The following is a 104,031-nucleotide window of genomic DNA, read 5'->3' as shown; positions in this document are numbered from 1 at the left end:
AAAAAAGCGTTCAAAAATGTGATGACGTCATTCATTAGCAGAATGCTAGCTTGTTCCGGCCAACAACGGCCCAACCTGTAAGAAATCGAAAGGACATAAGTACTGGTTCATTCAACTTTCGACCTATAACCTATGTTGAACTTGCAAAACCTACAATAAAATCTGAGATTTCTCAACGGCAATCGGGTGAAAGAGACACATTTAGCCGTCTAGCCCCATAGACTCCCATTCAATCTGCACTCGCCCGCGATCACCCCCAGTGGAATTCTAATGGTACTGCAACCAAAATCAATACAATGGGGCTAAATAGGGAGTGCCAAGGCTCTCCGTAGACGGGCTCTGCTATTATCAGGCGGCATGCGCTGCGTCATATCATTACGCCTGCTGCACCCATGGTACGGCAGCAAAGTTTCTTGATTATTACGCAGGAATGAGAGTATAGTTCCTAGCCATATCAGCCTAGAAAATCGCAACTTTTCATTTTCCGTTGGTCTTAGTACACGATGCAACTACAGAAGAGTCAAGTTTTAAATAGGAAAAATATCAAAACTCAATTTTTTTGAGAGAGATGCTAACGGTCTTGTCCGGTTCAATTCATTATGCTAAGCTATGCTAAAAGTGGTACCGCCAGACCCGGAGATCGGCTGAATGGATTCGAAAACGGTAAAACTCAACTGTTTAACTCTGGGGGAGTTGTAAAATGAGCCTATTTCCAAAAAAAAGTGGTGTATCCCTTTAATATCAAGATTGAAAGAGATTGCTGCATTTGAGAATTTCAAATAATGCTAAACAGATGCAAAGTATACTTTTTATTTAACATACCATGTATTAATATACACTCTGGAGGAAGGAGACTAAATCTCCACGGATCCCGCATCCTCAGAGAGAGAGAATATGCTGAATCTGTGTTTTCATCTTGCCAGGATGGAGTTCTGCCAGTGTAGGTTGTTTATTTGCTGCACCTGAATGGGAAACTGTGTTTGAGCCCATTGTTCTTCTGTAGTTTTCTTGCAAAAAGAAAAGTATTTTTTACACAATAGTATTGACCAGCATTCACTCTCTCTCACATACTGCAGCTGATATTTGTATTGTTTTACTCAAATACTGGCATGTTTGCTATTTGATTCTCCTTACCTTGAAATGTAATTAAAAAATTCAACCATATACTATGTGCTTGTCTACAGTTCACTCGGCCAAGTCAAACAAGAATAATCAATGTTTAATCAACCTCCAGGCCTATGCCTGTGAATGTAGTTATATAGTTTAACCAGCAGGGGGCAATAATGACCTACTGAATGCGGCTGAATTAACTACTCATTTAATTAATTAGCGTGTGCTTGGGAGCTAATGCAACTGCACCAATTTTAATTAGAGCCCATAAAGAACGAGCCTGCAGATAGAATGGTTGGAAAAGACACTGAAAGGCGAACTGTTTTATTTGTAATACGAGTTTTTTTTGTTTTTCCAAATAACCAACTACTAATAAAACTGATTTATTAAAATAGCATGCTCTTTTATCATCTCGTCTAACCCGTAAAACATGCCCGCTGCCTATTTTTCTCCGTCTTCGAAAGTCAGAGGACAGGAGAAATAGGGGTCGCCATAAGTGGATCTTTTTCCAGATCTGGCTGTTTCCCAGACCCAGACTCTCCAGAGCCGGTTAATAGTGCTGAGATCGCAGCTGAAGACAGTTTGTTTAGTGGAAAACGCCTACGTGCTGTTCATAAACAATACGTACAACGCCACTGGATTTACCTCTTGACATTATTGTTGTATTATATTTGCATTATAATTAGGCTATTGCATGGCATTTTAAACTACACGCCCACAAAACGTCCAAGTTAATAAGACGTGCTTCTGAGGGAGTGAAACTCACATTATAGGAGTTTATATAGTATTTATAATATATATATCCTATATATATTATAGGCTATATGCCTATATTTGAAGGTTAACTGTCTAACAATAAACTCCCATGGTTGTCAGATAATTATAAGACATTTGCACATTCATTGAATAGCCTAAATTTCCATGTTTCCATTACTTTTAAGATTATATGAATTTCCAAGACTTATCAGAGCACAATTCTCATTGCCTTATGTTTACAGGTTTTCTATGTGCGTGGGAATTAACCCACATCACTTTTAGAACAACTGTACTGTTGCGCAATCCATATGCACAATCCAACAAAATGCGCAATCCAACACACAATCCATATGCGCGCTTCGACAGCTCAAAGTAAACAGTTTGTTCCGCGTTAAGGTTATATTATATCAGACTCAGGCCAAGACAGCTCGACTCGAGTCACGCGTAACCGCTCATGCCCAATCAGCGGTCCTCGCGCTCCGCTAACCGTATTTATATTTTATAGCCCCACCCCCGTCCCGCAGCGCTCATATTAGACCTTTTGCACATCTAAAATAATAATTCGCCTATCAATGTTCGCACGGGCCTTATCGACGACTATAGCGAACGACTGTGCATTAACCTTAGCCTACCTTACATTTCCTTGCATAAGCGACTCTCTCATCAGGGAAACAACACCGGAAACGGCGGTTAGAAGTGCGAGAGAGTAGTTGCTGGGAAGTCCGACTCATTTCCGCGAATCGATTCTTTCAAACAGTTCGTTTAAAAGAACATATTCAGAGCACAGTGATTCTTTACGTCGTGACGTAATTGCACAATCACGTTGCCCCTGATGCCCCAGCTTGGCATTTTACGTGCTAAAACGTTCATATTGTAAACATTAATTGAGTTTTATAAGGGGGTTCAATGAAATCGCATCTGTCCCAGTTCAGTTTGTTTGCAGGCTTAATTCAGCTCGCAAAACAAAATAATGTAGAAACTACATCATTTTCATTTACATAAAAGCATGCACATCTTTTGGCAAAAAAAAGTTTTGCACGTTTTAATAAAACTATATTTATTAAAATGTTTCGTATGTGGTGTTGATTAAAAATGTCATTCAAATCATAAACATATTTCTATTACTTTAAAATCTATTTACTTTTCGGTCCCAATGCTCTTGCTATGAGCTCACTCAATGTTGTTCATTTCGAATCGGAAATGGCCGAAAGAGACGGTTCTCAGTCCAGTGATTTGTTGACTCGAGAACCGCTCGGACCTTTTCAGTCCAACACATTAAAGAATCGTTTAGAGAGATTTTGTGAAACGGTTCAGCCGATTCATTGATGGGATTCGACTCAAACGAACGACTCGTTCACGATTCGGACATCGCCAAAGAGAGCGAGAGAGTGAGAGGAGGGGTAGAAGCACATGAAAAACTGTATAACCCACTGCTGGTTGAGATAGACGGGGCAGAAAGGTTGCCTTTCTGGGTCGTTGGCGCTAACTGGAGCTTTGCTGTACTTTTATGCGAAACGACAGCGGATTTAGAAGACCTGCCGAGGTACGTTTAATGCATCTGTGCGAATTCAGTGCGTCTTAAATGTTGTTTGTCGATGTCAAATGTTGTTGTTTTAACAGCATATTTGTTTATAAACAAATGTCCACGGTTGATCCTATTGAGGCTTCACTGTGCTGCACTTTTCACGCTGAATTAAAGCTGTTTACGTTGCTCTTGTTGATTCTGAAATATATGACATGTCTGATAGAATCTAATTTAAAAGGTTCCCGTTTAGTTCAGACAGTGAGCGTTTGACACCGGTGTTTCGCAAGCCCCTAGCTCTTGCACCCTTTTTTTTTTATCGGATCAACAGGCTGAGAGTCCAGCCCCCCTCAGCACGCCTGTCAAGTCTGGACAGTCCAGCTCACATTTCCAGCTCCATTCCAGAGTCCAGCGAATGCGGCTCCATAATTCAGCGCGTTCGACCAATTCGCATGTGAAGAGAATTCTGACATTTATTAAGCGCTCAGCGGAACGCAAGCGCACGCTCCGGGAGAAAGTTTTCATCAGGCTGTTGAATTTTCCGTTATGAAGGGAGAACTTGAGCGCTGGTCTGTTAGCAATAGTTCTTTTGGGCTCGTGGTTGAAGAGCCAATTGGGTTTCTGTGGGTGAAAGTTAATTACGTTACGAAGAGTTAATGATTAAAACGCTGAGACAGGTCTGTAGCCATGCATGATAGACTACATTGTGGTTGTGACTGGAGATTTCAATAAAGCAAGCAGGGTTGTGTTATTAAAGCCATACCTCTTGCCGAATTGTGAACTGTCCTTTCGTTTTGAGGTGTCACATTCATTTGGCAATGAGACAGGCAAGTCGATTACAAGAAAGTCGTGCGTATGTACTTGTAGTTTTGTAGTTTTAACCGTTATGTGAAGAGCATTGGGTGTTTTTTAATCATAGCACAGTTTGTTAACATGTAAATCTGAGTTTATTAGTTCCTGACACACGACAGTTACCCTTGTGAGAAAGTTGAAGCCATGCATGCTCTTTGTTTTCCCCTTTGATATGATCTTCCACAGTAGATTTTTTTGTTATCTCCCATCATGCAATTTGTTTAGTTTCCGTTCAGTAGTGAAAGTGTGTGCGTGCGTGCGCTTTTGTACATTCACGCCGGCTGTAGGCTATGTACCTTACACACATGTGCGTTGAATGTATTTTTGTTAATGTTTGTGAACACATTGCGTTTTAGTATGCTATTAAAATGTAGAGAACACCTTATTTTCGATAGTTATGCATCTGTCAATTAGCTTTATTATATAGCTACTAGAGCATTATAGAAACCCTGTAATAGAGAGTGGAAGTTATGATGATCATGAATATTCAAACTGTTCTCACTCTGAGGCATCAAATCCAGCCACAGATTCATAATGAATTTAAAATATTTGTAAATATTTGTATATCTCTAATGTTGCTTTGGCAAAGTATCTGTCAAATGAACTAAAATAGATGGTTTAGATGGGCCTAGAGAGATCTATAGAATATGTTTTAGTACACTTATGATTTTATATCAGAATATTTTTGCACATTTTAAAGTTAAATGCATCAATCTGGTGCACTTTGGCAGATCAAAATTTAGTGGACTCAAACCTATTTTTATTTGTAATGTAAGTAATAATAATGTTGTTGTTGTTATTATTATCCCTATAAGACAGTAATATATGGTAAAACAAATGCACTGTAAAATAAATGTAAATGAAAAATCTATATTTCACAATAATACCTATATTATTTTACTTTCACTGCAGCAAAGGAAAAATAATACTTTTGTCTTAATTTCTGCACTTGCTTTTTTTGGCGAAAAGCTGAAGTTTCTGTGAAAACAGGTTTACAAACGTGTCATCATTACAAATTTTGTTAAATGCTGTAATCTTCTGTCCACAAAAAAAATGTTGTTATAATGTCCACAAATGTGAAAATAAAGCATACCTGTGCCAGCTGTGTTCCCAAATCACGCTAATTTCACAGCACATGCAGAGATGGCGTTTACTGTGAACCGAGCCGCTCTGAAAACACTGGATCACAAGCTGATTGCGTGAGCAAAGTGTGTGCTTCTATCATTCAAAGGCCAATTCACACCGCACAGACAAACGCCAACTAACAAGTTGGCCGCTGGATTTAGAATTTAATGAAAAATAACTGTCATGTTCACACTGCCCCAACAGACACAGAGAAATGCTGATTTAACATGTTCAGTCGGGTGAAAACAAACCCCGACCAACGCCAACAGACGCCGACAGGGGTAACACACTGATCCGACAAAACCCAACAAACGTGATGTTTGTTGCCGTTTGTCTGTGCGGTGTGAATTGGCCTTAAAACAGGACTGGACAATAGTCCTATAAGAGGTCTGTGGGCATTCATTTAGGGCCCGTAGTAGCAGTCCCAGGATTGCCAGAGAGCCTCATAGTTCAAGAGCCTCGTTTTAAAAGGCTGTAGGACCTATATATATATATCACGTCTTGTTTTGGTTCATGTTTCATGTCAGTCATGTTTCATGTCTTGTCATGTGATTCCCTGTCTTAGTCATGTGATCCTGCCATGTGTTCCCCATGTGATTGTGTCATGTTGTCATTCAACTAATATTCAAGCATAATTAAACATTTGTTTTCATTGTTGATGGGTTTTCTGTACCAAATTAGATTGTGCTGCCTTAAAGCCCTGGGCCCCCCGGACTCCTGGTAACCAAGGGCCCATTGGCCAGGTCCGCAATTCATCCCTGCCCCTCCCAATGACATCTTGTAATGACATCTCTTCTCTTCTCTGATGTTGATGATCACTCACATGGTATCGCAGCAATAGCAGCGATAGATTTTGAACTTTTTCAGTTGAGAATGGACATTATGATCAAATTCAACTGTCCACATATGTGATTGAAAAGTGTTCTTTAATTGCTCTAATTGTGGCCTTTATTTAGTATCTTGCCAACAGGTTATTTATTGTGCATTCAGATTATTGGTAAGCTGTACCTAGTTTAGCAAATGATTGATGACGACTCATCAAATAGCCACAGTAACAAGTCAGTTTTATTTTTTTATTTTGTGCATTCCAGGAATCACTCGGACTTTCAAATCAATATTTTATTGCTAAACTGACAAACATACTTTAACATTGTCTTCTGTTGTCATGCAATGTGAACAATGAATATGTTTGTTGTTAAATGATTTAATGCAAGTATGATTAGTAATTACCAATGCCATTAACCAGATATAGGCTATCTTTTAGATATGAATCATTATATGAAGACCGGGAAGGACGAAAAGGGAAAATATTTGATGCATGATTTACCATTCCTGAGTGTATATTAATAAATGACAAGAAACAGTCTATCTGCTCAGTCACATTTTGTTGCAAAAAAGCACTCCCTTCTGGAAATGGATAATACATTACTGATCGTGTCACGTTTGGTAAAAATGTCACTAGTTTTACAGCAGAACAGACTGTGATTTCATAAATTGATTATATTAGATTTTTAGCCTAGTTTATTATTTCATAAATCTGAAGTGTGCCTTTGTTTTACATTGAGTCATGTTCTGTCTCAGCTCAACTGGAGGAGGATTATGAAGTTTGTGCATTTCAAGCTGGAGAAATATGGCTCTTGATGAGCACTTAAGAGCCGCTTAAGTTGAGTGTTTATGTACTTGACCAGTGCAGTCATTCATTGATCTTGCGTTGTACTAGCTGTACTTAAAGATGCGTTTTCAGTTGGCAGTAATTTAGCACTGGAGGTGATTACTTGAGACCACACAAGCTTTGAAACAGCTGTCATGACAACAAAGAGTAAACAAATAAAATTGTTGGATGTTTGCAACCAAAAAATCTGTATATGGTTAAGGCTGAACCATTTGGTTTCTTGTCAGTAAGGTACACAAAGGGTACAAATGAATTATTTAAAGGTTGAATGTATTATTTAAATGTATTGCCTTAATTGTTTCTACTTGCTAATTCTCACACTTACATTTACATATACAGAATTATCTCGATCATGCTAGGAAATTACCTTTGGCTGTTAGTGTTTGTTTTGCTTTTTGTCCACTTGTGGAAAAAAGTGGCAGATCTCTTTCTCTCTCTCTTAGCTAAGTTTGTTCAAGCTCTCTTCGTTTGCGTCTCTTCCCACCACTGGAAGTGAATGTGAAATGCATGTTTAGCGAAATTGTTTGGCCAACCTTGACTATGAGAAATCAGGAATGTAGAGGATCTGGTGTGGGATTAGAGGTGAAACTCTGGTGAACCCCAGGTCTGTTGAAAAATTTAACTTGAGGTGCATTTGGACATTTAACCTTGTTGACACACAGTGCGTTTGTTGACCACAACCTATATTGACCTGTGCTGCCAAAGTTTGTGCGGTTGATGCCCTCTTGTCTGAGTCGACACACAGCGTTTGAGAGAGTTGACTGGGATGTGATTGCTGTACAGGGAATAAGTTCAACATGTTGACCAGCACACTGTGTACTTAAAGAAAAGGAAAAGATAGAAAGGCAAAGGGAGGTGACAGAACGTCTGTAAACCGAAGTAGAGTTTTTATTTGGTTGCACATATATTTGTGCATTTTCTTGGAAATATCTTCTTTAACGAGCACCTGGAAATGTGAGAGCGAATCAAAGTTCTGTGCAGCAAGATCAGCACATTTGTCTTGTTTAATGGTTAGGATCTTTTTAACCAACATCAGTTGTCATGTACTTATGTTGTGATACATAAAGAAAGTTAAGCTTATTGTATTGATAATGAAATTCATAAAGCCAACCATATGCTTCATTACAGCTTTTCCAAAGAAATAAAAAATCACGTCCTGTCTGCTTTAAATAAACCTACAGGAGATATCACTGCCAAATGAGCGAAAGGACGCTACTCTAGATTTCCTTGATACAAGGCCAATTAGTCCTGGCCTGAGTCTAGAGTCTGTATTCCAGCTTTCGGGATGACAGTTGTTGCGAAGCCTGTGTGCCTATTGATTGTCTGTTGTGGGATTTACAATAACCAGAATCAAATGTTTGAAAGACTCTTATGAGCTGGCTCATTTTAGTGTAGTTAATGATTGTCTGTTTATTTGACTGTCTAGCTAAATATTATACATGTTTTGTCAGTAGTATTTTATGAGAATTAAAGTCCCCCTATTATGCTATTTTAAAGTTTCCTAATGTTGTTTTGGATTCTCCTACAACAGGTTTACATGCATCAAAGGTAAAAAAAAAACTGTTTAATTTCCTCATAATATACATTTGCACATCACCACATTTTCAATCATTCTCAAACGACTCGTCAGATGAATCAATCTCTCTAAATCCCTCCTTTCAGCGAGCTACTCTGCTCTGATTGGCCAGACAGCTCAGTCTGTTGTGATTGGTCTACCAGGTGCAGCGTGCACGTTGAAAACAAAACCGCTCATTGCCATAACAATTAACGTCAGCTCTGTGTGTCCTGGGGCTTCCTACACTGTAAACTAAACACAGTAACGAACAATGACGTTGATTTTACCATATCAATCTAAGTGCGAGTCCGATGATGAAACACTGGAAGAACTAGTTATTGAACCCAAACCTCCATCGCAAGGAGACTTGAGCAGGATGTTTCTCAGTGATACGCTACTCAGTTTGAGGCACATTATGAGATGTTGCAACTGTAATTCCTCACCATCAGCATTAACAAGTGCATGTCCATCAACAAACCGATTATTTTACTTGTAATAATTTATTTACCAAATATTTTTCTAATATATTGCGCTGAACACGTGGAAACTGTATCAATAACAGTGCATGTATGCAATATATTAGCCGAGCCCTAGCGTGAATGACTGATGTGAATGACTGGTGTAACATGAACGTTGGTAAAACAGATCTTGCTACATGCTTAATCTTTCCTCAAAGTAGTGAGAACGACAGACAATCTGCATTAATAGACAGTTTTAGGTAATAGTGGCCCACAAACTGATTTGCAGAAGAATTTCAGTAAGAGAACTACACAATATAAAACTCAAAACTAAGTATTTTTAACACCATCTTTCAAGAGCAAGCGGTTTGTGAATCTTGCATTGAACTCCGAGATTTGAGAAGCAGTCGTCAGTGAAATAAAGGGAACACAGCAAAAGTTTAGGATTATACTGCTATGATATCGTGGTAAAGATGAATTTTTACCACTGATTCTTCATATGCTCACCCTAGGGCACTGAAAAAAAAACTGGCTTTACCTTCACATTATAGAGCACAGCGCCGTCTTCTCGACATGATGCTATCCAGTATCCACAGGAATCAGCTGCAGTGTTTGAGGGCGTTCAAGTTTTCCCTGGTGTCTGCGCGCGCAATAAGTGGGCGGGCAATATGCTAATGTTTCGTCTTGACGTCACAACAAAACTGCTTATGACTTATGAAAAACAATTCATTTAATTGACTCCGAGTCGACTCTTACTTTTTAATAAGACAATAACTTTATATACGGTGCACTTTCAAATTTAAAACTTTGCAGGATGTTTTCATTCACTTTCATTCACAGATATTTTTTTTCCAGGATTATTTGATGAATAGAAAGTTCGAAATCATTAATTAGAAAAAAAAAACCTCTGTAGTGTTATAAATGTATTAACTGTCACTTTTGATCAATTTAATGTAGCCTTGCTGATTAAAAGTATTAATTTCTTTCCCAAAAAAAACAAACATTCTTACTGACCCCAAACTTTTGAATGATGGTATATGTTACCACATTTTTGCTTGTCTAGTATTGTTGTTTAGTAATTAGTTATGGCACAACTTTTTCACGAATTGCTTTAAATATATTTATTATTGAAATTATCTTGTCATGTGACAGTGCATTCTTGTCATGTGACAGTACATTATCTCCCTAAATATTTAAATGCTAAAAGAATTGTTAATGGAACCCGTTAAGGAATCGGAACCAGAATCATATGTCTGGTGTTTTATTTGATATTTAATTTAAAATAGTCCTTTTAAAGGGCTTCCACTTTTTTTGAGAAGACTTTCCACCAGATATCTTATAATTGCTGGGGGTATTTGCTCTCATTCAGACACGGCCATCAGAAAGGGCAAGGCACCAATGTTAGGCGATGAGATCTACATCAGGCTTAGTTCCAGTCCATCCCAAAGGTGTTTATTTGGGCGGTGTTATGGATGCCTGTCAAGTTCTTCTCATCAAACTCAGTAAATCATTTCTTTACTAACCTTGCTTTGTGCACTGTCGTGCGAACAGAAAAGGGCCGTCCACAAACGGTTGCCACAAATTTGGAGGCGAGTCATTGTATCCTGTAGCATTAAGATTCAGAGGGCCTGGCCAAACACATTATTTAGATGTTTGTGCCCACATCCTTTTGGCTATGTGGTGTGTATATGCATGTTCGCAGAGCAATTTTGTTCTTTTAAACACTACATGAATCAAGTCAGAGAGTTTGAGGAAACGAAAGTAAGGGAGATTTAGTGAGTGATGGAGCGGTTATCACAATCCTTGTCCATTTAGAAACTAGTGCTGGTTTTGTGCAGTTGCACTCAGCAGCTTTTCAAGAAACTTTGTGTTGTATATTAAACGAATTCAAAGTGCACCAACTAGACTGTAAGCTCTTGAAATCTCTGAGAACAGCTAAACAGAATATTTACCATTGAGCAACATCAGAACATTGCAAGACTGTGTTCTACTTTTTAGTTTCCTCTAAATCTATATTTAACTAGCTCTTTTATGCGCTTTCGCTTTCTGTTTACGCTCTCTCTGCGCTTCTTTGCTGGTGTCTTCCTCTACTTTCTTTACACATTATCTGTTTGTTTTGTGTTTTTCACGATCTGCTAACTGACCTTGACTGCCATCCACCCATCCAGCGCTCATCTCGCTCTGTGCCAGGCTTGGGTAGACAGAAAAATAACAGAGCGTCAGATGAGAAAGAGAGAGACTGCTGTGGTTAATGTACGCCTGTTAGCAGTCACTCCCAATGAACGGGTTCTTTCTGTAAAAGAGAAAAGTCTTTGATCTTTAGTTCTGATGCTCATGCCTCTTTAGTCATCCATATACCCACTGCATCTCTCATCAGTTCAGCGACCTATCAGAAGTAGCCACAGCGTATGGGAAGTAAATGTATAGTAAAAGTAGAAAAAGAAATTGAATATGTTCAGTGGTTTACACAGTGATGCCATATAAGAACCATTTTTGGTTCCCCAAAGAACCTGAACAGTTCTTAATATAACCTTTTTTTCTTAGTCAGAAGAACATTTAAAAAATCTAAGAACATTTTTCCACAATAAAGAACCTTTTGTGGAATGAAAATGTTCCATGGATCATGTTATAGGTTCTTCGTGGAACCATAGATGTCAATGAAGAACCTTTATTTTTAAGAGTGTACGTTGTTATTATGTCAACTATTTAAATGATTGAGTAGTCAGAGAGCAAGACAATCACCTATTAAATGTGTTTGAGGAAAAAAAAAATCGAGTTTCGATCTAATATCTAAGAGGACGAAAGCAACATATTTAGTCTGTAATGCTAAAAAGAAAAAGCTAAAGGAAAAGCTCATTTTTAAAGATGAAATGCATGTCTTGATATTTAGCCTACTATCATTATCAGTCACTATGGTTACAGGTGCTGCTCATTGGTGCTGTGAGTTTGAGAATGTGACTGACTTTAGTTACCTATAAAAGGTGTTCGAGCCATTCCTGTTGGATGAATTATTATTGACTGGTTCTGTCCACTCCATAAATGTCCTCCGATTCATTATTTATTTATTTTTTGCTCTTGCTGTTCCCAAACGCACACAGGCAATTCATAACTAAACATATACATAATTGAATTCTATAATTACCTGCCTTTTTTTCCAGTATATATGTGATTAATCTGAAAATCTGAAGGATTTGTTTTTGTTTTTTGCATTTATATTTGTCTAAAGGCAAAGTTTTAATTCATTTTAGACCACCAACATGTTCATGGAATATGTTTTATTTTCTCTTTTAATAAGAAACAGTAAATGAAAGTACTTTAGGAACAGAAAAAAATATAGACATGTGCTGAAATGCAGGATGTAGATACACTACCGTTCAAAAATATGGGGTTAGTAAGATTTTTTTTTTAAGAAGCCTTTTATGCTCACATTTATGTGATCAAAAATACAGCAAATCGGTAATATTGTGAAATATAATTATACTAAAATAAAATAAACTATTTTAATATATTTTCAAATGTATTCCTGTGATGAATTTTCAGCATCATTACTCCAGTCTTCAGTGTCACATGATCCTTCAATGATCATTCTAATATGCTGATTTGATGCGCCAGAAACATTTCTGATTATCGTCAGTGTTGAAAACAGTTGTGCTGCTTAATATTTTTGTGGAAACTGTGATATTTGTTCAGGAATTTTTTTTGATGAATAGAAAGTTCAAAATAACAGCATTTATTTGAAATAGAAATCTTTTGTAACATTATAAATGTCTTAACTGTCTCTTTTGATCTAATGCATCCTGAATAAAAGTACTGACCCCAAACTTTTGAACAGTAGTGTTTGTAAAATAATATATTTATAAATGCATTGATTTGTATGGACTAATTTTGCACAGTCGTTATTTGCACACTAAAATTCAATCTTTAATTCTCATTAAATCATTTTACTATGCTTGTTGCATATTCTTAAATCTTGAAAAGGCTTTTTTGACATTCGTTCACCCTCCAAGAGCAAGTGCAGAGGACGAGTGACATTACTAAGGCAGAATTGAAGTTCAGATGACTTAAAAGCAGGAGACCTCCTGGGAGCTTCCCACAGGAACAAACGGATCGACTGACTGAATGAAGACCAACCTGAATCAGTGAAGTGAAAGTTTTGACTGGCAAGACTGTAGGGATGTGGAGTGGACCGAGTGCATTTAGAGATCTAGGTGAATCAACTGGATTTAAATGTGGCCTGGGTATTTGTATGAATATGAACTCAGTACATGTAGAGATATACCTAGTAGATGTGTACTTTTATTGCTATCAGTATAGAACTTGTAGAATTATGATCGAATATTTCCTAGTAATGAATATTGTTTGTTCTGTGCCTATATTTTATGCCTCATTTCAATGTCATGGTTGTGAAACAAGCATTTTTAGGAACTGTTTGTGAGACGCTGGGGGAGAAGCCACTGATGTCTAAGTTCAGGGCAGAGTCCTAATTAGCTAATCTGATCAGGTTCATAGAGCGGTCAGTTTAACTTAACTGCAGATGACCTAATGCAGTTACTTCTAATTTAATATCTGTCTGTCCGTCAGCACACTTTTATTTGCTCTTGTTTCGTTTCCGCCGCTGTATGCATCAGTGTGCATGTGTCCAACATTTTAGATCTGTTCCAGTTGACTTGAATGAGTAAATCTCTACTGACTGCTCACTGTCCACCATGCTCTCTCTCTCTCTCTCTCTCTCTCTCTCTCTCTCTCTCTCTCTCTCTCTCTCTCTCTCTCTCTCTCTCTCTCTCTCTCTCTCTCTCTCTCTCTCTCTCTCTCTCTCTCTCTCTCTCTCTCTCTCTCTCTCTCTCTCTCTCTCTCTCAGAATAAATCACTGATAGAGAGGCTGGCCATAAAGCTATAGTATGAGAGCAGAGAGGACAGTGTTTCTGTCCTGCTTAAGCCTATTACAGGCTTACCAAGCCAAGCAGTGCCCCTTAAGCACATAGAACGAGAGAACGCAAGACAGCGAGAGACAGATGTTTAGTTATTCATCTGAGAGTATTAAAAAGGTAAAAACACTCCATTAAGCTGTCAGCTCAGAGCTTAGCATAATTATCATATATAAACAATAATATATAACAAGATATGTTTTAAAATGATATGTTTGTGTGATAGAGAGACCAAAAGTTGTTATTCACAATAATCTGGATTCGAAAATGTAAAATCATTCAGACATAAAAGAGTCATTTAGACAAACAGTTTATTCAGTGTTTTGTGAACTGGATCAAAGATTCATTGAAAAGATCCAACATAAAAGATTCGTTCATGAATCGGACACTTCTGCAGAGTGTGAATCTCAGTCGGTTCCTCACACAGCTATAATATGACTTCTATGACATTTGACATTGAATGGTGCTTTTTTTTATGCCATTTTGTAGCTTCGTAGCCCCAGTCCTCATTCATTATATTGAAAAAAAGTGGCTCAAGATACCGTATACTATAAGATCTCTTTTATATAAGCAACTTTTATGTTCCCCATTGAGATCTGACATTGATTTTAGGCATTTCAGTTAATGCTGAAGGTGTTGAATGGAGTAATTAGGGTTGCTGAAATAACCAACCAGTTCAATAGAAGGGGCTGAACTTTACTGTACGTTTACTGTATTCATGGACCATGGCATTGACAAGATTATCTTGGGTACCTCAAAGAAAGTCATGATAATACCATAGTACGTTTTTGTTTGAGAAATGCATATCATCGTTGAAGAATGAGGGCTAGCTAAGGATAGTGAGCTGATGTTCCATTTACTAACCTTGTAACCTTATTGTGAGCTTTTCACACATTTAACTTAATCTGCAATTAAATATATTCTAAATACAATTTAAATAAACAAATGTTTTTAAACAGTGTACATTTTTATAAAATGTAAAAAAAAATAAAAATAACGTAAACATTTGAACGTAACAACAATTTTCTGTGTGAACGAGCTGACGTTCTACATGCTATTATTAGTGAATGAGACTCAAATTCTGTTTTGTGTTTCTTGGAGTCACAAACATCTAATAAAGGTCATGGCATTTGCCGTTTGGACCAGGGGATTGTGGAAGGCCTTCAAGAGATGAACTTAACGCAAGACAATCTTACAACAGCGCTGAGGATAATAACGAAAGCGGTACATGATCCATAAGCTTTTGTGATTAGCACTAGCTACCCAGACGTGTTGCTGGTCTTCTAATCTACCGCCAGACATCAGCAGGCAGTTATGCAGATTGATTGTGTCAATCTTTTTTTAGGTCTTCTTTTCCCATTAGATGGAAGTTACAAAACTAAACAGTCTAGGCCTCAGTGGGTATTAAAGTTGAATGGTGAATATGATGCAGTTTAAAACATGTATGATATAACCAGCCACAGTCCTGACAGAATTACCTCATGGCTAATTTAATGCCCCACTTACAGAGATTATGAGAGCGTGTGCTGTGCTCAGGGACCGGGAAAAAGTTTCATTGAGGAGAGATACACTTTTTTGAACTGTTTTGAAGATGTTTTGAAATGCATTTAATATGCAGACAAAAAAATAATGACTTTTTAAAGCTTATATATACTTAATTTGTACTCACATTCCTAGCGTAGCTTGTTGTGCTAGGTGCTTGGCTTCGCTAATGCTAGTGGCCCTAGCTGGTGCATTCACTTCGAATCAAATAGGTCCATTATTTATCAAATGCACAATATGCCCCATAAATCAGTAACTGTGGGCCATGAAATGTTATATCTGCGAACTCCCCCCAAAAATAGAAATAGAAATCACAAAATTATGCTACGAAGTGAGCTACAATCGAATCAAGCTTTATTGTACAACTATAACACATGATGTTTTGAAATGCATCAACTTTCCTTTGATTATTATGTATGCACGTGGTCCGCTTAAGGGCTCTTTTAGTCCTCTTACCCCAAGCTCATAAAATGCAGTTTGTTTAATCCGCCTCTACATATTTTCCCCCTCCCTCTCCTTCTCTCTGTCTCTTTCGTTATCTCTCTCTTTTGGCTTGCTGTAAACAGGTCAACACTAGAGTTCTGTCCTGTGCGGCAGCAGCCAATCAATTCTTTGTTGGTACTGGTGGTGACTATGCAGCTCAGCCAATCACCTCTCTCACACTGACCTCGTCCTGCACAGATTGTGATTGGTTGGAAGACAGAACAAACTCTGGCTTGAGAAGTGGTCTCGGTGCTCTCTCTTATTTAGATTAAAAGTGTGAATTAAAAATTAATGTTAAGGCATGAGAAGGAGTAACGAGTGCTTGCAGCATCGAGTGCCTGCGTGTGTGTGTGTGTGTGTGTGTGTGTGTGTGTGTGTGTGTGTGTGTATAAGAGGGTGGGAGTTTGTATGTATGTATGAGTGCACCTGATTCTATAGATAAATCTTTCAAATGGGCTTAACCACTGTGTAACTTTGCATAATACATTGAGTATCACTGCACCAATTAAAAATGTAATGCTCTCTAAGTCTTGGCACAATCTGGGGAGAGTGGGGAACTGAGATGATCTAAATTTTCTTGCTTGTTGGTGTGTGTATACCATATAAGAAGTGGTATCCAAATGTTTAAGACCACTGGTGAAAATGTTATTCATAAAAATCCAAAATATGTTGCATTATAATTTTATCATAAGCATAGTAATTTAAAGGGAAAAGTTGAGTGTTTGTGTCTGAACAATGTGACAAACATTTTGCTTTAGGACAGAATCTTATATTTTTGAAAATATCTTTAAATCCCTTGCAAATATGTTTTTGTTGTTCCAACTCCAAGCATTAAACCTCATAAAAATTATAATTAATTTAAATGCATTTTGAAAATGCTTAAATTACAATACTAACTACCGTTCAAATGTTTGGAGTCTACAACAAAAAAAAAAAAAAAAATATTTGAAAGAAGACTCAACAAGTGCTCAACAAGGCTGCATTTGTTACATTTATTAAATACAGTAAAAACAGTACAGTAATATATATTGCCTTTACTTTATGTTTACTGGAAAACAAGACAAAAATATTGACTTAGAAAATGGTTAATTTGCAGTGCTGAATCTGACTAGACATCAGTGGTGTTATATAAGGACACTAGGACAGTTTGCGGTTTGTTTGCTCTAATAGTTTTCACTCTGTTGTCCCTGTCCTCAGTTCTGATTACAGCTCTTTACAGCTGACCTTGTGCTTTCAGAAGCGCTGTGGAGTGCATGGAGTCCATTTTCACTTGTTTTTTGTTTTTTTGATTACTTATATTATTTATTCCCTATAAAGGAGTGAAGGTGTTTATGTGACATTAGGGTGACAGTGAATAGGACATATATGTAAAAAATTCAATATACATTTCTCAGGTAATAGGGTAAATGATCTCCTAGTGTGTGGGGGTGCGGAGGTGGGTTGTGTGTATACTGTATATTGGTACTCGAAATTGTATGTTGTACACACAAATACACATAAAACAGAGGTCTGACTAGTTGTCGGTGGCCCTTATGTTTGTATGCTCCAGTGGACCAAACAGGTCATGCTACTCATTGATTACTTGGACGTCATAGCAACTAGTCTTGCTGTTTACACTATAACAGTGGAGAGCCGTTGAGAAAAGTGAAGATGTGCCACAGTATACACTTCTTTAACACTTTCTTTAACTGCAGCACACAAACACATAATGCTGAACAGACCGTTAATTCTGCTAATAGCCTTTCCTGAATATTGGGTGCATTAGCTGATATTACCTGGCTACACTTATTGTAGGCAAAGCTAATGCTTTAGAAGCTAATCCGTATTAGGGAAATCATGTGACTGATGTAAACGTTGATTCACCTGCCTTTGTTGTCACAATAGTCTCACTTCGTTTGCCCAGTCAAATTAACCTCTGCTCTCTGGCATCATAACAGTCAAATCAATGACCAGGTCATGTGCAGTACGTCACTAAGCACTCCAAGATTTTACAAATAATGTATCTAACAACATATATATATATATATATATTAATACAAATATTATTTCATAATTTATCACAGATGCATTGAGAAAACAAGTGAAACAAGTATATATATATAATACTTTTTGTATGTTTTTATATATGAAATATTTATCTATGCATATACTGTATATTAATATAAATATATTATATTTTTTATTTAAATATATATTATGTACAAAAATATGTGAGCAAGACCCTGTTAGTTTTGCCTTTTGTAGGTGACCATCAGACTGTATTTTAGAGCGCTGTTCCATTGATGGACACATTTCCGCAGGATTAGTCCTAATCTGCTCCGGGTGTGTTGACACGAATGTGGTTTGATCTAATGCTGTTGCCGTTTGTTATTTATTTGACATAGTGACTGGAATTACTAAAACGTTCAAAAAGGATAAGCAGACAACCTAGCTGTACTTAAAGTATGTCACAGTAAAACCTGTTGTTTTGGACCCAATAATCAGAAAAATGTGTGTGTGTGTGTGTGTGTGTGTGTGTGTGTGTGTGTGTACTTGTACAACTATCTTTGTGAGGACCAGTTTGAGTTTTAGACCATTGGAGTGAGGAGAAAGAGAGTAAAGTGAGGACATTTTGGCCGGTCCTCACTTTCTGAGACCCTTTTTAAGGCCTGTTTGAGGGTCAAGACTTGGTTTTAGGGATAAGGTTATAATTAGGGTAAGGGTTCGGGTTAGGCACTTAGTTGTGATGGGTAAGGTTAGGGTAAGTGGCTAGAGATTGCATTGTGTCGATGAATGTCCTCATAAAGATAGATGTACAAGTGTGTGTGTGTGTGTGTGTGTGTGTGTGTGTGTGTGTGTGTGTGTGTGTGTGTGTGTGTGTGTGTGTGTGTGTGTGTGTAAGAAGAAGATGTGATCCGGTTACCATGAGAGACAGTGTGGGTAACTGAAGATCACCAGCTATTTGACCCCTGGCACATCACAGACTGTTAAAGGTTAAAGTTCATTGTCAAAAATGCCTTTATGTTTATCTGAAGCGGTGAGAAGAGAATGAAGGAAAACGTAAAGAAAAAAACTGATCATGTATCGAAACCAAAAGAAGAACAGTCATATGTCCATAAAGTAGAAGATTCACTGTGGACTAGAGATTCACTTTCAGTTGTTTGACCTGCACAGACCTAGTGACACAGATCATTTAGATCATCTTTAGATTATTTTGTTGTGTATTTATTAGGGGTGTAACGATTCACTCGTTTTCTCAATGCATCAGTGATAAATTATGACATGCACAAATTAATGAAGACGCTTGGCGCTTTGTCCCTTTGTCCCTAGCATGATTTTCAGCAGCTCATGGCTGCATTCGAAAACTTAGGGAGCTGGCTTGTTGCCTCGCTGCCTTTACTTTGCAGGCAGCGTTTATGCATTAAGGTTCCTCATGAAACAGACTTCTTAGGCAGCGTAATGGTTTAATGATCTAAGCTGTCTAAAACTAAGTGAATATTTAATTACTACAATAGTAATTTCTTGCTAGAAATGACATCAGAAGTGGAAAACATTATTCAAAAACATATATTTGCACACAAACTGACCAGCAAAATCTTTATTTTTTAGCTCAAATGTCACAGAATGAAAAAATTAATGTGGGATATTTAAAGACAGTGAAGGAAACATTTATATGGCTTCAAAAATCCATCAGATGAAGGTATCTCAGGAGACAGGAACTGAAGCTGACGTTGGTTTCGGACGGGCCTTGATGCCTTCCTACGTTGGAATGCGTCCTCCGAAGGCAGCATTTATCAGTTTTCGGACGCAGCCCATGTTTGATCTCTCCTCAGGACGGCCACTGCTATCACATGAGAAGATGACAGCTCTCTCACAATAGCACTATATCTCAAGTCAAACCACTGATAAAGTCATGGAAATAGATAGAATCCCGTAAAATGAAGCTTTACTTGTAAGTATGAAGATACATTTCTATTAGGGCTGCACAATATATAGAAAAACTATCGTTATCGCGATAATAGTATATGTGATATCCGTATCACAGAGAGGTGCGATAAATTACATTTATTTTCATGTGCCAAGCATTTGTGTGTTGCATGCATAGGTTGTTTATCCAAATTTGACCAATCAGATGGGTCATCTTACTATCTTAATACCCGCCTCCCCAGTAGGTGCTATTATGCTATTGGCTAGACCGGGCCCAAATGAGAACCTAGTGGCTCAGAGCAGAGAGTGAAAAAAAAAAAACTAATGGCGGGAGTAGAGAAGCGAGGAAATGACAACAGCGAAGAACTTGTGCCTAAAAAGAACTGCACATCTGAAATATGGCAATATTTTGGCTTCAAGAGAGAAGACGTGTCACAAATGCAGGGACTGCGTAAGGGGTCATTCACATAAAACGCGTGGAAAGCGCGGCCGGTGTGGTGAAGTGTTGAGTCCCAGTGAAGTGATGAGTCAACACACACCTGTGGTGAAGTGATGAGTCAACACACACCTGTGGTGAAGTGATGAGTCAACACACACCTGTGGTGAAGTGTTAAGTCCCAGCGAAGTGATGAGTCCCAGCTTAGGACCCAAGCAATCCGATTGGTTCAAAGCTCGTTTTATGGGTAATCGCTTTAGTGCCTGGTTACAAATCAGATATCACTTTATTATAGAAGTCGTTTGAACTACATTATAATATAGCGTATTCGTTATTCCATTGAACTACGTTGTTCCATTGAGAACAAAGAGGGCTTTTTTTTACTATTCTGTGAAGAAAAGTTTAGGATTAGTTGGGAAAGTGCCAGATATAGGGTAGTCTATTTATTGGAAGCATCTGCATGCATGTTTTATGCATCTGGAAAACTGTAATAAGGTTGTCTAGCCTATACATTACCACTATCCCACACAATAGTAAACATGAACTAAACCCCTGACCCCATGAATGTCGCTGTGTGTTTCACACCCTGACTTAATCATTAATTGAATCTCATTGTGAATTGTCTCAAATCGAATCCTTCTGAATTTCCAAAAATCGTTCTTGAATCGAATGAAAAACCTACTAATCTTGAATCAAATCGATTTGCTCTCTACCCAAAGAATATAGCATTATTTATGCACTTTGTGTAAAAAAGTGGCATATTTCTCTATGAGATGATGCAGGTGTTTGAGTTTCTGTGGAGGAGGAATGCATCTGTCTGAAGAAAATGCACGCAACGGAAGGGTATAGCAACCTCTATAAGATGACTATTATGATTATAAATCAGTCTCAAGTGCTTCTGTTTGATTATAATCAGTTTTATCTCACTTCCTGACTTCATCAGTGTGGGTGCATAGAAGATACAGGGTGTGCTCCATTCAGATGTGATCATTCCTATACAGTGTTCTCTCTGAGGGCTTCATCCTCCACAGCGGGAGCTTCAGGGGGTTAAAAGATGCAGGGGTCAGAAATAACAGGCATTCAGAATGCAAAGTTAGGCTACATCAAGACAAAGGAGCCATTGTTATTGTCTCACAAAGGCAACATTACTTGAAGGCTACTTATCCTTAATTCTTATATGATCTGGACTCACTAATAACTTTTAAAATGTAAACCAAAAATAAATGCTTTAAAACATCCAAACTTCATATAGGTTTGGGGCGAAATGATGGAGAGTTAATGACAGAATTTTTTTAGCTATCCCTTTAAGTCTGAACCCTCACTGTGGATGATACTTTAATATTTTTCTTTCTTTTATTAGTTGTTTTGAAATAGCATTTTGAAGTAGTTATTTTCTGATTGGAATGACGCCAGTAAAAAGATGGAGATCAGCGTGCATCGTGCTTTTGTAATTACATGTGTGTGTGTTTTTAATGCCCACATGTTGTGTGTTGAAAACAGACAGTATTTAGATGGATTTTAAATGAACCGAGATTAAGCTGTCTGTGAAAGTGCTGTCTAGATTCACTTGTACTCAGTCAAACCTGAAGAACCAGTGCTTCATGTGTGTTGACTTAAAATAATACGGGTATGTTTGTGAATGTGTGCTTGATATTCCATATGATATATATTTTGACTGATTTCACACCAGATTAAATTCTGAATGGACACTCATGTTATGTTCTTGTGAAACTCGACTAGAGCTTTCAGATAAACCTGAATAACCAGTTGTGAGTGTTTTTGTATCGGTGCTTACAAGTTTGTGTGCCTGCTTGTGTTTGAAAACTGTTTTGTTGTAATTCTTTTTAGTTGGATTTTTTAAATAGTTGAGTTTTATTGATTTCACTCTGTTGAAAGAGCACAAATTATTCCTTGTCAGAATGTTGAGTTTTCACTCTTAAATATTGTAATCAGAATAACCTGTGCTATACTATATTGAACCCATGCAGTGACTGTTACATGGACATAATCAATTATAACTTGTGGCATGAGTTTGGGGTGGGACAATATGTTTGACAAAACAATGGCAGATGGGAGGACCTATGTTTGTTACCATTAGCTAAAGCAAAAATATTTTTTTATACACTAAAATAGGATTATAGTGTCAACCACCAGGGAAAGTTACAACAAGGCATTATCAACAGTACGACAGACAGAAACTATAAGAACTGAGTTCAGACACCCAAGGCCTGACAAATCACTTTCACTAGACATTTACTGTAAACACATCTGCATTTGAACTTTTTAGTAAAGTCATTAATACAAAGTAAGTTTTTTTTTCCATTTACCTTTTATTTTTTTATTAATTAATAAAACTCTCATTAATGAGATACCAAAACTAACATTTTGAAATCATGTTCACTATTTAACAAGAAACAACATACACTGAAACAACAACAAAAATTATTACTTTTTTTAAGTTATACAAGATTCAACTCGTTTTTTGAAGTCAGTTTAATGCAATTTAACAGTGTACTAATATATATATATATATATATATATATAGGAATTTAGTAGATAAATGTGTATTTAATGTGAGCTCTCTCCACTCTCTCAAGACAAATGAGTTGCAGAGAGCGTAAAATACAGTGCATTTATTGGCAATAGATTGAGAGTGTGTTTACCTCTGCATAGGATTATTCTCGAGTTGCCATGTGTTCAGGGCTCCCAGGCAAGAAACCAGACAGCATTGTTCATTAGTCTTAATTAGGTCTTTCTCTGTTAGCGCTGCTTCAACCTCACAGGTTCTTGTTACCACACTGTCACACACATGTGTGTGTGTGTGTGTGTGAGAGAGAGAGTAAAGACTTAAAGGATAATCTTGAAGGTCCTTGTTGGCCTATTTGTATAAGCAAGTAAAGTTCGACAGGATTTGTATCCTATGGGCCCTTGTTACTATCACGTCCTATGGGCCCTTTTTCAGTGCACCTGAAAGTCACCTAAAGGTCAGTGTAATCTCTTGTGTGTGTGTGTGTGTGTGTGTGTGTGTGTGTGTGTGTGTGTGTGTGTGTGTGTGTGTGTGTGTGTGTGTGTGTGTGTGTGTGTGTGTGTGTGTGTGTGTGTGTGTGTGTGTGTGTGTGTGTGTGTGTGTGTGTGTGTGTGTGTCTATGTGTGTGTGTTTCCAGGTAATGCCTCCAGTCCACTGTTGATACATAAACTGATCTACTGGTCACAATAGGACGAATATTTGCAAATAAATTCACGTTATTTTGGGCAGCTTTAGTGTTTAATCCTATTATGTTTTTTATGCAGACAGTAAAAGGTTGTTCATCAAAATCTGTCAGCTATCAAATGCCGGCATATTGAATCATTGCTGACTTGTGCAGTTTCATTATGTCTCAGAAGTTCAGCCAGTTTCTGTGAAACAGTGTCACATCTACTAGAGTTTGAGGCATCATTTGGAGAAACGCTCCACTCATGTACTTTGTCTTTCTATTTGTAATGGATTTCTTGAATAAATTCTCAATTACAGTAGGCCTATAGATAACAATTATGATATAAATAAATGTGACATGACTTTTTTGCAGATGTCGTGCAAACATATCCACATCACTATGATCAGATGGTTTCTTAACTGCTGTTTTCTCACTGCTGTTATTTTTGTTGTATGTTATTGAAAGGAAATCATACATATTCATCTAAACGGCACTCTCATCAGTGTGGACGTCAGGATGTTAGTTAACAGTATAGCCATGCAAAGGTATTTCAAACTTGTTTTTATCCATAAGCAAAAAACGAAAAAGAACTTTGCTGTTAGTACAGTATATCACATAATTAATCTTTCAAAAACTCCCTTTCAATTTCTGCTCATTCTTCGTTCTTAACTTTGATGTTTACTGTGCATTTAGGCTATGTAGTTCACAACGTCATTAAAGCAATATTTGAACTCCATAACCTTAGACCTATTGCTTATTTCACATATTCACCAATAATTTTCTGGATTGAGCGTGCGACGCCCTGAGCGGACTGAGCGAGCAGAGTGGAATCTCTCCGCTCCGGAGAAAATATTAAACTCCGCTTACATGCTTTGGTCCAGTTAAGACATTATGAACTGTTCACAATAAGGTCTATAATATTCATGTGGAAAATAGAAAGGGTGGATTTTAATGTCATACCGACTTTAAAATATATAATATATATTAAAATATTAAATATATAAAGGCTTGATTTTAGTGAACTTGAATGATTGAAAATGGGTAAGATCTCATGGAAAAAGTTTCCTTTTTGATAAACAAGGGATCTGAGTGTATTTCAGACTGTGGTTTGCTGTCCATGTAACCTCTTCACACTTAATAACCAAGGAGAGGAAAATTGAGATTATAGTTTTTTTTTTCTCTCTTTCATATCTTGCTTGTTTGCAGCATAATTGTGTGTTTTCAAGTTGTTTTGCAAACCAGGTCTACTAAAGAGCTTGATTGAAATTCAATAGGCTGTGAAAATGGCATCTATGAGGAGATGGGGCTCTTGTGAACCAGCCCTTTCCAAAGTGATTTTGTTCATGTGACTGCATTTGTGTGTGTGTGTGTAAGTATACGTCAGTGTGCACGAGCATACTCAAGCATTGAATGAATAAACCCTCTTTATATGTGCGATGGGTAAAAATGGAAAAAGAATAATAAATAGAGATTGATTCCTATTCACTTACATTCCTCTCATGAATCATAAAGATCTCTCTTGATTATGTTTCTTTGCGGGTAGCCTAAATGCTGTTGAAAAATATGTAAGATAAGCATGCAGTGGCTGATTGATTTAGAAATATGACGACGATCAAATGTTTCGTTCGTAATACTGTCAGCATATTAAAGTTTAACTTATACAATATCAAAACTTTTATAAAAAATGTATTGAAATTATAATTTTTTGGTTTGTTTGTGTGCATTTTGAGTAGGCAAACATGGGTTATAATAATCACCTAACTGACTAGTAAATTACTGGAGTTGACCATCATGACTCATTTCTACTCAAAACACACAAGTGCATCCACAAAAACTAAAATAAATGCAACCTGCTCCAAATGTGTTTTTTTTCAACATTCATGTAACAGCCTGAGGACAAAAAAAAAAAAAAAATGGTGTTCATTATATGCACATGTTAAAAGGGTTGGACAGTCTTTTAGCACCAGAACCTCAGCTGTCTCTCTCTGTGTTTCTAGAGGGTGTGTGTGTGTGTGTGCGTGTGTGTGTGTGTGTGTGTGTGTGTGTGCGTGTGTGTGTGTGTCGTTGGCCCCTCTGCTTTTTGGTTATATAAGAAGATTAACTCACTGCTCCCTCCCTCTCTTGCGGCACACACTCGCTTGTACACAAATCACTCATGTGCTTGTTGGTACTGTTCTCCTGCCTCTTCTAATGAACTTCATTTCAGGTGACAATGGGAAAACCAAAAGAATCCGGTTCCCCCTTCTCGTCAGGGATGTGCACCGTACAGAAGTGAATTTCTTTATTAAATTAATAATTTAATTTAATACTAATTTCTTTTAAATTCCTATTCAGTTCCTGAATTAAAATGGAATTTTAATTGATGCAGCTATCAGGATGCTGAATTTGATTTTGAAGCTAGAAGAATTAAAATGATCTGAAATTTTAAGAAATGATATATGATTGCCAGTCATTTTTCATCCAGTATGAATTGTTGATAATATCAACATGTATGAGGTATTTCCAGAATGAGAGAATATTAACCACCAACTTTTGAAATTTCATTATTATACATGAAATATTGAATACATTAATTTCCATTAAAAATACATTTGATGACAATATTGTACTATATTTCATTTTTATTAGAATTTGTAATCAATAGTGGACATTTTGTGGTACTGTATAGCAAAAATACTTGTTTTAGTCCCCCTGTAGTAAATAATTGTATCCCTTAAAACTCATCTTCGATCACCAAAATTACATATTTAAAGTTTTTCCCTGAGATAAAAAATCTTCATGCTAGATTGCTAAATGCATACCCGATTTTTCACATTAATAGAAAATATACTGGGATAACCTGGCTTCTCTTGAGACTCCCCTGCTTCAGAGCAGTTAATGATATGCTAAAGCCCGCTCCTCTCGTGAGTTGATTGGTTACAAGGTAGTTTGTGACGTCAGAAACACCAGTGATTTCAGACCGTGTTTTTGAGACTGCAGTTTTAAAGGGACATTGTGTAGGATTTTCTCCCATCTAGCGGTAAAATTGTATTTTGCATTCAAACAAATAGTGCTCTCCAGCGCCTCACTTTTTCAAACGCGTGTTGCATCTACGGTAGCCGTTATGTACCAAAAAGCTATGACAGGATGTCTTATAATAGCACTTCATCGAGTTTTCCTTCGGGTGAACTGGTTTGTTATTTCAAACAAACTGCAACTTGACACAACGAACAAACGAATGTTACAGTTTTGAACAAACAAAACTTACAACCTTGTTTTTAGGGCCTTCTCTACTTTACTCAATAGCTGCTATTCATCAAAGAGCCTGTTTAACTTTTAACTATAAATGTTCTACTGTCTATATAATAGGTACACAACCAAGCAATGAAAAAAAGCTTGTAATTAAGACTGTAACATAGACTTACCTGTCGAGAAGAAAGCAGGCAACTTCAGCGTCTCTTTTGAAAGCTTTCTCCTGCCGACATTAACCCTTGTTTTTTGTAATCTTCGGTCACGTTTCCTTTTACGGTTTATTTTGGACTTTTCGACGACGAGGACTCCTTATCCTGTGACTCAGCATATGTATGGTCCTCCATTATAAATAACCATACAGTGCAGCCTTTTAAACTTGCCGGGGCAGTGACAAGCGCCTCTCACTGCTCTGCACCTCCGCTTCTGCTGGTTTCAGTCACGTGACGCTGGCTCTGAACGAAAACGCGTTGTGGAAACGCGTTGGCCTAGTACTTTTTGTCCCTCTCTGCTATTATAGTTTTTCAAGATAGTGGAACTACATGGAAGCCTCCGTGGACCTACCTGTCCCATGTATATTAAAATTATAAATTCTTCGTTTACGAGGATATGTCAGATAATTAGCAGAGGTATTTGTACACCATTGAGGACATTTTTATGAATAAAAATATTGATTTTAGATAATAAAATACCTAAAAAACTACACATTGTCTAGCCTGGTTAAAACCAGACCATTCTCAGTAGTAACTGAGTTATTGTCTGGCAAAGCTTCATTAATAACTCATTTCCAAAGGGGCGTCACCAACGTACATCGCTCAAATGCCTCTAAAACCAATCAGAGCGATCGTCATCGTGTAAAGCCATAATTATGCTGCATCCCAATTCGCCTAAGTTACACTATGCCATAAAAGTATGTACTCTTTTTGTGAAGAAAAGGTATTTACTTTTGAATGTTCAGCAAAAAAGTAGGCAAGCTTTGGGACATACTACTTCGTCATCTTTATCGGACGGATCTGTCGCGTGCATCCTGTCAAGTAAACTGCCCTGTCAATCATCTTGTCACAGTTAAAATCCTCTATTAAATCTAATTTAAATTCCTACCGTTTCGGGGAGAGAAATGTAGTAGCACGTTCATCTGCCAGTGGATCTTTCATGGAGACTGTCCTCATGTGTTTGCAATTTGAATATAATGAATTTAAAAGTTGATGCGCTTCACCAACGGACGTCGCTCAAATGCCTCTGGGCGCAATTGGATAGACCTAAAACCAATCAGAGCGATCGTCATTGTGTAAAGCCCGCCTCAACATTTCTGATTGGTGCCGCGATTTCGACGGATTAGAAATGGGCTTGAATGAGCTCTTTGCCAGACTACTTGCAGAGCAAATCTAAATTTGCCGGAAGTTGTCTGGGTTTTCCCAGGCTACATTCATTTTGCATGACTGGATTCTGGGATTCCCTAATGGGATTCTGCATCTAAATATAAATGGGACATACCTTTATCCGCAACAGAGGGATGGTGTTCTATGTGTTTCCTCCTTTTTCAGCCACTTTGAATCCAAATGTTTTGCAAATTGTATATCTATCCTCGAGGACAACCACGCGTTTTTTCTACATCCAGATATTGCCCATACTGACAATGGTTCGCTTTTGACGGTGTTGCTTCACTTTTTTTCTTTTGCACATTTGTTCTCCCGCCCTTGCAGAAGGTTCCGGAGTGCGATTTTCTTCCTCACTTACATTATTTATTTTAGTTATTTTTTTACTCAGTAACGGATATGATTTAAAATGTAGCGAAGTACAATTACTTCAATCAAAACGTAAAAGTAAAATTACAGATTTTAAAAACTACTTAAAGTAGAAGTAGCTACACAAAAAAAAAACCTACTCAATTACGTAACGCGAGTAAATGTAATTCGTTACTTTCCACCTCTGGTTTCGGGACATCCGCTACATTCATGTATTTAAGCGATTATTATTGTCATGTTTGTGTGTGATTTTTTTTTTTTTTTTTTTTTTTTACTTCTCCTTTCCCACAAAAAAATTATTTGACCAGTCATCAATCTGAGAGGGATAGTGCCACCCTGGCCCTTATGTAGCCTCACCACTGGCTTATACACACATACACTAAACTATGTATTTTTAAAATCTAATCTACCATTGTACCGTTGTGGTAGTAGTGAAGGTGAAACACAGTCTTTACCAGGGGGCCAATGTTTCGTAAAAAATTGAAGCATCATCGAGAACCGACAAGGGACTGAACAGATCAGGGAGTATAAATACACAGGCTGAAATGAGGGAACTAACTAGGCACAGGTGGAGGAAGATGAAATATTGTGACAACCATAACTATTTATAATTATATGATAAGACATTATCATATTTCATGACAATCTTCCTTTTCGATACATTCTGAATATGGTAGATGTTGTTTGTTTCTGATACCCGGCATCTCAGTGTTGCTCTTTGGGTATTCGCTTAAATAGGCATTTACTAGTGTAATAATCTGTTTTGTGAGGGAGTGTTTGTTTTCTAACTGTTCTGTCAATGTTCCAGGACATGGTGAGTTGTTTTCCAGTATAAATTCCTGGGAACAGTAGCCTGACCAGATGGTCTTTGAAGTCAGTATCCTGACATAAACTCAGGAACCTTAACAAGGTGTGCGCGTGCGAGTGTGTGTGAGGGGAGATTTAAATGGCAATTGGGTCAAATCACAGAAAAGGGTTAAATCCAGTTTACCCATGCAGATCGACCCAGTTTCCTGTCACACTGTGAACCTGCTTTATGTATCAAATTCATTTGTTTAAGTCAGTGTTCTAATTAGGGCCTCTTTTTATAGGCTATTTTATTGACAAAGTTGTTGTTATGCAGTGAATGATTAGGTTACTAACTGAAAGTTACTAACTGAGTTACTAACTGAAAAGGAACCAGGTGAGACCAACTCCTACAAGGATAGAATTTCAGTTTTACTTGATTATAAAAGAGCAAGTTAAATGTGCACTATAGGGTGGGAGTTGAACTTAGAACTATTTGTATCAAGTATAAAGGCAATACATTTAATTTGCTTGCCCTTTTATTAATATTTTGGCATTTGAAGGTTTAAACAAAAATAATTTAATTTAGAAAAAGATATTAAAATAGTAAAATAATTTAGCTGCATTGTTTACAATATTTGTTTACCATACATTTAATAGTGCCTTCTTATTGGCTAAATAATTGAATAACTTATCTCATCGTCAGATTTTAGTCGCTCACACCATCTCATACTTTGAAAAGTTTGAAGTTTCTCTCATTCTTCTCACTTAAGAGAAAAAAGAAGACTGAAACACAACCTTATGTTCCTGTTGTGTGACCTCTGTGTTGTTTTACTGTAAATCATTCAGTGTTCCATCACTATAAGAGTCTATTGCGGTGGACAAACTGCAGACAAACACATGCAAGCTCTATCAAATGGAGTGTAAACTTTGTTTGCTCATGCTCCTGTGTGTTTAGCACTTTTGCTTGTCTCTGTAGCCCATCTGTGCTTAACATTCATTCAGATCAGAGAGCAACACAACTCTGTTCCAACAAGAAATAGTCAGTGAGCAGTGTCATGTGAAAATAAGAATCGACTCTGTTGCGCAAGTAGTTTTGGGAATGCCTCATCTCTTTAACATGCTCTCTCTGGACAGATTTTTTTATGCCTGTTAGGAATTTTGGTAGGAAAACACTTCATGTGCGCTTCTCTTTTACAATAATCATAGTTTAAGGAATGCTTGTAGTCGCTAATTTTCTTGGAAAAAAAATGCATGTGGTCATCTCTTGCAACAGTGATTCCCTTATAAAAGGATAAATAAGGTATCATGACCTCCATGACAACTCGATTTTGACATTTTCTGATGAAAATATCATGGGAAACCAAAACCAAAGTCCCATGAAGGCAAGTCAGTTCAATTGGCGGCCATCTTAGTAACATCCCCAGGCCGGGCTGCTATTTGTATGTAATGTTTGCATAAAAGTACAGCTTTAATCTACTTGAATCAGTAAAGTTTGAAACTCTCTAAAAGAGTATCTATCTGTTAAGATTAAGTGTAAATAATATGGCAACAATAATATGCTGCTTTAGCTAAAATCATGTTAAAGAAACTGCTTTCAAATTGCTTATGAATTCATTTGATTTGCCAAAAAAAATTAAACAGGGCAGAGTGAGACTTTAGTGCTTTACAAGAAGATCAGAAGAACATCACCCCCAAGACCAAAAGTAATGTCCCTCAACAGAAGATAAACCAAAATCCAAGACCCTGGCCTAAAGTAACACTATATTCTGATCTTTGCACATGGAAAAGTTGGGAAATGCAGGATCATTTACATAATGACTATTGCCCAAAGGAAATTGGGCAACTGTTGTACTTGTTTGGCCAAGCTGCACTGTTACTCAGTCCCCCTCTGATACTGTTTTTACACAGCAACCAGATGTTATGAAAAATGTGTTTTCAGTTTTGGCTCACTCCTTATGGATGTGTATTTTTTACAACGTACACTTTAACTGAGCGAAATGGTGTTTGTTTGTTTGTTTGGTCTAAAAACTTTACTTTAACTATCTGGTGTAAGTTCTAGTGAAGACTCAAACTCCAGCATTAGAGCTTTTAAAGTTCATTTTCTGGGTTTCCGGTGATGGATTCTTGATGGTTGGGTCTGGTGACTGCATGACCATTTTGTCATAAATGTGGTCATGATTTCCCAAATTCTGGCTCCCTACTATCACACTAATGGATTCCTGAAACTTCAGCAATTAGTTTGTGGATTACCGAAATCATATCCCACAAACAGCAGAAGATGACTCCGTATTCCACTGAATGGTGATGTGCGGTTTTGAAGCGCTGACATTTCTGTGTCATAACAACTCATAGCCTGACCAGCTCAGTATCATTTGAGGAATTTACGGGAACATTCACAACCCGAAGGAGAAATTGGAAGGGGTTTTCGATGGAATTTTTGTGTTCGGTTTCAGCATTCAGTTAATATTTTAAGGGAACTGCTCTCATAAAAAAATTGTTGGTAAAAAAAATAAATAAATTGTCAGTCAAAATGGTCAGTTTAGATTAGATAATATAATGCCAAGATTAGCAACGGTATATGGTCAATTTCGTCACAGCTTCTGGCACAACTATAGCCTGTAAAAAAATGACTAGAACTAATATCACAGAATGACAACTGCATTGCCCAATAACTGGCCACAATCAAAGTTTTACACAACTTACCAAACATTGTAACACCACAGACAGGATTTATTGTATGAAACTAAGCCAGGTTCAATCTGAATGGGAAGTGAAATAATCTATATACGGTAAATTATCATGGAATATTTAGTCAATATTCAGTTGATACTTATACAAATATTGACAGTAGCAGAACATTTTCAACAAATCTGAGTAATGAAAGAGATGGATGGCCAATATTCCTGTAACTGCACCTTACTTTTCACTACTGGGTGAATACTATAGTGAGTGAAGTTTTTTTCTTTTCTTCAGTTTACATGTTTTTATCAGGCTAAGTGACGCATTCGGTTTGATTGCGCGAATATTTGAAGATAACTCTGTCACCCCCTTGAGCCCTGAGCTTTGTTACCGCCACAGTATCTCCAGAGCGCTCATAAAATATTAAATATGGGAACCACTCCGACGCAATGCATTGGCTAATGCTAACATTGGCTTTTTGTTTGATGTAATTCCAGAGCCACTAGCGGCACCAAACAGAACTGCAATCTGTTTGTTTGACTCAGCAACATGAGCTCAACCAACGCTGTTAGTTTGGTGAATGACTACTCGTTTGTCTGAACAGTGGCATGAACTTGTTTGAAAACAGACATTATTGCAGTTCTACTTGGTGTCAATAGCGTTGCTAGAAAAAAAGTGATGTGTAATCAGACTCACCCGTACATTTTATCATATTTATATTCATAAAAGATTCCTCAATTAAATAAGTTCAGTTTTTTATACTCTATGGTAAGGATGCACAGCTTGCAGTCTAAGTTATAGCCTGCTGTGCCTGTGGATTCTAGACTATCATCAGTCAGTGCTGTTGCATTCTAGGTGATTTACTGGGTGACAGACCTTCTAATGGATCATGGGTCTTGGTCTGGCTGGATTAAAGTGCGGCTGGAATTTGATGATTTAGCATATGGTGGCAGGCGCTCCCTGCTTCAAGGCAGTAGCTTGATACATGGCCTGATGTTAAACCGGTCAGGATTTTGCCTTGGGACTTTCTGTCAGTTAATTTTGCTGCAAGGTGTCTTTCTCTACTTAGGCCTCTTTAAAGACCGAGAAGGAAGGAGAGGGGATAACAACAACCTACAGAATGCTGGATTTTGACAATTGCTATAATTAAATGCTTTTATGTAATTTTACAGTTTCAACCAGTAAGGATTTAAAATGGAAGTGTATTTATCTGTGCCCAAAAATGAAATTGCAAAAATAATGACAGTTTTCAAACAGGTTTTTCGAACACTTCCCATCTGCCATTTGTTAAACAAACAGATAGTCCCGCCCCTCGATCTCACGCCATTGGTTGAGCAATGTTGCTGTGCTGGGCTGGTCAAACAACTGAGAAATGTTTTGCCATGTTAACAGCTGTTCTGGAAATCAGCCTACAAATGGCTTACTTATTGTCTCTGCATATTTAACTAGGATAGGAGCAAGTATTTTAAAATCTAAAAAGATTACACTTACACACAGCTTTGACTCGTTGTCATGTTTTTTTAAGATGTGTGAATAAACAAGGGTTTGCAAAAACATGTAGTGTATTAGATAATAATGTTCCTCTCTGACCAGGCCAGGACTCGTAGAATGACAGTGGAATGGTTAGAGATGCCTTACATCAGATTAATTTAGATATAGGTTCAGATTAACCCTCTTTTGGCATTAAAAAACTACTGTCAGGATTTACTAAAGACACAGTGAAAAATTTGCACTGAAAAGGCGTGGTTATTTTTGCGGCTGACCTTATTGCATATGCATTTGTAGGAGATTCTCTTTCAGATGCAAAATTTATGGGAGAAGAGTATTTAAATGAATCATGCAAGGTGATTTACTAAGGTTACCGCTAGTCAATTTACTGGTATTTGCACCATTATTTAACGCCCAAAAAAGCATGTCTTAAACCAGACACTAATTTGTGCTGCTCTTCATAGATTGCGTTGGTCGTTATGTAAGGGAGATCGGGGACAGTTGCAACAGGGGACAGTTGCAACAAGTCTTATTCATCCAATCAGAAACATGCTAGAGTGATGACACTCATACTGCACATGCACAGTTAGACCCTCCCCCCACCAAGAAGACAGTCGACATATTCAACATCTGCTTCTGCATTTATTGAACAAAACTTGTTTGGAGGTATGAAAGTAAATTTTTTCGTGAGATGTATTTTTGTCATACTGTCCTGACATTTTGTATGAATGAATCAAAACTTACTTAGTTTGAATTATTGTTTTGTTGACTTCTAAGTGACATGGTTAGCATGTGTCAAAGTCCTGTCTAGCTGGCATATGATGTTCTGTCATGGCTGATAGGGTTGGGGACGGTTGCAACAAGTTATAAATTGCATGTTTAATAAAAGTTTGTTGCATTGCAAATTGTTCAATTCTTCCTGTCTGACACTGAAATATGGAGAGATTGAATAGCATCTGTAACACCTGCACACTGAATCTATGTAGGCCTATGTTCTACACATAAACAAACAAAACTCAATAACTGTTATTTGATAAATATGACTAAATAAATAAATAAAAGGCTACAATAATATTATTGTATAAATAAATAATACTATAATATTATAGTAGGCCTAATACAGTTAATATTTTCAGAATTCTATGCTCATTGAGACAAAAAGCTAAAGTTAATTAGTGAAATTTAAGGTATTTCTAACATGTTGCAACCGTCCCCTGGGTTGGGGTCAGTTGCAACATCTGGCTTCTTCCATTCAAATAAATACTGTGAACGATATGTCATATATAATCATCTTTAAATGGAATGGGTAATTATTAGCAGACAGATGCAAGTTTAATACAAATTTGGTTGGTCTAGTCCAAATAGTCTCTGAGTAACTGAGAGAAATGCGAAAAGTGTTGCAACTGTCTAGCCTGACTACGTCAGACTTCGTACTTCCGCTCAATTTTATTTCGCTTCTGTACTCAGTCTGAGACAGCGTCATAGCTTTCCGTTTTCCTCCGGCCTGAAAACAGCCGGCCAATCAACGAACAGAGGGCGGGCTGAGAGCCGTGACGTAGACGCTGATTGTACCGTGGATGCGTAGATTTACTTCACATAATCTGCAAAAGTCGTTCACAGCCATGTTCACTCCGGTATTTTGCTTGATGGTTTTGTTTTCGCATCATACATGTGTTTACAGTGGAAGTTAGATGCGGCTGAGCATGCGCATAACACACGCCATAACCAAACGTTATGTGATTGGCTTACGGGTAACCAATGATTTTAAACTTCAGACAAGCGCAGTGAAAAAAGGCAGAAAATATAACCCGAAAATATGTCGCCCTGCCGCTCCGTGTTCGGCGATCAGGTTTCACACTCACGCAGCACATTTAGCAACTTCTCGAGCAGCTTCGCTTTTTCCGCTTCGTGTGTGCGCTGCGCTCTCCATTGTGTGTGTGCACGCGCTCTGTACTGATCACGCTCACTGGAAAAGCAAAGTCCGCTCAAATAACGCGCCGACATGAAATTTCTCTGTAGTAGACTTCTGTTTGCAATAGGCAATAGCCCTACTGTGCTGTAATATGGTATAGCCGTTCTGTGCAACACTGGTTAAATTACGCTACCCTCTTGTTCACTGATCTGCTCACATGCTCTGATAATAGCCTAATAGTTTTATTATTATATATAAGGAATATACTTCTGTATAAGGTAATTATGTATAAGGACTATACTTTATTTTGATAATCAGTCAAAAAAGAAATTGGTTAAATCTCTGAAGAATAATATATTGATTATATTTATATTTAATATTATTTTAATATAGGGCTATTTTCTGTCCAATTTTTGTGTGTTACTTTAAATAAAAGTGTGGTTATTTTATTGGCTTGTATTTTTTTTTTTTTTTTTTTTTTTTTATTCAGTAAAATTATTGCATTTAATTTAAAAGTCTAATAATAAATCAGTAATAAATAAAAAAATTATTAATTTGGCTTTAATAAATTAAAGCCAAATTATTGGCTTTAAAAAAAGCCATTTTCAGTTTCAGTTTTCGGCCCAGAATTTTCAGTTCGTTGCATCCCTAACCCACAGAACTTTCCACTCCCATCTGCTTCCTTCTGCTTTCCACTCCCATCTTATATTTAGATTGAAACTAGGTTGAGATACACCAGAATCACATAATTAATTTCATAGCTGGTTCATAGTGACCAAAGACATTTACATACTAATGTGTACTGCCAAAACCCTTACTAAGAATACACTGTTGAGAATGTGTCTGATCAAAATATGCCCTTTTTGTAATGGAATTTTTCAATTACATTTATTATATTGGGCTGATGCCATCAAAAGCAACCAATAAATGAGGAAAAGTATGATTGTAATTGCCGCTTTACAAAATTTCAAATGTTGACCTGAAAGTTCACTTACTGTGCAGCTCAATTAACTTTCTAACAACTAACTTAATTATCTTTTTAGTCAGACTTTATATAATTGTATTAGTCTATCAGCAACCGCTGTACAATTTGAGTAGTGCACTTTTTATGGCAGAGCACTTGTAGTAGTACAGACTGTACTATAAAAAGTACACTATAAAAAGCGGTCCTGATTTTCCATGTTTGCCAAAAATTATATAAATATATTTCAATAAGTATTTATTACTTGTATGGCCCTTTTTTTACAGTATATATGATGTATATATGATTTCATTCTATATTCCAAACCCAAATTGTACTTTAAGAATGGAAATGCATTTTCTTGCCCTATAAGGTATAGTGTATTTGGCCATTTGAAGGTATAAACAAAATGATACTTTTAATAAAAAAAAAAATCCTCAAGCCATGCTGTTTATAATATATTAACTATAATTTTGAAATATATTTTGGCCAGAATTTTATATGTTTTCCAGTTTCCTTCTACTTTTTTAGCTTTTTTCTTGGTTCAAAATTGTGTCACTATGCAAGCGTGCTGATGGCTATATCATTATTTAAATGTATAATAACCTCAAAACAAGTTACCAATAGAAAAGTATCAGTTGTACTGTAGCTTACTACTGAATGATCCTTTAGCTTATAATCAGTTCAAGTAATTGCCAGAGCATGCTGTATTGATCCTTTTACAGCATTAGCTGGTGTACGTAGGACTTGCTTCTCTCTTTTAGATTGACCTCTTTTTGACTACTCTTCTTACAGCGGCAATGGTCACAGGTGTTAGCAGTCATCAGCAGATGACATGTGGTTCACAGCACTAGCACTGACCTGCTCTGAGCCTTGAACCTGCGATTTGTTAGCATGCCAGCCACACTTACACCTTTGCTTTACAAGCAATGTACCTCCCTCTGCAAGCATCAAGTTACAAGCTGTTAGTCTTTTATTGGAAATTTAGGTGCACTGATGAGTTGCCTGATCCTGCGCCCTCCCTCATTATGCTGGAACTTATCAAACTCAAACGTTTTGTACCCATGTTTGAGTGAATGAAACGTATTACTAATGTTTTACAAGCACCTTCCAAGCATTTCCTACTGATGTAATAGTGTTATGCCTGGTAACTTCTGGGTTACTAGGTTAAAATAGGATTGTGGTCTGCAAAAAGAAACTGTCTGTCTAATTTGTGTGCGTGCGTGCGTGCGTGCGTGCGTGCGTGCGTGCGTGCGTGCGTGCGTGCGTGCGTGTGTGTGTGACAGTCCTGAAATGAAATGTAAGCGTCACTATTATTATTTAGCATAGGCTAATTAGAAACAAACAAACAATCCATAACTATTAAACTTAAATTACAGTTCAAAGGTTTGTTGTTGGTAAGATTTTTTAATGTTTTTACAAGAAGTCTTTAATGCTCACCAATACTGTATTTATCCTAATATGCTGATTTGATGCTCAGGAAACTTTTCTTAATATGTTGAAAACAGTAGTGCTGCTTAATGTTTTTATGAAAACTGATATACATCTTTTCAGGATTCAAAAGAACAGCATTTATTTGAAATAGATCTTTTGTAGCAATGTTAAAATATTTACAATTTTTTTTTATCAGTTTAATACAGCTTTTCTGAATAAATGAAAGTATACATTTCTTTAAAAACAGGTGTGTGCTCTTTTGACTTGAGCCAGCAAGCAAACACTAGTAACCACCCTGAACACAATAGCAACTGATCAGCAACATGTTAACAAACCCCAGAAGTCCCTTTAAGAAGCTTCTGAGAAGCTCAGTGAAAGTGAGCTTTACATACTCAAACACCACTCACCACTTGTTTTTTTTTCTCTCTCAAAAATGTAAATCTAATTTCTTGGTTTAGTATCTTTTCAACATGTTTGTGTATACAATTGTAATGTCACCTAAACAGGTCAGTGTCTCTAAAACAATTGCCTTGTGGTCTGGGAGCCTCAGATCTCGATTTTCTTTGTTCCTCCTTTACATAACAACAATTCATGAAACTGTAAGAAAACATACAATGTCAACAGTAATACTGAAAAAGACATAACATTTCGTGATCAGTTATGCAAATCAGTTGTTTATGTGGAGTTCCTGTTGACTATGTGTGTTGTATAATAACACAAATGGGGTTGCAATGGGGTCAAAAATGTTTTGTTTTTTTCATTTGTCTAATTTACTATTTTCCCCCATTACTAGTTATATAGTAAAAAAAAAAAAAAATAGTGAAAAGTTTAAATCCAAAAAATATTTTCAATTTGTCTTAGTATTTAGTTTGTCTTCTTTTGCAGCACTTGAGCTGCATGAACTCCTCATGTTTAAGTCAAATTCAATTGAATTCATGTTTAAGTCAAACCTGATGATCATGTTCTCTAACCTGCAAACCTGTTCTGATGATGCAAAAAACATCTTGAGCTTCAATGGAAGCAAGAACGTCTAAAAACCTGTACAAAAAAGAGTTCATGGAATCAAGGACTTACTCTTTAAATTCTGTTTTTCATTTCAGTTTTTCATTGTGGTTCATTGTGGTCCCATGTGTCTTTTTTAGTCGTAACTGAACGTCTGTTTTTAGTCTTACGAAATGTTTAGTACTGCAAGTGTTCTCCTCCTTTTAAAACACTCTGAAAACCTTTTTTTTTTGGAATATTCTCACACCCCAAAGTTGAAGGAGGATGTGAAAGATACCTAGACAGCTAAAATGATGCTTCTTTTAGTCAATCTGGAGAGATTCGATTGGATGTGATGGATGGGTTTTGCCACTGCAGTTGGAAATATATTGTCGTGTATGTGCGTTTCTTATTTAAACATTTTTCCATAAATTTCGGATACATTTGTTTTGCCTATAGGCTAATTAACAGCTAGCATTTTATGTAGGCTATGGTAAATACAATTATATAATATTTGCACACTTTTTGCATAATTTGACAAAATTTCAGACATGCTCTTCACTAACACAGATGTCTGTTAAATAAACAAGTCCTCAAAAGAATAAACAATTACAATAACGTCTTGGTTACTGATGTCTCCATTCTCTCCATCGGGAAAGTAGATGCAGTGAGTGTGGTGTGACACATAACTGGCTCCAAGGATCCCGCAAAGGGATGGCCAGAGATGGGTGATGATGAGGCAACACGTCCTCGAAACGTGACTTCTTGGCTCGTGGCGAATGTGGAAGGAGAGGCTGGGAATGAGGAAGCATAGTATCACTCACTGCCTGACCACGCCCTGAATGGCCCAGAGATTGAGGAAACTGCTCTTTTATTGAAAATGTGGGTAATATGGGAACAGTTTAAAGAAAAAAAAAACAAAGATTCTACACCCAGCCCTCCTCCGGGTTTAGAGCAGCTTCGCACATCTCTGGGCTGCCTGTATCAGAGCCTCTTCGATGGACTTTGGAGGGTTTAGTGGCCTGAGGGACGGCAGCGGGCAGCAGAGGGGACTCCAGCCTTCACGAGGAGGGAGAGTTGGGACCGCAGTGCTGACATGGTCATGTTCTCGCAGTGCAGACTTATACCATCCACGAACGCCATCTCAGCCCAGGCATGTGTGACAGTGATAGTGGCCGTCAGATGAAGACTGGAAATGACCGCATCCAGAAACACACGAACGGAAAGGCATCTTTAAAAAGACGCTCGCCGACCATGCTTGCTCTTTTAGGGAAATCTGCTCTTTGCGCTGAAGCACCCAGGGAAATTTCACTGCACTTCTGAATGAGTGCAGATGCGTGCTGCCATCTTGTATACCCATATGTACGAGGGAATGGCTCGGTATGAAAAATTCCACTCACCAATTCCATTGGTCTTTTTTCTAAAACTCAGAGGTGATTGGGGCTGCCAAATGAGACACCATTAGTCAGTCGACATAACGTTGTAGTGACTGACAGATGCTGAACTTTTAAATTATTTAAATTGCTAATTTTGGTGGAAATAATGGGCCCTATCTTGCACCCAGCGCAAGTGACTTTGTACACCGACGCATGTATCATTCCTATTTTGCACCCGCGCAAAGCAGACTTTTCCCTCCACAGAAGCACGTCGGAAAGATAGGAAATACACTTGCGGGGGCGGGTTCAGCGCAAAGAGCGAAAATTAAAAAATTGTTTAAAGTCAGTGGCGCATTGCGCATGTTATTCATATGCTATTTTAAGGGCGCATGCTTGGCCATAATCAATGTAGCGTGTGCACAACGCGCATACACTTTGATTCTCTCATCTACACAGAAGCAGCAGTTTTCATTTTTGCAAATCATACATTATTACGATAGATAGATAGATAGATAGATAGATAGATAGATAGATAGATAGATAGATAGATAGATAGACAATTTATTATAAAAGCATACATCTAGCTTACACATTTACCCAAATTATCATACGCCTGTTTAACCGAAGTTAATTTGGGTGGGTTTCTCCATTTCAATGTAACTTCTCTCTTTTACGGCCGTGACGAGAGCGTTGCTCTCCTTGGCTGTGAACCGCTCCTGGCGTGCGCCTGGCAAATCCGCCGTTACAATAGCAATCCGCTATGGAAAAAGCGCCTCTGCTCTTAAAGGGAATGTGAGATGATGCTCTGATTGGTTTATTTCACGTTACGCCCAAACCACACCTATGAATAATGAAGCTACTTCAGACCAACCCATTTTAGATTTGCGCCTGGCGCAAGAGTAATTTATCCCGCCGGGAAAATAGCAACAGTGCCGAGACCCGCCCACAAAGTTACTTGCGCTTTGCGCTTGACACTTGCGTTTCAGATCGTTAAAATAGGGCCCAATGTGTGTGTGTGTGTGTGTACCAGGCAAACCCTACATTGTGAGGACCAAATGTAATATCAGTAAGTTTTGAAATGTTTTCCCCATGAGAAAAACGCCTTATAAATCAAACAAGCTTATAAATCATACAGAATGATTTTTTTTTTTCAAATGTAAAAATGCAGAAAGTTTCGTGTGATGGGTAGGTTTAGGGGTAGGGGTAGTGTAAGGGGAGAGAATATACAGTTTGTACAGTATAAAAACCATTACGTCTATGGAAAGTCCCCATAAAACATGAAAACACAGTGTGTGTGTGTGTGTGTGTGTGTGTGTGTGTGTGTGTGTGTGTGTGTGTGTGTCAGTCAGTATGCCAGTTTCTCTTTCTGACTGTGTCTCCGGCACGCTTTAAACGTAAGAGTTTTCTATGGCAACCAGTAGTTATGAAGTTACTTATTGATAATTTCATCTTAACAGCTCTCATTCCTCTCATTCCACCAGTGTTCAGTCTGTTTCTACACCTCGCATGTCCAAACAGCGCAATTTCCATTTCACTTCCTCCCTTCGTTCTTGAGCTCTCTTCTCTATTTTTAACATCCATTCACTACTACCTTTCCCAGTCTGTCTTTGTATGTTCTTTTTGAAAGTGCACTGAACTTTTATCATTCAGGTAAAATTGGGCTTTTAGATGGTTATGTGCACCTTTGTTAAAAGTGTGTGTGTGTAGAAATGTGTACAGGACAGCTGCTTTTTCCCTGGAACAGAACTGGACCATCTGTCCATAGTTCAATTCAGCTGCTCTGGAATAAAACTTATGAAATTCTCTGTTTGTCTTGCATGCATGTAAGATGCTTTACTATCTGGTTGCTACACCTACAGACCGATCTAGTTCAACGGAAGTTAAATGGAAATCCCATACTGTAACACACAAACATGCAGATAGAGACATTTACTGTACCATACACATATACTTTTCCCTTTCCCACACATATATACTAGACTCTAACAGAAACATGATCAGATGTTGTGCATTTAAAAAGTGTGTGAGGTTTAAAATAAGCTTCACAAAGGACCTGTTAATAGACAGACAGACACAAATGCACAGAGACACTCCACATACCAGTCTTGCTAAACATCTGTCGCCGTTCTCGCAGAACAATTTCAAAGTTTAAAGTGCCCCTATTATGCTATTTTAAAGGCTCCTAATTATGTTTTGGAGTTCTCCTACAATAGGTTTACATTACATTACAGGGTCGAAAAAAATTCTCATAATATACATTGCACATCACCACATTTTTTCAATGATTCATAAACGACTCATCCAATAATTCAGTCTCTCTAAATCCCTCCTTTCGAGAGACTACTCTGCTCTGATTGGTTAGCCGGCCCAGTCTGTTGTGATTGATCTACCTCTTACCACGTGTGTCGGAAACGAAACTCCCATTACCAAAAATAAACTTCTGCCCCGGAGGCTTCCTAAATCCTCAGTGATTGTACACACTGTAAAGACAGTAACAATGGAGTCGATTTCACCATATCAATCTGAGTGCGAGAACCAGTTATTCAACCCGAGCCTCCAACGCAAGGATTACTTGAGAAGGACGTTTCTCAGTGAGAGACACTACTCAATTTGAGGTACATTATGAGATGTTGCAACTGCATCAGCATCAGCATTAACAAGTGTACTGTATGTTCATCAACAAACCGATGTGTATATTTTTTATTTATTGCGGTGAACAGTCCGGAACTGCATTAACTGTATCAATAATGGCGCATACTTTAGCCGAGCAGCACTAACATGAATGACTGATGTAACATTAAAACAAATCTTGCTCCATCCTTTATCATTACTCAAAATAGTAAAAACAATTTCAGATAATAGTGAGCCCATAGCTGCTTAGCAGAACTATTTCAGTAGCCTAAGTTAGTAATAACGTGAGTTAGTCAGTTAGCCGGAGAACTAGCACAATATAAAACACAAAACGATGTATTTTGAATACCCGGTAGAAAATATATACATCAATAATTAATCATACTTACAGGTTGTGATTCTGAGGAGCAAGTTGGTCCTAATTAAGTGGGTACTGTCCCATCTTCAATGGATAAGCGTTTTATAAATCCCATTTAGACCTCACAGAGATTTGAGAAGCAATCGTCAAAAGGTTATCCTGCTGTTGTATCGCTGTGGTAATTTTAACCACTGATTCTTTACATCAAAAGCAGAATTTGCTTTTGCAGAGCAGAAACGGCGCCTTCTCGACATGTACAGCATTTGAGACACCAGCTACAGCATTTTAGGGTCAAAGTAAACGTTGTTCTCAGACAGCCAATGAAGACTATAGGTGGGCACTATGCAAATGTGTTACCCAGTGACGTGTAGCCCTCACGAAAGTGGGATTCGAATTCCTGATGACTCGTTTAGGCTGTTCAGAGTTGATTCTTTCTTTTGAGAGTCAATATATTTATTTATTGTGCACTTTCTGCATCACAACTTTGCAGACCGTTTACAGTCACAGACATTACACATTGCATGAAAGGTAATATTCGAAAAAACATTATTTGGGCACTTTAAATTTAGAGCAAATGAAGATAATTTGGCTATTAAGTACTGAAGTTGCAAAGCTTTTGGCACAGTCAGCCTCAGCATCCCAATAAACAGTATGATGGGTCTCATAAACGCCACTGGTATGCTGCTCATTTGGCCGAGGCCCTTCCTGTCAGACAGACAACAGCTTGCTTTCAAAGTCCAAGTTGCTCAGCCACATTCGTTGACATTTTCTGAATTTACATAATTAAATTACATTCTTGACCTGATGCCTAAAACATATCAGCAATTAAAAATCCAAATATGCTCCTGTTTGAAAAGATTCACAAATATTGAGTATATATATCATTCATTATTTTTAGTCAAAGTAGTAGTAAGTGTGTGAATTATTTAGTCTTTCACTAGCTAACTAACCTTCAGATTGCTTCAGGACATTCTAAACTAAGAACTAAATGTTTTTGATACATTTTTGGTATTTAAAATGGCAAAGCTTTAAATAATGACACTTAGGCTATGTTTTATTGAATTCATTTTATTGATCCTAACAGAAAGGGCTAGAGTTGCCTACGGTTTCTATGGTTACATCCTCAGGCGAATGCTTCTTCTCTTTGCTGTGTTTAGTACACTCTTAGTAGTTTCTGAAATTATACACACACATCACATATATGTCATATTTCAGCAGCTTTAATATTTTAATCTGTATTTAGTTTAGTAATGTGCAAAAAGTAGTTTGTTGTCGTTCATTTTGCCGTGGCTGGGATGAGTATACGAGGTCTGTCATGATGGTGGTTTGTGTTTATTAATGGTGATATAATTTGTAACCGGCAATGAGAGAATATATGACAGATATTTGTGTCCACCCAGTTTCAAGCGCTGCATGTGATGTTGCTGTCCACCTAGTCCCAAGAAAACAATCCATTCGCTTGACTAATTAAATGAATGAATGAACATCCCTATTAAAGTCACTTTGGCCTTGGTCTTAATAGGGCCCAAGAGAGCCGTGCACATTTTGTGTGGCGTTATTGTACACATGCTCTTTAAAGCGTTACAGATGAACTGGGAAACAGCGCAGTGGAATCAATAAGTCAACATATGATCTGAATAACATTGCTTAGCTATATAGTCATTACTCATTGATCATTTAGGAAAAAAATAGACTAATAATTTCCCCATTTTGGCCTTATTTTATGTGTTTCTGTGTTAATTTCAGGGAATGAATAACCGCGAGGCTTGTGGGATTCAGTAAAAGAGTGAATTAATCTGTTGGTTTGTGTTCCTCCTGTGCTTTAATGCTTTAATTAATGTATCCACTTCACAGAACACTTCAAACTATTCATACTGTGTACGATATTGTGTGTGTGTGTGTGTGTGTGTGTGTGTGTGTGTGTGTGTGTGTGTGTGTGTGTGTGTGTGTGTGTCTGTCTGTCTGTCTGTCTGTCTGTCTGTCTGTCTGTCTGTCTGTCTGTCTGTCTGTCTGTCTGTCTGTCTGTCTGTCTGTCTGTCTGTCTGTCTGTCTGTCTGTCTGTCTGTCTGTCTGTCTGTCTGTCTGTCTGTCTGTCTGGTCCAAGGATCATTGAGTTTAAACACTTCACCTTTGGACTTCCATGTTTCATGTACTCCCTCATTTTCCCTCCATCCGTCCATCCATCCGTCCGTCCATCCATCCATCCGTCCATCCCACTCATAGCGGCTCCAAGCATTTGCTTAAAAATGTGAAAAGCAGATTCCATACGTTGTGCTAATGGACATATGATGCAGGTAATCAGAGTGGATTCATTCAAACATGATATGTCTTTTTTTCATGCTCATCCTAAAAAAGAAACGAACTGCATGTAAGTGTTCATGTTTTCTTGTGTGTGTGTTGTTTTCTTGGTGAGTAAGTGCGACCGGCTGATAGCCTCTAGGCATAATGCACCTTTCACAAGCGCTTCATCGTCATGGCAACCGGAGGTTAGTGGTAGGCGTGGCGATTACAGCGATTGAGTCGGCTGCTATTGTTACCTGCACAGGAAGTTTGATGCTCACATTATCTTCTCACAGATTAATCTCCGCCAGATGCGTGACATATTAATTCATGTTTGCTGATTATGATTTTCTGACTTTTTCTTTTCAATCTTGGAAATAATCTTGGTTGTATATTGTTTTAGGGTATTTTAGAGACCAAGGTATTTATAGATGTCATGAGGGCCTCTCTGGAGGGTTTGTCTAACTTGATCAGATATGCAATGGCAGATGGTATGCAAACATGCGCACACACACACACACACACACACACACACACACTCACACACATTCATCAGCTCACACACAGGCATGAGTCACTGCCTGTGCTCGCTCAGATAGACTGACCTTTTAATCAGGATTTAGACTAATGATACCAAACACACACAAACAAGACACAGATTCTGTTCTGAAGAGTTTTCTAAATTGTAACCAGTAAATAAACTGTCTTCATGTCTTCTACAGGGACTCAATAAATTATTTCAGCTCAAAAGTTTGCCTGGTTGTGTCATGAAATTTACTTTCTAACGATTTCAACATAACAATCTGGTCTTACTGCTTTGTTCTCCAAGTGCTTGAGGACATTTATATATATTGTTTTGTTTCTATGGTCATCTTCCTTCCTGGCAACCTGACTTCTTGTAAAGGAGGGCGGCCTTCAGTTTGCTTATTCTCATAATGCTTCTCTCCCTCTAAATGAGGGACTCTAGATTCAGTAGTTCAAGTAGCCTACCACTTTTGATTGTTTGTTAGGATGAAGTCAAAAAACACACTGTGATTCATATTACATTTACACCACAAATATTGAGGCAAGATGGCGCCTGTGTTCGGACCAAATCTGTCGGAGCCGAGCGGTGCCTTCATCTGGTTCCAGTCAGTGACCGGACATGAGAGTCGCACCGTGCGCCACCGGACTTCGCTTCTCCATCTTTTTGGCACTCTGATCGGATCTTTTCAACCCGGCAAGCCTGGATCCTCGCTCCGTGTGAGCATGTCCTGCGAACCGTCACGGTGGATAGTGCCCTGGCTATGCCGAGGTGTCCCGCCGGTCTGCGCACACCTCCAGTCTATTGCACCCAGCAAACACGGTTTGCTTTACTGAATGCCCACTCCATTTCGAACAAGGCACTTTATCTGGGAGACTTGTTCACAAACGAAAATCTTGATTTAATGGCCCTCACTGAGACGTGGCAGCGGCTGACTTCTTTTATTGACTTCTTTATTGTATTTTAATTTACCGACCTCCTGGTCCTGCACGAGAGTTCTTTGACGAGTTTTCATAGTTTTTATCTACTATTATTAAATTAGACACAGGTTTAAATCTTGGTGATTTCAATTTCCACATTGACGACCCCTTTTGTAATGTAGCGTCTGAGTTTTTAACACTTACAGACTCTTTTAATTTAAAGCAACATGTTTCTTCAACATTGTAAAGCACAATGTGTCACACCATTTTTATGCTGATGACATACAGTTGTATTGCTCGGATTTATTGGGTTTAACGGATTTATTGGATTGTATTTCTTGTGTAAAATTGTGGCTTGCTAGTAACTGTCAACAATTAAAAAGACTGAAACCCTAATTGTTGCCCCTGACAACAAAATCCCATCCATCCTTCAACACCTTGGTTCTCTGAGCTCCTCTGTCCAGTCGAGTCTCAGAAATCTTAGCGTCTGGTTTGTCTTTGGACTGCCATTCTATACTTTTGGTCAGAAATAGTTTTTATCATCTAAGAAATATTGCAAAATTGAGGGCAATTTTATCAGACTGCATTATCTTGAGATGGTTATCCATGCTTTTATTTCTTCAAGTTTAGATTACTGTAACTCTCTTTTTACTTTTTTTTAACAAATCTGCTCTAAATCGTCTTCAAACGGTTCAAAATGCTGTGGTAAGGCTTTTAACAGGATCTGGCAGAAGGACACACATCACACCCATTTTGTCCTCTCTACACTGGCTACATCAAATTTCGTATTGATTTTAAAATATTAGTTTTAACTTTTAGAGCTTTAAATGGTCAGGCCCCACAATACATTGCTGATTTGTTATGCACATACTCCCCAGGCCGTGCCCTTGGATCCTCAGGCCAGAGTCTTTTAATGGTCCCAAAGACTCGTTATAAAACCCTGGGAGACCTGTCCTTTCAGGCTGTAGCCCCCAGACTGTGGACTCTCCCCCCAGACACTAGGCCTACTGTGTCATGTCCATATTTATTACAGTGCTCTGTTGTCCCGGATGGTTTGTTTTTAATATGTGGTAAGAAGATTTTTCTCCAAAAAAGTTGGTTCACCAAAAAACTAAATTCTTTCATCATTTACCCTCGTACCGTTCTAAACTTGTATGGCATTCTTTCTTCCATGCAACTGCTAAAGTTTGCAGAATTGTCACTCTGCTGTTTTTCATATAATAAAGTGAATGGTGACCAGGGCTGTCAAGCTCCATAAATGACAAAAAGCACCATAACATTTCCATAACCAGTAGGTCATTTGACTGCTATGCTGTATTCAATGTAGTCAAAAATGTAAGTACTTATTCACTTTTAATCATCTCCCATATTCATAATCGAACTGCACTATTGAAATTAAGCGAATATGCATGAATTTTCAGTATGTTATATTTAATTTGAGTATGTTCCCATCACAGACTGGTTATAGACTACACTACGACAAAGATGAAAGTCAAAAGTCTTTAATTAATAATCCTCAATGAGTAATATGAAGATAAAGACAGGCAAAATAACAAATAACCTCAAACACAGACAAGAGACATAGAACTGAACAAAATAGGGAGTACTTATACCAGAACTAAACAAGGGGACTAATGAGATAATTGATGGGCAACAGGTGAATACAATGAATGACTAAATCAAACACACAGGAAAACTGGGTCAAACTAGCAGACAATGAAGGCAGTGTCAAAACACAAAGAAACATGACCATAACAGAACATAACTGTGACTGTTCCTCACACATAGCTATAAAATTACTTCAGAAAATGGCACACAAGTTGAATAGACCACTTTTATGTTTTTTATTTATTTCGCTTTTTAGTCTTTTTGATGCCATAGCTGCTTGTCACTTTTCACTTTCATTGTATGGAAAATATCGTCTTTGTTGGTCCATGGAAGAAAGCACATCATACGGCTTCAGAAATGAGTACATAACAGCTGAATTATTTCTCTAAAGAGAAAAGTACTCTTTTATTGATTAACTCTTCTTTTATTCTTTGCACCAATTTCTGTCAAAAGATCGAGAGGGAAAATGGCTTGTTTATTCCCAGAAAGCAAGAACTACATCTGAAGAGAACTTGGAATGTGTGTGTGTGTGTGTGTGTCTATATATATATATATATATATATATATTATTATTATTATTATTATTATTATTATTATTATTATTATATTATATTATGTTGTTGCATAAGGTCAGCTGGCACCAGTCCCTCCCTGCTGTCGGGTCTGCTATATCCTCACCGGCCATAAATCGTCTCGGTTACTAAACGTAACCTTGGTTCCCTGAGAGAAGGAAACGAGTATTGCATAAGGCTAGCTTACGCTATGGGAAAACTCCTTTTCTCGAGAATACTGAAGCCAATATTATCCTTGTAATTTTAAAACGCAGTGCAGCTGCACAGCAGACCACAGCAGAGCATTCTAGCGCGCTGATTGGCTGTGCTGCGGCAACTGCACAAACCTATGGCGAGGTGGCTGAGCCACGTGAACCTATCAGGTCGCTTCGCGCCCTGTCACGTCAGAGCCCGCCAAGATGGGCGTGGCTTAAGTCTATAAGAAGCCCATTTTCGCCATAGGAATTTAGGTTAAATCGACTGAAGCAATCGACCCGGTCTAAGCAATACTTGTTCCCTTCTCTCAGGGAACCGAGGTTACGCTTAGTAACCGAGACGTTCCCTTTCGAGAGTACTCTCGTATTGCGTAAGGCTAGCTTACGCTATGGGAACCCCATTTAAAATGCCGTGAGTGCTTATAACCCACACATACTATGGCCCGGGAAGAAACCTGGGCCCACAGAAGAGTACGTTATGACCCCAGAAAGAGACCAGCATCAGTGGGCCTTATAAGGGGATATGTATAACTAGACCAGACAGCGTCGGGCCTTATAAGTGCTCTCTGTGACGCAGCAATAGAGAAGCTCCTCCTCTTCCGGTCCGTCGAAGGAAACAGGAACGGCTGCTTGCTGGGAGGGGCGCTGTTCATCCTGTGTGAACAAGACCGGTGAGGAAGGTTCAGACAGCGATGCACAGGGGGGAAATATCCGGCGTGGGCTGGCTCATGCGCTTTGGCATTCTCTGTCCGCCGCGCTTCTTCCTGCACGGCCCGAGCGAGAGATGAGGGAGAGTGGGGGGGGGACCGAGTCCTCGTTGAAAATGGCGAGTTGAGCCCGCAGGGTCGACAGCGTCATTTCGTCGCACTCTGGCCAGGCACATGATGTGCACGCCATTTTGAAACAACGCCTTGCTCTTTTTGTGAGTGTATGTGTTGCAACGCCGAACACACTTCTCAGTCCAGAGGTCTTCGGCTTCTCAGTCCAGAGGTCAGCGTCAGCGAAGATACGTGAGCTGAAGGAGATTCACCTAAATTCCTATGGCGGAAATGGGCTTCTTATAGACTTAAGCCACGCCCATCTTGGCGGGCTCTGACGTGACAGGGCGCGAAGCGACCTGATAGGTTCACGTGGCTCAGCCACCTCGCCATAGGTTTGTGCAGTTGCCGCAGCACAGCCAATCAGGGCGCTAGAATGCTCTGCTGTGGTCTGCTGTGCAGCTGCACTGCGTTTTACATACTGTATATACAATTATAAGGATAATTTTGGCTTCAGTATTCTCGAGAAAAGGAGTTTTCCCATAGCGTAAGCTGCTTTTATTCATCCTCCCAGTAGAGAAAGCGAGTGATAGTCAGTGTGGGAATGGTGGGGGATTCATTTGGTGCTGCTTCATCATATTAGCCTTTTTAGCTGGAGGGATGGAAAAGTGTGAGAGAGCGAGGAATGCTCTTTTGGATATCAGCTTGAAAGTATTTGCGCAGTGTGAGTGACGCGACAGCTTCAGGGTTGTCTTTGTGCAGCCATCAATAAATGCAATAAAAACACAGATGGTGTGTTTGTTTGTGGCCGTTTGAACATTGCCCCCTTAAGAAAGTTGCGCTCTGCCCTTCCAGCTGGCTGCAGAGTGTCGGATGAGTGTTTTTGTGTTGATATGTGTGACAGTTCACTCTGTATAAACTTTTCGCCACTCACCAAATGAAACTGCATATAAATGCCTCTTTGCCATCTAAAGCAGTGTTTGTATTCTCTTCCCTGCTTATCTGTTCCTCCTCACAAGCACTCACTCACAAATGTTTATGTTTGTCTTCCTCTCTCGGCGCTATCACATCAGATCACGCACAAATTTCCCCTCCTCGCCTCATTAACATCTGTCGCGCATGGTTTTCTACATGGATTCCCTCTTATCTTACCATGGCCTCTGTCAAGAGAGAGTTTCTATGTGAGATTACATAATCCTCCCCATGGGGTCTAATCCTGGCTGGCTTTCTAAAGTCAGTTGTGTTGAAAATCGGCAAGAATTTGTACCTTTGGGTTTCACGCTTGTGTCGAAAGGGATAATTGTCGACTGAGTTGTCGATAGCTGTTGATCTAAACATTATATTTTTTCTGGGGTAAAAGGAACAGATGGAGTTATATATAGATAGAGTGTTTTGGCTGATCTTTTCCATAGATTGAAAGTCAATTGTGACCAAATGCTGTAGATAAAACTGCATACAAATTTCATTGAGTGACGAACCGCGCAGGTCATTGTGTCACTTGCAGCATCGTAAACAAGCTGATGACAGCTCCATCTGTCAGTGAAATTGCACAAAAACATGAAGAAGACACATTGTGAATTTATTCCTTTTCATTTTGAAAGTTGAATGCAAGGAATATCCCATGTATTTTAGCCACATGGAAAAATTACTCAAGGCATCCTAGAGGAGGAAGTTGTCAGAAGGCAAGGCACATGTGTTTTCTTCAGACTGTTTCATTTGAATCAAGCTAGTCTCTTACATAAGAGAGGGTTGAATCTCATTCTTACAATGTGATTTAAATCATGCTGTTTCAAACAAAATGATCAGCCAATTGGCAAGAAACTTTATTTAATATTTGTGCTTGGCAAGTGTTAGTTTTGAACCCTGTTCTCATCCTGTGCAGTGCAGACAGAATGCACATCCAAAACTGACTGAACCTGGTCATATTTTTGATTTAGAAGAGATAAGTCATAGTCTTAGTTCATGGCAGACAATCAGGCGATTTTCAGGGATCAATCCAGAATGCACTAAATCCTACCCTGTTTTTTTTTGTTGTTTTTTTATTATTATTATTTTTTTTAGAAAAGTACCACATTTTGCATTCAATATGAGTGTTAATTTTGCATATGTTTAATTATCCAATCAGTTGATTATTCTCTGTCCAGAGAATGTGTTTTTTCCTTCAGTTTCCCCATTCAGTGTTTGTGAATGCACCCAGTAACCATAGATCAAGATTTAATGCTTCACATTTAATGTTTCAACTGTCAGTGGAGACAGATTCCTCTTTCTTTCTCTCTCTCTCTCTCTCTCTCTCTCTCTCTCTCTCTCTCTCTCTCTCTCTTAGATTTTCTTTCCCTCTTTGGAAAGAACAACAGACTGAGAGGAAGTAACAGTTTTGCAGACCTTAAAGGGATAGTTCACCCAAAAAATGTATGTCATCATTTACTCAAGTTGTTCCAAACCTGTATGAGTTTCTTTCTTCTGCTGAACACAAAAGAAGATATTTTGAAGAAGAATGTTAATAACCTGACAGTTGATGGGCACCATTGACTTTCATAGTAGGAAAAAAAAATACTATGGGGACCATCAACTGTTTGGTTACAAAAATTCTTCAAAATATCTTCCTTTGTGTTCATATAGGTTTGAAACAACTTGGTGACTGAATTTTCATTTTTGGGTGAACTATCCATTTCAACTCTTGTATTCTTACCTGGCGTGTTTAGTATCTCTGTTTAATTAAATAGGAGTGTTGCATTGTGTACTTCTTCATACAGAAATGTATACTTCTATTTCTCAATGTTTTTTTGTTTGTTTTTTTGCTTAAAATTGTACAAGCTAAGACAAAAATGCTTATACAGTTCTCTCCTTCTCTCTTTCTGTCTCTCTACCACACAGGTTTTCCAGGTTTCCTCTCCAAAAGTTCCTGTTCTTAGATGGTAACAGAGAGCTTGAGATAAGAGGTAAAATGAATGTCTGCATGTGTGTGTGTGTGAATGATTGTCTTTTTTATTCTGATGTGATTTTAATTGCAATGTGATTCCTATTGAGATGTAATTACTATTGTTTGTTGTTGCTGTTATAATGATGTAATGATGGAGATTGGTAGAAAACGTCTCTGGTTAATAAATGTAACCTCATTTCCCTGAGATGAGGGAATGAGACATTACATCAAAAGCTAAGGAGAAAGATGTTTCCCCATAATGTCAGCTTCTGACGTAATGTCGAAGTGACCGAAAACGAAAGGGAACAAAAATGATTACCTTGAGTTATCAAGGTTATCAAATGTCTGCTTTTGTTTTGGTCTGTGTGATCTCGCCCACTGCCAGTTTACTCAATAGTATTTCGACACCCCGGGTTGCCAGCTGGTGGAAAACACAGCGTATTGTAGCCACGGAAGTCAGCAAACAAACTAGGTCAGAGATCGCAGATTCTACCTAACCTATAAATCCATCTGAAAATCTTTATGTCTAGAGGCATATTAAAACGCGGATGAATCAACTTACAAGTGTAAGTGCTCATCGCCTTCCACTGTACATTGCGCAACTCGCGTGAAATTAGCAACCTGCGTGAGCGTCGAGTCTGTGGAGGAGGTAGCGGGGAAACAACCCTCTCCAATATTTTGAATTTGGACTGCAGTACCCATTTGAACCACTAGCTGTCAATATTACATACTGTACCTTTAACACATTCTGTTGACTGATTTACTTTGCACCTACTAACTTTCATTAGAGTTCAAAATAAAGTGTTACCAAAATTTCTATCAAATAAAAATTCCAGATATGTCTATAAAATGTTATGATAAAATACAATACCATTTATTGCACATTGGCTTTTGGCACATATTATAACCCATAAGAGAAATACTTGACAAATCGTAATTAAGTCATAGTAAAACAGGGACTGACATATGCACTCAGTCCCCTCCCCCATGGTGCACATCCCCTCACAGTCAGGCATTGTCCTTATTTAAAGGCTTACAGTTACGGGAATGAAAAAATGCCTTTGTAATTTGTTTTTACTGAGAGGAGGAATTATCTACCTCCTCCCTGAAGGTGGAGGTTCAAGGTATTTGAGAAGTGTACTGTTTGTGTATTTTTATTTTCTTAGCCTCCTCCACAACTAAGAGGTCATAAAGGTCCTGAGGCCAAGGAGGGCCACAGTGCTTCATACACAGCCTAACTTTTACTATTAATGATTTATTTAAATTTTTCACTCTGTTTGAGCAACAAAAATATGTTTTTTTTGTTGTTGTTGTTGTTGTTTTTCCTCATGTTTTTTGCTAGCTTACTTTTTGAACCTATGACCTGAAGTGTTTGGGAATTGTTGATACCTATATAGACCTAAATAATGCTGTAGACATTGTTGATATTATAGATTTACAGATATTGGAATTTACCTCTATGTTTACTAACACTGTTCCCTGACCAGAATTTACAGTTGCAAGCAATTTGTCTGTCCACGATGAACATGAAACCATGTGATGCAACATTGTTGCAGACAATCAGAATAGATTTGATGTTTAATATACAGCTATGTGTTGTGGGACTTTCAACCAATGAGATTTTACTGTAGGCAGAGCTACCAAGTATGATTCTGCAGAAATAGATACAGAGAGGTCAATAAAATGTCATTTTGGTTGTCACTGCTTATCCAGGACTCTGTACTGTACCTTACCACACTTTCTATCTGCACCCCCGCCTGTTGAATAAACTCTTAGTTTCAGAGTAGGTTTAAAGTTGATCAAACCATACAGATCCAACCTGGTTTAGATCAGGTTCAGTGGGCTCACAACGTTCGGTTTAATCGTTGCCTGTCATCTCAGTGTTTGACCCAGAGTTTGTGATTAACTCTAGAGAGTGTCATGTGCAGCAAACAGCCAATCACATGGAACATGGAGAGCGTCAGCAAAGCAACTTGAAGACAAGCCTGCAAGGTTAGCAAAACCTTTTATGGATGTCAATGGAGGAGAGACTTCACTACGCAGAATAAACCGCTTTTGTGAGGAAACAGCCTATAATTTAATGAATCGACAGCCCATTGGCTAGTCTTAAACATGTTTGCTCTTAAACCTTAGTTTTGGATTGATCTATTTTTAGAGTTTACATTACATAGAGTTTATGAAAGAAATGCTTTTTTATAAGAGAAGACACAGACAATTGCACGACAGGTAGGATTCAGTTTACGGCACTTCTCGTTCATTTCTATGGTGTCCACAAAGAGTGATTGACTGTCGCAAAACTATAAGACTATCTCTGACATCAGTTTGATTCACTTCTCGCGAGAGATATCAAGAATTTATAAATGTATATACAAGGCAGGAATAAATGCTGCTGCAGCGAGAGTTTGAGAAGGCAGCTGAATGAAAAAATAAATGCATTTATCAACTGAATTTAAATAATAATTTATACAGATTCACAAAGAGCTCAGAAGAATACACATAAACTTAATCAGATTAAAAACTTTATAAATTAAAGATTATATTATATATATTTATTTTAATTTAATTGACAATTAATATAATTATTATATAGATATATTATATGAATTATACATAATTATAATTCATATAATATAAATAAAATAAATAGCAGCAAAATATTTTCACTAAACTGCTTTAATATGGGGCAAGAGATATGAGGGGGGAGTGACTTTATTGCATCAGATACATGTCACTTTGCTCACAGCTGATTCGTTTTGGTTTGCGATCTCTAACCCAGAAATAAAACCTGCGAGAATTAGCCAGCTAAAAACAATTCACCTTCTTGGGCCCGAAAAAACAGAGTTTGCACAAACTTATCTCAAACTTACCTGGCCGTTTCCCAAAAGCATCGTTAGCCAAGTGTGTTTGCAATTCTGTTGAATTTTGTAGATATTGAAGAAACTTGCGACCATAGTTGGCTTCGCGAAATGCACACCTGGGTAGGAAATAAAACCGGTTTCATGCAACTGGCCTCAGATATTCAGGATAGGTCTACCAGAGCTGTATCATCTACAATTTAAAAGTTCTTATCTGAATCCCTCGTGTTATGTGTACTTATGGACAATAGCACTGGGAGGATCGCAGTTCCTTGAGGAGCCCCAGTAGAAACAAACAAGCTTGAGACGGTAGTTTCTGTTGTTTTAACATACTGCGCAGGAGAGAGCATACTCCATACTCAGCAGGAGAGAAAGTCCAGAATTCACAATATGATGGAATCACAGCTTGATCTGTGCTTTAGCCTCAAGGGAACTAGGTACTGTAGTTAAATGCAGATGAGAAGTCTAGAAGAAGAGCATCTTTGTGTAAAATGGCCTCTTCAGATGTTTTATGGATGATGTTCACAGCTGCACTGAAAACCTTGTTTGGCCCTTATAATCATAAAGCTCTAGACTTAGGACTACATGTGTGGTCACATTCTGTGTGCAAATGTGAGACGCTGCGTTATGTGACATGATGATCAAAGATGTGGGAATTGTAATTGAATTCATAATTCTGAAAACACAAACTTTTGAAAACGGGTTTCAAAGTGCAAGTTTTTTAAACCAATACTGTGATCGTCTGTGATTAATCTGTGAAAACAGTGACGTCATGCACACGTATTTTACGTGTTCAGCAATAAGCATGCCCGTTTGCCACAAGTGCTCTGTATAGGAATGCTTATGTACGCAGGCGCATAGTCTTTCTTTACAAGGTGACATCGCCAACTACTGACCTGGCATGCATAATACAACGTTTTTAGTAATTTTCTCAGATCCGTGTGAACGATGTAATTGTACAAAGAAAAAACATTTCTGTTTTTTTGTACATCGTTGTCATGCTATAAAGGTTTAAATCTTTGCCATAATCTATTGCTATCGCTTTAGGTTAGTGCGACAGGATTATGATCTAAATGCTAAAATATGTGTAAACAATTCCACATCCAATACACTCTTAAAAAAAGAGTCTTTATTGGCATCGATGGTTCCCTGAAGAACCTTTAAAGGAACACGCCGACTTTTTGGGACTTTAGCTTATTCACCGTATCCCCCAGAGTTAGATAAGTCCATACATACCCTTTTCATCTCCGTGCGTGCCGTAACTCTGTCTGACGCACTCACGGCTAGCTTAGCACAAAGACTGGAGGTAAACAGCTCCAGCTAGCATAATAGCAACATTTTCCTATTTATATGTTGAGAATATAGTTCCCAGTATGTATACGGTTAGAAGATGGCTGTGTCTCATGTGACCTTGTTATTTGTACACACTGTGACTATACAAATCACAACATATAAATAGGAAAATGTTGGCATTATTTTGTCACTTATTGGGAGCAGTATGCTAGCTGGAGCCGTTTACCTCCAGTCTTTGTGCTAAGCTAGGCTAGCGCTGGGTGCGTCAGACAGAGTTACGGCACACACGGAGATAAAAGGGGTATATATGGACTTATCTAACTCTGGGGGATACGGTGAATAAGCTAAAGTCCCCCCAAAAAAGGCGTGTTCCTTTAACATCCATGATGAAACCTTTAAATTGTGAAAAGGTTCTTCATAATGGAAAATGTTCTTTAGATCAGGGATGTCCAAACTCGTTCCTGGAGGGCCACTGTCCGGCAGAGTTTAGCTCCAACTAGCCTCAAAACACCTGTCTGGAAGATTCTAGTATGCCTTGATTATTGGTTCAGGGTGTGTTAATTTTGGCTGGAGCTAAACTCTGCAGGACAGTGGTGCTCCAGGAACAGGATTGGTCACCCCTGCTTAAGATTATTAAAATGTTCTTCACACAAAAAAAAGAAAGAAAAAAAAAAGAGGTTCTTTCAAGAACTTTTCATTGAAAGATTAGGGGAACCAAAAATGGTTATTCTATGGCATCGCTGTGAAAACCTCCTTTTGCAACTTTTATTTTTAAGAGTGTAGGCTTATCAGCAGCCAACAAATATCTAATAGGATTGAATGAGTGGTGAAGAGAGCAGGCCAAATGTGAGGTGTGAGAGGAAGTGTTAATGGGTACAGTGAGCTGTCAGGGTCAGGAATGCTTTGTAAGATCAGAGAGACATCTGACCTGATTTCAGTAGCAGCAACCATCCAAAATCACATTTAACATCAGTCTCCTTAATCCATCACATCAACCGGAATCAAGTGTTTGTCTTTGTGGTTAGTTGACTGGCAATGAGTGGCTTTTGTGTCTGCCTTCTTTATAAGTGTAGTGTTGGTGTGTGTGGCAAGCTGACTGGAAATCAATGGTTTTTGTGTCTGTGTAGGTGTGCAGCTTTCAATTCATGTACATGTCTGTGTGGTTGCACTGCTTGGAAACACACACATGTACACACGTATGCGAACACACATACAACAAGTTGGACAGGAAGAGGCGGGCTGTGAACTCTCTTCTCTTACAAGTTACTTCCGTTTTGATTTGAAGCTCACATGCTCATAGGTGACAGCTCAAAGTAAATCAAATGCAACGGTTTCTCACATGGCTCATTTTAATTGCTGCTTTGTCTTGCATGTTTATGTTCTTTGAAGACACTTTCTTACCACAGCAACTTCCGAGCAGGGGATTTTCAAACTGAAGTCCAGGGACTCAACCAATTTTGACACGATTACAGTTTCATTTTCACTTTTTTTAAAAGATCAAGATTAATTAATGATTCATTAATAATCAAGATAAATCTCAAAAATAAAATATATCAAGGTATTAATCTTGTGAATTTCTATTGAAAATTACTTTATTTACAGCCGTGTGTGTGTGTGTGTGTGTTGCAAGAAACCTTGACTTAGTGCACTTCAGGGGGAAACACTTCCGCATGTGCAGTCATCACCATAAAAACTGTCAGCGGACTGATCAGATGACCCTGCCTGGAGTGATGTTTGAATATGTAGTTTTGAGTGTGTTTATGCGCATAGAATTTGATGCTTTATGCAGTGCCTGTAGTTGAGAGACAAGCAAGTCATGTGGGGATGTTATATTTACAGATAACGAATTAGATTAACACACACAAACACAGATACAAGCTAACACTTCTGCACACACACAAATTAATTGTGGTCAACCAATATATGAACCAATATATGAAGATTATTAATCATCGTAATACTATTTTATTACTTTATCAAATTTATTTTTTATTTGCATTTGTACATTATTTTCATTACAATAAAGCACACATTTTAGGTTACATTCTCATTATGACAATGGATCTGGATTTTGTTCATATGAGCTTTTTTTTATAATACATAATATTCACCAAAAAAAATGTATCTTTACCATCACAGGAATAAATACATTTTAAAATATATGAAAATAGAAAACAGTTATTTTAAATTGTAATAATAATTCGCAAAATTACTATTTTGATCAAATAAATGTAGGATTGCTAAGCAAATGTGAGCAAAAATATAAATAAATCTTACCAACTTTAAACTTTTGAATGGTAGTGTATTTTTAATTAAAGGGGTCATGACATGGATGTACAAAAACCATATATATATATATATATATATATATATATATATATATATATGCGGAAAAACGATTGCAACCCTTATTTTGATCCTCTGTCATTGTCATTGAAATGACAATGCCCACTCGCTATTGCATCTGAATGTTTTGTCATTTACAAAAAAAACATTATGAAATAATTTACTTATGGTTTGTGATGCAGCTGTCGGATCGAATACAGTTGGCTTCTTCAGCCTTCAAAAAAGTTTCTTTGCGAACTCTCCATTACACTGTGCCTCGTTTACAAAACAAAATGCTCAGAACAAATATTTAATCCTCAGACGCAATCCAGAATGCCATTAAAATAAACCATCCACTTGTTTCTGACTCTGAGGTCTTTCTGAACTCTGTACAGAGACGTGAACGAGCTTTTTAAACTGGACGTGTCAAAGCAAAAGCTCTTCACTCTTCCATTTGTCCTGTTGTCGACAGACACAAGCACGTGGAGTATGTCAGAAACTCAATGTGCATCTATATTGACGCAATGTGATGCTCACATCCAGTGTAGGCAAATGTAGCCATTAAGCGACTGAATGCCAGAAGGCAGGGCCTATGGTGCGATGATGTATAACTATTCGTCAATGTTATTTGATCGTTATATGGCAGGCATATGCAAATGTATTTGCCCGTGTGACATCCCAAATCCCACAATGTCCAAATGAGCCGTTGCTTAAATAATTGCTTTGTTTATGATGAGGAGGACATTTTAAGCTCTGAAACTTAATTTAAACTTCATCTTGATATTTTAAGGGTACAAAGACCTCTTATATGACAAATGACCAAGGCAAATTTGATTTCTCGTGTCATGACCCCTTTAAATATATAATTATACAATACATATGTATATAATATGTAATTATATTATATAGTGTTTAATTATAATATATATTACAATAGTAAATATTATATATATATTTTATAATTTAATAAAATATATGAGCAATGACTGTCTATATATAATTTCTACAAATATTATAATGTGAAATATAATAAAATATAATATATAATAAAAAAGTTTAAAACAATATAGGAATTTTCTTTATGCTAATATAAAACTGTAATAAAATATAATTATATTTTAGCATTACAGTAATGAAAAAAAAAAATATATATATATATATATATATATATATATAATCTTTGGTATTCCCTTTTTTTTCTTCTTTTTTTTTTTTTTGCATTTCTAATTTCCCCTAACTCTCACTTGTTTGTTGTACTGTACCTGACGCTGTGTCTCTGTCAGAGTGAAAATGGCAGTGTGGATCCAGGCCCAGCAGCTGCAGGGAGATGCTCTGCACCAGATGCAGTCTCTCTACGGGCAACACTTCCCCATAGAGGTGCGACACTACCTGTCCCAGTGGATAGAGGGACAACTCTGGTATGTGAAGAGTTTGCCTGAGCTCATTTGAACTGCAAATGATTTGCAGATTTTGACATTTTTTATTACATCAATGTTATTTGCTGTGTCTGTTTGTCCTCTGTCAGGGATGCGATAGATTTAGAGAACCCTCAAGAGGAGATTAAAGCCAAGCGTTTATTGGACAACCTGATCCAGGAACTACAGAAGAAAGCAGAGCATCAAGTGGGAGAGGACGGCTTCTTACTCAAGATCAAATTAGGACATTATGCTTCACAGCTGAAGGTTCTGCTTGTTCTTTGTTTGCGAGTACAGTTCAGGAATGATGAGTTAAAAAAAAGTGATAACAGATCAGACTTTTGATTTTCATACATTCAAAAGCTCCTAAATATAAATGTTTATACACACACACTGAAAAACATGCAGACTCAGATCTCTTTTATATGTTTGAGTGAGATGTTTCTCTTAAAGGATATTTGGAGGAATAAAATGAGAGAATATCGATAGAAAAAATATTAAATAAATGAGAATTGTTGACATCAGTGCATGATGATAAAGCCATTATTAAGAACCGGCCAGTCAGGAAAGTGCAGCCGCAGTGTTTACTGTCACTAGTGTTGCACAGTGTACTTGAGTGTGTTGATGTAAACAAGACCGAGTAGATGGAGGTGTGCGTTTGTGTTTATTTGTGTTTGTGTATATTCTGACTCTGTGTGTGTGTGTTTTCAGAGCACATATGACCGATGTCCCCTGGAGTTGGTGAGATGTATCAAACACATCCTGTACACGGAGCAAAGACTCGTCAGAGAGGCGACTAATGTGAGTGGACAGAGTAGGCAGTCGGTTTATCAGTTCATTTGTAATAACGTGTTATTTAAAATTAATTGTATGTGTTCTTTATCTTTATTTTGTATATATATATCAAATAAATGCAGACTTGCTGAGCAGAAGAGACTTCTTATCTAATCTTAATGACACCAAACTTTGTGTGTGGTGTGTGTGTGTGTGTGTATATATATATATATATATATATATATATATATATATATATATATATATATATATATATATATACACTACACACACACACACACACACACACACACACACACACACACACAGTTAAGATTAGATAAGAAGTCTCTTCTGCTCACCAAGTCTGCATTTATTTGATCATAAATACAGTAAACACATTAGTATTGTAAAATAGTATTACAATTTAAAATAACTGCTTTCTATGTTAATATACTGAAAATGTATCACATGATCCTTCAGAAATCATTCTAATATACTTATTTGATGCAAGGCAAGGAGCGCATTTATTTTAAATAGATTTTTTTGTAATAACATGAAAGTCTTTTCTGTCACTGTTAATCAATTTAACGCGTCCTTGCTGAATAAAAATAATAAAAAGTAAAAACACAGATAAGTGTAATAGTTAGTAATAAGTCTGTTAATTTAAAGAATTGATACCTGATAAACAACTGGAAAAATCCACAGAATTGCATTGGTCAAAATGTGTGGGAACCCAGGTCTGTGAATTGTTCCATAACATATGATTCCAACATTTTACAGACCTCATAATTTTACTCCCAGAGTTCTCTCTACATTCGACTGATTTATAAGCACTTTGTTTGAACATGCCATTAAAAATGGTTTGTACCATTTATAAAAAGAGAGAACTATGTTGTCTTCTTGGTTTAAATCATGGGCATTGGGTAATAAACAGGGCTGCTGTAAATGAGACTGACTTTTACAATCTTCAGATATAGAATTTGCATTTGCATTGTGCATGTGTAGATGAACATACATAGCTAAATATACACATACTAATCTACACACAAATTCGACGATACCTGCCAAGAAAGTGCTCAGTTTTATGAGAGTAAAAGAGGAAATTTCAGATTTTATTAACTGAACTGACATACCATAAAATCATAAAACTAAAGACAATATCAGTAAATCTAGAGGCTCACATACACATGAAAATGCCCACTCATTCCTTATGTTCATCCTGCTAGTTTATCAAAACTAAAACAAAAACATACAAAAAGTTGAATTATATCATGCTTCTATGCTTTTCTGAAATATTCTGTTATAATTTTGTGAAACATAATTTTAGTGAAACTGAACGTTGAACTATGGTTGGTTGTCACTCATGTGTGTCTGTGATTGGCAGTCAAGCTCACCGGTGGGCGGGGTGATGGACAGCATGTCGCAGAAGTACCATCAGATAAACCAGGCGTTTGAGGAGCTCAGAATATTGACTCAGGACACAGAGAATGACCTCAGAAAACTACAGCACAACCAGGAGTACTTCATTATACAATACCAGGAGAGCCTCAGAATACAGGGTATATGTCCACACACATTTACATTCATACATGCAGCAAACGCTGTTATCCTTGCATTCAAAATATGCTTTTCATCAGTTCATGTATTTTTGCATGGAAATCAAACTTTGCCATTGTCAGAGCCATGCTTTGCTGTTTGAGCTACAGGACACACACACACACACACACACACACACACACACACACACACACACACACACACACACACACACACACACACACACACACACACACACACACATAGCCATGACTATTTTATCATTCAACTCATCATACAGCAAAAAATGTCCTTATTAAAACAGTTTGGATATTCACATAATTCCTGAGAATACCATTGAATTACAAATCAAGTCTGAATTTAGACCTCTAATAATTTATAAATAAGCATTATATATAGAAAATTGTTTGTCACAGGAATTGCTAGATTCACAACCCACTGTTTTCATACCCCGATCGCTCTTCTACATACGAGAATACGGGAATTTTATTTTTCGAAACTTATGTTTGTGGAATAAATCTTCCTCTGCTTTGTGCAGCTCAGTTATCAAGCCTGGCCACGCTGCCTCCAGCAGACCGACAGCTACGAGAGCCCAGCCTGCTCAGCAAGAGAGCCACAGTAGAGGCCTGGCTGACCCGAGAGGCCAACACCCTGCAGAAATACAGACTGGTACTCACACATACACGCTCGGAATGAATAGTGTGTATAGCATTAGCATAATGCAACACTCAAACTGCAACATTAGTAGCACATGCTTTTAAGAGCCACGTCTTAAACATTTATAGCAAGTTTTTTTTTTTAAGAAATTACAACTTTTATTCAGCAAGGATGCATTAAATGAATAAAAAAGGTACAGTAAAGACAACAATGTTACAAAGACTTCTATTACAAATAAATGCTGTTTTGATCATTCTATTTATCGAAAAATGTATCTTCGATAATCCATTTCACTTGGGTATACATCACAATACAGAAGAAAATGTTGTTTTATCACAACTTTAATGCATACACAAATTACCTCTGTTTTGATTGGTTTACCCGGTAAAAAGAGGAACACATTCATTTCAAAAGATACTGTTTACCATTATATGTCTTCTTTAAATTGAAAACAACAGTTCCACTTGATGTTACACATTCGTTTTCAAATACAGTACTAAACTTGAGGGCCGTTGTCATTTACATGAGTACAGTACATATGTTCACGTCTGTTCATGCAATGTCATATAAGCTAGTGTGTGTGTGTGTGCTCAGGGCTTGGCAGAGAAACACCAGAAGACACTGGCATTGCTACGGAAACAGCAGACGGTGATTCTTGATGATGAGCTGATTCAGTGGAAGAGACGTCAACAGCTGGCTGGCAACGGAGGGCCGCCCGAGGGAGGACTGGACATACTGCAGTCATGGTGCGCACACACACTTACTTAGGATGTATCATAGACCTCTATTGTTTTTAAAGCTAAAGTTAATTATAATTACTACAGATTAACCCAAACACTTTGCATTTACATTACACATACACAACTTGTGATCTTTCATTCATGTTTTCGTTACACATTTCTGCTTATGTGCATGTGCACAGGTGTGAGAAGCTAGCAGAAACCATTTGGCAGAATCGTCAGCAGATCCGGAGGGCGGAGCATCTGAGACAGCAGCTGCCCATTCCTGGCCCCATCGAAGAGCTGCTGACCGAACTCAACGGCACCATCACAGACATCATCTCAGCTTTAGTCACCAGGTGTGTGTGTGTGTGTGTTCGAGAGAGAGAGAGAGAGAGAGAGAGAGAGAGAGTAGCAGTTCAGTTAAGGTTAAGTGATTGCAAAGTGGAGTAACACAACCAATATCCTCACTGTAATCAACATCATGCATTTTTATTATATGCACTCTTTTTAGGCATGTTAAGTGTTGACTTCACAATGCATTTGAAAGCATCATATTAGTTGCCATGGTGGCATGCCAACCACATTCAAAGTCATACATCAGCTTCCTTTCAGTTTTCTGTATGTGTGTTTATTTTTTCACTCGGTATAGAGTCTCCAAGTGGGTTGAACGGATTTAGCAGATGCTTTTATCCAAAGCGACAAACAAACTAACAATACGGCAGCAATATGCAAGTGCCGTGACCAGTCTCCAGTTAGTCCAGCACAGTACACATAGCAAGGTGTTTATTTTTAGTTTTTGTTTTTTAAACAGATATAGAATAGTAAGTGTTAGTATTAATGGGTCAAGTGTTGCCGGAAAAGATGCGTCTTCAGCAGTTTCTTGAAAATGGCTATGGACTCAGCAGCTCGGGTTGAGTTAGACAGGTCATTCCACCAGCAGGGAACAGGTGAAGGTCCGAAAAAATGGATTTTGTGCCTTTTTGAGATGGTACCACAAGGCACCGTTCACTTACAGAACGCAAGCTTCTGGAGAGCACATAGGTCTAGTTCTGTAGGCAGACATCAGTGCCTTGAATTTGATGCGATCAGCAATTGGCAACCAGTGCAAGTTTCTGAGGAGAGGTGTGATGTGCGCTCTCTTCAGCTCATTAAAGACCACTCTTGCTGCTGCATTCTGAATCAGTTGCAGAGGTTTGACAGTACATGCTGGAAAGCCTGCCAAGAGAGCATTACAATAGTCCAGTCTGGATAAAATGAGATCATGAACAAGGAATTGTGTAGCAAGGGGCTGATCTTCCTAATGTTGTATAAGGCAAATCTGCAGGACCAGGCAGTTCTAGCAATGTGGTCTGTGAAGTTCAACTGATCATAAATTACAACTCTGAGGTTCCTGGCTGTCCTGGATAGAGTTATGGTTGACAAACCCAGCTGAATGGAAGTTGTGATGAAATGTTGGGTTGGCAGAGATCACAAGCAGCTCTGTCTTTGCAGGGTTTAGTTTAAGGTGGTGGTCCTTCATCCAGTCCGAAATGTCTGTCAGGCTGAGATGTGAGTAGCTACCATCAGATTATTTGGCTGGAATGAGAGATAGAGTTGTGTGTCATCAGCATACCATTGATAGGAACAACCATGTTTCTGAATGACGGTGTAGATGGGAAAGAGAAGTGGTCCAGGCACTGAGCCCTGAGGCACCCCCATAAAGTAGCTAGATGTTGCAACCTACCTATATTAATAATGAATATGAATAATCTAAAAAGAAATATTAAAGGGATATATTTCACCCCAAAAATACTTACTCTCATGCCATTCCAAACTGTTTGACTTTCTTTAATATGTTACACAAATTGTGCCAGTCACTTTTTCCATGAAATGACAATAAATAGGCTTCAAAAAAGGATACAAAAGCATTATAAATGTATCAAAGTGGGCCACACACAACTCATGCACTATGTTCCTAGTTTTCTAAAGCCAAACAGTACAGTAGCTTTTTTGTGAAACAGATGGAAATTCAAGTCATTATTCACAGAAAATATATACCTTAGCTCATGAAAGTTCATTCTTCATGAAATTGCTACTTCTATCATGAACCATTATTTATGCACCTAGGAAAACTTGGGCATATGTCAAGTTTCAAAGCAAAGCAAGTTTTCAACTAGCAACTTAAATGTCATATACTATACTAAAAGTTTTGGGCCAGTAAGATGCTCACAAAGGCTGCTTTTGTTTGATCGAAAATACAGTACAAATATATACCGAAAAATATGACATTGTGAAATATAACAAAATAAAATACAATACAAAATAAAACAAGTGTTTTCTGTTTTAATATATTTTACAATGTTATTTATTCCTGTGACGGTAAATCAGAATGTTCAGCAACCAAGTCAAATTTACCTCTTGATAGTTTCATCATGCTTTTGCATCCTTTTTGAAGCTTGAAATCCCCAGTCTTTTTCTGTTCCAGAAGGAAAGATAGTCATAATATAGTCATGAGTGTGAATAATGATGACGCAATTTTAACTTTTAATGATGACGAAATCCTTTCACATTGTTCATTCTCACATTTTATGAAATCAAAAGATGAACATCTCGGTTCCAAACTAGTTTATGTATCATTCACCCTGTGTATACTCGTGTGAATCTCTGATAAATCAACAGAGGCCATTTTTCAGAGACATTCAGTCGTCACTTTTGTGGCACACTGGGGATGTCTACAAACTTCTGCTCTCCTTCACTCTCTTTCTCATCATATCTTTTGTCAGTGTTCACACCTACCACAGGGGATGAATGTGGGGGTACATTCGTGTGTGTGTGTTTGGTGCCTCAGGCCAAGCAGTCATTGAAACAACTGAGCTTAATAGGAATTCTGCTTTTGGTTACACTTTATTTTGATGGTCCTTTTTAGACATTCTTTTGACTTTATGTAACGTCACATACATGTCAACAAATGAGTGTTAGTTGAGTATTAGTAGACTGTTAGGGGTAGGGTATGTAGAATAAGGGGTTAGGGTTAGTAGAATAAGTTGACATGCACTTGAAAAGTAACTAATAGTCAGTAGAATGTCTGTTGGGGAAGCATCACAATAAAGTGTTAGTAGGTATTAAGCAGACAATCTACTAATACTCTAATGAGAGTTAGTTGACATGTATGTGAAATGTTACTTATAGTCAACAGAATGTCTAAAGGGGACCATCAAAATAAAGTGTTACCATGACATTTTCTGATCCAGTTCCCCCTCTTCTCATCATTCCATATCATCTCTTTACTATAAAATAAGAAATAAGAAAAATAAGAAAAAATATATTATATATTTATTTAATATATTTTGTGTGGAAACCATGTTTTCAGTTCTTTTTCGGTTCCTGAAGGAAAGATCGTCATAATATAGTCATGAGTGTGAATAATGATGACGCAATTTTTCCTTTTAATGATGACGAAATCCTTTCACATTGTTCATTCTCACATTTTATGAAATCAAAAGATGAACATCTCGGTTCCAAACTAGTTTATGTATCATTCACCCTGTGTATACTCGTGTGAATCTCTGATAAATCAACAGAGGCCATTTTTCATCATTCCATATCATCTCTTTACTATAAAATAAGAAATAAGAAAAAATATATTATATATTTATTTAATATATTTTGTGTGGAAACCATGTTTTCAGGATTCTTTAATAAATACATTTCAAAAGTATGGATCACATACCCATACACATACTGTAAGGGAGAAGGGAGGAGGATATATATTTCAGCGCGTTGCATTCTCCTACTTTCTCCTTGAGAAACTTTGCGTTAACTCGCAAGCTTTTTTTGCGAGCGAATGTATAATTGAATTAAACATTTTTAGCAATGTAAATGTCTTTACTGTCCCTTTTTTATCAATTTGATGCATATTTGAAGAATAAAGATATTAATTTCTTTAAAACAACTGACTTGCCCTTGACTTTTGAATGATAGTGCACATGTGTTTCTTCCTGTAGATATACAGTATGTTTTATGGATTAGGATTTACAGTAAATATGTGTATGGGTGTGTTTTCTCTGCAGTACCTTTATCATCGAAAAGCAGCCTCCTCAGGTGCTGAAAACACAAACTAAATTTGCTGCGACAGTGCGTTTGCTGGTAGGTGGGAAACTCAACGTACACATGAACCCACCGCAGGTTAAAGCCACCATCATCAGCGAACAACAGGCCAAGGCCTTGCTCAAGAATGAAAACACCAGAAAGTGAGTAACTCCTTTGAGTGTTGTTGATTACTCATTGTGAATTGGCCTAAAATGCCTGGAGCTGCTAAAACAAAGCATGTTTCATCAGGCACCCTGATACACAATCCTACATTTATGAACACACACACATTTTTTTGCACAAACCCAATTTTTAGCTGCATTTGCCGCTTAATGGACCCTGATCTTGGTTAAAATTCTTATCGCCATCTTTACGTCTACATGCTGAATAATATTCTCTGTATATGTGTCTGTCTAACAGTGACAGCAGTGGCGAGATCTTGAATAACAACTGTGTGATGGAGTACCACCAGACCACAGGCACCCTCAGTGCACACTTTAGAAACATGGTGAGTGCACTGTGGCCGTCTAGGGGCTAACTTTAGAAAAAATGTCTGTAAGAGTGTGTGAATGTTTCAAAGTACGCTGTAAGCCACCATTTAAGTTTATTCATAATTTACTCTGTGCCTTCAGAGAACAGAGATCTGCTCTCGATTACATATCAACCATGACAAACAATGACAAAATAATTAGATTATTTCTGTACATTTGTTAACCAGAAAGTGTAACAATTACTTGTTACCCAAGTAATTCTGTCTTACTTTTGTACACTATATTTTATTTGTTTATAATAAAAGGAAGTTTAAATGAAAAATTACTAAAACATGAAAATGAAAAACATGAAACTTTCTTTATTATAAACACTTGGTTAGGCAATTTGTTGTCTAATTTAACATTTGTGATTCATATACTGTGAATGACACTTGTAGATGTAGCCTAAGTATTTTTGGGTATCTCTCTCTCTCTCTCTCTCTCTCTCTCTCTCTCTCTCTCTCTCCCTCTATAGTCTCTGAAGCGGATCAGGCGTTCAGACCGCAGAGGAGCGGAGTCTGTTACAGAGGAGAAGTTCACCATTTTGTTTGAATCACAGTTCAGTGTTGGCGGAAATGAGCTGGTATTTCAGGTTAAGGTGAGATTGAGATGAACTGTAATATTGAACTGTCTCATCAACTGTTACGAACCACATATAGGGATGTAGAAATAATTATAACTGAGACATTTCTATGTTAATCACATAGATTGTCATTAATTTTCGAGCAAAAATGACTATGTACATTTTAGACTAGAGTTGCTTTTTGGTTAATTCAGTCGAAATATTTTTTTTGTATATTTAGCAGTACAAACAGTTATAGTTGTTATATTTATGCTACATATTACTGTTCAAAACTTTTCAAAACGTTTCTATTATTTATATCTTTAATGGCAGCAGTTACTCCAGTCTTCAGTCACATGATCCTTCCGAAATCATACTGATATGCTTATTTGCTGTGCAAGAAAAAATGATTATTATCAGTTTTGAAAACTGTTGTGCTGCCTAATGTTTTTGTAGATCATTTTTTTAGGATTCTTTGATGAATGGAAAAATAAAAAAACAGCATTTATTTTTAAATAATATATATTTTTAAACAATATAGAAGTTTTTACTGTCACTTTTGATCAATTTAATGCATCCTTGCTGAACAAAAATATAATTTATTTATTTCAAAAGAAAAAATCTTACTGACCCCACATTTTTGAATGTTATTGTACAATTAATATTATTAAAGTGATTATGTATAATAAAGTCAATTGCAACTTGGTTCATTCATTTTTCTCATCCACACATTTCCCCCCAGACTCTCTCTTTGCCTGTGGTGGTAATTGTCCATGGAAGTCAAGACAACAATGCTACAGCCACAGTTCTCTGGGACAATGCATTTGCTGAACCGGTTAGTTCCTGATAACATCAGTGCATCTTTGGTTGGGTGGTGTGGTGGTTAAAGTTCAGGCCATCATTATTGTGCCCTTGAGCAAAGTACTTCATACCAGGGAGGCTGTCCCTGTTATAAGCTCATGAGGCCGTTGTATGGCGAAATCACAAGAAAGTAGTGGAAATAAATTCCCAGGTCATGTGGCAATAAATAAAGATCCTATAACTTAACCGTGTTGAACATCAAAAATCACCCCTGACTTGACAACACACAAGACTAATACCTAAAACCATACATCATGTAATTTCTCTCCCACTCACCAGGATTTAAAACTCCCCACAACAAACAAAACTGTCATGTTTCATAGCGTGGGTGTTGATTGGATGGCTAACGACATATGACTAACATTCCTTTACTGTACCCTTATTCTCCTTAAAGGAACAGTGCATCCATAAATGGATATCCTGTCATCATTTACTCACCCTCATGTCATTCCAAACCTGTATTACTTTTTCTTCCCTGGAACACAAAAGGAGAAGTGAGTGAGTGGTGACCAGTGGCTGTCAAACTACAAAAAGCACAACAAAAAACATACATGTAGTTCATATTAGGTTTTTCAAGAGATGTCTAGTTAGTATCATATCATTATGAGTCACTAATAAATTTTTCTTAAGGGCAGCAGTGAATGGCATGCGTACAGAACATGTTAGATACTTATGCAAATCAAGCAGGATATGGTGAGTGAAGGAGTTGATGTAATATACCCCTCTATATTGTCATGAAATTTCTCTGTTCTTTTCCTAAAAACAAGCTTGAAACCAAGGGTGTAGGTTTCATTTTGAGATTGGTGGGGACATTTTTGCACTTTTGACTACAATTTCAAGTAATCTAAAGCCTTTATTTATAGACATGGTAGCCAACCCACTCATAACATGATTCTGATTATGTAAACCAACAACATTACAATTTAGCTTTCTGTACTTTATGATAGAATATCATAAATGACATAAACAAGCAAAAAATAGTTATAATCATAAATAATAAACAAGCATACATTCATAACACCCAAAAAAGTGATCAGAGATTTGAGGTTTTGAGTCTATATTGACTTCAATTCTGTAATGTTATAAGTTAAAAGTCAGTAATGACGACAAGAAGGCTGTTTAATAGATACTTAACTTTACTCTGTCCTTATAGTGCAATCGTCAACATACAGTACAACAGCATCAGAGTACATATACATAATGTATGTAGAGCACTTGCAGGCAGTGCAGTGTTTTTAGGGGTCAGGGTGCTCTTATTGACGCTGTAGTGTATATTCTTTTAATATCAAAAATGAACTGGACCATCAATGATTTTAGAAGAAATTGCAACCAGGAGTTTACTGTTGCTAATGTAACAAACACAACTTTCACGTGCATCTGATCGAAAGATAAACCACATGCTCTTATTTCAGTGTTGTTTTTATTTTTGTGGATATTTCAGTTTGCTATGCACGTTCAGTTTGACAACATTTAGTTAAAGAGGGTCAACTTTAACATTCAACTGAACTGTTCACGTTTTAAACATTTACATTACTGCATGCGTTAAATGCACATCCTTAAAAGATCACAGTTTTCTAACGCAATTACTTTAACTTCTCATGTAATGTCAATGGTACGACCTCTATATTTCAGATGCGGCCAAAATTACACCACTGGTTACATATACATTTATTTTAATTGTTTGATCAAAATTATTGCTAGGGGCAATTCAGTAGTCGCTGGATATTGCTTCCCTACTAAATGTTATGCCCTTGCTTAAAACCAAAGTGATTGTGACCCACTGAGAACCTGCCTGATGAATAAAGTTTTTGATAAGGTCCTGTATTTTTCATTCTCTCTCAGGGACGGGTGCCCTTTATTGTGCCTGACAAGGTGTTATGGCCGCAGTTGTGTGAGGCTCTGAATATGAAGTACAAGGCAGAAGTGCAGTCAAATCGAGGTCTGTCCGAGGGGAATCTCGTCTTCCTTGCTCAGAAAGCCTTCAGCAGCTCCAGCGTCAACCCGGAGGAATACCGCAACATGACCATGACCTGGTCACAGTTTAACAGGGTAAATACACAACCACAGTACTGTACTGAATTAGTTTAAGAGGTCAGAACTCTTCTGTAAAATCAGTTTTTCCTTGTCTATCCATATCAGTGAAAAAAAATGCATAGAATGAAATACCTATCAAAGAAAACACAAAAAATAGATAAATAACAATAGATTATGCAAGATAAAGACTAATGGACTGTTGGTTTAGTGAGATCAAATATTTTATTTATATTTTAGATATGTATACACATACATGTATATAAATACACACACAATACCGTTCAAAAGTTTGGGGTCTGTAACATTTTAGATTTTTAAATAAGTAAATTTTGCTCACCGAGGCTGTATTTATTTGATCAAAAATACAGTAAAATGGTAATTTTGTGAAATATTATAATTTAAAATAACTGTTTTCTATTTTAATACATTTTAAAATGCAATTTATTCCTGTGATGACAAAGCTGAATTTTCTCCTGTGTCACATTATCCAGAAATCACTATAATATGCTGATTTGGTGCACAAGAAACATTTCTTATTATTATCAGTTGAATTTGTTTCAGGATAATTTCATGAATAGAAGATTCAAAAGAACTGCATTTATTTAAAATAAAAATATTTTGTAACCAAGTATAAGTCCTTAATGTCACTCAGTTTAATACATCCTATTTTATATTTTTCCTATAGTATTAACTGACCCAAACTTTTGAGCTATTTTCATTGGAGAAGCAAAATGCAAACTGACTGCCAATATTGGGTCTAAAATGTAAATCATCCAGTAATCAGTCATAATGATGTGTCCCATGCTGTTTTTGAAACCCATCTCTAAGCCCCTGCGTTTAGTTGCGCTCCATTTAGCTGTTCTTCAATACAAGTATTTTTGTACTTCCCTGTTGGTCATGAGCTTTATATGAGCTTCAGTTAAGCCGAACGCAACATGGCCATTTCTTTTGTAACAAATTTTTCAACCATGACTGTGACCTGCTGCTCTGTTACTCAACAGCACTGCCTTTATCGAGCAATGTTCTCACAGATGGCTTAATCCTAAACTAGTCTCTCATCATTCTGGCTTTGTTTTCTTCATTTTAAGTGGCGATCCGCCGACCCGGGGCTGCATGTTAGCCCATCAAATTGACATTGCTTCTCGTCTATTGCAATAGTTAATGGTTATTCAGAAAGTGAGGTTTGATCAGAGAGCTTTTGATGTGCAGGCAGGCCTAAGGCTGTGGCTGCCTTTGAAAATGGCCATGTGCTGATCTGCTACATTAACCGGGCAGTGTTCCCAACAGGGGCCTTTGGAATTTAGGCATTGTATGCGTTTATGGCTTTATTTATTTACGCACAAGTCACTGATACTCACTATGCACACACTTGCACAGATAGACACCAAGTAATCTTCACGATTGATGCTTTCATGCAGTGGGGTCCAAAAGTCTGAGAACATTAGTGGAAATGCTTGAATCAAAAGTTAAATGTATGTGAAAAAGTTAGTTAACATTAGTTAATGTATTAACTAACATTAACTAACAATGAGTAATATAGTTCTTACAGTATTTATTATTTTTTGTTGAATTAAATAGCTCATTGTTAATTCATGTTAGCTTAGGACTAAATAATATGGTTACACTTTAAAATAAGGTCTCATTTGTTAACATTAGTTAATGCATTAACTAACAATGAGCAATACATTTGTTACAGTATTTATTCATCTTTGTTAATGTTAGTTAATCAAAATAGAGTTGTTCATTGTTTGTTCATGTTAGTTCACAGACAGTGCATTATTTAATGTTAACAAATACAACATTTGATTTTAATAGTCGGGATTAACATGAAATAAGATTAATAAATGCTGTAGAAGTATTGTTTATTATTAGTTCATGTTAACTTAAGTAGTTAACTAACTAATGAAACCTTATTGTAAATTAAACCTGTAGTGTTACCAATAATATTAACAGATACAATTTTTTATTTGAATGATGTGTTAGTAAATGTTGAAATTAACATTAAAGGTGCTGTATGTATTTTATTTAATTAGCATTATTTTTACTGTACCAAAGCATAAAAAAAACATATGTTTGCAGATATTATGGAAACATCAGGGTTTTTTCCTGGGTGAAAAATGGTCTTCGGTGGTGGCAGACGAACACTGTCATCCACAAACACAGTGCAAAAAAAAGTACAATTGCCCAGTACTGACAATAAAACCAAATAAATGCATAAACCGCTTGTAATATAAACTTGTGCTATTTATTTATGAAATAAAAAAATAATCACTGTCAGGACAGACCATAAGTGCTTAGAACTATTTTATATGTAAATATTAGTAATTAAAAAAATGAACAAAGTAACACATAGAAAAAGTGGCAGGTCTGTACACTCCAAGACTTAATGCACTGATCATTTGACATACAGTATCAGATTGTATTGTTCAATCAGATTCAGTTGCACATTTAAGTATGGTTGTCAATCCAGAAACTTAGCAATGTGTAGTTAGCAGCATGAAAAACATATACCATACACTAGGGGTGTAACAGTACATTGAAGTCACGGTTCGGTACGTACCTCGGTTTTGGGGTCACGTTTTGATGCGAGTTCAGTACAACAGGAAAAAGCTACAAATTCCCAATGCTCAATCACAATTTATTCCACTTAGCGGCATTTAGTCCCCTAGTTCGTATAGTACAGCATCCTTTATTGTTTTAAAGCTGCAGTAGGGGATCTGGGAAATGCTAACGTTAGCCTGCTAGCATTGCAAGCATACGAACCCACCCTCCCTGCAAATCGCTGTCCAAAGCTACGCCTCATCCAAAACACATGAAGGCGCACACACACACAGCTGCTCTCGGCAAAGCGTCACAAGAGAGTCGGCGTTAAACTACCTCATGTCTCAAAGCACATAACTTTGCAATAATAATGAACGTAAACAACTTAGAAAGCTTGTTCCTTGACTGCTGCAGGTTCATTGCCGTGTTGATACTGTTGACATGGAAACGCATAATTCCGAGTCTGAGGACGTGAACAGCTCCGGTTAGAATGTCACGGGTTGCCGTCTCTTAATTACGGTAGCTATGGTGTGAACGCAGCATAAGCTGGTTGTTTTGGAGGAACTGTAAATATTGGCTGCTGTTTGTTTGCGCTGCTCCGTGACCGACGTCTGTCTGTACTCTGCATAGCATGAAACGCGCTGATGACGTATGATGTCTGCGCGAACAGGGTGCACAAGGGTATGTAAAAACAAACGTTGACAGGCAGGTAGGATATCGTATTTCATTCGGACCGAATATAATGATTGGATTTACATTTTATGGTCCTACGCCTTCCACGGACGATATATATTTATAAAAATACATTTAGACCGTTTAACATAGGGATTGCTATCAGGATATGAGGAGACTTTCAACCAGTATAACAAAAATCAATTCTGTAAAAAAGACAAATTCTGTAAAATAGAGAATCACCTAATGCACCTTTTATGGTGCTTTCACCTGCTATGGAAAAGATGATATTTTCCACTTGTGAACTGGTATTTACCAGTGTGTTGTGTTCAAGTGCTTTTGTTGTCGTAATGTAGGTAAAAAAATTGGACTCACAGATCCAGACCTTTTTATTTGGCTAAAACAATTTTAGATTGCTTAAGTCAGTAAATCATGGTGTCGCTGGCGTACACTACAGACAAAATACATTCACGTGAGTAAATTGCCTGATCGCTCATTACTAGGAGGCTCCTAGACTGCTAGCTAGCATCTGCTCTGGGTAGGTAACACCAAACCATAACGGTATTTTTAAATCTGACACTGAGTGTTAACGCATTATATTACAATTGTTAATGACACAACATTTTATAGGCTACAAAAACTATCCGCTAACAGTAGCAAAACATTTTTAGTTGTGTACAATGCTTATTCACGACTCTTGCGTTGCTCTCCGCCATTTTGAAAAGGTCAAAGGTTATCTCATCTCGGCAACTCGTGCATCAAAATATTCTACGAGCTGCCCAGTGGAAAATACCACATGAGTGGGTGTTCATGTGCATTTTCCACGTCGGCTTTTGGTATTTACCATAATTACCATAGCACGTGAAGGCACCATAAGCACTAAGCAGTATACAAAATGCACTCTTGCATAGGTTCCATCTGAATTCGCCAATGGTGAGTGGCCAAGTCACTGGCCATTCTTGTTTTTGGTTGGTGCATAGATTGTCTCTTCTTCTGCTGCTCTTTTTGCTGTTAGTAAACAGCACTGCATTACCACACGCACCTCCTTCTGGATTGGAGTGTGGATTGCCTGTGACTGGTGCATATAGTCAGACGACGAATACAGTCAAACCATGACATCTGTACACGCACAGAAAAGACATCTAGCAAATTTTCATAATATTTTCTGTTTGGGTTGGGTGTTGATTTCAATTTTACTTGAACCTTTAACCTTACTGTACCTTTAACAAATGGAACCTTATTGTAAAGTGTTACCAAATATTCTATTTATTTTCATGTTTAGATTAGATTCCAAATTTTGACATCTAAACCCCGTTGTTCGTTCAGGAGACATCAGTGCATCCGTGTGTTTGTGTGTCTCTGTGTGGATGCCATGCTAACTACTGAAGCGGTCAGGGCACGGGACACCATGTTCTAAGAAATAGAGTGATTAAAGTGAAAGCGATGGAGACAGGACTGAAGACAGGAAGCGTTCATCTCTCTAAGTAATGTGACTTTGCTTTTGGATCACTGATTAAAAACAGAATGAACATGTAGTAGAGGATCATGCTCTGATTTAAGCAGTCATGCCTGCGTTTCATAAACCCTGAACGTTCACTGTAGCACATGCACTTCTAGCTGTTTACTCTCTGATTCATGTCCGCTCCAAGTCCATTTCCAATGAACACATCACTTGTGAGGAACATGTACCAGAAATTCAGCAGATTGTTTTTTCATACTTTCATTTATTATTATTTTTATGTTCAGCATCTGTGAGGAAACAAGCTTCACACTCTATAGATGTAGGCCTAGAAAAATAGAAGTGGCAAAAAAAGAAAGGCAACACTTTGCATTTGCTTTTTTCTAATTATGTTCAATTGGATAATTATTTTAACTTAATATTGTGAGTGAATTTACTCACCCTTATGATGTTCCAAACCTGTATAACTTTTCTACTTCAATATTCTTTTTCTTCTTCAATCTTTTGTTATGGAGACCAATTACTTACATTGCATGGACAAAAAACATTTCTCAAAATATATTGTTTTATATTCTATTAAGAAAGAAAGTCATACACATTTGGAACAACATGAGGATGAGTAAATTATGACAATTGCCATATTTGGGCGAATTATCCCTTTAAAATGTTAAGTTGACATGATTTAAAATCTACTATCATTGTAACAATTATCAAGGAACTGAAAGAAAAGTTCTTAGGTTGTATCAGCTCTATGCAAAGTTTTCCCTTTATTTCTCACATTATCTCACATTTCTCAAGTTATTAAATGTGACAACAAAATCAACAACAAATTAATCAATCAATCACTGTAGTCAATTTTTTTATATATATTGACAGCATTGAGTTGCTTAAGTTTTGTCTTTGAAAGTTGTATTGTTAGAACTCCACAATACAACTTTAGGTAAATCTTTGGGTTTTTTCCCAACATCATTTACTTGGTCTAAGAATATATAATATATCATGTTAGTAATTGAAAACCCGATTTGCTTCTTGTCACTATAGGAGAGTTTACCAGGCAGGAACTTCACATTTTGGCAGTGGTTTGATGGTGTCATGGAACTTACTAAAAAACACCTGAAGCCCCACTGGAATGATGGGTAAGAACTGACTTCTGTGAGAACACGAAGAAATATAAACATCACACTCCTACAGATTTAATGTTGAAGATAACAATGAATCCATGTGTAAAGCTTAAAAAGAAAGTCTCTCTTTGTTGCTCAGTCAATGAACAATCAGACAGAAAAAGGATAAATGCTGTTTCTCCTCACATAACAAAGACATCTCTCACACTCATCTGACAACGGTGCCATTTACACTGTCTGACCTAGTGAATCTCATGAAGAAATAACTGTGACATTTATTCGTCTTTCGGTTATATGTGACTTTCAATGGAAAGTGCACTTATTTGACAGGCAAGAAAATGCCACAATTATTTATGATTATTGGCTGAAATATAAATTATTGAATAATAAATTGTATTTATGTATGTAATTTAATTGCTTTTCCCTTGAAAAAGTAAAGTGAGGGATTACTCTTAATTTTTCTGTAATTGAATTACAGTTACTTCTGATTTAATTGCATTAAATACTGTATATATATACTATAAAACAATTCTATATAAAACATTGTGCATTTAACATCAACATTTAACGTCTAATGTTAAAATGTATGTTTTTAATGTAACCTTCTCCCTTTAAATACTTCAGATGGTCAGTTCAAGAATAATTTATGCAATTTTATATTATTTATTTGATATATTTAAGTCAAGTCAAGTATATTTGTATAGCGCTTTTCACAATACAGATTGTATCAAAGCAGCTTCACAGTATTAAATTAAAATAATACAACAAAGTTTGTTTCAAGAGGAATTTATTGATTGATAAAATTAAATTAAATATCCCCAAAATATCTCCAACTGAGCAAGCCAAAGGCAACAGTGGCAAGGAACCGAAAAACTCCATCAATATTTAAAAGTCTAATTTCTATCCTTGTATTGTTCAACTGGTCGAGGTTGATATGGGATTTAGAAAGTAATTAGTAATAAGTAATGCAATACATTTTTTAGACAGAGTAATTAGTAAATTAATCTAATTATACTGTTGAAGATGTAATCAGTAGCTAGTAATTAATTACTTTTTAGAGTAACTTTCCCAACACTGGTCATAACACAGGGGTGTCCAGTCCTGCTCCTGGAGGGTCACTGTCCTGCAAAATTTAGCTCCAACCCCAATTAAACACATCTGAATCAGCTAATAAAGGCCTTACTAGGCATACTAGAATCTTCCAGGCAGGTGTTTTGAGGCTTGTTGGAGCCAAATTCTGCCGGACAGTGGCCCTCCAGTAACGAGTTTGGACACCCCTATCATAATGTATCACATTCTTGTTGGATTCTGGTCATTTTGTTCCTTTTTGATTGATATATAATATATGTATTCATAATGAAGTGCTCTTTGCCATGGCAACTGGCTGATTGAGAGATAGTCCCGGTTAAGACTATACATTAAGACATTAAACTATGGATGGATTAACAAAGGAGTAAGGTCTGAGAGACCTCTTGTGGGTTTGATAAGATATGTCTCTCTCTCTTTTATTTTCTTATCTTTTTCCTGTTCAACCCCCAGTCGCCCATAACTTGTATTCCTTTGTATAGAAATCATGATAAAACTGAACAGTACACACACGATAACAGCCTCTCTGTGTGCAAATGCCCTTTTCTGCATGCGTGTTCACGTGTGTTTGTGTGCTTGTACTTCCCAGAGCAATTCTTGGCTTTGTGAATAAACAGCAAGCTCAGGACATGCTGATGTCCAAACCAAACGGAACCTTCCTGTTGCGCTTCAGTGACTCAGAAATCGGTGGCATCACCATAGCCTGGGTGGCAGAGAACCCTAACAAAGCAGGTAGAACCATTACTTTGCTCCTCCACTGCCATGGCTTGATTGCACTTAATAATATTCTGATTTATAATACACTCTTAAAAAAAATTGTAAATGATAAAAACTAGATCAATGAATGGTTCTTTGGGGAACCAAAAATGGAACCTTTTAGAAGCTTTATTTTTAAGAGTGTAGGGACATTTTATGTGCTGAATTCCAAAAAATACCATAAAGTGGCTTTAAATGCACATATAACTATTTCAAAGCTTCTACAAAAGAGTGTGTATGTGTGTTCTTCACAGGGGAAAGGATGGTGTGGAACCTCATGCCATACACAACCAAAGACTTCTCTATCCGCTCCCTGGCAGATCGCATTAGTGACCTGAATCATCTACTGTACCTCTATCCCGACCGGCCCAAAGATGAGGTCTTCTCCAAATACTACACCCCTCCTCTGTGTAAGCTTGATCTTTAATTATCTATAGACAGAATTTTAAATCAAATATGAAAGTTGATCCTTTTTGACATTACTGAATTTATTTATACATCGTTCAAAGGTTTGAGGTCAGTATGATTTTTTTAAAAGAAATTAATACTTTTATTCAGCAAGGATACAAGTGACAGGAAAGACATTTATATTAATTTAAATTATACAAAAGATTACAATTTCAAATCAACGCTTTTCTTTTGAACTTTCTATTCATCAAAGAATCCAGAAAAAAATATGAATCAGCACAACTCTTTTCAACATTGTGAATAATAAGAAATGTTTTGCTGTATCTTGGTGAGCATAAGAGACTTCTTTCAAAAACCTAGAAAAAATTCACCAGTCCCTAACTTTTGAATGGTAGTGTATATTTACTTATTTATTTATTAATATATTTATTCTAAATTATTTATATGCATGAATATATCATTCTTAATTTTCTTAGAAATTCTCTTAAAATATGTAGAGTTGAGAATTTTGAAAAGATTAATTTAAAAAAGACTGAATGAAACGATTCATGAAAATGAATTAAACTTGCCCATTTGAACTTACCAATTCTGTTTTGCAAGTTTAAATCAGAGATACCATTAAAACATCTGTCTGAACACCATACTCAGAAGTCACAAGACAAGGAAGGATTGTGTGTGTGTGTGTGTGTGTGTGTGTGTGTGTGTGTGTGTGTGTGTGTGTGTGTGTGTGTGTGTGTGTGTGTGTGTGTGTGTGTGTGTGTGTGTGTGTGTGTGTGTGTGTGTGTGTGTGTGTGTGTGTGTGTGTGTGTGTGTGTGTGTTTATGTTCTTAGGTTTAAATGAAAGTGTATCACTCTGGGTAATCTAGTGTGTTTGTCTGTGTGTGTTCTCTTTCACATTTGTATTCATGTGTACATATAGCAGTGTGAGCCAGTGTTATGTTATGGTTTAGGAATAATCTGTTTATCTTTTCCACTTCTCTAGCTAAAGCTGTGGATGGATACGTCAAACCACAGATCAAACAAGTAGTGCCAGAGTAAGTACACACACACACACACACACACACACACACACACACACACACACACACCACTGTGTCTGTGTGTTTTTCTGACCTAAGTACAGGTCTTTAAATCTCTGATATTCTGGAGCTAACCTGTCATCTCAGAGCAGTAAATCTAATTGCACGCATTGCATTAGCCCTGGGCTGGCTCAGCGGCAGTTACAGGTTGCCACGGATACTTGAGACTCTGCTCTCATTCCACTTTTCAGAATATACTTAGCTCTATTAGCCTCATTAGCAGCATTATTTGTCCATAGGTGGACGACTACGTCTGTCTTGTTAGCAAGCCGTCCACTTCGGTCCACCTCAGCAGGGAGTTATACACCATCAGACTCAGATAATTCAGTTCTTCTCATCAGCAATCTGAGGGAGTGATTTAAAGGAACCCGCTGACTTTTGGGGACTTTAGCTTATTCATCGTATCTCCCAGAGTTAGATAAGTTTCATACATACCCTTTTCATCTCCGTGCGTGCCGTAACTCTGTCTGACGCACCCACCGCTAGCCTAGCTTAACACAAAGACTTGAGGTAAACGGCTCCAGCTAGCATACTGCTCCCAATAAGTGACAAAATAACGCCAACATTTTCCTATTTACATGTTGTGATTTGTATAGTCACAGCGTGTACAAATAACAAGGTCACATGAGACACAGCCATCTTCTAACCATATACTTACTGGGAACTATATTCTCAGAAGGTGAAGCACTGCTACTTGGGCGGAGTGATTTGCTCGCAGCACCTGAGAAGCCCCGTGGCGAGGGGCAGAGAGTTCACTCAGAGTTGGAGTAAATCACTCCGCAGAAGTAGCAGTGCTTCGGGGGATACGGTGAATAAGCTAAAGTCCCAAAAAGTTGGCGTGTTCCTTAAATAAACAAGCTCTTACTTTTTACAAGGGTTAGCCTCTGACCCCTAGCACTCAACTGGTTTGTGTAGCAAGCTGTGCATTAGAGCTGAATAGAATGAATGGCTTTGGTTAATTATTTATTGAGCTTTTACAGACATTTTATTGAAGAAGAGAGTAGAAAGATGACAGGAAATGTTACGGGAGTTACATACTGTAACACGGACTGGATTCAAACTCGTTTCTCAATTGTTTATTTTTTTACAAATATAAAAATCACAACCGTTGCCTTCATAAAATAAAATTACTAAAACTATATATATTTTTTTTTAAACTAATAAAATTGACAAATAAAAAAATTACTAAATCAAACTGAAATGAAAACTAAAATAATAATTCAAAATATTAATAAAAAAAGAATAGTTTATAAATAATGCTAAAATAACAGGTGATGTTAAATATGTGTTTATCTGTGTGTGCGTTTCTGTTGACACAGGTTTGCGACACCTAACCCTGACCCTGCAGCAAACCCCACCTACATGGACCATGCGGCATCTCCAGCTGTCAATCCTCAACACACTTATGGACTCTATCCTCCCATGTGAGTAGTGCACAGATATATGTTTCCGTCTGTCTTTATGTTTCTGCATCAGTGTTGTTATTCTTAAAGTGCCCCTATAATGCTATTTTAAAGCTTCTTCATTTTGCTTTGGAAGTCTTCTACAATAGGTTTACATGCATCCAAGGTAACAAAAAATTATAAATAAAAAGCAGTTTACTTTTCTTATAATATTCACTGCAGCATCACCTTTTTTTTTAAGTGTCTGAAATGGTTCGATAAAGAATTCAGTCTCTTGAAACCCCTCAAACCCCTCCTCTCTGAGAGCCTGCTCTGCTCTGATTGGTCAGATGGCCCAGTCTGCTGTGATTGGTCTACCAATCGAAAGAGTATTTTATGATAATAATCTTTCGCCACTATATCCTCTAACATTTTGCTTGAGAGCCAAACGCATTTCATTCAAAGCCTTTTCACTCTGTGTGTAACACTGTAACAGTTGTCAATATAAGACAAGTGTTGTATCTCTCTGAATATGTATAAGTATACTATTTTTTTTGTTTGTTTTTTTACTCTTGGGAGGATAAAAATAAACTTTAGGCCAAATAGTGTGAATCAGCTAATAGCCAGCACATTTATTGCACACAGAACATTTAATAGATCAAGTTAATGTATTGATGTCTCGTTCCAACACAACCCTATCTGAAATGGAGAAATGTCATATTTAGTCCAGGTTATGCATGAAAGGTCCAAGAAACAGTACTTTTTTTCTTTCCTCCATATATACATTACATATACATATATAAAATAAATGTATCAAGAATTAAATCTATCAGTTTCCCCGATCTCCGTCTGTATTACGTGTATTGAAATTCAAAAATACTGTCAATTAACATCATAATTTTAACTCTGTTTTTTTTTTTCCCCATTCACTAACATAATACAATTTTCTGATCATTAATCAGTTAAAGTAGATCGACTAAACATTTATTTGAACACAGAAACTCAATAAACATCAATGGGAATTCCTTTTGAAACCCATGAACATACTTCAACAATTTTAGATGAAAAGTTTAAACATCTTTTGTCAGAAAATCGTGCAGTTTTAACACTTCAAAAGCAGCGCTTGATCACCTCGTGCATATCAGAGCTATAAACAGTCTTCTTTACTCAATATCTACGTCTCAGTCAACTAGTTCATATAGTGGCCCCTACAGGGAAACTACGGTAGGCTACTGCATATAACTAACAAAAGTGTAGAACAGTGTAAAACACTAGGGTTACATGTGCGTGTTGCTTCTCTCTCCCGCTAAAGACGTAAAGCGCCACCTTAAGAGCTGCAGATGACGCAGTTGTTTTAACAAAAGTAGCTGAAACACAGTGAGCAGAAAAATAAAGTTTTGCTGAAATGCTGCAGAAAACGAGAATGCAGCAAATACAATTATTTGTATCTGTCATACAGATGACTCCGACCGTTTAACTAAACCAGGTGTGTGACAAGTTGACGCATGACGCCTTTAGACCTTTTGTTTTTTTCTATACATTTAGCATTATTAACCAGCATATTAAGAGCATTTCATAATAAACGAGGTTATAATTTGGAAAATTATTTACAGGTGGCAAGGGAAGACAAGAAAAATTTAAATTACTAGTTAATGATGAGAGTTTTCTATTATTAGATTATGCACATTGTTTTTAGTAGTTTATTACTTCGTGCAAAATCGAAAAATGGCTCATACTTTTCTTAGATGTAATATTTTTGTTAGTTAAGTAATTATGATTCCAGTATGTGTTTAGCACTTTTAAACATTTAAATCAATACTGCATTTTTTTTTTTTTTTTTTTACCCAGCACAGAAAATATCTATTGATGTCACCTAGATTGTGTACGAGTTACTAAGATTCTCTCTCTTAGTGTTGACCCTATGCTGGACCCTGATGGCGATTTCGATCTGGACGACACCATGGATGTAGCGAGGCATGTAGAGGAACTGCTCCGTCGACCGATGGAGGGCCAGTGGAGCGGCCAGCAGTCATGACCTCTTGACCTTCGTCATCTGTGACTTCTCTCGCTGAATAATGTTTTTTTAAATCACATTTTCTTCTCCTCCTCTTAGTGTATTTTCCCCCATTTGTTTCTCAGTGTGGGTCTTTATGACTTTCGGTTCTTTTTCTTTATCTGTTATTTTTTCCTATCATCATACCTCTTTATTTTCCCATCACTTGTTTCTATAGAAGAGAAGGGAACTAATGGAAGAAAAAAAATATATACTATGAGCCTTCCTCTAATAAAATACCACCAAACAGTATTGTAGAAAAAAAGAGAGAGATGCATGTTATCTCTTTTCCTTTGTGCGTGTGTTTTTTTTTTGTTTTTTTTTAATTGACTTTGAACGAAAATGTACTACTGTAAGGAACATTTAATTTTTTTTCAAACTGCTTTATGGTTGTCATTTTATTTCGGGGGTGTTCAGATATCTATTGCATCTGGGAAAAAATGCATATTATCCTTTGCACTCTTAAACAAATGCTTATTTGCAGACGACAAAATTATTGTTACCATGGCAATTGCAATGTATTGCTTCTGTACACTAAAGAGTGTTAAGGTTGCAAGGCTGTTCGGTGCACCTACATGAGCACCGACAGGCTGAATGGGTCTTACCATCCCCTCGTCTGTGTTTTATCTGAACCGTGTTACACCCGCATCCAAACCAGCAGCACACAACCTGTCACTCACATCACTGAAACTGCGGCACACGTGGGAAACGGCACACACACCCGATCTCATCCGTCCCACGAAAACTGATGGAAACACTTTGGGGAGAGAGAGGTCTGCTGACCATCTCGGCTCACACTACACTACACAGGCCATCACAGTCTCTCTCTCTCTCTCTCTCTCTCTCTCTCTCTCTCTCTCTCTCTCTCTCTCTCTCTGTCTCTCTCTCCAGCGCAACAGGTGATGACCTCATCTGTTCTTATGCTTTCCTCTTCAGAATGTGCAAAACAAGAGAACCTGTTGTCATGGTTACACGTGCTCTTAACTGGCCATCCTATAGGTTAGCATTTCTTTATGTCAGCTCGTTCCCAACCGGCATCTTTTTTTCTCTCCTACTCGTACACTTGCACAAAAGCCTTGCCCACTCAGGACATTACGTAGAGCTGATGTAAAACACAAATAATAAATAAATAAATACCCAACAAATTGAAAAGAAAAAACCTATATCCAGTAGCCTATATATGAATTTATTTTTTGTTAACATATTTCTATTTTATTACTGTAGGATGCTTGAGGGCTCCGTCCGTCTGTGTAATGCAAAATGCTGTGTTACCGTGTCCGATTCTCAGTAAAAGCCCTGACGTACTAATCCAAAATCAGTTTCTGCCATCCCCAAAACCTTTATCGGCACAAAGGGGCTGATTGTAGTTTCATTTCAAATTTCAGCTGAGCTTTCGCATGGAAGAAAAAGCCAAACAGTGAAGTTAACACGAAGAGACGTTTCCTGTGTGCTTACTGTATGTTAGCTGCAAACCTGACTTGTGATGCCCACTTTTAGATGCCTGTCTCTTGTTCATTCACAAACGATGGTTTGTTCCTCAGTGGATGTTTTTTTTATTTGTAAAGTTTCTCTTTTTTCCTCCCAAGGCAGAGCCGCATAGGAAGTTGTGTGATTTTACTTCTTCTTTTTTATTGTCTTTGTTTTCAAAGTGTTCTGTCATGTTGTTGTGTAGACTGTTTCACACTGTAGGTGTCAATGTGTGTGAGAGTGTGTGTGTTGGCATGTTCAGCTCTGCTCTGTTCGTCACATGTTTGTGGTTTGGCTGTAGAGAAGAGTAATTGAATTGACAATAAAGATTTTTTTTTTTATACTTTGGGCTCCAGCACAAGTGGTGTGATCACTTTGTCTTTTCTGTGAGAATTAAATGAACTTGGGTTCAAAATTGGTGTAATTTTCATTTGGTGCACCTTAACATTTTAAAATTACAAACTATTTGTTCCCTTTCGATCTGGATCTCGTAACGCTTTCTGAAAGAGTGACTTGAGAGCACATTAATCATTGTGTACTTTTGCAACCACTCTTTATAACAGCATGTTTCTGAGAAAACTCAAATTTTTACACAAGTTTGTCTTTGTCTTTTTCTTTATTAACTAAAAACAGGCCGTCTCTTTTATGGGCTCCAGTTGTTGGATTTTTCAAGCTGGGAAGTAGTTTTCTGCAAACATAAACGTTATAGAATCTGTAAGTGAAAACATATTGATCGATTTCAAATATGTAAACGGAAAAGATAGTACAACCCTGATTTTCAGAGCTGTTTTCCTGATTTTGAAGGTGAAAAGTTCCCATGATGTGAAGTATCATGATGGCGCATCAATGTCGCACTGCAATAATGGATGCTGATGGTGGCCTAAACATGAATCAACATGCAACAGCTGCACTGTCATTTTTATCGTGAAAAATACATAGAAGACACTGACAACGCGCTGACAGACAGGACCGAGCAGGTAACATTTAATATGAAAGACAGTCTCAACTTTCAAATTTGGTCAGTCAAACTAAATTAAACTGTTCTGTGGCTCTTTAATGTGTCGTGACCATAGACTGTAAAAAAAGACAGTCGTGACAGATTGCCTCAGTTAAAGCTGCTCGTGAACCGATCATCTCTTCCTTAGTTCATTTATAGCATCAAATAAACATGAATGAACATCAGAAGGACTGTTGTTTTAACCACGGAAAGACATCAGTACACCGTTTTTCAAGTTCGTTAATCTTCTAACTCTCCTGACTTCTTTGTCGGACAAAAATGGCGGATTATGATAGGTCAGATCGCCTGTCAATCAAACTCCCTGCGAAGGGTGAATTGAGGCTAATTTAAGAGTGAAAGTAAAATGCACACTGCCGCACTTTTTATAAGCGATGTAAACCCATTCCCCCATACACAAATTTAGGAATTTAAAATGAAAGATGAAGCATAGACTACATTTAATAAGATTAGGGGGGAAATGCTCTTTAAATTTGCAGATATGACAATATGCAGATTTAATTATATCAAAGCTGATTAAACACTGATAGCAATATTGCTTCAGAATAAATTATATTTACAACACTTTGGACAAGTGAATGACATATTTAAAAGGCTTAATGTTGAGGCCTCCAAGTGCTTATAAGCCTACAGACTATAGATTAAGTGCAAACATTTATAAATTGTTGTATACACATTTGCTTTCCCTTCTATTTTTTTCACAGGATAACACAAATACAGATTTGCTATTTTTATTCGGATTCCTGTCCCTTGAAATGAAGTAAACTTAATTTGCCCCCTCTTTTGGTCAAAGTGGACAAAAACAATTCCGATGAGAAGCAAGCAGCGAGGGAACGAATCAACGGACAAAAAATTATCTGTAGGCATACATCGTATGAGCTCAAAACTTTTCTCTTCTCACGGAAATAGTGATCCCTTCAGAATCAGGCATGGTATATAAAAACAAAATGGAAAACAAAATTTACCTTCAGGGAGTAGCACTTGTTATCCTATCTAATTGCAAAGAGAATATTGTGTGAGGAAAGAGCTTATCTGTTGCTTGGATACAGAAATATGCACTTAATAGAGCCATATATAGAAAAGCAGTGGACTAAGCCATAAATTAGATCAGAGTCAACTGATCCGTTTGACCTGATGGAGAATCAGGTATTGTGAATCAAATAAATTCATTGACTCGAAAAATCCAATCACTGTAGAAAAGACATTCAACTGTGATTGGTTTGAATGGATCTTTGGCAGCAGACTACATTCTAAAACAATTAGTGCCACTAAACCTAAAAGGTTTTTATTATCTGCATTAAATGTATTTGATCTGTCAATTACATCTTGTATGAATTTAAACTAGCAATCTGAAATAGGACACAACATGGACATATTAGGCCAATTTTATGTCAAGCTACACTGTAAAAAAAAAATTACATCCCCAAGTAAAAAAATTCTAGTGACTGGTTACATCTAAATTTTTCAATTAGTCTGACGTATTATTTCTCATTGAGCCAATGTTAACAGACTATTGCAACAAGAATTACACTTGGGCCAATTTAAAAATTTAGATGTGACCAGTCACTAGAAAATTTTGACTTGGAGAGGTTAGAAATTTTTTACAGTGTAAATATAATTATTATCACTAACTCAAATACTAGACCTAAAAGAAAATGTCTTGCATTCAGAATTTAAAAAGCATAGGCTAATTCACCTGACATGAAAATCATTGTTTTGCAAGAGGTTTCCTTTTGAATGGACATCATTTTTGTTAATTCTAACACACAAAATGGAAATTTATTACCAACAATTTAACAAAATAGGCCTAGGTTTTCTTATCAATAGCGTTTTAATTGGTAATCAATTTCTAGATTCAATTTCGTTCATGTCTTTTTTAAATAACAAAAGCCAGTTCCTTTGCATCCAGCAGGAATATCCTTTTTGGAGGGAAAACAACAGTGCCAAATTTGATTGGTAAGTATTAGCAATGGATTCTCTGAATTATGTGATGTTTTGTGGCATTGGCTGGTTTTTCTAACTTTAAAATCAGTATGATGATATCATTTCGAAAGTTAATTTAAAATAATATCAAAATGAACCTCAAATATAGCTATACTCACATGTAATCTAACTTTCAAACCCTTTACACACACACACACACACACACACACACACACACACACACACACACACACACACACACACACACACACACACACACACACACACACACACACACACACACTTCCTGTTTCAGGATGATGTTGTGGGCAGTGGTAAGAAATTAATAGTCTATACGATTTGTCGAAGTGAATAAAATTCTCTTTATCTGTTGTTTCCTATCTGCCTCATTCAAATGAGTGTGTTTATGTATATATACGCCTTTTTACCACCAGATGTCGCTGAAACACTACTTGAGAGTGAAATGACAAGATTCGTTAAATTTCTTGAGCTTGTAGCCATTAAGCGTCTCCTCTCTATCAGCAAGACTGATTGCATATTCTTGTACTTATCCAATTTAATTAATACCTACATATAAAATATTGCATAGTGTTGAAGAGTGATTCAGGTGATATGCTTTCTTTGTTATTCTGACGTCTCCCCGTTGATTTATTTTTCCTCTCAATTTTGCAAGTCTTCCACGGTCAGGTCTGTGAAAGATTGTTGCTCTCGATTCCTCATTCTGTGATGTGAGCAGATTACAGGAAATTGCGCTTTTCTCTCACAGCGTTGTCTCTTTTCCACTTTAGCCTTTCAGTAGTAGGCCAACATAGGCCTAACTACATAGGGGGTAACACAATGCTTAATCATAAAACAGATGTACAATAACATTACGATGTCCAGCAATCGATTTAAATAGTACATTGATTGGGTTTAAGTGGTCGTTCAATGAGGCCTTTTATATGTTGATCCGACTATTTTAAGTGTGTTTTTAAGTGGTCCAGGAGTAAAACTTTTGCCAAGCGTGTCAGAGGTTCTGGGTTCTAATCCGCACATAGTTGTTTTTTTTTTTGTTTTTTGTTTTTTTTAATCAAAACCGATTATGTTTTTAAGTGGTTGTATATCAGGCAGGGACACTTTGTGTGCATTTTGTTTTCTAATTTCACCGGAACGAATAGAGAGTCTCTCCACAACGGATTGAAGCGCGCGTCCGAGTGAAGACTGTACACAGTATAGGGCCACTGATCGCAGCGGCAACGAGCACTTTGATCAGTTGATTTAAAAAACAACACATTTCAGCGCTAGATCGCCTCTTATTTAAAAAACGAACGAAATGAATGCTCTGCTAGTTAACTGGAGATGTTTTGTTTATTTGTATTGGTACTTCGTGCCGCGAAATGTTTCAAAAGTGGTGGGGACAATGTCGACCTTAGAAAATAGTGGTGGGGACATGTAAATTACGCCTATGGCTCCAACCCTGATCAAACACACCTGAGCAAGCTAATCAATGTCTTCAGGATCACTAGAAACTAATCAATGTCTTCAGGATCACTAGAAACTCACAGCTAGGTGTGTTTGATCAGGGTTGGGGCTAAACTGTGCAGGACAGTTGCCCTCCAGGACCGAGTTTGAGCAACCCTGAGTTAAGGAATAAGAAAACAGTTAACTGTTTACTTAAAATGAATATCATATGAGTTACTTTTGACCCTAAAACTGTTTAAAAAAACTCCATGCATTTTGCGGAAGCTAACATTGTTTTGGTTGTGTTTCGGCTCTGTGTGACTGTGTGGATGAATGGTTATCCATCCTACTTCTAAAAAAAAATACATCCACTACTAAGCGGGCCTAAAGTCGTCATGAAATCAAAATTGACCCTATTTAATTTGTAAGCGCACATTATTAGTCTTGTGAACAATTAATCCGTTCAAGTTAATACATAGAAGAAGAAAAAAAAAACTGTCGTGGTAATCTTTAATCAAAATCAGAAAATTTGCTGCTGCGCCTTGCGTTTTTGTTGGAGCACTCTGAGCGCCTAAAGTAAAAATAAAAAATAAAATAAAAATCGACTCAGAACAGAAAAGCGCCTGACATTTTTTTTCCAAGCGGTTTTTTTTCACTGTCCAATCGAATGAATGGAGAGGCAGGCCTTCCGTTGTGGTGACGGAAGTTTACAGTTGCTTTGAACGTCCGGAGACTGCATAGACAGTATATAAACTGGACACAGCGACCCCATTGGATTCAACGGAGACAAGTGAAGTCAAATAGAAGCACTAACTTCCTGATGGTCGAGCGTACTGCGCAGACTCAAACTGAGCTTGACGACATAGATGTGACGTGAGCAACCCGTCTATCTACTAGTAGCTGTGCCGAGAGAAATCTGAATCATTCCCTTCCGAAACTTGCAGAGACGGAGAGTGTGAGTAGGAGGTGTCCATGAGCTAGAAGCAGGAGAAACTTTTGCCAAGTATTCTGATTAATTACTTTGTCATTTTGCCTCCACGTCCCCCCGATTGCCCGCGAGCTTCTCCTCTCTCTGCTGTGCGACAGAGAGTCGAGTGGTTATGACGCAATCGTTAGCCTATTTTTACAAAAACTGGTTCTACGGGGCCATAACGTAAGATACAAGGTAATGGAGCCTTTTATACATTTTCGTGTTTCTTTAGAAATAAATAATGACAAATGGAGTCTTTAAACGCCTCAGATGTAAAGTTATTCGCTGTCAAAGTGACGCCAAAATGAATGGGAGTCAATGGGATGCTAACAGCAGGTGATGGTCCGCTAGCCAATGGCGGCGCCCGGGGCTACTTCAAAATAATATGAAACCCCCTGGGAGACTGCAATGATGTAGTAGAAACTTGTGGTGGCTGTCGCGGGTTACCCGGAGCTGTATGACTTCACGAACAGCAACTACCACAATGTTAATAAGTAAATAAAGTTAATAAAAAGCTATTATGACAGTTTACTTAACAGCAAACCAAAGATTCTAGAGCGCTCACACTATAATCCTTGATTAGACTGACAGGACAGCTGTTTCGGTGGTTGCCTAGCAACATAAAAAAAAAAGGCAGCACACTGCTCTTTTCTAAATAAAAAAAAAGTCAACAACAAAAAGGCAGTGCGGTGTGTGATCGGGGCACCCTCTCGCTTATGAGCGCTTATGTGATGCCCCAATTGTTGGTTCTTCACAACTGATGAAAATAATATTATTACTGTTTTACTGTTTGTGAAAATACATTGAGTGGATGGTGGTTCTGCCAGACCAGAGGAGGGCGCTAGATGTGAGTGTGTTGCGATGGGTCTGCTGCTTTAATTGCTCGTCACAACCATAGCATACCCAGATAGCAATTACATTTGGCACGGATCCGTTTTAAGCCCCTTGCCTCCGTTTCTATCTTAGAGACGTTTTCTGATTGTGAACCAGATCCGTGCCAGACAGAGGTTTCAGCTTAAACAATCTAACTGCCATCAGTTCAGTATTTATATCATTTTACAGATCTGGCCCAGATCACTTTTCCCATAGGTAACCGAAAGACATTAGCTGTGTCTGACACTGATTTGGTCCAGATCTGCAATATGAATCTGAGCCGATACTGTTTTCACATAGGCTACACTGGTGTGGCCCGAATCTGTGATACATATCTGAGCCGACTGCATTTAAAAAAGGGCTAAAAACTGCTCTGGCCCATATCTGCAAAACAGATTTGAGCCAACACTGTTTTGACAGAGACTACCTGATGTGGACCACATCCGAAATACTTTTCTCAAACTGTGTGAAGAACTCCGTGGAATAAACATTTTCAAAACAACATGGTTACCTGTCTGCATATTTATTTTTCTATCTTAGAGCATGAGATAAATGCATTGTCATTAAGCTGAACAATATTATCAGTGTTTAAAAACTATACAGCAACAGGTCCGTTACAGCACACACTGTAAAAAAAAAGTGTAATTTTACAAGTAATTGTCTGTATTTTTTTTACAGATTTTTACCGTTTTGTCATTATACAGCAAATATTTGCAAATAAAAGGCATTTGCCGTTGCTGCACATTCAGGGCTTTGTGTGTGTGTGAGTGCGCGCGCGCGCGCGCGCGAGATGACGCAGATTCAAATTCGCCGCCATTACTTTTCCGCTGTTTACTCCCGCCCACAACGGTTAACGTTAGCTGATCAGGATCGAGTTTGGGCAAGCGGGAGATTTGAATTCAGTCTACTCTCGTGAAGTAGACTGTGAGATCAACAGTGGTTCAAAGCAATCGTGTTCGTCAAGAGCAGCCGTGAGCAGGAGCTGTTGTCTGTCAGTCCGTTTGGATTCTTTGGAAATAACACCCTTTTCTGTGAGCCTTGTTCGTCAGCGGACATCATGCCAACCGATCACCGGCTGAGGTAAGAGTCTCATATACTAAGTTACATGTGAACGATATTTTATATTACATTTGTGTTACGTTTACAGTTTTCAAGCTAACGTTAGCATTCTTAAATTATGTTCTGTCATAACTGGCGAGAGCTGGAGGGCAAAACACTGAAAATGTAGCATGCGTCTTTACATTTTCCATCTGTTTTAAGAAAGATCAGTTGAACCCACACCTCAAAAGACCTAAAACAAGCTTTCGTAGACTTGTTATACATATCAAAGTCCGTTTAATTGTGAATAAAATCTTCGTTAATACGCGATAGTATCTGTCAGTAAATCAATCTCTTAAATGGCGGGACATTTTGAATCACTGTCTGGAAGCTGAAAATTCTTCTCTTAAAAAAATATCCTCGGTTTTAACTAACCAATTTTTATTACCATTTTTAATAACCACAGTTATACTACAAAAACAAATAGGCCTAGCTGGCCTACCATGTTTTTTTTCTTGTTTTTTTTCTTTGTGGTTAAACCATAGTTAATTTTCGTAAGGGTTAAACATGGCTAACGTTATCTCAAGACTGTTAAGAAAACGAATTCAGTAAATACTGTACTTGATACAGGAAAGCACATGAGACTAGAATATGAACACAACATGATAAATTGCATATTCTGGCTGCATCTGCTTGCCAACACGTAGCTATCTAGAATGCATATATGTGCATATATTAGGCTTATAAAATAAAAGTTGATAGAATGTTTGTGTTCTGATGAAGAAATGAACGTATCTGCATTTTGGATGGCCTGGGGTCATCATAGTAGCCTTTTTCATAGGATACTTTTGATCATTGGTTATGAAAATTGCATTGATCCAGATGAACAGACAGTTAACTTACACCCCTAAGGTTAGGTGTCTCAGCTCAAAACTTCACTGTTAGCCTTTCCTGCTCAGCTTCCAGATCATAGTCAGTTTAGGTTTTGCATTGTCTCAGTGGAACATATTCTTACATGTGTAAATGTAATACTGAGTTTTTTTTTTTTTTTTTTTTTTTGTGATTTCAGGTCAAGTGGAAAGCAGAATTATCATGGCAAACAAGGTATGGGAAGAAGTAATTTAAAATATTGTAATGGCCGAGTCTTCTGATTCCATATGATTTCACTAAAAGTGGCAGAAAATGTCATTTGTTTTATACTATATTTTCCCATATGAATATTCATTTGATCCTTGTGAGGCCACTGCACAAGGTTTGGTTTTACTACAGTAAGACCACGATTGTGTTAGATTCCACCCATCTATTTAATTTTTTTGTTGTTGTTGGTAGCGTAACTAGGCTTTTTCATTTAGAAACATGACTTTTCCTATCACTTAATGACACATATCTCTACCTTTCATTCCAGCCAGAGGATCTGACGGTTGCTGCTCGCATCTCAGCCTACCTGATGGAAAATTCTTGCTGGATGAATGACTTTCAACTCAACCTTGCCAAGACAGAACTGCTTATGGTTTCAGCCAAACCATCCTTGCTGTGTGATCCTGCTGATTTGCCTTATACAACATCAGAAAGATCCGGCCCTTCCTATCGGAGCCACACAACTCCTTGTCTAAGCTCTTGTTCTATCCAGACTGGACTATTGCAGCTCTTCCAGCATCAGTCAAACCTCTGCAACTGATCCAGATGCTGCAGCAAGACCTAAACTCACTGCTTCAGATCTGTGTGTCTTCAGAAGCTTGTGTTCTGCAAGTGAACGGCGCCTTGTGGTGCCATCATCCCAAAGAGACACACAATCACTTTCACTGACCTTTCCCTGGACTGTTCCCTGCTGGTGGGATGACCTGCCCAACTCAACACATTTTCAAGAAACTGCTAAAGATCCATCTTTTCATAAACACTTGACCCAATAATACTAAATCTTTGTTTTAATAAAAAAATAATTTGTGCACTGTGCTACACTAACTGGGACTTGTCACTGCACTTGTTGCTTCTATTGTTCTCTTAATTTTAAGTCACTTTGGAAAAAATGTAATTGTAAATGTTTAAAACAAGTTATATTAGAGTATAAAGGCATACAGCAATTGCCTTTTAATGTGGATATTTTTACATGTTCTAAATTCTATACTAAGCTTGTATTTCCTATCATTCACGTATCTTGATGTTCAGTGTTTGTTTAATGAATACTGTAAGTGTGCAGGTATTCCGTACTTGTATGTTTAGTTAATTTAACAGAAATTCACTGTACATTTGCTATTATTAAGTACTTAATTAGAGATTGCAGGTCTAGTTTCACAACTTTGACCAAAAATTAAAACTGTAAATATACAAACTTTATATTTGAATGTATGTACTTATTGCATTTTTATACATAACTTCATAGTTATTTTACACAGAAAACTATATAAGATAATTACTGTAGATAGACAGAGCATTATTATAAAATAACTTTATGTATGCCTAGGTAGCATAGGTTACTATGATACCCTAACTGACAAAAATGCCGAAAATAAGGCAAAAGGACAATCCAGTGGTGATTTAAGTGGAATCGTAACACATCCGGCACAGCTCCGGTAGGCGGAATCGTTTCACGCACCCGTTACGCATCTGTAACGGGATGATCAGGCGGTGCTGGATCGGCGCTGGCACATATCCGCAACAACCCCTAAAAACAGACCAGAAACGGCTTCGGCCCGATGTGCGTTTGGACTCAGGAACGAGTCCGTGAGGCGGATGCGTGCCAGACCCGGCTCTATCGTTTTGCGGTTGCGGCCCTGTTCCGTTACAGCGTACAGTGGCTATCTGGGTAACCATTTTTTACAGTCTATGGTCATAACCCAGCAAGACCGGAGCTGATCACATGTTATATCACATTCAACAGGTTAGTCGATTGTTTTATATGTCAATCTCAATCTGGATGTTGAAAGAATACATGTTAGTGCATATTAAGTGTTGCAAATTGATTCGTTTTTATAAAGTTTTACATGGTTAATCACAAAATGAAATCGCGATGTTCACCCGCGATTGGATGATGTAAGCTGCATGACAGTGTTGATTGAAGGTAAACATGTTTAAATGTGTCCTTATATTAGTTCATAATAAGTGTATTTTACTTTAAAAATGCATGTGAGTGGGTAAAATGTCAGAAATGTCTTGATTGAATTAGAGATGCACCGATTACAATTTTCTGGGCCGATTCCGATTTCTCATTAAGTTTGACCTGCCGATACCGATTTTAGCCGATTCCGATTTCATTTTTTCTGACCACTTTACAGCACACACAAATATTTATTTTATATCTTTTCTGTAATAGAACATTTTACAATTTGCATAGTACATATTTTTTTGAACAGATAAATGCTATAAAATAGAACTATATAAATTACTCCAGGTGTGGGTAATTCACACACATCTAAAGTGTAGTGTTATGGAAGAACCATTTCCTTTTCACATTCAATATCCAATAATTTTTTAATACATGTATTTAGCAAACTAAACGGCTGTATGAAAACAGGGAATGGCGATAAAATAATATATAAATAAAAAAATTAATAAATATAGCCTTGCAGTATAAAGATATTTCTCAAAGCACACACACACACAGGCCTATTGCAATCACTTGTACAAACTGAATAATAAAACAAGTTTAAATGGGTACATTTTCTATAAATATTGTTCTTCGTTTTCTTTTCTGACATTGCCTACTCCAGTTCTTGTTAAAACACGCACATTCTGTGCATTTTGGGCACTTTTTTGTGAAACCCTATTTAGGCTATTTTGTCCATCAAAAGTGTGCTTTCCCTTTAATTGAGCGTGAGCAGTGCAGCAAATAGACTCGGCGCCGAAAAACGCGCTTCACTGCTCGCGACGCTCCTGCTTGACGCTCACGCGCTGCTCCCGCTCCCGTTGTGATTAACATGCACGCCGAAAAAAAATACGCGCTTGCGGTCTGAACGGACGTAATTCACGAGGTTTCCTACATGTGTGTTCCACGTGCACGTGTGATGCTGATGTTGCGCGATGTTAATCATGCGGCGCCCGAGTGCATTTGACCGGCATAAAATCGGTGTTTGTCAGACTGACCGGCCGGTCGCCGGTCACGGCCGGTCGCCGGTCACGGCCGATCACGTGAAAATCGGCTAATTCCGGTCACCAGCCGATCAATCGGTGCATCTCTAGATTGAATATGTGTGTGATGTTGTTTTGAATTGAGTGAAAGCTCTAAAAGTCAAAACACTGAACAGCGTTTTGAATATGCAAATGAGTACACTGATGGACAGATCTTCATGAAAACGCTGTGTAATTGCAAGAAAGAGACTGAAACAGTGAAGTTTTGCATAAAAAAAACGATTTATTGTGACAATGTATTTTTTTGACATTTGTGTTTGTTCTAATGTGAACATTTTGGAAAAATAGATAACCCAGCAAGACCGGCGCTGATCACACGCACTTTGTTGTCCTGTGTTTATTCCACCATTCCACAGATTGCTGGGAACGCTTAACTGTCAGCTGATGCGGTGATCCTGTACCCGCTACACTTACTTGCGGTCGGTAGAAAATGCATGATTTGATCAAAATGAAGAGGACTTATCCGTCTGACATGGCCGCTCGCTCTAACGTTAACCTAGATAAATGTTTGCTATTATTAGGCGTTCATCCAAGTGTTTGTGCGAAGTCTGGAGAATCATTCATTTACTGCATGACATGGAGGCGCCGGTGCGATCACTTGCATTTTCCTATCAACAATGGAAACATCTTAAAATACTCAATTTCTGGTCATACAGATAAGAATAATACATCATTCGCAACTACTTTTATTTGTGTAAACTCACAATAACAAGAAAATAAATAAACTTTTGTAAAATAAAGAAAACAAACAGGGCACGCTTTCATGGTCTCTGTGAACTGGAGCGCGTCTCAAAAATGAACCGAAACACAGCGTATACTTGCCTCACTTTACATGAGAAATATATCTTCATAAAGCTTGAAATATCTACTTTTAAACGAACAAATTCGAATCAAAAACAAATACCCTCTGATTATGTAATCTATATGAAAGGTGCATTTCTCTCTAAAGACGTATCCACTTTACAGTGGAGATGTATATGTTTGCAGCCGACACTGACTCAGAAAACAGTTTATTAATAAACAATTAAAATGCCCCCTTGTTATTTTTTTACGACACATTTATTATCATTAGGCTACTTTTGCAGCAAGATGTATGTGTGCATGCGCTTGAGAGTGGAACATGCTATATTCCTCCATGCACCCAGTATTTAAGCAGAAATGAATATAAACGTGTGATTAGTCGACTAATTGCTTAAAGGGCACCTATTATGCAAAATTCACTTCTACATGGTGTTTGGACATAAATGTGTGTTGGCAGTGTGTGAACACAATCAGCCTACAATAATAAAAATCCACCCTCTTCTTTTATTTTAATCCCCATTAAACCAAAGCAGTCTCATTAGACATGCCGTTTTGATTCTCTGAGCAGTGTGACATCATACTGCTCAGGCCCTGCCCACAGCCACTGACTGACAGGCCTGCATTACCATAGTTTCCGCCCTCAGCGAGTTGTACACTATCCGCCATTTTCTCGGTTCGAGCAGCTGTAGTGACAATGTCTCTCGTAAGCAATCCCGGTGTCCTGTTGTTGGATGTAAGAGTGAACATAAGAGTCTTAATTTTCTCCCATCATCCAAGCCACTGAGGACGCAGTGGATTAGTTTTATTTTTGAAGGCACTGCGCCGCAAAATATACCTACATTAATTTATGTCTGCGCAAATCATTTAACTCCAGACTGCTTTGTGATCGAGGGTCAATACAAAGGGACAATACAAAACACAGGCTTTGCTAAAAAGTTGTTACTCAAGGACAGGGGCGCCACAAGCAATTTTGGGCCTTATGAAAAAATATGAGGTTGGGCCCCCTACTGCACCCATTCCATTAATAAAATTGATCTCTGTAGGCCCCAAAAGTGTGTGGGCCCTTACAATAGTCCTAACTTCCCCTTTTCCTCACTTTTCTGGAGTGAAAATGGACACTTCATCTTTTGTGTGATGTACAATGAACTTCATAAAAATGATTAGTAAAGTTTTGGCCATCATTCGGACGGGGTCCGCAACAACAGGCTTGTAGTGGATAAAAGTAAGGTGATGTTACCTGCATGAAGGCTGAATGGGTAAGTTGAATGAACCACTCTTGCCTGTACTGTAGAATAATTGTGAGACAGGAGTACTGGCTGCAAGCTCTGGCAAAGTTTAATTAACTCTTTCCAGCTTTTAATGTATTAACAACATTAACATATTTAACTTTACAGAACAACAATTATTTGTTTCTTTGTAACAAAACACATTCCATTAAAGGGATAGTTCACCCAAAAATGAATATTAGCCCATGATTTACTCACCATGAAGCCATCCTAGGTGTATATGACATTCTTATTTCAGACTAATACAATCGGAGTAATATTAAAAAATGTCCTAACATTTGTTTTACCCACAACAAAGAAGGTAACGATGAATTTAACCATCAATAAATGATTGTTTATTGGCACAAAGATTTCTGTACTATACAGAATTTTAAAGGGGTGTCCTTTTCTTACCTCTTTTATTTTAACATAATATACATATCAATATTTTACAACCTACTGCAGTGACAACATAAGTTAAACTGTAGATTTAAATTGGGAGAGAGTGTCTGAGCCCTGAACAATATCAGGAAGGTTATTTATGAAGGTAAAAGAGTAGCAAAACTCAAAAGCATATAAATGTGAATTTGAGAACTTGTCCAATAAATATTAGTACTTGTACGCTAAAATTTACACTCACAGCTCCAATGTGAAAACCTGTAAAATACAAATCTAGAGTTGAATTTGGAGATTTGCACTCACAGATGATGTCACGAAACATGCGTCCTCGGGGACGTTCTGAAACGCTAATGCAAATTAACGCATTAGACAGTGATATTAAAATAAATACATGATAACTCCATAAACATCATACTAATTAAAAATAGTCTACTGTGTACAGAAAAGCAAATGAGCCCAGAATATGAACGCAGCACTTTTAATTGTTGAGTGTTTTCCTCCCATAGAAACCGGTAGAAAACGCTTAAGCTAAATGCATTAAAACAGTGGTATTAAAAGACCAAACTCAGTAAACACCATTCTATGTACAGAAAAGCAGATGAGCCCAGAATGATGAAAGAAAGCAAATTTGTGTTCAGTCAGTGTGTCACTTAATTAAGGTTGCGAGAGATACCTTTTTGGAATAGTTCTCCCTGTTCATGACAATCTGTGAGTACAAATTTAGTTTTTGCAAATCACCAAAACTGCTGCCCTTGTTTTAGTAACAATGTATAACAAATTTGTATAGTAATAATAAATTAAGCCTTAAGCGTTTAGTTGGTTTTCTATGGGAGGAAAACACTAAATGTAATTAAACGCGTTTCGTTCATATTCTGTGCTCATTTGCTTTTCCATATGCTTTATTAGTATGATGTTTACTGCGTTTGGTCTTTTAATACCACTGTCTTAATGCATTAAGCCATGTTAAGTGTTTGTTTTTTATGGGAGGAAAATGTTTAACGTAATTAAAGGGGTGGTATAATGCCCTTTTCACAAGATGTAAAATATATCTATGATGTCCCCAGAGTGTGTGTGTGAAGTTTTAGCGCAAAATACCCCACAGATATTTTTATATAGCAAGTTAAAGTTGTCACTTTTTGAGGGTTTGCAAAAACGCACCGTTTTGTGCCTGGCCCTTTAAATGCAAATGAGCTGCTGCAGAGGGCGGGGTTTCAAGAGCTCGTGTCTGTTAGCAGCTGCTGTTACCTCACGCAGACACACTAAAATGACAGAAACTGTTCTGCCTTTAATGTTAAACGGAGTCAGATAAGGATGGAGAGACTCAAGAAGAAGTGACAACATGTAGAATGCAACAGGACATCTCTGAATGGTTAGTTGATGAATTTATGTTGCTGATGTGGAGTTAACTATCTTCAATTAGGATATTCTGTCATGATAAATCTATAAATTGCTCATGAACTGTTGTGAGATGCACACAGAGTGACTTTCTATTGCATGTGAAAAGATGGATGCTAAAGTTTGAGCTGACTCACAAATGTACTCTTATACAACAACTTTTCCTCTTCTCAACATGGACTGCGTGTTCCCGGGGGCGGGGTTTATGTAAATTCTAGGGTTAGTGATGTCACTAACCCGAGAGGAATGTCATGTAGTTCCAACCAGCCGTTTGTTGTAGTCCTTTTCTTTAAAAGCAAATATCTCCCTTTGCTTTGAACTTTGAGCGTTGTAACTTTGCAGATGTTGTTTATGCTCAAACAGCAACATTACACACTAACTAAAGTTAGAAAAGTGAAATCACACTCAACCACCCCTTTAAAAGCGTTGCGTTCATATTCTGGGCTCATCTGCTTTTCTGTACATTGTAGGCTTTATTAGTATGGTGTTTGTGATGTTTAATATCACTATCTAATGCATTTAGCCACATTACAGTTTCAGAACGTCCCAGAGGAAGAGGGTTTCGTGACATCATCGTGTACAAAAGTCCCATTTCATTGGCTAGGCGCCAACCAATGAAACGACTCCTTTGCGCCCTCCCCCTGCCTCTTCTTTCCCTATCGCCGCCACTGAGTTCGGCGTGTGCAAGTGCACAAGTTAGTTTTGCAAAAGTCAAGGCGCAAAATTTTAAATTGCAGTGACAGATTTGAGAAGTTGTACTGCGAAAGTGAAAGAAAGAATAAGTGCAACTTTGTACTACAAGTTTGTGTCTATCATTGTATTTCTCTGAATGATATTTTACACATTTGTGACTAATTGTCTGCTGCTTCAAATTCAGAATACAGGTTTGTGACTATTGTCTGCGAGTGCAAATCTCAACATTCAACTTCAGATTTGTATTTGACAGGTTTTCACATTGGAGCTGAGTGTAAATTTTAGTGTACAAGTATGTATGAGTATTTATTGTACAAGTTCTCCATTCACTTCCACATGCTCTTGAGTTTTGCTACTCTTTTACCTTCATAGTTATTCCAGAGTTTAGGGGTATAATGCGAGAAATCTCCTTTAGTGGACTTTGATATGCTAGGCACTACTCACTGATCTATATAAATGACTGGATTGCTCATGACGTCATATAAAGTGAAGCTACCGCGCCAGCATATTGGTATTCCCTCACATTCTAGAAAATCACATGATTTTAATGAGAAAACATACATTCTTACAATGCAAACATCCTAAACATTTCTGATTATTATCAATGTTGAAAACAGTTGTGCTGATTAATATTGTGTAAACCATTGTAACAGTTTAAACCTGTTTTTTTGTCCAGGATTCAATGTTAAATAGACCCCAAACATATAAACGGTAGTTTACACTACTGTTCAAAAGTTTGGCATCAATAAGATAAAAAAAGAAATTCATATTTTTATTCAGCAAGGATGCATTAATGAACCGTTGTGTTTTTATTACCTTAGAATTAACCATTTCTATCTACATACAGCATGGGTCCCCTTACATTGAAATGAAACGCGTTTCATCACTATGTTGTTCTTCGTGCAAAGAAGCTAGCTGAAGTCAGCGAATAAATCACAGACACAATGATGAACAAGTAACAATAATATTTGCAATAGCATTGTTTTACTGAATAATTAAGTAAACATAATTTATTAATTTATCTTTGTAAAGAAACCTCATTGCTTAACGGGCTACTCTCTGCTGTCTCAGACGACGATTATATGATTTTCATATGTTTAGTGTTTTGTTTGTATGAGTCTTTGCATGGCGGGTTCAGGGTGGAGTCTGTGATGAGATGTTTTGCTGTGAATCGTTGGAGGGTGTAAGATTGAAACATGGCACACATCCTGTCTCAGGATGTTTTTGTGGGCAATGGTAAGAAATGAATAGCCTATACAATTTGCTAAAAGATAGATCAAAGTGATACCTTTTTTCTCTCTTTATCTGTTGTTTCCAATCTGTTTTACTCAAATGAGTGAACCCCTTGCAAAGTGATGTGTTTTAAGCATGGTTTTGTATCAGTTGCATGAGGATGTGGATGAGGGATATAGATTTTTACATTTAAAAAAGTATATTTGTTGTGTTCGCCCTTGCGATCTTACTCCGAGCCCACCATTTTGTGATGTAATTCTACTTTGA

At 37.4% G+C, this 104,031-nt stretch overlaps 1 protein-coding gene and 3 long non-coding RNA genes across 5 annotated transcripts; 2 read left to right on the top strand and 2 right to left on the bottom strand.

Moving 5' to 3' along the window:
• Positions 1 to 3,252: 3,252 nt before the first annotated feature.
• stat5a (signal transducer and activator of transcription 5a) lies at positions 3,253 to 86,916 on the top strand. Of its 2 annotated transcripts, XM_082136619.1 has the most exons (21): positions 3,259 to 3,409; positions 45,378 to 45,412; positions 52,848 to 52,912; positions 60,650 to 60,784; positions 60,892 to 61,048; positions 61,493 to 61,582; positions 62,943 to 63,117; positions 63,654 to 63,784; positions 64,367 to 64,518; positions 64,695 to 64,850; positions 68,544 to 68,723; positions 68,983 to 69,070; positions 69,568 to 69,690; positions 70,397 to 70,489; positions 72,358 to 72,564; positions 78,263 to 78,357; positions 80,018 to 80,160; positions 80,439 to 80,594; positions 81,575 to 81,626; positions 82,991 to 83,095; positions 84,965 to 86,916. In XM_082136619.1, exons 4-21 carry the CDS (start codon positions 60,657 to 60,659, stop codon positions 85,086 to 85,088), a joined length of 2,355 nt encoding a protein of 784 aa, XP_081992745.1. In that variant the 5' UTR covers positions 3,259 to 3,409; positions 45,378 to 45,412; positions 52,848 to 52,912; positions 60,650 to 60,656; the 3' UTR covers positions 85,089 to 86,916. The 2 variants fall into 2 exon arrangements, with proteins under 2 accessions (XP_081992744.1, XP_081992745.1); XM_082136618.1 differs by lacking the exon at positions 45,378 to 45,412 and having other exon boundaries at positions 3,253 to 3,409.
• Positions 72,770 to 76,951, bottom strand: LOC309474540. Its single transcript, XR_014197375.1, has 2 exons — positions 76,624 to 76,951; positions 72,770 to 76,005 (listed from the first exon to the last, which is right to left on the bottom strand). It is a non-coding gene; the product is annotated as an uncharacterized lncRNA (long non-coding RNA).
• LOC309474466 lies at positions 85,632 to 87,789 on the bottom strand. The gene is made up of 2 exons (XR_014197295.1): positions 86,004 to 87,789; positions 85,632 to 85,967 (listed from the first exon to the last, which is right to left on the bottom strand). It is a non-coding gene; the product is annotated as an uncharacterized lncRNA (long non-coding RNA).
• Positions 87,790 to 94,685: 6,896 nt separating this feature from the next.
• On the top strand, positions 94,686 to 96,187 carry LOC309500604. The gene is made up of 2 exons (XR_014206634.1): positions 94,686 to 94,957; positions 95,259 to 96,187. It is a non-coding gene; the product is annotated as an uncharacterized lncRNA (long non-coding RNA).
• The last annotated feature ends 7,844 nt before the right edge of the window (positions 96,188 to 104,031 follow it).

Source organism: Leuciscus leuciscus (assembly GCF_965113295.1).
Source record: "Leuciscus leuciscus genome assembly, chromosome: 1".
In the NCBI taxonomy this organism is placed as follows: Eukaryota; Metazoa; Chordata; class Actinopteri; order Cypriniformes; family Leuciscidae; genus Leuciscus; species Leuciscus leuciscus.
The sequence above is the reverse complement of the archived record's forward strand: the minus strand, read 5'-3'. Positions and strand labels throughout refer to the sequence as shown.

Bases quoted from the DNA above. Each gene is read 5' to 3' on its own strand.
- stat5a (XM_082136618.1), top strand. From the start codon at position 60,657: ATGGCAGTGTGGATCCAGGCCCAGCAGCTGCAGGGAGATGCTCTGCAC. The intron at 61,049-61,492 runs GTTCTGCTTGTT...GTGTGTTTTCAG, and splicing joins ATTATGCTTCACAGCTGAAG to AGCACATATGACCGATGTCC. The intron at 80,595-81,574 runs GTAAGCTTGATC...CCACTTCTCTAG, and splicing joins ATACTACACCCCTCCTCTGT to CTAAAGCTGTGGATGGATAC.